The 121,896-nt window shown below is 40.7% G+C and overlaps 1 protein-coding gene across 1 annotated transcript; it reads left to right on the forward strand.

The window, feature by feature from the left end:
• The first annotated feature begins 55,232 nt into the window (after positions 1-55,232).
• On the forward strand, positions 55,233-121,637 carry Col4a6 (collagen type IV alpha 6 chain). Its single transcript, XM_077793616.1, has 44 exons — positions 55,233-55,280; positions 55,665-55,799; positions 57,333-57,377; positions 62,179-62,295; positions 64,590-64,658; positions 66,306-66,341; positions 70,065-70,127; positions 71,036-71,071; positions 71,257-71,298; positions 72,625-72,717; positions 74,070-74,123; positions 80,893-80,952; positions 81,993-82,037; positions 82,515-82,568; positions 83,344-83,407; positions 84,775-84,882; positions 85,836-85,976; positions 86,992-87,096; positions 88,705-88,865; positions 89,315-89,494; positions 90,039-90,222; positions 93,689-93,742; positions 96,718-96,789; positions 97,065-97,172; positions 98,199-98,420; positions 98,798-98,959; positions 100,536-100,706; positions 101,624-101,767; positions 103,128-103,253; positions 103,680-103,861; positions 105,918-105,981; positions 106,604-106,678; positions 107,266-107,373; positions 107,467-107,574; positions 108,758-108,829; positions 109,102-109,227; positions 113,270-113,386; positions 113,711-113,872; positions 114,050-114,148; positions 115,538-115,684; positions 116,827-116,943; positions 118,160-118,351; positions 119,035-119,321; positions 121,377-121,637. Exons 1-44 carry the CDS (start codon positions 55,233-55,235, stop codon positions 121,635-121,637), a joined length of 5,016 nt encoding a protein of 1,671 aa, XP_077649742.1.
• The last annotated feature ends 259 nt before the right edge of the window (positions 121,638-121,896 follow it).

Consider the following 121,896-nt stretch of genomic DNA (forward strand, 5'->3'; position numbering starts at 1 on the left):
TTATACAAGAATGGAATATATCTTCTTCTAATTGGGACTACATTCTTGGAGATGATAATAAGATACACTTAGGTATTTTCTTATGCGAACATAACAAAGTTATGTTAGATTCATTCCACTGTCTTTTCCTTTTCCTATCTTCCCTCCCTTCCCTTCATTCCCCTTTGTCTAATCTACTGAACTTCTTTTCTTACCCTACCCACTTTATTTTAGTTTAGCTTCCACATAAAAACCAAAACATTCAACCTTTGGTTTTTTGGGGATTGACTTATTTTACTTAGCATGATAGTCTGGCTGGAAATTTTTCCAAGGCAAAGGTTCTGTTTTGGTCTTTGACTTCAAAGTTCCATTTATTTATGCCCCCAGACATTTGATTTCTCAAATCTTGATCCCAAACAATTGCTTTCCTCTGAAGTCATATGTAGTTTCCTTTGGTTTTCTGTCTTAGAGATTTCAATTCCAATTCCTCCTCTTCTAGTTAACCTTCAATTCTGAATTATATCCCTTCTTCTCTCAATTGTCTTATCTCATTTAACAGTGGTTCTGATTTATTAAAGGTTAAGCAATTTATCCCATATTACCTAGCTAGAAAGTGGCAAGAGCCAGGAACAAAACCTAGGAAGTATAACCCTACTTTGGGAACTTATCCCTATGCCTTATTACTCAGGAATTTCAAAAGCAAGAAGAAATACCTCATGGTTGGTGAATTAAGAATGGCAATAAAGAAGCTGGGGTTGTGGCTTAGTGGTAGATCACTTGCCTAGCATGTATGAGGCACAGGGTTCGATTCACAGCACCATATATAAGTAAATAAAATAAAGGTCCATTTACAACTAAAAAAATTTTTTTAAAAAATGGCAATAGAGCCAGGTGCAGTGATGCATACCTGTAATCCCAGCAGCTCAGCAGGTTGAGATAGGAGGATCATGCGTTCAAAACCAGTCTCAGCAACTTAGTGAGGCCTAAGTAACTCAGTGAGACCCTGACTCAAAATAAAACATAAAAAAGGCTGGGGATGTGGTTCAGTGGTTAAGTGCCCCTGGGTTCAATCCCTGGTACAAAAAAAAAATGACAATAGAGGAGACAGCAGTGGCCTTTGAGAGTTGGTTGGGATTGAGGGATTTGGGCAGAAATAAGGCAGTGCAATAACATGAGTGTGCCATACAGTAGAAAAGCACAACATAGATATGGGCCAGGATACTTAGCTTGACTTGAATATTGGATTGTTCTAAGGATATATTGGAAGATGACTCCTTGAACATAGTTGGGCTTATATTATGGAGACATAGACAAATTAATGTATGCTTAGTTTTTTTTTTTAAAGAGAGAGTGAGAGAGGAGAGAGAGAGAGAGAGAGAGAGAGAGAGAGAGAGAGAGAATTTTTAATATTTATTTTTAGTTATTGGCAGACACAACATCTTTGTATGTGGTGCTGAGGATCGAACCCGGGCCGCACGCATACCAGGCGAGCGCGCTACCACTTGAGCCACATCCCCAGCCCCCAATGTATGCTTAGTTTAACAAGTAATTGGAGGGTCTTCCTTTCTTTCTTCTTCCCCTTTCCTTTCCTTCCTTCCCTCCTTCATTCCCATTTTAATTCCTTCCCTTCAATTACTTTATAGAATAAAAATTAGTATCATCTAATGAAAACTACCACCTGAACCCCATTTAACTGAAATGATTATGTGTGTGTGTGAGTGTGTGTGTGTGTGTGTGTGTGTGTATACTCGACTCTTTCTTCATGAAAATATAGACATATAAATTGTTGCATATTGTGGAAGGCAGAATTCTAAGATTCATACCCCTTTTCTGTATCCCCTCCCCTTGAGTGTAGTAGAATCTGTGAATATGGTGGGTTGTTGCTCCCTTCATTACATTATGTTACATGTCAACAGTGCTGAGATAGTCACTTCCATGATTATGTTATATGATGTGAGAATTTCTATCTGGCTTAAAAACCAATCTTCATGTTGTGAGAAGGCCATGTAGCATAGTACCTAAGAGAAACTGCTAGGAATAAAGGCTGATTCCAAGCAGGTATCCAGAGAGAAAATCAGAATCCATACTCTGAACCACCTCCTCTCTCTGGCTGTTGTATGCCAGGAAACAATATTCCTCTGCCCCGTCACCATAAGATCAAATACCAGAAAAGTAGAAATAGTCCTTATATCCAAGTGCCATTGAAATTATTCATACTAGTCAATCCTGAGCTTGCATATCCTATCTTGCCCTGCTTTTCCTAAGAAAACCATGGAAAGACTCTTGCTTATGCTGTCTACTCACTTCTTCTGCCTCCTGACACACCCTGATGCTTCCCAATATGGCCCTAAGTGGCATAGCAAGCCCCTTCTTCTTGGGAACTGTGAGTAATAAACTGTATTTTCCATGACACATACCTCTTGATCTGCTGGCCTCAGCATAACTAACTAATAATAAAAGTACATTTTAACACTGAGAGTCCCTGAGCAGAGAACCCAGCTTAAACATGCTCAGACTTCTGGCTCATGGAAACAGTGACTTCATAAATTTGTGTTGTTTTAAGCTGCAAAGTTCAAGGTGATAAATTTGTGGAAAGCTGTTATGCAGCAAAAGAAAACTAAGGACACGTGTAAAAATTACATTTAAACTTACTGTATGTTTTCTAACCTGTGTTTGCCTATTTCATACAGGGGCAGGGAGAAATGGGAAATGACTGCTAATGATAATGGAGTTTCTTTTTCTGTGACAGAAATGTTCTAAAACTGTCACACAACTCTGTGAACCTACTAAGAACCACTGGATTTTAGATTTTAAATGGGTAAACTGTATGAAATGTGAATTATATGTCAATACAATTATTTGAAATAAAAAGAGAGATGTACCTGAAAGAAAAAAAAAAGGCAAAGTGAGGGACCTGTTGCATGCGGGAGTGAGAGATGGGAGGGTGGCAAATTCTGGTCCTGGTAAAATGGTAATAAGGAACTTGATGATAAGGGATCTATGTTGGTTTTGTGGTTAGGGGAAGGGAAAACTGGTTAATTAGATTTCAGGTGCTTTTGGGTATCCATGAAGGCACCTGGATAATATAGGCAATGCATCCATTGTTGTGTGTTCCTTGCCCAGGTGGGTGGGTGAGGGATGAATTTCACAAGAGACACATGGTGGAAATAAAGTAGTTTGAATTAGTTTGCTCCTTACCCTCTGTAATGGAGAGATCTCCCTTTGGACAGTTGCACAAAGTGAGAATTTGCAATCTCAGCTGCTAAGGAAGAGAGCCCATGACATTTTTTCCCTTCATAGACCCCCAAGGAGGAACTTTCTGAGGCTGCATCTGGTTATGATTCATATTTTTGACTTTGGTTCAAGCCTTGGCGTGTGACATGTAAGCTGGTCACTTGTTGCTGAAGCAGCAGATGGCCATTCTGCTTTCCCTTAAATGGCTGAGTCTGCCTTGAATCCTTAAAAATGTAAATAATTTACTTTCTGTTCAACTGAGTCCAGTTAATATTATGTCTCAAAATACCCCTGCCTCTGCTCTTACATTTACTTATACTTTTCTTGCCAAAATCTCCTAAATATCCCTTCTGGTATTTATTTTATTGGTAGAAACACTGGCCTGACCTAGACTCTGAAGTAAATTGTAAAGGATAGGAGCATCTGTAGTCAGCCCAATGGGATTTTTAAGTACAACTGTCCCCCTCCCTTGGGGGAGTTTTATACCAGAAACAACCGTGTGAGATCCTGCTTTCCATCAAGGGTTTATTGGTTAATGAGGCCTGTGGCTGGTGTGGTTTTCCTGTGTTTAGCTTTCGGAGCTCTCAGAGACAGTTGCTTAGAATGGAGAGCCGACAGAATTATTGCCCAGCAAGCTTGCCGGCCACAACCCACAAGACTTCACCAACACTGACGAATTTTATGGCTGATTTAATGGACAGAACAAGTATTTGAAGAAGCAGAGTGAAGAGCTGTTGGTATCCTGTTGTCTAAAGAGGCCTGAAAGTCTTCTTGTTAAGACATCCTTTTTCAATCTCCTTTTGTTCTAGTCTTTGTTGTCCTTCCCAGACCTTTGAGCTACTTAATGTCTCTTAGAACATTAATTAGTATAAACCTTGGAAATTTTCAAAAATGAGAAAGTTTTCATTGTGAAACTCATATCATTTACGAGGTGGTTGTCACTATGTACCAAGCCATCCCAAAACTCACTGGCTACACTTTTCTCACTAGTCTGCAAGTTTGCTGAGCATTAACCAGCTTAATCTGGGCTCAATCATGGGCCTGTGGTAAACTGGGGGTTACTTGATCTAGGCTTTGAGTAGCTCTGCTTCACATGTTCCTCATTCTCTTAGGACTAGTGGGCTGGTCTAGGCATGTTCTTTTCATGTCTAAGGCTGTGATGCAAAAGTAAACAGAAGCATAGAATGTCTCTTAAAGTGTAGGCTTATACCTGGCTTACTGTTAACTTACATATCATTCTGTTTACCATAGAAAGTTATATTATATCCCTATTTTGTATTTGATTTAGAGTCATTGAATGGTAAATATACTCCATCTCTTTTATGTAAAAATAATGAGTCAAATGGCTTGGATAGAAAAGGGGACAAAGAATTGGGGTAAAAAGTACAATGTGCCACCGGTAGGTAGGGCAGATATGACTGTTCCCATTTTACAAATGAAATATATCATACACAGGGACCTAAAGTGATCTGCTCAAAGTCACACATAAAATTTAGATAGAACTGGAATTCAAACCCAACCCTCATGATTTCTAATTCTCTCCACTTTTTTGCCACAATGAACTCCAATATGCCATAATATATGACTTATTGGCTACTTAAAGGTCTGTAGCTCTTCAGGGATCTTCAGGGATGATTCTATGGCTTGGTTATTCCCCCTTCCTTCCCTCCTTCCTTCCTTTCTTATCCCTCTGGGATTTTGCCCATTTCCCTCATTCACAGTCATCATTACCTTCGTACTCTTCCACTGGGACCTGCTCAGGGTAGAGTATTGATGAAATCCTCCCATACACACCAAAACACACAGACATAAATTCTGTATGTCCCTGAAACAGACATACCAATATATTCATTTGCATTTTATTTTTTAATCTTCATTTTTAATATAAATGGACTTGAAAAAGAAAATCCAAACATCACATGATGGTTGAACTGCAAATACCTCAAAACTGACATACTATGGTCCTTTGAAGAATAAGAGTATTAAGTGACCAGAGATCTGTCTACATGCCTATTGCTGACTTTGAGCTTCACTTAGACTTTAGTAGGTCTGGGATAGTTTGGGGTTAGCCCTTTCCTGACTGTCCTTATACAGTTCCTCAGTGGTCCTAAAATAATGAATCTATCCCATTCTGCCCAGTATTATTTGGGTAGAATTTTAGACCCAAGCTGTTCAATGCTAGCCTGAAGGGTTGTGAGTTGATATCTATAATACAGCCTGTGTGATTTTCTCAGGTGTGAGTCTCCATGGCAACTCAGTGCCTATGGCTTTTAATGCACTTACACTCCTAAATCTGGTCTCTGGTATCCTACAGGTAGAAGGTACCATCTTAAATTTGCATCCTCTGGGTTTCTAGCTGACCTGCACGGACAGTGTACTTTGCTCTCATGAACCTTTTTAGAGAGAGGTTCCTATGTCTGCAGGCTCTGAAAGCCCCTCCCTTTTTCTTGTCACAGTTTTCTTTCCTGAATATTTTTTCCTGCAGCAGCTGATTGATGTGGCTGGCTGGCTCTAACCATTCAGTGAGGCTCTGTCTCATCTCTTCATTGTAAGAACTAATGTGGCTCAGCCACAGCAAAGAGGCTGAGCTTTGATATTCTCTTTTCCCATACTTCCACCGAAGACTGGAAGACAGATTACTTGCAGTGATTTCTAGAGGCAGAAGGTAAGTGAGTGGTCGCTATAATAGTAGAGCCAAGAGAAAATGTTTGGCCTTGTGCCTTCAAAAATGACAGTGTAATCCAGAGGGAAAACAAATAGGGATGAGGTTGTAAAAAAAGTTGCTACTGGAAAAAAAAATTGCTTCTACTGATAAAGAACCTCTATAAATTCAGACAATATCTGCTTTTGGCCCCTGATTGTTTTGCTGGCTCATTGCTAGTGAGAGAGAACTCTGTAGCTTCCATGTCAGAGAAGATGAAGAAGCAAAGAAGTCTGGCTAGGTGCATTGCCATAGATATTGTGCCTCCTGCTTTGGAATGCTCCACCATTGGACTGTGGAAAAGAATTAAAGAAGCAGCTGGCAGCATGTCACCACATGCTGTGACTCCGGACTTACTTGCCTGATGGTTGGCAACATAGTATAAATAGTAATAAGTGTTGGCTCTAGACAGCTTTAGGCCTGAATCAATCAATTTCTGTGTGTGTGTGTGTGTGTGTGTGTGTGTGCGCGCGCACGCGCGCTGGGGATGAAACTCCAGGGCCTCTCATGTGCTCTGAATTTCTCTCTTTTTTTTTTCTTTTCATTTTCCCAGTACTGGGGATTGAACTCTGGGGACTCAACCATTGGGCCACATCCCCATCCCTATTTTGTATTTGATTTAGAGACAGGGGCTCACTGAGTTGCTTAGGGCCTTGATAAGTTGCTGAAGCTAGCTTTGAACTTGTGATCCTCCTGCCTCAACCTCCCAAACTACTGGGATTACAGGTAAGTGGCACTACACCCAGTCTGAATCTCTTTTGATATGTGCCATTTGGCAAGTTTCTTAACTCTTATATTATCTCATTTATAAAGTGGGTGTAAAACATCCTACCTCATATGGTGTTTGTGAGAATTAAGATAAAATAGCATTTATGAAGTTCTTGAAAAAATGCCAGGCACATAGTAGGCACTAAATAAATACATATTGACCATTTATTAGTTAATGAATATTTAGGGGACTTTTAGAAAGAATTGCTTACAAGAGTAAATTGAGACTATGGTACCTAAAAATTATTCTTTTTAAAATAAATATTTTTTTTAAGTAAACTCTTTAATATAGTAATATCTCTCCTTATTGACCTAAACTTACTTAATGGATTCACTTGATACTTTTCCTTTTTGATGAAATATATCTTGACCAATGTTTGGGACACACTGGAAACTCGTGATAATTATTTTACTGTCAGTGGACCCTCATACTTCTGCTCCCACTCATCAAGTTGAACACTTTCCAAGAATTAGTTGTGTTGTTGCCAAATCCATTTATGCCAGTTGTACTTGCTATTATAATTAGGTAATTTAATATAAATTTATGAAATATGAATGCAAAATGGAAGCACTGTTTCCATGAAATCTAAGTTCAATCTTTTGGAAAGACCTTAAACCAGCTCTATTATTAAAAATTAAAACAAAAACTGACACTGGAAATGAGATGGGATACATGAGGGATGTAACTAAAGAACGAGTCTATGAAATTTCAGTCAGAGCACCCAAACTCAAAGAAAAGGCCTTGGCCTGATAACCCAGATTGGGTGATTAAATGTGCTTGTATGTTTTAAATCTTCCCTCCACTTTTTTTCTAGGGAAGTTCTTTCCCTCTCTATCCTCAGCAGCCATTATAATATTTTTAAACGCAGTATGTTCTCTTCAACCAAATTCTGGGCCTTTAATGAACAGTTTCATCTTCCCCAAAGTGCTCTTCATCAGCTTCTCCCAGTTCCACCCCCAGCCCTTTACCTGGCTTACTCACCCTCCAGTTCACAAAGCAAATATCACTTTGTATAAAAATAACCCCTTTTATTAGGCTCTACTTGATAATATCCTCCCTCAGACACATAATCCCTTAGCAATATATATTTCTTTGAAGTCCTTACTGACTTGTAATTACTTGAATTTTTTGTCTTCCTGTAGATGCAACTTCCATGTTTGTTGAAAAAGACAGGGAGTGGGTGAATGAATGAATTGATATGTTTTAGTCTCAACTTTGTAAATAAGGTACTGTCTATCTCCTCTAGTATGAGCTTAGTGAATGCAGGTACTTTGTCCCATTCACTGCTGCCATATCACCAGTACCTAGCTCACAGCACAACCCAAAAATAATAGTAAAGAACAACATTGGAATCTTTGTGGAATTCACTCAAAATATGCCTTTGTAATTCTTATGCTACTTATAGATAAAGAAGGAAGCAGTGAAGGTGAGGGAAGTTCCCTATGTTTTAGGATTTTCCCTAAATCTGGAACATCAGTTTAATTCCATGTTATTTTTTGGTCATCTGAAAGATATCATTTAACACTATTAGAAAATTGATAGTGTCATTTGCCTCAAGTACTTGTACATAATTTCCCCCATATGAATGAATTACATTTTTGTGAGACAAGTCAGATATAATTGACCTACTATAAATATCAGTGGTTCTTGAACTTAAATGTGAAACAGAATCACCCAGAATATTTATTTGATAAAATGACTGATTAATAAACAAACCCAAGTCCAATTACGGTGCTTAGATCTAGAATGTCATCTAGGAATCTGAATTTTAACAACCTCCCTTAGGACACTCTGATGCTGGTTGTCCAGAAATCATCCTTTGAGAAAGGTGAATATGGATTTTGAATGGAAAGTCAATGCAGTATAGTGACCTTCTCAAATAATTATACCATCCATCATTCATTTGTTACTGTTTGCCAGGAACTGATCTATTATACAGAGGCTTTACAGAAAGTTATTATTATCAAATTTAATCCTTTCTATCACCCTAGAAGAAAGATATCATTTTAATCCTCTATTGTGTAGGTGAGAAAAGTGAAGGTAAGAGAGCTTAGGTAATTTGCCCAGAGTCACACAGCTAATAAGTGGCAGAGCCACTCAACATATTCTGCCTCCAAAGACCTTGCACTTTCCCTTATTCCAGGCTGCCTGCATCCCACAGTGATCTCCTCATCTATGGACTTTTGGGACCTTGGCATGCTTAATGTGCAATTACCTTTGCAGTCCTAATCAGAAATATGATCTGTTGCCTTTAAAGGTGCTTTATTGCAGGGTACTAGCTGTGGGGGAAACCTGTCTTCTTGCAGTTCTTTGTTCTGCACTTGTTGAAACAACAGGCCCCAGAGAAAGAGGCCCCCTTTTTAGAAGAAAAAAGTGTGTTCTTTATGCTCTCTTCACATACCACATTAATTATCAGCTACAGAAAAAAATGATGAAACTTCTGGCTCACTTGGCTTTATTCTCCAAAGCAGGAAGCAGCACAGTAGGAGTTTAATTCTGAAGTTCAAGTGCTCTCCTGCATACTAATGTCCTAGGACAAAGGTTCACTACACTGGGTCTTATGATAAGGCAGCCTTCAACAGGAGGAATGTTGTTGGAAAGTAAATTGGGATGTACAAATAAGATCATGCAGGATCCCATCAGTGCTAGGGGTAAACACTGAGTGAACTCTCTTCATGCTTTACCTTTTCTGTATAGTTGGTATTAGGTGGTCTTACAGAGGGTCTCCATTAACCTAATATGAATAAGTAAATGATTCTGTATAAGTCTTTCTACTTGCAGCAGAATTTGAGTTTGAAAGTGCTTCACTGGGTAGTAGAGGTAGCTAGATGATGGCTGTCTTTATTGCCCCACTTCTGGCTTCCAACTTCTGCTTCAGAGCAACATCCTGTCAGAAAATAATCTGAACATTTAAGTACTACACCTAGAAATAAAAGCCAGGAAGGGATCTCCAGAGGTCATTAGATTTCTTCCAGACAGGCTCTAAGATAAAGATAGCAAATAGTAGTTGCCTGCCCACTCCATGCATGAGAGTGACTCAATAGAACAATATAGTGAAAAGAATTATGAGGCCACAAATGGGCACCGTAGGAATGAATGCCAGAATTGATTAGTGATGCCTGCCATAAATCTAAGGGCTGGCTATTTTTTTACCATCCTTGCTCCAAGCCAGTAGTTTCCAAATCTGATTGCACATAGAATTACAGGGAACTTATAAAAAATGTTGATACCTAGTGTCCACCCCAAACCAGTTAAATAAGACCCCTTGGAAGTAAGATTCAGGCATTGGAGCAACCAGTGGTGAGAGCCACAGCTGTGCACAATAGTAGACATACAGAAGATGATTTTAAAATATTTTATTTTTTTAGTTATAGTTGAAAACAATATTTTTATTTTGTTTATTTATTTTTATGTGGTGCTGAGGATCAAACCCAGGGCCTTGCATGTGCTAGGTGAGCACTCTACCACTGAGCCACAACCCCAGCCCAACATACAGAAGATTTAATTAAGTAATTCCCATATGCATTTCCTCCAACCAGGACCTCCCATGCTGACTGCACAAGAATCATCCAAGGAGCTTATAAAATTAGGGACTCCTGGGACCAATTCATAAATATTTTAATTTGGAAGTATGGGGATAAGACCCAGGAATCTGTAATTCTGGAAACCAAATTGGAAGATGCCAATGGGAACCACTGTCTTAAGCTATTTATAATACCTCAGATGAATGAAAATTTTGATCTGAACCTTGTGCTCTAAGGCAGTAGTTTTCAAACCTGAGTGCATCTTGGAAAATCTCTAGGGAAACTTTTTTAAAAACATCAGTGCCTAGGTTCAATGATGGACCAATTAAATCAGAATCTCTAGAGGGGAATCCAGATGATTCTAATGTGCAGCTAAAACTGAGAGTCACCGCTCTATGAAGTGGGACACAGGAATCTAATTTGAGAACCTCATCAGGAGGGTGTCAATTCTCTTTTTTCTATGGATTTAGTCTAGCCACTTTGACTTTGTATTATTAGGTGGTAAACTGCTTCAGTTTCCTGAGCCTTATTTATCACCAGAATCTATCATTTATTATGGCTGAGGTGGTTTTTAAATGATTTTATTCATGCATTCTGGAATACTAAGAATGGGGTTCATTTTTACATAATCACGCAATGTGTTGTGTTGGTTTTATGGATCTTCCTACAGTAGTCATTCATCCATTTTGGAGGAGATGCTAGGGATTGAACCCAAGGCTTCACACATTCTAAGTACTTTCCCTATCACTTAGCTAAACCCCAGCTCTTCATCCACTTTTTAAAACAGTTCCTGAATGTATCAGAGTGTTTATTAAATGTAGGTTCCACTATCTTCTGCCTATATAAAGAAGGGCTTGGGGTGAGGGTTTAATTTTTTTGGAAAACCAAATTAAATGTAGGACAATTAATGCTCTTAAGAGACAGGTTTAATAAACACAAAAGCTAGAGGGCTACAAAGTCTGTCAACTGTGAACTGGTGGGAGCAAATAGACATCTTATCTACCAATCCATGATTGGTCCTGCTAGTCTCTTCTGAAGCAAATGGAAGAGACTAGATTTCTTTCCTTTACAAGCTTTGCCTTTATTTTTATCTTCTTTCACATTAATTTTGTAAGGTAGCCTTACAGGGTTGGTCACACCAGAGACTGTGAAATTGACAGCACCAGGACTCTCCTTCTTCTTCAAAACCTATCTTTAAAAATTACATTAATTTCCAAATTTATGCTTGAATTTCTGCCATTAATGATTAATATATTTGATTTAAATATTCCCTTTTCAGATCATTGGTTTTAAATGTCAACAAAAATAATACATTAAAGTCCCTGATACCTTCAGTACTCTCAGGAACGAAGAATCAAGACTCAGTGAAAGAATGACTCCAAAGGGGACAGGTAAAAGGACCTCACAAAGATAGCTTGAGATGGGGCTGAGGGCATATCTCAGTAGTAGAGTGTTTGCCTAAGTATACTCTGGGTTCAATCCCCAGTTGTGAAGAAAGAAAACAGCCTGAGGTTGAAAAGATTTGTTTATATAAGTTGGCTTTTCTTACACTTCCCATTTCAGAACTTCTTTGTAGAGGTAGACTTTTTTGAATTATATAGCTCACAGACCAATCCTGTGAAATAACATGAGAATAGCAAACTGTGGCCTAGTCATGTCTGTAACCCCAATGTCTTACACTAACACCTGGTTCCAAGTAGTGGAGAGAATCAAAGCCAGTGAAAATGTATCATCCTAGAATTGTCATAAGACAGTCCAGCCTTGGACTGACCCAGGTAAGCCTCTGCCCTCAGACCTGTGGAGGACAGCCTAATTAGCTTTGTAAACAAGACCATTCCCTTTACCCTCCATGGAAAACAGGATCAAACAAACACCTTGCTGATGCAACCCTCACATTCATGTGCACTGAGAACAAGACCATTGTATTTTCACTAAGAGTTGGTTATCCAGTGAGTAATGTGTTCCTATACATTTATACTCACAGCAAAGTACCCTAAGACATGTTTATAGTTAAGAAAGGTTAGTATTAATATTGTGTCAGGAGATTAATCTATTTTAATTGTAAATGCCAAGAACAAACCTGCCTCTTTGGGCCTCAGATGTATAACTTCGGTTAAATATTTATAGATCAGTTGGAATGTTTACTCTTAATTCTGGAACTAGCTATTTACTTGCATAATTGCATACTCCTTCCCTACCTCTGACTCCAACCAATGTTCTCCTAATGTTTTCTTTCCAAAATACACTTGGGTTGAGAGGAAGATGATGGGAACATCTGGCCAGTGGTCTAGAGCTACCAATACTGGCTAGTAGAGCAACCATGAAAATGCTCTAGACATGTTACCAGGACCAGGGAATTTGCAAGGGCCCCAGAATCAGGAAACCTGTGTTCTAATCACAATTCTGCTACAGATTAGCTATATGACCTCTTCAGGGTCTCAGTTTCTTAATTCATAAAATTAAAGAGATTAATTCCAATTGTTAAGACGTTTTCCAGCTATGAATCTTTGTGGCAGTTTATGAACCCATAAGTCATCTTGGAACCCCTACCCACACAGGTGTCAGGTTTATGTTTTCTAGAACATCACCATCCAGTATAGCTTTCTGCAGTGAAGGAATAGTTCTACACCTTTGGTGTCTATAGCAGTACCTTCTGGCTATATGTAACTATTGAGTATTAAGTATGTAGATAATGCAGCTGAGGAGCTGAAATTTTTAGTTATTTTTTCAATTTTTAATTGATTTTTAAAAAATAAATGACAGCATAATGCATTACAATTCTTATTACACATACAGAACACAATTTTTTCATATCTCTGGATGTATATAAAGCATGGTCACACCAATTCGTGTCTTTATACATGGACTTTGGATAATGATGTTCATCACATTCCATCATCATTTCTAACCCCACGCCCCCTCCCATCCCCTCCCACCCCTCTGCCCTATCTAGAGTTCATCTATTCCTCTCATGCTCCCCATCCCTACCCCTCTATGAATCAGTCTCCTTATAGCACAGAAAACATTTGGCATTGGTTTTTTTGGAATTGGCTAAATTCACTTAGCGTTATCTTCTCTAACTCCATCCATTTACCTGCAAATTCCATGATTTTATTCTCTTTTATTGCTGAGTAAAATCCCATTGTGTATATATGCCATATTTTTTTATCCATTCATCTACAGAAGGGCATCTAGGTTGGCTCCACAGTTTAGCTATTGTGAATTGTGCTGCTATAAACATTGATGTGGCTGTGTTCCTGTAGTATGCTATTTTTAAGTCCTTTGGGTATAGACCTAGGAGAGGGATAGCTGGGTCAAATGGTGGTTCCATTCCCAGATTTTCAAGGATCTCCATACTGCTTTCCATATTTGGCTGCACCAATTTGCAGTCCCACCAGCAATGTATGAGTGTACCTTTTCACCCACATCCTCACCAACAATTATTGTTGTTTGTCTTCATAATAGCTGCCATTCTGACTGGAGTAAAATGATATATTAAAGTAGTTTTGATTTGCAATTCTCTAATTATTAGAGATGATGAACATTTGTTCATATATTTGTTGATTGATTGTATATCCTCTTCTAAAAAGTGTCTGTTCAGGTCCTTGGCCCATTTATTGATTGGTTTATTTGTTGTTTTTTTGGGGGGTGCTTAGCTTTTTGAGTTCTTTATATACTGTAGAGATTAGTGATCTATCTGATGTATTAGGGGTAAAAAAAATGCTCCCAAGATGTAGGCTTTCTATTCACCTTACAGATAGTTTCTTTTGCTGAGAAGAAACTTTTTAGTTTGAGTCCATCCCATTTATTGATTCTTGGTCTTAATTCTTGCACTAGAGGTGTCTTATTAAGGAAGCTGGGGCCTAATCCCACATGATGAAGATTAGGGCCTACTTTTTCTTCTATTAGACACAGAGTCTCGAGTTTAATTCCTAAATCCTCAATCCATTTTGAGTTTTGTGCATGGTGAGAGATAGGGGTTTAATTTCATTTTGCTGCATATGGATTTCCAGTTTTCCCAGCACCATTTGCTGAAGAGGCTATCTTTTCTCTAATGCATGTTTTTGGCACCTTTGTCTAATATCAGATAATTTTAATTTTGTGGGTTAGTCTCTGTGTCCTCTATTCTGTACCATTGGTCTACCAGTCTGTTTTGGTGCCAACATCATGCTGTTTTGTTACTATTATTTTGTAGTATAGTTTAAGGTCTGGAATAGTGATGCCACCTGCTTCACTCTTCTGCTAAGGATTGCTTTAGCTATTCTGGGTCTCTTATTTTTCCAGATGAATTTTATGATTGCTTTTTCTATTTTTATGAAGAATGCCATTGAGATTTTGATCAGAATTGCATTAAATATGTATAGTGCTTTTAGTAGTATGGTTATTTTGATAATATCAACTCTGCCTATCCAAGAGCAAGGTGGATCTTTCCATCTTCTAAGGTCTTCTTTGATGTCTTTCTTTAGGGTTCTGTAGTTTTCATTGTACAGATCTTTCACCTCTTTCATTGATTCCCAAGTATTTTTTTGAGGCTATTGCAAATGCAGTATTTTTCCTCATTTCCCTCTCAGAGGGTTTGTCACTGATATACAAAAATGCCCTTGATTTATGGGTGTTGGTTTTATATCCTGCTACTTTGCTGAATTCATTTACTAGTTCTAGAAGTTTTCTGGTGGAGCTTTCTGGGTGTTCTACGTATAGAATCATATCGTCAGCAAATAGTGCTAATTTAGGTTCTTTTTTCCTATACATAACCCTTTAATTTCTTTTGTCGAATCACTTTGGCCAGTGTTTCAAGAACTATGTTGAATAGAAGTGATGAAAAAGGCCATACCTGTCTTGTTCCAGTTTTTAGAGGGAATGCCTTCAATTTTTTTCCTTTTAGAATGATGTAGGCTTGGGGCTTAGCATAGATAAACTTTATGATGTTGAAATATGTTCCTGTTATCTCTATTTTTTTTCTAGTGTTTTGAACATGAAGGCATGCTGTATTTTGTCAAATGCTTTTTCTTCATCTATTGGGATGATCATATGATTCTTATACTTGAGTCTATTGATGTGATGAATTTCATATATTGATTTCTGTATGTTGAACCAACCTTGCATCCCTGGGATGAACCCCACTTGATCATAGTGCACGATCTTTTTGATATGTTTTTGTATTCGATTTGCCAGAATTATATTGAGAATTTTTACATCTATGTTCATTAGAGATATTGGTCTAAAGTTTACTTTCTTTGATGTGTCTTTGCCTGGTTTTGGAATCAGAGTAATATTGGTCTCATAGAATGAGTTTGGAAGTGCTGCCTCTTTTTCTATTTCCTGAAAAAATTTGAATAGTATTGATACTAGTTCTTCTTTAAAGGTCTTGTAGAACTCGGCTGTGTATCCATCTGGTCCTTGACTTTTCTTGGTTGGTGAGCTTCTGATGGCATCTTCTATTTCATCACTTGATATCGGTCTGTTTAAATTGTGTATATCTTCCTGATTCAATATGGGCAAATCGTATGATTTAAGAAATTTGTTGATGCCTTCAACATCTTCTATTTTATTGGAGTATAAGTTTTCAAAATAAATTCTAAATGTATTTCTGTAATGTCTGTTGTGATATTACCTTTTTCATCACGAATGCTAGTAATTTGAGTTTTCTCTCTCCTTATCTTCATTAGCATAGCTAAGGGTCTGTCAATTTTATTTATTTTTTCAAAGAACCAACTTTTTGTATTGTCATTTTTTTCAATTGCTTCTTCTGTTTTGATTTCATTGATTTTAGATCTATTTTCAGTTATTTCTTGCCTTTTACTGATTTTTCCTTTGATTTGTTCTTCTTTTTTCTAGGGTTTTGAGATGTAATGTGAGGTCATTTATTTGTTGACTTGTTTTTCTTTTAAGGAATGAACTTCATGCAATGAACTCCATGCAATGAACTTTCCTCTTAGTACTGCTTCCATAATGTCCCAGAGATTTCGATATGTTATGTCTATGTTCTCATTTACCTCTAATAATTTTTTAAAATCTCCTCCTTGATGTCTTCTGCAACCCATTGTTCATTCAGTAACATATTGTTTAGTCTCCAGGTGTTGGAGTAATTTTTATTTTTTATTTTGTCATTGATTTCCAATTTCATTCCATTATAATCTACTAAAGTGCTTGGTAATATCTCTACGTTTTTGTATTTGTTAAGAGTTGCTTTGTGGCATATTACATGGACTATTTTAGAGAAGGATCCATGTACTGTTGAGAAGAAAGTGTATCTACTTGATGCAGGTTGAAATATTCTATGTACGTCAGTTAAGTTTAAGTTATTGATTATATTATTGAGTTCTATAGTTTCTTTTGTTTGGAAGATCTATCCAGTGGTGAGAGAGGTGTGTTAAAGTACCCCAAGATTATTGTGTTGTGGTCAGTTTGACGCTTGAATTTGAGAAGAATTTGTTTGATGAACACAGCTGCACCATTGTTTGGGGCATATATATTTATGATTGTTATGTCTTGTTGGTGTATGGTACCCTTGAGCAGTATATAATGTCTTTATCCCTTTAATCAAAACCTTTATCTCCTTTTGATTAACTTTGGCTTGAAGTCTACCTTATTTGATACAAGGTTGGAAACCCCTGCTTGCTTCCACAGCCCATGTGAGTGGTATGATTTTTCCCAATCCTTCAACTTCAGTCTGTCTTTTTCTATGAGATGAGTTTCTTGGAGGCAGCATATTGTTGGATGTCTTTTGATTGGTGAGGTTAAGCCATTAATATTCAGGGATGTTATTGAGACATGGTTTATATTCCCAGACATACTTGTTTATTTTTATTATTTAACTTGACTTGATTTTCTTCTTTGATTAGTTTTTCCTTAAGGGTACTAACTCCCTCTGCTGATTTTCAGTATTGATTTTTGTTTCCTCTTCATGGAATATTTTTCCAAGGATGTTTTGTAGTGCTGGTTTTCTAGCTATAGATTCTTTTAACTTTTGTTTATCATGGAAGATTTTTATTTCATCTTCAAATCTAAAGCTTAATTTTGCTGGATACAAGGTTCTTGGTTGGCATCCATTTTCTTTCAGAGCTTGATATATGTTGTTTCAGGATTTTCTAGTTTTCAGGGTCTGTTTTGAAAAATCTGCCATTATCCTAATTGGTTTTCTCTCATATATAATCTGATTCCTTTCTCTCATGGCTTTTAAAATTCTCTTCTTATTCTGTATGCTGGGCATTTTTATTATAATGTACCTTGGTGTGGATATGTTGTGATTTTGTACATTCAGTGTCCTGTCGGCTTCTTGAATTTGGATTTCCAAATCATTCTTCATGTTTGGAAAGTTTTCTGATATTATTTCATTGAATATATTGTTCGTTCCTTTGGTTTGGACCTCTATGCCTTCCCTTATCCCAATAACTCTTAAATTTATTCTTTTTATGCTATCCCATATTTTTTCGATGTTCTGCTCGTGACCTCTTACCATTATCACTGTGTGGTCTATGTTCTTTTCCAGATCATATATTTTGTCTTCATTGTCTGATGTCCTAATTTCCAAGTGGTCTACTCTGTTGGTGATGCTTTCATTTGAGCTTTTAATTTGGTTTATTGTTTGTTTTATTTCAAGGATTTCTGTTTAGAACCTCTGTGTCCCTGTTGAGATGATCTTTTGCTTCCTGTATTTGTTTATGTAGCTTTTTGTCAAAGTGATCTTTCACTGCCTGTATTTTCACTCTTATATCTTCCTTGAATTCACAGAACATTTTAACCATGTACATCCTGAACTCCTTCCCTGTAATTTCTTCTGCTGTGGCTGCCTACGATTCTAATGATGTGATGTCTTGATTTGTTTGGGGCACTTTCTTCCCTTTTCTTTTCATGTTGCTTGTGTGTCTTCATATCCAGCTCCTTTGGTCTAGATTTTTATTGTTTTTACCCTATAGATTTGTAGTGCTCTTGTAGGGTTCCAAGACCTCTCCTCTATATTATGTTATTCAGATGACTCAGTCCTCAAAATCTGATTTCAGACAAAGTTCTTGGTTTCACATATTTTGGAGATGTGAGGGCTGGAGGATAGAGAGGTAGAATAGAAAGAGATAAAAAAAATACTCGAAGGAAGAAACCAGGATTGTTGCTAGTTTAGAGATCCGTATCTTTCCTGCTTCTCTTCTCATCCAGTAGGTTGTGTTGTTCATTGTAAGCTGGTGTCTCTGCCCTCAGGATAGTGGAGGTAACCAGGGTGGGAAGACTGGTCATGGTGCAGGGCACCTGGAAGCGGGGAGTGGCACCTGCCAGTCCCTGCAGGGAGACTGCACCTCACAGGTCTCTTTTGGGGATCACACTTATGACCTGAGCACCCGGTACTATCTCCCTATCTTGCCTGGAGATTTTCCAGTTCCTGGTCTCTCTGTTAGGCTCCAAACTTTGGACCCGTCTCCCTCTCCCTTAGCAGTTCCCAACTGTTGGACCTCTCACACCAAGGCTCCCATGGGTAGCACCCTAGTCACACTGCATACCTATCTAACTGAGAGCTGTTTTGTGCCGGGAAGCTACTATGTTGAGTTACCACTGCTGGGGAGAGGAGGGAGTTGGAAACCTGATACCTGGCCAGATGGAGATCCAATCTGGGAGCTGCCCCCACCAAATATGGAGAGGGAGGTGAGCCAAAATGGAGGCAGTCTGCTTCCAGCCATGGGGTGTCTGGTGAGATGGAGGGGAGCTGGGCGATGGTGTTGTGCTGTGTGGTAGGTAGCAGCCGAGTGACCTGCGTGGGAGTGGAGTGAAGTCTGGGAGTTCTGCAGAGATGCTGATAGGTGATTCTGCTAAGGCACTCAAGAGTCCTGCATGGGCTTGAACTCTGTGCTTTGGGTTTTGGGAGTCAGAAGTCTGGAGTCCTGCTCAAATGCTGAGGCTTGGAGTCCTGTGCAGGGGTCACAGCACTGGTGATTTCTGCAGAAATCAGCTGTATAGGGGTCCTCTTAGACTCTCTGAGATGCAGTATTCTGACTAGGTGAGATATGGGTCACTGAGCAACACAGAATGCTGCCTCCTTCTGGCCTGCATCTTCTCTTTCCTGGGGTCTTTCATTTATATTTGGGGCCTCTTTAGGTGAAGAATCTTTCCCTTCAGCTACCAAATAGTCAAAATTAATTAATTAATGATGTCCATTGCTTGGGTATCCAGCATAAATAGTCGGAACTGAAATTTTTATATTATTTATTCCAATCTAATAGCCACATGTGACTGGTGACCAGCATAATACAGCATCACAATGCTAAATGGTTAGCAATGGTGTTCACCAGCTCTATGAAGAAGGCTATTATCTGTGCTAATGGTGGTTTCTAATTTGGGGATAATTAAAAACTGTTATTAAACACTGCCCAGCAGATATGCTTTTTCTCCAGTATGGAAGGTGGGATATATTCAAATATTCAGGATTTCAAACTGCACAATTCCAAGTTCTTATTAGTTCCACTAAAAAGTGGAAGGGGGTGGCAAGTCATTGAACTAATTTTCCTTTTTTACTATATCTGAAATATTAATATGCTTTTAACCACTATATTTTAAGCTGAGAAAACAGTATCATTGTAGTGCCTTCTAAGGCGCACATAGCAGATTGAACAAAATCATCTTCCATTATCCCACATTAATTTCCACATTAATTACACGTTTTTCATACAAAAAGGAGCTTGTTTACTTAATTTACAAATGTTTTCTTTCCATGTAATAGTTTATTGATCTATATCTCATAGCACTGACAGCATAAAGTTATTAATCTGTCTGAATTGAAAACAATGACATGTACTCATGGTCCTCATTATACATCACATTCAGTTGAAAATCAGCTGTGGCATAGAAAATAGATGTTCTTCTTAGACTCATCTTTTGCACTTCCAGATTTACAATATTTGCAATAATATAAAAATACTAATATTATTATTGGCTATTACTATTTATAGTGGTAGTATAACTAAATATTTATAAACATTACTTATTTAGTCAAGACTTTCCCATGATAGATTTTAGAGAGCATGTAGCACTCATAAGTTTTGGAGTATTGGAAAAAAATACTAAACTCTATTTCCATAAGCTAATTAGAATGAAGGCTTCTAATTAATATGATCCAGTTTCCCAAACAATAGTATTTATGTCTGGAATGAGAAATCCATTCACGAAAGCTATCATTTCCCACTTATTTCTTTGTCTTTGGCATTCTCTCCTTCTGAACTTGGACCTAGCCTTAGAATTGTTCTCAGTACAGTGTTCCAGGCAGCCAGGATCAAGAAACTAGGATACTTACATGGCAACATTTAAGATGAAAGTTATTTTCTCTGTGTAATCTTTCCCATGTGAATGTGATCAATTTGTAAGAAATAAAAACAATAAAATGCATTCAGCTCTGTAGCTGAAAGGGACCTTAGAGGACACTAGATCTAATTCCATTATTTTATATATGAGAATACTGAGGTCTAAAGAAGGAAGGGAAATTGCCCATGTTGCACAATTAGTTGGTGGGGGGAAAAATGGGACTAGATTCCAACCTCATGACTCATTGAGTCCAGCAAGACACTGTTTCCAGTCTACCATATGGTAATTGTACCTTGGATGTTTGGTGCAGAATTATCACTCTTGAGTGTACTGGAAATGAAGTCTACTTGCCTGGACAGTTGAGGCCAGAAAGGCCTGGCAAATACATTGGGTTAACTATTAATATGTGGGATGGTCACATCCAAACAGATTATTTGTTATATTTTCCCATGAGTTGTACTTTTACATGCTTTCTTTAGATTTGCAGTGTTAAACAATTTGTAAAGTGAGAAACACCATTATTATTTATTAAATAGTATAATTACTACAAATGAACAATCAAGAGAAGGGTTTAATTGTGGCTAATGGCATTATCACTTGACTGCCAGATGCATCTGTTTCTGAATAAACATTCAGTGCTTCTGTTTAGAAAATGTGTTTATATCCTACACTGCTGTTGAACATTCCAACCAAGTTGTGTTAGAGAAGCTTACCATCCCTTTTTTTTTCTTTTCAGCTTCACTATGTCTTAAAGATCCCATTCTTATTCTTGAAATTGGGTTCTTATAATCCTTTAAACTAAATTTCAGTGTGTTTGAATCAGCTCAGCTCTACTGAAAGCATTGATAAGAAGACGGATACCCCAGTTTCCATTGGAAGACACCCTCTTCAGCTAGTGACTTATATCTATAATTTCCTTTATAAGATTACCTTATCTTCTGCCATACCCCAGGGTCTTAGAAGAAGTGGGCTACACACCTGGGGTAGCTTAAGAGAGAAGAGGGTATGAGTGTTCACTCCACCAAGACAAAAGTGGAGAAGGTGCTGGGCGCCTATAATCCCTGAGGCTCGGAAGGTTGAGGCAGGAGGATCTCGAGTTCAAAGCCATCCTCTGCAACAGTGAGGGACTAAGCAACTCTGTGAGACCCTGTCTCTAAATAAAACATGAAATAGGGTTGTGGGGGGGCTGGGGTTATGACTCAGTGGTAGAGCACATGCCTAGCACATATGAGGCCCTGGGTTCGATCCTCAACACCACATAAAAATAAATAAAATAAAGGTATTGAGTGCAACTACAACTAAAAAAAAATAAATATAATAAAAGAAATGGGGTTGGGGAGGTGGCTCAGTGGTTGAGTGCCCCTAAGTTCAATCCCTAGTACCCTCCACTAAAAAAAAAAAAAAAAGGAAAAGGTAAAATTTTAAAAGTTTGGGGCTTTTTATTTCCATGTCATCTCAGCTCCTCTTTCAGCAAGACCCCAGAGCCTTTCTACACTGTCATCTGTTTTACAAACCATCTTTATAATGTTGGCACCTCAGGTGTTACTTCTCCCCAGGCTAATTTAGCTTAGGAGAGATCCCTCCCAGAATATACATATTGCACTCTTAGAAAGGAAAGTCTGACTGCCAACATTATTAGCCCCTTTAATTTCTGACAAATCATTCTTCTTCTTTTTGCTGTCACTACCATCCGTATTATCACATGGAACTGGACACTTTCCAGTCATTCAAGATTGAAGCTGTCTTGTCTCACACTATGATTCATCCATTCCATTTCATTCATTTCACTGACCCCTTCCACACTACCAGGCTCAAGGTCTAGTACTAGAACTTTTCCACATAGAGAACAAACAGTATAAATGTGAGGTTTACAAATGTTTATTTAATAAATGCCTCACATTTGCCTTTAACTTATTGAGAGAACCAGAATAAAACAGGTCCTCTGTTGTAAAAATCTAGGGATAAGCCTGTCAAAATCTCCACTTTAACCCCCTTCCTTAACTTCAAGTTATATTAACTTCCAGCCATCGAACCCTGACATACTTCCAAAGTCAGTCTTCACCCATACAGAAAGTCATAGTTAAAGAACCTTTTATTAGTTTGGGCCTTCTGTAAAGTAAATTCCAACATGATATTATATTTGCAAGAGATTTAGTAGGGAGGTCCCTGTGAGGGAAAAGGGGAAATGGCTGGAGGAGGTGGGAGCTTTCAGAACAATGTGCAAGTTCTGACCCTGTGAAGAAGAAAGGGAAGGAAACAGGCTTGGATAAGCAGAACCTCAGATTGCAACACAATTTCAAGAAAGTTTCAGTCAGTCCAATAGGGGCTTCTCAAGTTAGAGTCAACCATCAAAAGAGTTTTCTGCTTCACAGAAATGGATTTTCATTAGTATTCTTGCCATAAACATTGGTTGGGAACTGCCCATTTCAAACATGACCTTGGCTCAAACACAGATTCAGAGAGTCAGCAAATAGGGACATCTATCAAGTATGCTACACAAAGCAGGAGCTCTGAGTGGCATATTTTCATGGCTGCCACAAAACTCTTAATAGTCACTGGGCTTGGTTCATTGGAAAATCTTCATCTCTGACTGTTACTCTGACCTAAGCACTATAAGTAAATATTATTTCACCCATGTTGTGACCCTCAGAACATTTGGTTTGAATCAGTCATCTATTTCTTCAAAATCTGGTCAGTTCCTCTTCATCACCACTAAAAATCATTAATCAAATTTTGTCATGTAAGCGAAAAATGCAAGCCATCAACTCCTTCTTCCCTGGGTCCTTCTCTATGTTTTCCAGCCCTCTAAATGATAGTCTTCTCAATTGTCCTTTGTGACTCCCTTACTCTCCTACTTTCTTCCACTTCCTTTCATCCTCAGTTTATATATTTTTAACCTGTTTGCATCCTTGCTGCTATTGGATGTATCCAAATTTCACCAATCTTGCACAAACTTTCACTCTCAGTTTGCATTCCAAATCACTTTCTTCTCATTTTGCATTTGCCATAGTGTGATTCAGTATAGTGTAGTGTAGTACATATGCAAGTTTGAAGCAGAAACTCAAATTAGAATCAACTGGGCTCCATCTCCAAATTTCTGATTCAGTAGGTCTGGGGCAGTTATCTGAGAATTCATATTTCTAACAAACTCCCAAGCAATACTGATGTTCCTGGTCCAGAAACCACACTTTGAGAATGACTGGTATAGCATTTTAAGAGTGTGACTTGTGGATCCCATCTGCCCAAGGTCAAATCCTATCTCTAAATCTTATGGTATGTGGTCTTAGACAAGCTTTTAGCCCCTCTATATCTCAGTTTCATCATCTAAAACTAGAGATAATAAGGTGTGGTTATGAATATCACATGGTTTTATGTATATTAAAGATATAGATGTATATTTATATATTACAACACTAGCACATGCCTGACACATATTAAATGTTGTAAAATATTATTTATTATTTCACTGATCCATATGATAGAGCCATTACTCTAGTTTATCCTTTACCAAATGCAAGTGGAAATTTGTACAATACTTTCATCCTTGCTATATATGGTGCTTAATATTTTACTAAATACTTCAATTTGATTCTCAATTTTGCTTGAATGAAATGTATTTTAAAATGAAACCAGAGGGCTGGGTAGAGTGCTCGCCTAGCACATGTGAGGCCCTGGGTTTGATCCTCAGCACCACATAAAAATAAATAAATAAAACAAAGGTATTGTATCCAACTATAACTAAAAAAAAATTTAAAAAATGAAACCAGAAATGGAAAACCAGTGTTTTGCTAATTTATAGTAGAATGAAAAAAAAAAACAATTAGAATGAAAAGGATTTATCCATGTAGCACCTCAAGGTACCAGTGGTTTGGGAATCCCTTTTTGTAAAAGTAGTGATTTCATTCAAAACCCTTCTTTTTCAAATAAGTAAACTGAAATCCAGAGAAAAGGAGGGACTCCTTAACAATCACAGAAAGCTGAAGGTAGATCTGAGGCCAAATATCTTATCTCACTGCTAGGATATTTTGATACCATCCTACTACTTACTCCCTCCTGACTTCTTATGACTTCTTATCAGCTGTTTTGCTAATACTGAAGATACGAATTTTCTACCAAAGTTTTGTCATTTAACTTAATTTTATAAGTTTTGTGAAGGTTATATTTTAGGGATTTGGGCCAGAGTCCATTATTGTCATAAAAACCCAGTGTTAGAAGAGAGCCCAAATGTTCTGACTGCCAGATAATTAGATAGAAGTGTGAAAAAAAGAACATGGGTGAGCAAAGATTCAGGGTTTGTTAACAGGCTGAGGTTGATAGAACCAGTGACATGAGAGAACTGAAAATCAGAATACACACAGAACTTGTATCTGAACAAAATTGGGGAAAGAGGGGAGAAAAACAAAGAAGAGAAAAGGGCTTTTGAAGAACAGTGTATTGAATATGGTGGTCTTTGGGGAGACAAGAGGAAAGTATATTTTGCTACTGAGTTTCCTTATTAAACATTCTCTCCCTCCTCATTCCTTCAGTCCTCAAAGAAAAACGGACACTCCCATTGAGATATGCTGCTCTACTTTTTAAAGTTACTAAAGTGTAGACACTAACACAGGCCCTTCTAGATAAGGTAGACCCTCTCCTTGGTCCAATTCAAACAGTGGGCTATCGGAGCAGAACTTTGCAGACAGCTCTCTTCAGGAAGTAAAGCCCCTTCATTTGGGGTGTCCTTTTTTCTTTTACCCTGTGCGACTAAGAGTGGCTTGAGCAATCAGTAAAACTAACACTGGGGATTCTTTGTAAGTGTGCTCTCAAGAGGGGTAGAGCCTTCTACAGCTTCCAGCTTTTGGAAAATTTCCCTGGCAGTTCAAGAGAAGAGTTTATACAAAACTTTGGGTCAGAGTTTGCTTTTCCCCTGAGTCACCATTTTCCATTGTTGCTTTTTGATTTCTAGAGTTAAGAAGTTAGGATTTGCCCAGATAAGGTAAAGTAAACAAAATGCTTTATCCCACTGGTGGTTTCTTCAAATCTAACTTCCCTTCTCCCCACCCACTCCTATTTCTCCCCCCCCATCCCCCAGCATCCTGATTTATACCCACTTCTCACCCCTCTTCTATTCTGCACAATGCCCCAAGATAGGCAAAACTAATAGAGGTGGTTGTATTCACCGTGACTACTAGTGTTACCATATTTGTTAATAAAAGACTTTGAGAATTGTGCAAGAAATATAAAATGAGTATTCCAGCCTCAAATTAATGTGAATGTAACATGTACAACTGATTGGTCTTATTTTTTTCTTACCTAGTCAGAGATTCATCATTCTCCTTTCATTTTAGCAAACTGGGTTGTAAAGTTCTTTGGGATTAGGATTCTGTTGGCTCAAACCAAACTATAAGGGTTCCTTGATGTCAACTGCAACTATTCAGGGGTGCTTTTGTTGAAACTCTACTTCAGCCACCTTAGAGAAGAGTGAAAGTGATTTCCCTTAAATTAAATTTGCCCATAGGATTACCAATATCTTACTGAAATGCTCAATAAAACCTTGATAGGATAGAACCTTTGCTACTAGGGTTGTTTGTAGAATTCTTCTTTTAGGGGGAATCATATGTGATAGGAAAATGATCTGAATAGAAATCAGAGATATAAGCCCAGAAAAAAAGCAGTCTCTAGGTAGTGTCCTGGGATCCCTAGTGATTTAGTCCATTTAGTCCATTTCTTACGTGTGTGTGTGTGTGTGTGTGTGTGTGTGTCTTCAAACATATACTTTGGATAATAATGATCATCACATTCCACCATAATTTCTAACCCCATGCCCCCTTCCTTCCCCTCCCACCCCTCTATAGTTCATTTATACCCCCTGCTACCCCTCCCTACCCCACTATGAATCAGCCTCCTTATATCAGAGAAAACATTCAGCATTTGGTTTTTGGGGATTGGCTAACTTCACTTAACATTATGTCCTCCAACTCCATCCATTTACCTGCAAATGTCATGATTTTATTCTCTTTTATTGCTGAGTAATATTCCTTTGTGTATAAATTCCACATTTTTTATCCATTCATCTACTGAAGAGCATCTAGGTTGGCTCCACAGTTTAGCTATTGTGAATTGTGCTGCTATAAACATTGATATGGCTGTGTCCTTGTAGTATGCTGTTTTTAAGTCCTTTGGGTATAGTTCAAGGAGAGGGATAGCTGGGTCAAATGGTGATTCCATTCCCAATTTTCCAAGGAATCTCCATATCTACAGTCTCAAAAAACAGAAAAAAAGATCTAGTGGAAAGTAACTTGGAGGCCCAGCTAGTTCTCCAACAGCAAAGAAAGATTTTCTGTCATCTCCACTTGACAGTACCTGGTAAGACAAGAAGTTTGCTTCTGACAATATTTTAGAAGACTTTCATCAACAAAGGATTTCCCCTTATGCCTCAATGAACCAAACAATTCTGTAAACAAGCATAGTCTATTCTTCAACAGTCCTCATCACATAAAAGATACACTGTGATCTCTAAAATATACCTTAATAAATTAATAAAGATGGTGCCCACAGAAACCCACAAATCCTAGAATAAAGTCTCCGAAGGCTGAGAGAAGGCTTATGAACCAGATAGTGCCCTTACCAGCTTGGGAAAAAGTGGAGGATTCTATATCTATTCTAGCCATTCATCCTAGACTCCATGGGATGAATGCATCCTCTATTCTTATTTCAGTCCTGGGCTTTTATAATCAAATCAAAGCACCTACAATAAGGCTCCCAGGTTTCTTATTTCAACAAATATTTCTTGAACACTAGGCTGGGGTCTAGGGGTACAAAGATGACTAAGGCAGCCTTTTCCCTCAAGCAGCTAACTACCCAGTAATAGAAGGAGACCAGGAGATTAAAAGTCACAATTCAGAGAGGCAAATGTTATCATAAAAGCATTAACATTGAGAATGTGTGTTCTGTTGACTGAATAGATAATGAAAATAGGTACAAGGAAAATTATTCCTTTTCTAATGACCACTTTCTTGTTATGCACTAAGGTCAGCTTTATCTGAGCTAGAAAGAAAAACACAATTACTTATTACCAAATACTATAACATATTCAATGTCCAGTGTAGAAAAAGATTGGCATGAAAATTCATGCTTGGGCCCTTTTTATCATATAACATTACTTTTGCTGCTATACACATAATCTAAGCTACATGAGGACAGGAAATTTCATCTACTTCATTCACTATGGCATCTGCAGAGCCTGGAACAGAGTCAGTGAATGTGTAATAAATATGTGTTGGACAGATGAGTAAAGAAAATATAGATAATTAAAAATTGTGATAAGCACTAGGAAAGAAATGGATATGTGTGATTAGTGATTATAACAAGGAGATCTGATGTAGATGGGGGCAACAGGATAGTTCTCTCTGAGAAAGAGGCATTTAAACAGAAACATGAGGGAGACATGAGGAGTTAGTCAAGACAAGAGTGTTACCCTTCAGACAACAGACAGCTCGTGTTTGGCATACAAAAGCCTCCGGAAATCTGAAGATGTCTGGTTTTGAAGTGACTCACATTTGCAGGCTATTCAGTTGACATGTTAAGAAATCAGTTTGAAGTGGCATTTTTTTGTGCTTTTGTTGTTAAAAAGATATTCTTGGTCTCTCAGCTATATCTAAACCTTTGGGTTTAAAGCCAAGGAAGCAGAGTTCGGACCTAAGCTTCCTTCCTGCCTCGGTCTCCATGTAGGATTCTGGGTAAACTTTAGCTCTTATGCATCTGGCCCCTTGATACTCCCTTTCTGGCAGAACCTCTGCCCAGGAGGCTCTTCTTTCTTGGCTTGCCTGGCAAGAGATGGGTCTGCCATCTGGAGTCAGAAAAACAGCCTGCCAGCCACTGAACAGTTCAGCCTGGGCCCTGGACAATGAGAATCAGGCAATAGCCAATTCCTTGTCTGCAATTTGCTGATTATCACACCCCAGGGTGTGGGATTGTACAGCCAGGACCGCTTTGCTCTGCCTCTCATCAAGGCAGAATGAACACAGATCCTGACAGGTCAAATCTTCCCCCAGACCTCAGAGGTTGCTGTACAAAGGACCAGGCTTAATCTCTGGCCAAGTGTATAATTCATTTATCTGCACGGTCATGAATTCTGGGCTCTCAGGGCAGGAAGCGTGGGGCATTGTGACTGGTTCTACAGGCCCAGGGAGTCACTTAAGCCCTGATTGTACTGTGGAGGGAGGGATTTTCGAGACAAAGGCCCCTGTCCTCCAGAGATTGAGCAGACTGGAAGGGGAGCCTATGCACACAAAGGAATGGTGCTTTAGGGAGAGGTTGACAGCCTTGTCATCAATGCCCATGAACTTCTCTAGATCATGTAAGTGATGACAAGGGGGCTAGAATTAATTATTTCATAGACTGTAGCCAAGAGGAATCGAGATAGGTAAAGAGTTCATCTCAGTATGTTTGCCTGAAATGTATCCGCCACTCTGTAGTGGAGGGAAGTTCAAAACACCAAGGGCCATTTTCCTCCAATGGGCCCCTTCTCAGGGAGTTGTTGGGGGGTCTTAATATTGCCTCTAGCTGTCAGAGCCCCTTTCCCACTACCAAAAAACTTGAAGTAAAAGGCAGTGCTCTATAGACAGCAGATACTTTAAAGCTAATTGAAAAGTGTTTGGAAATTTAGGGTTTCCTGACCTGGCCAGCTGGCTTTTTCTCTGATCCTCCAGACTTCCTTCTGAACAGAGATGGGAATGGGATGCCATTCTAATGTTCCCGGAGTTTCATTTGAACAGTTCCACAGCCTGAGTGGGGTTGACCCATTGCTATAAATCTAGCTTCAAAATTAGAGTTATTTGGATTTTGAAGTACTATTTTTCAAGTTCTATGTCTTTCATGTCACTGCAACCTACATGGAACTTTGCAATGGAGGGCATTTTAATCACAGATTGTATTTTATTCAACTGCAGCCTGCTGGAAGGGAGAAGGCAGATGTCGTGGAAGTCACATAGCCCTGGAGAGGAATGGAGAGAAGAGGGCTCTAGTGCCTACTTTGACCTCAGACAGGCACTTGGTGCCCTGTTTATCCTTTTCTGCCTTTCATTTTTGGGGTGTGATGCAAAGGACATGAGGAAAACCTAGGGCCATATCTCCCCATCCAATTCTGTTAGTGTCTACACTGAGGACTATTCATCATTCCAGTGAAGGTCTCTGAGTGCAGCCATTATCTGGAATGAGGTCTTGCATTAAATACATTATCAACCATTATTACTTTTCCCCTTAAATACATTTGTTGAATTAGACTAACAGAAAATTGGAACCCATAATGAAATAGACTAGAAGTATAAAACTTTCTGGGGTGAATAAAGCAAGTAATGTTTGCTCAGTGTTTCTACCCTTTGATACTTGGTTTCCAGACCATCAGGAATTACTGAAGACTCCTTTCTTCTTGTGAGTTTACTCATCGTGCAACCAATAGCCTTATAATTTAGAATATAGAAACATCAGAGGGCTCTACATCCCATTGTACCCCAAGCAGTTTATTGCTTTGTTTTCATTCAGCAAGTCTAGGTTAAGCACCAGTTTGGGGACTGTGCTAAGTCCTACAGGGATATGGAAAATATTTCCATAGTCTTCCCTTAATGAGCTTGCTTTCTAGGTGTGAGAGAGAACATGCAACATATACATTTCAGAACCGTCTGCTTAAGTGCCATGAGGAGTGCTCCAGAGAGAGAGTTTTGCAGTGTTGTAGCAGAAGGATCAGTCAGAATGGACTTCTTGATGGAGGTGGGACTTTTCCTGGAGGTGTGAAAAATGGATATGACTTTAATATGTAAAGAAGAAGGAAGAAGGTAGTCTTTGCAAAGAGAAGCACATGAACCAAGGTCCAGATGTGGGAATGAGCCTATAATATATGTGGAGTCTTCACATAAAAGAGATAAGGATAGGGAAAAAAATAGCTTCAGGCTGGAGAGGAAAGACCAAAGGAATTGTTTTAAATATTTACTTTTTTTCTTGTACATGGACACAATACCTTTATTTTATTTATTTATTTTTATGTGGTGCTGAGGATCGAACCCAGGGCCTCACGCATGCTAGGCAAGTGCTCCACCATTGAGCCACAGCCCCAGCCCCAAAGGGAGTTTTTATTTGATCCTTTATAGCAGTATCCTCAGAAAAAAATTTGATCATATATACCACAACATCTCCCCAATCAATGTGTGTTTATTTATAAACTGTATACTTATAGTAACCTGTTAATACATTATAAAGCATACACAAAAGTTATATAGAATGATGTAATAAAATGAGCACAAAAGTTCTAATATTTTCTTTTCATACCTGAAAGAACCATCTTGGACTACTCCAGTGTTCTGGATACTACCATTTAAGGACATCAGTTAAACACTGTAGGACCACAGACTCAAAGGAGAGTCTGGTGGAAACTACTATCCTCTCCTCAGAAATCTATTCATGGATATTCACTTTCTCATATAATTAATTTCAGGGAGATAGTGTGAGCTATGAACTCTCTGAAGCTCATTCTTAGACCTCAGTTGAAGTTGCTCTGGTAGCCTTACTCAAAGGCTTTTGAGTAGCTTAATGGTCTGTAGACTTTCATCTTTTGGGAAGCTGAATCTGGTCATTGTGCACAAAATGAATTAGCAGCGGTGGAGGACAATTGGAGCAGAAAGTAAAAGCAGGGAGAGAAGTTGGTAAGCTATTTTAAAACTTTATGCCAGAAATGCAAATGTAATGACAATGGAAAAGAAAAGACAGATGCAAATGACATTTTACCGAAAGTGTGAGCAGATTTCAGTGATCAATAGCAGATGAACGAAGGGAAAGGAATCAGTGGTGACTCTGAGGACTCCTGTTTGAGGTAGTGGGGGAAAGGCAATGATTATTTGGAATTATGAGCTTCTTTGGATGACAGCTCAGCATCCCAACAGAAATGATCTGATGGCAGTGAAAAATGTGCAGCTAAAGTTTGAGGGAATAGTCAGGTGTGGTGGTGAATGTGCCTGTAAATCTCAGCAGCTCAGGGAGCTGAAGTAGGAGATTGCAAGTTCAAAGCCAGCCTCAGCAACTTAGTGAGGCCTTAAGCAACTTAGCAAGATCCTATCTCTAAATAAAATATGAAAAAGGGCTGGGGATGTGGCTCAATGGTTAAGCACCCCTGGGTTCAATCCCTGATACCAAATAATAATAATAATAATAATAATAATAATAATAATTTTGAGGAAACAAATGGATAGGAGACACAGACTGGGGAGTTTAAACAATGGAAGTAAGGCAGTTATAAGAGGAAAGAGAATAATCGTAATAAACATTTAGGTATGAGGCAGTATTCTAACCACTTTATACAAAATCATTCAGTTAATCCAACCTCTATTGAGGTAAGTGCTATTATTCTCATCATTTCATTTATACACAGAAAACAGAGATAAAAAGCAGCTTGCCCAAGGTTACACAGCTACTGATACTGGCTACAGATACTGACTATATCAGGTTAGGATTCAAACCTGAGCAGTCTCTAAAATCTGTGACCCTGAGCATTAAGTCCTGCTACCTCTCAAGAGTGAAGGTTTGGAATTGAATTATAGGAATGGAGAAAAAGAGGAGCAGAGGATAGGACTAGAGCCCACTGAGCACTCATATGGATCAAGCATTGTGTCCATGCTCTGCTACTAATAATAAGCATCATCATCATCCTCATCATAATCACCAAGAACTTCCTGTGTGTAAGGCAGTATCCTAAGAACTTTATGGGGGATAACAAATATTTGTCATTTTAATCACTCAGCATCTAAATGCTTTTTCTCTCTGGAAGGAATCCCCCATTGTATGAAACTTGGTGCAAGGCTGGGGCCACCTCTCATAGTGAAAGATATGTCCTGGGATGTAGACACAGGACCTGTGCTGGGCTAATAGGACATATTCCCAGGAACTTTCAATCTAAAGCAACTGGAGCTAAGACAATGAAACAAAATTCAATAACAGTGGTAGTCAGTGGCTGTGGTGATGGTATCCTGGCCAGATTCTTCCTGCTAACTAGTCCTTAGAGTTTCCTTCATGTTCTTGCATACTCTGGAAATCTCTGTATCACAGACTGGCAATACAAATATGACCCACCACCCCTTTTTCACAATAAAGTTTAATTGGAACACAGATTAATCTATGTATTGTCTCTGGCTACTTTTATGCTGCAATGGCAGAGCTGAGTACTTGCAAAAGATACAGTTTAGCCCACAAAGCCTAAAATATTCACTCTCTGGCCCTTAGCAAAATAAAAAGGTTTGGCAACCCCTGCTGTATGTTCTTCTAGTAAATCACTTTTGGTGGGGGGATTAATATATGCTGAGTTGATTTCTATTGCTTACAGTCAGGAACTTTGATTGACTGATATCTCATCTAATCCTTACAACAATCCTGACAAGTAGGTGCTATTGTTAACCCCATGCATAAAATAAGAAAACTGAGACACAGAAAGGTTATCTGCCCAGGATCACACAGCTAGTAAATAACACCCCTGCGATTCCAACCCAGATCTGACATTGTTACACAAGAAAGAAATGAAGAAAATGAGGATGAAGCAGTTAGGAGTCCCAGACCCCTTTTAAGATAACAGAGAAAAGACAATCATCCCCCCCCCCCCAGTTGTTCAGAGGCATCCAAGTGATCAGTGCCATGGAAACAGAAAGAGAAAGCGAATAGAGATAGCAGCAGCTTCAGTTTGACATGTTTATCTCCCTCTTGGCTGCTTCTATGCAGTCTATTAAAATGTTGGTTAGAGCCTCTGTCAGAAGGTTACGCTGACCTCTCAATTCTTGGATCCTCTGTCAGCCTTCTATTTGCTGAGAAATCTAGAATATCATTTGGTTGTGGCCCAGACTATACCAGGCTGTAGAGTCTGATGTTTCTCTTCCAGGTCACTGGGACCTACACCGAATTCAGATGACAGTAGCCAAGGTATAAATTGTTTTCACTCCTAAAATGCACACCCTTTGTAGACAAGATGTAAAACTTGCTCATTAATTCCACCTACATATGGAAGTATGGAGTCTGTACCCTCTTTTGAGGTGACTCACATGCAGATGACCATAGAAGCTTATTTCATAGGAAATCCTGTCTCCTTAGTGTGGCTGAGATACATGATCACTCTCACATGGGGCTCAGTGATCTATAATTGTTGTTTTGCTAAATGCAAAGATGCTGGTGAATAAACCACAGTTTTGGGGAAGGGGGGTTCAGGCATATCCAGCTTTTTAGCTTCACTCACTGGACCCAGAGTTTCTTCAGTGGGAATCCTGTAAATGTTGACATTTCTATGGTATTCCCTCTGCTCACTGCACCGTTTAATTGAGCTCATTAATGATGAAAATATCTCACAATACTGAGACTTCTGTTGGAAGTATCTGGAGAGAATGCAGACTATTGAAGGAGTTTTTTGGGGGTAAAGGCATTTGGAATATTATTGGACTGATCTGTTCATGTGTGTACATGAACACACATATATATCCTGTTGAAATAGTCTACTTCTTTTTAACTAGGTACTAAGATTTGTAAAAGAGGGTGTTTTTGTTTTGTTTTGTTTGCTTTATCACATTGTCATATGTTCTGATGAAGTGTTTTTCTCTGTGATTCTACCCCCAGCAAATTCATTTCCTTTTTCAGTTAAAGAGGAAAATACTAGCCAAGTTATTGGGGAGAGAATATGTGAGGACCCTGTATTTTGTAACATGTGACTGGTCCTCCAGGATATCTTCTTTTCTCTACTAATGTATCCAGGGTATACCTGAAAAGTATCTGAAAACTGACATCTTTGTTGTGGTTTAAGTACAGTTCTCTGGCCACCTAAGCTGGCTCTATTTGAGGTGAGTAGCTGGAGCTAACTAGCAAAAGCATAAACCCAAGGATTCTATTAGGGATTTTCATTATTATTTATTGATTATCTGCGTGTGGCAAGGAAGTGGTAGTTAGGATTGTTGAATCAGCTTGAAACTTCCTCATCCCAACCACTTCATCACCTTCAAACATTTGCATGACCTAATCACCATGCTATGACCATGTTTAATAAGTACTGAATCCATTCTCAGAGTATTTTTTCATCAAAGATTCTCATTCAACCTTTTTTAAAATATTTATTTTTTAGTTGTAGTTGGACACAATACCTTTTTTATTTATTTATTTTCATGTGGTGCTGAGGATTGAACCCAGGGCCTCACATGTGCTAGGAGAGTGTTCTACCGCTGAGCCACAGCCCCATCCCCTCATTCAACCTTTACAGCAATTCAAGGAAGGTTCCCTGATTAGGGACCACCCTGTAGATCAGCTTGTCAGAAGCTTTGCCTTTCACCAAATCAAGTGCATAGATACATGTTTCCAAGTTCCCTGGGCCTGAGATTTGGGGGAATTGTGCTATTACTGGTCAGCCCAAAGAGAGGTTTTTTAATTGATGGCAACAGTACACATTAGTTGATCAATGAAAGATCTTGATTCATCTCCCTAAATTTTTTGATTTTTGTTGTAAAAACTCAAATACAATCTATTCTTTTCTGACCAAACTCAATGTTGATTCTGAGTGCGCATCAACTCTGAGAATGCTACTTAAAAGTGAACACTTATATGTTATGACAGTGCAAGCTTACCTGATATAATCAGAGAAAAGTGATTGTTTTCCTATCATTCTCTTGTGAAGGAGGCAAAAAAGTGGTGAACATGTCTGAACGATTCATTCTTCACAGGGTTTCCCATATGCTCATTGAAATAAAAAGATCATATGCCATGGTTAAGCCCACAGATAGAAAATATAAATCATAATATTATCCACAGCATTTCTCCTAAAGAGGCTAAAAGACAAAATATGACAGTTGTCAATTTGTAGACATCACATAAACTGTCCCACCTTTGGGGAAAGGCACTTATGTCCTTGATGGATATGACTAAGATATTTGAGCAGGAGAGAAGCTTGTGGCTATCCTGTAATTAGTTGGTGACGTGGGTTGATGTTTCACCAAGCATATTTGATAGCTTTTGTCTTGACATGGGTGTATGGGTGATTGCACCTTTGATGTTTCATGAAGTTTAACTACTATTTAAAGGAAAGCTTTGCAAGCCTTAGCTGTACATTAGAATCATCTGGGGAGCTTTTAAAAATCCCAATGCCCAGGCCATACCTTACTTTAGTCAATTTGGGCTGCCATAACAAAATTACAGAAACTGAGTGGTTTAAACAATAGAATTTTTCCCCCAATTCTGTAGGCTGGAAGTCCAAGATCAGAGTACCAGCATAGTCAGGTTCTGATGAGGGCTCTGTCTTCTTTCTGTGACCTCACATGGAAAGAGCTCTGCTCTTCCTATCAGGGCACCATTTCTACTGGATCAGGAGTTCAGCCTTATAACCTAATTTAATTTTAATCACCTTTATAAAGGCCCTGTCTCTAGTAGAGTCACATTCAGGGTTAGAGTATCAAAAAATACCCTTAACCAATTAATTAAATCAAACTCCCAGGGAATGAGACCCCAGAACAGGTTTGTTTGTTTGGTATTGGGGATTGCACTTTTTATTATTTATTTAGAAACAGGGTGTCACTAAGTTGTTTAGGGCCTCACTAAATGGCTGAAGCTGGGTTTGAACTCAGATCCTCCTGCCTCTGCCTCCTGAACTGCTGGGATTATAGGTGTGTGCCACTGCCCCCTGGGAAGATCAGTATTTTTTAAAGCTCCTAGGTGATTCCAGTATGAAGCCAAGTTTATAAATACTATTTTACAACCTTGCTCTGGCAATGCAGTCCACTGATCAGCAGCATCAACATTACCTGGGAGCTTGTTAGAAGTGCAGACCCTTAGGTCTCTCTCTTGACCTACTGAGTCAAAACCTGTATTTTAATAGGATCCCTAGATTATTTATAGGCACAATATCATTTGAGAAGCACTGATAGAGAACATCTAACATATTCCTACTCTAGAGAATCTTCCTCCTTCTTTATGGTGTCTCGTTTTGTGAGATCTTGACATATACAATTGTCTCTAGTACCAGGTGCTTAACTGTGCATTCTACTGACAATTCTTGATGGTACAGAATACATGAAGTGATGTGCTTGTGGGTTTACAAGGACCACAGACACATCCACACTGGGCATCTGATCACCCACTCAGGTGCCATGTGCCTTGCTGTGTAACTTCCAAATAGCATGTCCAATGACAGGTTTTAGGTTCTTTTCTAAAAACAGAGGTATAGTCGTCTTCTTCCTCCTGGTGATCTTTGGGATTAGTTTTATAGAATTGTCTCCCCTCAAGCCCATTTGCAGTCTCTTATTCAGGTGATGGTTTTTGCTCAAATGGGTGGCTTTGCTTATTATTGCCAAAAACTTGTTTTTAAAGAGCGTTTACTGCTAGCCTAATCTAGATGTTTTCTACATGTACTGCTCATATTTAGCTGTTTCCATGGTTCCCATATAAATCAATCTCTTTGTCTGGTCTTGTTGCAACTTAGTTGTTAATTGCATGGTTGGTGTTTCTCTTTGGCTCTAGCTACTCTGGACTATAGGTTTTCTTTGTTGTTGTAAAAACGCATTTTATTATTTTTAAAAATGCATTTTACTGGTTTCAGTTGGAGAGATGAAAAATATCTGGAGGTGTAAGGTGGCAATGTTTGCACAACAATGTAAATGTACCTAATGCCACATAACTATACATTTAAAATGGTTTAAAAGGATAAATGTTATGTATTTTACCATGATTTTTTAAAAAAATATTAAATGTATTTTACTAAATGCAGTTAGGTATTCTGGTTTGGATCCTGGAATAGAAACAGGTCATTAATATAAAAACTGGTGAAATCTGAAGAAAGCGTGGAGTTTTGTTCATAGTAGCATACTAATGTTAATTCCTTAGTTTTGATAAATGTAGAATAGTTATATAAAATGTTAATGTTAGAGAAACCAGATGATGGAAGTGAAAGGTGTAACAGAACACGGAATCTTTGCAATTCTCTTGCAATTCTCTATAAATCTAATATTATTCCAAAATTAAAATTTTATTAAAAATGAAGTTTTTTTTTTTTTTTCATTGTGCTGGGTATTGAACCCAGGGACTCACATATTAGGCAAGTGCTTTACTGCCAAGCCACATCCTTGGCCAAATTATACTATGTGTGTGTATGAATATGTCACAATTAACTCCAATTTTATATATAAGTATGATGCACCATTTACAAAACAATAAATAAATAGAAGGAAGACTATTAGAGTAGAGGAAGGGAATTGGGGGAGGGAGATAGGGAGGGAAAGTGGAAGTCCTGGGGACTGAAACAGGACAAACTATGTTATATGAATTTATGAATATGTTAAAATGAACCCTACCATTATGTATTATAATGCATGCACACACACACACACACACACACACACACACACACACGGAAAAATAGATTCTAATCATTTTGGAAAGGAAAAAGGAAAGACCATTAAAACAATCTGGCAGGAGACAAGGAGAGCCAGAACCCACCTTTCTCCAGACCAGAGCTTCCAGGTTGAACCACTTAGAAATTATAACATCTAACATACAACAGAGAGCATCCCTCATAAAGATATGTCATCTGAAAATGGCTTTGTGAAAGGGTGATTTACTTTCAGGGTTCTAAACTTCCTCCACTCCCCCTGTTGTATACACACACACACACACACACACACACACACACATACACACACACACACACAACATTCATAATAGTACTATTTTCCAAATGGAAATTCAGCTTAGTGGTTGAAAGTGCAGAGTCTGCAGATTACCTGGGTTTGCATAATGGTTCTACTGCTTTCCAACTGTGTTTCTATGCAGTTATTTGACCTATCTTTGCTTCATTTTCCTCATGTATGAATTGTGGGTGATAATAGTATCTATTTCACAGGACTTTTCTGACTATTCAGTGAGACCATCCTTATAGGTGCTTATCACAGGCCTTACTTACAGTCAGCAATAGGTGTTATTATTATGGATCAGGCACTATATTAAATGTTTATATATATATATATATATATATATATATATATTTGTATTACTTGTGAACCTCTTATAATGTCTCATTTTTTATTTTTAGAAACTTCTAAAATATTATAAATACAAGGCGCCCAAACCATAGGTGTACAACATGAAGAATTTTTACCAAGTCAACACTCCCCTGTAATGCCCAACCAGATCCAAGATATAGAACATTATCATCACTCCAAAAGTCTCCAAAATACCCCCTCCCAGTTATTACCTACCACAGTTTACTTCGTACTCCATTTGTTTCTGTTTTTGTTCATTCAGAGTTCCTTCCCCCTCCATATTTCATATTTTAATTTGGAGAGTACAGAAAACATTAGCATGGTTCAAGTGTTAAAATCATACATTAATTTATAATTTGTATTTCCTCTTTCATCCAATATTTAGTTTGGGATATATGATTAATTTATTTTAAAATGAGGATCACATAGCATTTTTTGTCAGAATATTGCATGGATAGTAATTTCCAAAGCATTATAAATTACTTCAGAGTTCCCTCATTATAATTCAACCAGTATTCTTACAATCCCCTCAATTCAGATAACCAATATCAAATGAGCACTTACTTTGGCAAAGTACATCAATGGAAAGAAAGGTGAACCGGACAAAATTTGTTTTTTTCTTTTGTTTTTTTGTTTTTGGTAGCAGGGATTGAACCCAAGGGCACTTAACCAATGAGCCATATCCCCAGTTTTTTAAATTTTTTATTTTGAGACAGGATCTCACTAGGTTGTGTATAGCCTCACTAAGTTGCTGAGGCTGGCTTTGAACTCATGATCCTCCTGCCTGAGCCTCCTGGGCCACTGGGATTGCAGGAGTATGCCACCACACACTTCCAGAAGGTACTCTTAGAAGAGATAAATTTAGTAGGCCCAGACTGTCAGGAATCGGAGAGAGTAGGAGGGGAGGAAGTAGAGGTAGTAAGTTTTGGCTAGTCCATCAAGAAGTTTGTTCTGGAAGGATGGTGGAGAGATGGGGTGATAGTGTATGGGGGATGGGAATCAGGGAGTCAGAGGAAGGATTTTTGTCTGTTTTATGTTTTAGTATCAGGCAGATCAAAGGAAAGCAACTAGTCCAGACAACATAGGGGAGAAGAAGAATAGTTACCCAAACAGGGTCCCAAGAGATAGGAGCCTCAGAACGGCTCATTGAAAGTTAGCCTTGCTGTACCCAGATTTGTACCTTCCCTATAATTGTGCTCCTTTGCTTCACCTTTGGGAGATTTTCCCTCTCCCAAATGGCCTTATTAGAGATCTCCCCATTACACTCCCACCAACTATTTTTGTACTTCTGAGTTCCTGGGACTGGTTGAAACTGGACTAACAAAGAAACCTCTCTTTGTCAGTCAGCAAAGCAAGAGAAGTGATTTAGCTGCTTGGTTCTCAGTCCAAAGGACCTGAAGCACTCAAAGCCTGGAAGGGGAAAGTACCTGAGATTTGTTTTCCACTCAGCTGTAGAGGATGATTGTTGCTACTCTTGGCTGTGGCAGGCTTCATTGGTGACTTTATCTATACAGAATTCTCTGGTAACTTTTTCTGAAAGATTGCCAGCACCAGATCTAGAAGCTTTTAAAAATCCTCATAAAATCAGAGAATGAAAAATGGAGGGGAAGGGGAAGGAAAACATGGCGCCTCCTCCCCAGTTAACCCTCCCAAGTCAGACTCCTGGACTACTCCCAGACTGTCCACTCCCCTACCTTCCCCTCCACTTTTTTTTTTCTTTCACAAGTCCTAGAGTTTGGCCTGTTTTGCCTGCTTTTCCAGGTTTTATGCCCTCCTTCCCCAATTTCCAATGGATTCCTCTCAGGATAGTTTCCTGGTTTATTCCTAACTCTGCTTTCTCTAGAAATAAGATAATTGATCTGTGAGTTGTTTCAAATGTTTCCCATGCTCTAAGAGAACAAACAGTTGGGCAGAGTGAGCTATTAAAAAGTCAGTGACAAAAGGAAAGGAAAGGTAGGTAGGGACAGTAGGAAGCAGGGAAGGTAGGGAGGATGAAGAAGTCTGACACAACCCGAGTCTTCCATGAGTCATGAGCATGTGAGCCACCTGCTTTCCTCCCTACACAGGCCATCAACTATGACATACTACTTAGTACCATTTTCTCCGCATTAGCCCAAACCATCTCTCTTTGAGTTCAATATTAAACCAAGCCATGGGACTTTCAGTCTGGGGTAGAAGTGGGATCCTATTGCTAACCAGCTAGTGGATTCTCTGCAGGTGTGAATCTCTAGGTTGCTCTCTCTGGCTCCAGATTTATCTTTAAAGAATTGACCCAAGTACTAAGTGCTATATGTAATTTATATCTATGAGTAGTTCAGAATTCTCACTTTGAGCAAGGTCAAAGTTTCTAGTAAATCATTGTTTTATTTGCTAGCTCCCCTCTGGTTCACTCTTCAGCAGAAACCCAAGATCAGGTATTTCCACAATGCTATTATCATCCTCCAATCGGGCCTATGCCTCTCCTCCAGCTTCAGCCTCACCTCCAATTCTTCTGATGTGTTAGTGCCCAACCCTGGAAACCACCACCACTTGCTTTGCCTGCTCTTCCTCCTGGATTGCCAACTATTGTTTGAGGAACATTCCCCCAACCAAAGCATGTCATCTAGTGTTTGCATAGCTCTTGGTGCTACTTGGCAGGCCCTTGTGCTTTTCTAAAAGTTGACTTCCTGCCAGTTCTCTACAGCATGTCCCCCTGGCCCTTTCCAGTCAACCTCAACTCAACTAACTTCCCTCTACCTGTGACCTGCTGCTTATGTTTATTGAGAAAACTGAGATCAATTTCAAATAGACCTTCTCTACTTCCCTATTACTTACCAAAACTTGTTCTGGGTCTTTTTCTTTACACATCTTCCTTCACTCTCTAGTTTGGAAGAATAAAATGACCCTCTTCTGCCCTCAAGACAGACTCAGTGACAATCATTGGGTTCAGTATCATATCCCTCCGGCTGTCCTCTGCATTATAGTATACTTGTGAATGTGCAAGACTTATTTTTCAACTTGGATTGAGAGCTCCTCAAAGGCAAGGCAATTTTACATTCATCTGTTTTGCCAACATATAGCACCATGGTTGGTACATAGTAGACAATGAATATTTACTGAATTGATTAGTTTTGAGGGAACAATAGATTGATTTGAGTTCTTCGTTCTTCCTATATCTACTTAGTGGTCAATAAAGATGCCCTGAGCAACAAGGTGGATTAAGGGGAAAAAAATCAAAAGGATTTAATGTTCTCCAGACCCAGGATTTGGGGTAGAATTACATGACATTTTAGTGAGAATTTCTGACAGAGATTTGACCCATTACTCTTTAAAGGGAGTAGTAGAAAGAGTACTGGACTGGGACTAAGAAGACCTGGCTCTGCTTGTATAAACGTACTGTCCCTGGATAAGTTATTTAATCTCTTGGCCTCACTTACTTTCCCTGGCACATTTAGGATAGGGTTATTATGAACATTAGATGGAGTCCTGGATGTGGAAACACTTTGAAATCTGAGGGTCCTCTCTGATGCAAACTAATAATTCTAGAGCTTCTACTTGTTATTTATACCATAGCTGCTGTCACCTTCATGGCTCATCTTTCCTGTTGCACACAGAGCTTGATTTCATCTCAGCTTCCAACTGTCCATGGTGTAAAAGGAAAAAATAATATATCAAAAATGTAGAGTGGAAGGCAGGTGTGGAGGCACACACCTGTATTCCCAAGGGTTTGGGAGGCTGAGGCAGGAGGATCACAAGTCAAAGCCAGCCTCAGCAACTTAGCAAGGCCTGAAGCAACTTAGCAGAACCCTGTCTCAAATAAAACTAAAATAGGCTGGGGATGTGGCTCAGTGGTTAAGTGTCCCTGAGTTCAATCCCTGATACCCCCCCAAAAAAGAAATGTATAGTAGAGGCTTTGCCCTTTGTAGTCCCTTCTCATCCCCTTTTTTCCTTTATATGGATGTGTGGATAGCTTTACTTCTCCACAGAGACTACTGCATACACTAGGAGAGAAGCAGGGCGGGAGGGGAGCTTTAAGTCATGCCATCTTCTTGAATTCAAACTCATTGCTGTCTGGAAGATATATGGTAAGCTATGCCAGAGTACAAACAGACATTACCATTTTAGCAGAATCCTGCACCTGTGGGCATGTGTGTATCTGTTTATCTGCATGGGTGTGGATATAAATGCTCCTCTTGTTCTAAATGAAATCAGGGGTGTAAGTGTGCATGGGAACAGCACTGAGACTATGTCAATACATTGCTGCCCTACTTTCCTTGCCCTTCCCTCTCAGAGCTCCCTGGGTTCTTTAGCAAGTGAGTTAAGACAGGGATTTTTTAAAATTCTACCTTTCTTCTGTTTAAGGAGCAGTAGTTGGTTGCTCCCTGTTACTCCCATTACCCAAACTTGATGGCTTCTCACCAGAAAATCAGGGACGCCAGCATTGATCCAGAAGCAATCAGCTTACACCAGTTCCATTTTGGACCGAAGGTTGTGTAGTATATCAATGATGGGTAATTTATTATGTCAGAGAAAAATGCTGAAAGTACCCCTTGTCTAATGGAATAGATACACTACAGAAAAAATTGCTGCAAAGTGAATTTCTGGCAAGTCCTGTGCTGCTGTGATTTTCATTATAAAACCAGGGCTATGTTTTGCTAGAAAAACTTGAAGAAAAAAAATTGACTCTGGATTGTAATTAAACTGTGTGTTTTAAAATAAACCCCAAATTTTTAATAGTTTAGGTCTAATCATTTTAAAGCTATAATGAGAATCTTGTGCTAGACAGTCAATTTCCCCCACCTTTTACTACTTTAAATTCTGCTCCTTATTTCATTCAATCTCGTTCTACTGAAATCTCTTCTTCATGAGCCTTTATTCATTTAAAGGTTTATTGCCTGGAAATGAGAGGAGTTTTTGGAAATTGAAGTTTAGTTACTCATGTTTTCCCCAAAAAACAAAGCTTTGTCTTGTATCTCAACTGATATTCAAAGCAACTCAGGAAATAGGGCAAATAATGTCCCCATTTTACTGATGAAAAGACAAAGACCTAGAGATTAATTGGTTTTCTTAAGATCATACAGCTGTCATGTATAACTAATTAGAACAAATTTAAAAAATAAAAGGCCATACAGTTAGAAAGTGGGAGCAGGGAATTGGACCTAAATCTTATGATTTTTCTTCAAATGCGGGAATTTGGGGTGGGGATTGAATTCCGGAGCACTCGACCACTGAGCCGCATTCCCAGCCTTATTTTGTATTTTATTTAGAGACACAGTCTCACTGAGTTGCCAAGTGCCTCACCATTGCTGAGGCTGGCTAGGAACTCATAATCTTCCTGCCTCAGCCTCTGGAGCTACTGGGATTACAGGTGTGCACCACCACACCCAACTCAAATATGATAATTTCTGGGAGGCAAGCACAACATCAATCCAAGTTTGCTAGAAGGCTTTTTTAAAGAGGCCTCTGTCATCAAATCATCTCAAGTTGCCCTTCTAAATTCTAAGAAGGAAAACAAAATTATAGCAAATGAAGTATTCCATGTTTTCCCAACAGGTATATTAGTTTTAGGTTAAATTCATCCCGAATAGATCTGTATTTCTTTTCTTGTGCAGTCTGGAAACTCAGTACACACTGAGGGTTTTTATAAACTACATGTTTATTCCAAGAAATGTGGGGCCTCATTCAACCATTGTAATACTTCAGAGGTGTTTGTTTTATTTTTATTTTTATGGCCAACTGTTGGTCATATGTACATTTTTACTTGATTTTTGGTTTTTGCAATTCCCAGTGATCACAATACCCAAAAGGAAAGTTTCTTTTAGTGTCTGTAGCATTTTATGAAAATATTATGGAGAAAAGGAAGACCTAAAAATTCTTCATCTACTTATCTGCCTCTATCTAGATGTTCCCCAGGAACAAGGGAAATGTAACATTTAAAGACTAAATACTCTAGTTTCTGCTTAGCACAATCAATGATCACCAAATCAGTATATTATGCTTATATTCCCACTTCTTCCACTGAATTAATATGCTAGCACCAGGGGCTTCTATGACATCAGAATTTGTCTGCTAGAACCTGTTTAACTGTCTATTGCCTGCAAAACAATTAAGGATACCATGTTGATTGAGAACAAGAAGAAATTCTCTGTTTTTAAGTTTTAGGTAGTGCTATTTCTTGAAGGATTCTGGATGAATTCATTGATTCCACTTGTAAATTTATATTAAATAGTACCTCTTCCAGTGAAAAGTTTAGGCAAATTGAGATAAATGTCTTTGGTATCAATAATAATAACAATATTTTCAGCCCAGAGTAGCTCTTACTGTGGTTTTGTGTTTCTACATTCAGAGCATTCTTCAATGCAGAGAGTCAGTGCTGCTGAGAATAGCCAATAGAATGGTTGTGTGTGTCTTTGCAAACAAAACATGTAGATGCATGTCTTCATGCCTGGGCTGGCTGCTTCAAACACTGATTAAAGCCACAGAACTAGAAAAGAAATGTGTTTTCATTTGTGTGTTGAGGGGGAGCCTCTGATACTGTTTCTTAGCTTGGCAGACACTGAGAATTTGAGTGTTTCATTCTTTGCTAGATAGCAATCACTATCTAATCTGTCTATTATTTCTGTATTTATTTGGATAGAAAGGATCGTTGTGCTTGCTGGCAAATTGAGGATGATGCTAACATTATAAATCTGAACCCGGGCTTCCTGGGCCACAAAATGGATCCATGTATCTACATGATATGAGTCTTTCCCTGTCATGCACTAGACATATATTCTTCAGCTACCCAAGTTCTTTTTCTCTTACTTATTTCTATAAAAAATTCTATTAATGCCATTACTAGAAGAGTGGGATATAGAGATCTATAGATATATATCTTAATTAGTTCCAACAAAGGAGCAACAAGTTGATTGGGAGGCCCTGATACCTGCTCTGCCACTGAGCACCTGTGTGACATTAGCCAACCCCATTGGCTTACTGCTTTGCTGCTTAGTGGCCACAGCATACTTCACACATGTATTGTGATGACCTAAAGGAACAGCAAAATTTGGTTTGAATCTTCTTACATGTTCTGCTGTTGTATTAACATTAATATCTTCCTTACCATTTTCATGGCTAGGGGAGAAAACCCCATCTATTAGACCAGAATTTGTTGGGATTTTTTAATTTGTATTGTTATTGTTTGTTTTTTATGAAAGGACACAGAGATAGTAAGCAAGCAGCAAGTTTATTGAAAAATGTGACAGCAACAAATTTGTCCAAAGATAAGGGGCCCTGGTGGGAGAAGTCCCCCAAATCTGTTAAGTTTTTGTACACCCACTACACCCCATAGCTGAGATGGAAATTCCAGTTATAGAGTAAGGATGAATTGTAAAACTCCATCCACTCAGTCTCTAAACTGGAGGTCATGGATCTCTGCACCCTACCCTTGAAGATTACAATGGGGTTTTCAGGCTAGCAACAGTACTTTAATCTCATTTTGCCTTTAGCTAATGAAACTTGGAAGAAACCTTCTTAAAGATTCCAAGTGCATGTTTACTCCTCTGATTTTTTTCTCTTTTTCAACATTTTTATACCATTTTTTATGTGGTACCAAGGATCAAACTCAGTGCCTCACACATGCTAGGCAAGCACTCTACCACTGAGCCACAACCTCAACACTAGTTCTCTATTTTTATCTATTCCACAATTATGCTATCCTTGTGCACTGAACGCCAGATGCTGCATCTCTAGAGATACAGTTGTGAGCCAATCTCATTCCATGCCCTCGAACCTTCCAGTCCAGTGGTGAAAACAATGCTGAATTTCTCCCTAGATGTTCCCAAGACATCTTAAATTCCACCTGTCCAAAGATGATCTCCTCATCTTCTACCGAAAACTCTTCTTCCCCTTGGTTTCCTCATGGTAATGAAGAAATCTCCTCAGTTGACCAAAAAGAAACCTAAGAATCATCCTTTGTACCTTCCTCAGATTGTTTGTTTGGTTGGGTTTTCTTCTGTACCAGGGATTGAGCCCAGGGGCACTTAACAACAGAGCCACATTCCCAACCTTTTTTTTAAAAAATATATATATATATATATATTTTTTAGTTGTGGATGAACCTTTATTTATTTATTTTTATGTGGTTCTGAGAAACAAACCTAGTGCCTCACACATGCTAGGAAGTATGCTACCACTGAGCCACAACCCCAGCCCATCGCCAGCCCTTTTTATTTTTTGAAACAGGGTGTCCATAAGTTGCTTAGGGCCTCACAAATTTACTGAGGTTGGCTTTGAACTCATGATTCTTCTGCCTCAGCCTCCTGAGCTGCTGAGATTACAGGAGTATGCCACCGTGCTCTGCTGCATCTTCCTCAATTTTACCCATTGATTCCAATCTAACACTAAGTCTTTTAAAGTAAAGTCTCTGAAATCTGTTTTCTCCCTTGTCTCTATAGTCATGAACCTAATCCAGGTCAGTGTTATTTCTCTCCAGAATGTCACAGCTGCCTCAATGATTTTCCTGTCTCTGGTCTTGTTCTCCTATACATGCCCTTCCTCCTGAGTGCCATAAGGAGAAAGAAGGGGAGATGCCTTAAACCATAGTGAAAAAGGAATACTGAGTAATCCCAGTGGCTGGAAGGCTGAAGCAGGAGGGTCATGAGTTTAAACTCAGCTTCAGCAACTTAGCGAAGCCCTAAGCAACTCAAAGGGCTGCAGGTGCCAGGTTCATTACTCGATAACAAAAAAGAAAGGAATGCTGAATTGTGAATCCCAAAACTGCACAAGCCACAATCATTTCCTAAATAAGAAAAATACGTCAATAACAAGTAACTTTCACTGTACATTTATTCTATGCTAGGTAACATGCTAAATGATTTTTAGCAGAGTCTTTCCAAGTTTGGTCTCAACCTTGTAGCATCAGTACCACCTGGGAACTCAATAAATATGCAAATTCTTAGATCCAACCACACCTACTGAATCTGAAACTCTGGGGGTGAGGCCAAGCCATCTGTCTTTTAACATTATCTTCAGGTGTTTTATATGCATACAAAGGAGTGAAAATCATGGTTTACACAAATTATATCATTTAATTCTTATAATTACCCTCTGAGGTAGACACTAATATTATTCTTTATTGGATAGAATAGAAAACTAAAGTTGTCCTACATCCCAAAGTCTTACAGTGGTAAAAACGGATTTTGAATCCAGAACTTTCTGACTCAGAATCTTATCCTCTTAGCTACTATGCCAAGCTGACTCATTAAATTCTGAACTAAATTGAGAGCCAAATGAAACATAGCTAATGAACCAGGGCAAGCACCCCAGCACCCAGAAGTTTTTGCAGGTTAGCATCTCCTGCCCTTTCTCACTGATTATTTGAGATGCTACCTCAGCTCTTGCCAGGCCTAGGCTTCTAACTATTCGTTGCTTACACAATTTATTAATTCCCACAATTCTCTATATTTGGAATGCATTCCCTAACATGTTGTTAGCCTTTTCCTTACTTCTCTGTCCTCTTGTGAGCTCACATATCCCTGAATTCCTCTTGAATTATGGTGTATACAGTACAATTTTTAAAATTCATTGCTCATGACTTCATCTCCAATTCTTTTTTTATTTTTTTTATTTTATTTTTTTAATTGGTCGTTCATAACATTACATAGTTCTTAATACATCATATTACAACCAATTCTTTTTTTAAATATTTATTTTTTTTAGTTGTAATTGGATCCAATACCTTTATTTTATATACTTATTTTTATGTGGTGCTGAGGATCCAACCCAGGGCCTAAAACATGTGAGGCGAGTGCTCTACCACTGAGCCACAACCCCAGTCCCTCCAATTACTTCTTATAATATAATCTTATCTTTACCAACAAGCATACATATCTAGCACAGAACTCAGGTCAAAATGAAAAGCGTTGAATTAGGTTGAGGATGGGCATATATATCCCTTTCTTTTTTCTATTTGTTCTAATTAGTTATACATGGCAGTAGAATGCACTTTGACACATTATACTTAAATGGACTATACCTTCTCATTCTTCTGGTTGTATATGATGTAGAGTTACAGTGGACATGAAATAATTTATGCAGATGTGTATGTATGAACATCTCGTTCAATGGATTGTGAGACAATAACCTCCACAAATGCAGAAACTATCTCTTACCCACCATCTTAACCACAAAGTCTTTTACATATCAGTTAGTAAATAAGTAATTGTTGAATGGATAGACATCAATCCAAATAAGAACCAAAGTTATTTCACTCAGAGATTTCAGAGGGTGGAGAATGCCCAGAAATTACATTACATATGGACCATTTCTGTCTTTAAATTTTCTAAAAGATACCATGGTACTGTGTTTTTAAAAGTGTAGTGTTGACTCTATGGAAAATAATATGGAGATTCCTTAGAAAATTTGGAATGAAACCACCATTTGACCTGGTTATCCCACTTCTTATTACATACCCAAAGGACTTTAAAACAGCATACTGTAGTGACACAGCCACATCAATGTTTATAGCAGCTCAACTCATAATAGCCAAGTTATGGAAACAACCTAGGTGTCCTTCAACAGATGAATGAATAAAGAAAATTATATATATACACACACACGTATACACACACATATACATCCAGTGGAATATTACTCAGTCCTAAAGAAGAATGAAATTATGGCATTTGCAGGTAAATGGAAGGGAGGGAAAGGGGAATAGGAAGAACAGTATAATTAATCAGACATAATTTTCCAGCCTTTTATCTGAATACATGACCAGGGTAACTCCACATCATCTAAAACTACAAGAGTGGGATCCTAAATAGAATAAGTTATACTCTATGCATGTATAATCTGCCAAACTACATTCTACTGTCATGTATAACTAAAAAGGAAAAATAAAGAATATAAAGTATAGGGTTGACAGAAGGTTAAGGGTTATATGTTTTGACTCATATGCAAACGCTAGAGAGGAAAAAGGAAAACAAAAGTGGGAGTGGATCTCCTGAAAAATCAAAGGGAGATCAGTAGAGGAAAGGGGTGGGAGGTAGAGAGAGAAGTGGGAAAATGCTGGCAGTTATATTGGCCAAATTATATTGTTATATAGTGTGCATGTACGAATATACAACAACAAATCCCATCAATAAGTACAACTATAATGCACCAACTTTTTAAAATGAGGAAAAAATATGGAGAGTTGATACTCTAAGAACTTGGGCAAGTCCCTTTTCTTTCTGGGCTTCGGTTTCTCCATCCTCAACTGGATGACTTCCCAACGCTTATGCAGCTCTCTTTTCTGTGGTCCTATGAGCAGATGTTTCTTCAATGCACTTTTCAGTGTGTATATTCATTGAATCATTTCATTCATTCAGAAAACATTTACTGAATGCCCGCTGTGTGTAGCACAAGCAATGCAGTGAGGAGTCAGGCATGGGTCCTGTCATCAAGGAGCTCAGTCTATTGGAGATATCAACACATACACAGGCAACCTAGGCATGCTGTTGGGTAGAAGCAATCATGGAAAGCTCCCTGAAAGAGCTGATATCTTTTATGGAACCTGAAGGATACAAAGGTGCCGCAGTCTGGCTGGGCACAAATCACGAGCCACTGAAGCAGGAACAAACTTTATTTCTGAACTCCACCAGCACACTCCACATACGCTTCCCAGGAACTCCCCCGAACGCCACGCGGCTCCTCCAGGAACCACCAACCGGAAATCCCTCCTCCAGCACTTCCCCAACCAATGGGAACTCTCTGGGAATCCCCGCGAGAACTCCAAAGTAGCAGGCTGAGGTGGACAGCAGGGGTCTAATATACACAGCTTAACAAAACCATTATCATCTCAATGGCTTGCTGGTGTCACCTCTCAACCACTCTGTTCTGGCAAAAATGCCATGCATCATTCGGACTAGGCTATGGCTCTCAGCACATAGGAGCTCTACAGGAGAGCAGAGACATATACAGAAAAGCTAGGATACTAGAAAGAATAATGCGAGACTGAAGGATGGTAGGCCAGTTGGGAGGCTGTGGCAACACTCTAGGAGAGAGAGATGAGGAAGACCTGAATTAAAAGCATCTGAAGATAAATGTATAGATTTGCATTATATTTTGAAAGTTGAATTGACAGTGCTTGCTAATGGATTGGATGTGGGTAGGAGCCAAGGTATAGCGAGCTGCGATGGAGGATCCCTGAATTTCTGGCTCAGTCAACTTAATGGATGGTGCCATATACTGAGTTCACTCCAGTAACTTGAGAGAAAGGAGTTGGTCTGGGGAATAAGGTTAAGGATAATGACAGTGAGTTCTGTTTTGATCATGTTGAGTTGAGACAGAATCTGCAGATGGAGAGGTCTCATAAGCCATTGGCTATAAGGATCTGGTACACTCAGAAGAGAAATCTAGGCTGGAGGTTCAGATCTGGGGAGTCCTTAGCATATAGATGAGGTCCCTTTAGGAGAATGAGCACACTGAGGATCCAAGTACCCAGAAGAACCAGGACAGCATACCTCAATAAGAGGGGAATTGCCCCCACAGATGTGGGGTGACAGCATACATAGTCCTTCATTCCCAGTCACACATTTCTGCCCCAAAGATGGTGTCTCAATAATGTCTGTGCATCTCTCAGCTAAACTTACAAAATGGGCATTGAGTACTCAATCCTAACTTCTCCATTTTACCATCATGATACCTAAAGGGGATAGGGAACCAATACTTTTGTTCTATGTTTCAGGTGTTTTCCATTCATTAACTCACAGTAATCATATGCAAGATCCCTGCTTCATAAATATACCGTGCATCCCCTGACTTAACATTTTGCTCACCATTAACTACAAATCCCCTGGGAAAACTGAAGCTCTAATTTGTCAGTCATTTATGGGCTGGTGGGAATGAATTTCAGATTCTTCCTTAAGAACAAAGTTTAATTTTATGGGAGAGGAACACTGGAATCTTGAGGGATGGATAAAAAGGGCCAAAGGGGGGCACATTATGAAAGGTCAGCCACCTCCATCAGTTTTCGAAGTTCTACCTAGTCTGAGAAATGCGCTTTTAAGGTTCCTGGATGCTATTTCTGCATATGTGTACTACTTTATAAACAGCTCCATTTCTGGGTCCTTTACCCAATTGTCTGGGTCTGATCAAAGGCAATCTTAAAATGCACACTGTCCCCAGCCCATAGCCAGGAGGAGGCGTCCGGCTTGGACTGTGGTTGTGGACCTGTAGTCCCTGGCCTTAGGCACAAATCCCAAGCCATTCCCTTGAGAATTAGTCCCTGATGTGCATATTTAAAATCCTGAGCAGATGGAGGAGGGAGAGCTTGTTGGAAAGACTTGGAGGAGTCCCTTCTGCCCTGTCTGGATCTATTTGCCAAAATAAATGACATGTATCAGGGCAGGGCATTGGTCCAAGCCTATTGAAATTCTGCTAGCAGTCCAAACAGTGATGATGTTTCAGATTGGTTCTGTGAAATGATCAGGGTTAGGAAGAGAGAAATGATGTGTGAGCATCTGGCTGCTGCAGCCTACTGATGGGGACAGTCCCAGGGGTGGACCCAGGGCAAGGGGGGGCAGCCTGATGGACCCCCTAGGACATCTGCCATTGGCAAACAGGCAAGAGCCATCCACTGGCAGCAGGCGGTCTAGTTTAAGCTCTACACTGTTCCCACTAATTATGTGACCTAAACAAGTCCTTCCTCTTCTCTTAGCCTCCTTCCACCACCCCATGTATAAAGTAAACCCTGGATTGAATAGTCTCCAAGGGCCTTCTCTGCTCAAACATTCTGTGACTTCTCTGACACTGGTTTGATTTCTTTTTCTCTGTAGTGGGAGAGGCCCACCCACCCACCTGCTTATCTGTATTCTCTGTGTTCTCACACTGACCTCTGCTGGCCACTAGGAAAAATGTCACTGATAGTGTCTAGAGGGAAAAAAAAAAAAAAAAAAAAAAAACAATCCATCACTGATTTAGTACTAAGCTTCAACAGTACATTGGGTACTAGGACAGAAACTGTGTGCATTGGAGATGAGCAAAAAAGACCAAACCGTGATGAGCCACAGAGTAATCTTATCAAGAGATGACTGCAAAACAAACCATTTTTCTTTGTTGGTGGTACTGTGTGCCACACTATAAGAGAGGACTTCAGTGGGTGGGAAGGCTCCTTGTCATGATCATATCCTATGGTTCCAGACTTCAGAAGGGCCTGGCACCACACTGAGGAGGGATTTCAAGAGGAATAGTGCCTCAGGAGCCTCAGCATATGCCACAAGCCCTGCTTCTAGTTCTGAAGTCAATCTGACAGGTTTGAAGCTTGCCTGCTCACATGCCCACCATTCTAAAAACCTGGGGGTCAGCCTAGAAGTCCATGTTTCTCCAAGCGGTACCTTTTCAAATGCCTCTTTGATAAAAGAGTTGGAACTAAAAAAAAATATTCATGAGGTCTTTTTTAAAAAATATTATTTTAGTTGTCCATGGACCTTTATTTTATTTATGTATAGGCGGTACTGAAAATCAAATCCCATGCCTCACACATGCTAAGCAAGTACTCTACCAGGAAACCACCACCCCAGCCCTCATGAGGTCATTAAGAAACTCACTTTCATCTTTGTGAATGGAACAGAGGCATCAACAAATTTAGCATGCCCACCCAGCCAAGGAAAAGGAAGCAGGCCATGGACCCCTGCCTCTGCTGGTTGCAATCAGAGTTCCTGTTAAGTATAGCCCTAGAATCACCTCATCCATATGTCTCCTTGTTTGCCCTGGGTGTTGCCCTGGTGTTCTCAAAGGCAAAGGAGTGGAGGTGGGGTGTGCCAGTCCTTGTGCCTATATTGGGCACTGCTCAAGCTCCTCTAATGGTGTGAGAAGGATGGGAATTGGGCCCACTCTCAGTAGGCACTCAATGGTTTATCATGTTTTCCCCCTCACCTCCCTTGATGTGGGAAAACTTTTGGCAAGACTCAGATTTGGGTCAAGCATTCAGTGCCCTGACTGGGTCTTCTCTGCTAGTAATAACATGACCTCAGCAAGCCCATCCTGATCCCATCCTCCCTCCAAGCAGAGTTCTCCTCCCCAACAGCTGGTTCTTATCTGCCTCCCTTGTTCCAGCCTCAGGCAGGCTGCCCTGGCCTCCTGCTGACACACACATGTTCTCCAGAATGCTCCTTGATGACTTTCAGCCCTGAACACTGCTTTCTTCCCAGATAGTTCCCTATGTCCTACCACATCAACTCTCTAACTTTCTTGCCTGGCTTTCCAGGCCCACTTTGGCTGGGCCCTTTTGGCCATCCAGATGTGGCTCATGACTTCCCCCAGCCATAGGCCAAATGTAAGCATTCCTCAAACATCTGTGGCCAGTCTCTCCTGTGTTCCTGCAGTACTTGTGCTGTGTTCCAGACCTGTACTGTTTGTGATGGTTTTGTGTACAGTACTCTTGGAACCCAGATTTTGACTTCTTTGCCCATTCTTAGCAGCATCCCAACATAATTGTTTTAAAGTATTTCTCTCTCTCCCTCTCCCTCTCGCTCTCCCTCTCCCTCCCCCCCCCTTTACAGATTGGAAAGGAAGTTTATTAGAAAACTATAGTAATAATACAAGTGTGGTTTTGGCATAAAAGTACATGTAAACAGAATAAAGCCTAGAAATAGATGCACACATGTATCATCAATTGATTTTTTGACAGAGATTTTTTTTCTCCTTATACACACATATCGATTGTATGGAAATTACAATAGTAAATAACAGAATCACTGTAAACAAAATTCCAGTGATGGGAGGTAACATCCTCAAGAGTGAACACTAACCTCCTATCTTCTTCATTCTCAGAAGCAACCCTATTAGACAGTTTTTAGCCTACCACCCTTTGTAGCCTGTATATTGGGTTTGTGAAAGGTTGAGTGGTAGGTGGTGCCCCAGAGAAATGCATCTCCTTGGGCAGAGTGGCTTTTACTTCTTTTCATGAGTCCTAAGTCTTCACGGGCTTGATTGACATCAAAAATTATACTCCAAAGGACCAACACAGCTGTTGGCTACTTGTATCTCCAGTTTGTGACTCTAGACACTGCATAAGGCATCCGTCCTCTTTGGAGCCCTGTAAAAAAGATAAACCTTGAACATTAATAGTAAAGGGTATGATTAAAGGACTTTTGCCAGAGTTTGTCACAGATTTGTAGGAAATTGCAGACAGTCAGTAAAGAGGCCGAGAGGTGGAGATGGAGCATTTATGAAAATAAGCTCTCTACCTGATATGGTGTTGTGTTTTCTGAGAGGTAATGCACATTACTAATGGTTTTCATTTTTCTGCCAAGAAAATTCAGTCCCTACTGGGATTTGTTCTAAATGATAGTCCAGGCTGCCTGTATTGTACCCACTGGGGTTAATTCTCAGTCTCAGTCTGCTTTAAAATGTCAGCCTGAACTCTCAGACTTAATTGTTACAGACATTTTATAACCAGGGCATTCAAAATCCTCAGGCTGCTCTCTCTTGCTACCATAATTGATGCTTAATAGATATTCACAGGCTCCTTGCATTTTACACATTCAACACTGTTCAGATTGGGGGGAGAGGAAAGGAGGGAGAATAGGAAGAGCAAGTAAACAGTACGTGTGTGTGTGTGTGTGTGTGTGTGTGTGTTTGTTGTGTTTTCCCTGTAAGTATCTGTTGCCAGGTACAGCAATTTGGATCCTGGGATCAGCCAAAGATGAATTCTGACAGGTTGGTCAACTCAGAGGTTTTTAGATTCTCCCCTACCTGCCCCCCTGGGGCAGTATTCTTTAAGCATGGCCATTTCCAAACTTCACTGCAAGCTTGTGGCTGGCCATTTGGATGTGAGTTTAAAAATGCCACAATGTTCTCTGGTGTTCTGTTCTTTCACTATTTTGACAATCTGATGGATGGTCTGGCATTCACTGGGAAGAAGACAATATTATCCAGCCTGAATAACTAATCTCCTAAGAAGTACAAAGTTGAAGGATCTTGGTGCACATGAATCTTATTAAATGAGCTTATAAAATGTGTTCTATCCAAATAAGCTTAGCAGCCCTAAAATAGCCTTTTTCTGATCCATGTCTGGAACTTTGGCATGCCTCAGAGATCTGTAAGCCAAAATTATTTAATGAAGTGGTGACAGTGTTCTTTGTGCATGGGAAAATGGAAAGTGTTGATGTTGAGTTCTGTATTGACTAATTGCACTCCTTCTGTCCGTCTCTTAGGGGGGACCTGGACCAATTGGATTTCAAGGTCCCACAGGTCCTGAAGGCTTTGCTGGCCCTACTGGTTTATCAGGATTGAAAGGGGAAAAGGGCTCCCCAGGCCCTCTGGGACCATATGGACCAAAAGGAGATAAGGTAAGATCACCAAAGCTTGCTTTTCCTGTGATGCATGGATCATAAGCATTAAGACCAAAAATTGTCAATCTCACTTCGGCTCAATTTTGGGAATAATACTTAGTGAATTTCTTCAGTGTCCAGCTACATACTTTAATAAGAGATGAGATGGGGGCTGGGGTTCTGGCTTAGTGATAGAGCGCTTGCCTAGCAAGTGGAGGCACTGGGTTTGATCCTCAGCATCACATAAAAATAAATAAATAAAATAAAGGTATTGTGTCTATCTACAACTAAAACTTAAAAAAGAGGAGATGGGTGATATACTGCTGGTGGTTCAGCCAATTTCTGGAGAGACTCTCATGGGCAAGCAAACTGTAAAGTACATTATTACCTATTTGCCAGACAAGTGGACTCACTGTGGTGAGAAATCATGTTCGTTGGAACTGGGCACAGATCAGAAGTCCATTCAGCCAGATACTAGAGAACAAGAACCCCAGAAAAGAGACTGGGAGGCAAGAGCTCAGAAGGTTTGGAAGCAATTTGGGCCAGAAATAGAGGGGAAAACTACAAGAAAGGAGAGTGATAATATCATGGTGGCAGGCCAGCTGAGTTTAGCAACTAAGTTTATGTTCCCTGCCTAGTTTAATTACCTCCTATTAACCCAGTTGGTGAGGGAGGGATTCTCACACTAAAATAATGGGAATGGCTGAAGACACGACACCTAATACTGGACAGATGAGGTTGATAGCAGTTTATTACTTATATAGACTCACAGCTCAAGGGAGGAGGACATCGCACACCATGCAAGACCACACAGTGATTGTGCTCAAGAAGACTGAACTAAGAGGCTGTGGGAGGTCTCAGACTTTATGTATCAAGAGCCCCGGTTCCTGAAGGATGACGTGATTTGACTTGTTTGAATAATTCAGTGGTCCAGCAGGGTATTGCAGCAGCTATTCAGGGATAAGCAGAAACTGCACCTGGTCCATTTGATAAAGAGGGTGGTTTGGCTACAGGACTTTATCTGAAAGAGCAGGTGGGGAGGGAACTCATGGTTAGGCCTCTCGAAGCCCTCCTGGGTTTCTCCAGATGTCAAAGCAGCATGTGATATTTGGCCTTAATTTTAAAGTTTAACACTATACTGCATAAGGATGATAACTCATCTCAGAACACAGACACATCCAAGGCCTTAGGTGAAAGCAAGTGATCACTTAGCACTGAAGTAGGGAACAAGGCCACACAATGTGGAGAGGGAAATACAAAGCATTTCTTAACAACTTAGGTATTTGAATCACGTAAACAAACCTACCAAATCTAGCAGATATCAATTGAATTCCATGACTGTAATCCCAGAGGCTTGGGAGGCTGAGACAGGAGGATCATGAGTTCAAAGCCAGCCTCAACAACTCAGTGAGACCCTGTCTCTAAATAAAATACAAAATAGGGCTAAGGATGTGACTCAGGGGTCAAGTGCTCCTGAGTTCAATCCCCAGTATGCCCCACTCCATAAATGGGATTGTCTCTTACATTCATCTGCTTACTCCTTTTTTTAAGGGTCCCATGGGAGTTCCTGGCTTTCTTGGCATCAATGGAATTCCGGTAAGTGTCCACAGATGCATTTTTAATATCATCCTATAGGTTCTACTTCACAGCTGGGGTACTTTGGCCTTAGCAACATCTTGTAGTATGCAAGCATGCTTAGGGTCAAATATTGAGATGTGTGTGGTGAAATTGGAAGGGCAGTGGTCACAGTTACCCATGTACTCGAGTATAGGAAGCCCTAAGTCAGACTGCTGAGGGGTAGAGGGGCATATGCATCCATAAGAAATCATCCATATTTTAGCCCAAATGGGTAAGGTCTTGTAAGTTGAGGGAAGCTTTCATTGGAGATGAGGGACTGTTTCTAAGGTACAGAGGCTGAGCCATATTAGAGCATATACATGCTTGTTATAGGAGGATTGCGAAGGTATATGCAAATTAGAAAAAATCCTTAATGATATCTTTTTTTATATCTTTATTTTATTTATTTATTTTTATGTGGTGTTGAGGATTGAACCCAATGACTGGCATGTGCTAGGCGAGTGCTCTACCACTGAGCCACAACCCCCGCCTTAATGATATCTTGATATATTTTGTCTCAGTATTTTATTCTTTTCAGCCTTACTTCATTTCAGAGTGACTTTCCCTTTAGATTTTATAAAGTGACTATTCCAAAGATCACTTGGACATAGACTCTTGGCATACACTGCTTTGCTACATAAAAGTAGTGGGTTGGGAGCTTGCAGATATATCTTTCTCCATTCCATCCAACCCAATCCTGTAGTTGCTCCATTTTTGTCCTATATCTCCACTTAACCCACCGCTGGAGATTCCATGGTAACATTTCCTCAGCCTTTAAAATCCTACTGTATTGTGTTTTGGAACTTACTGGCTACCACATTTTGGTTTTGCCCATAGTCACTTTTCTCTCTATTCAAACCCCAGCCTGGGCTGTTTGTCTAGTGCAGTGATTTTCAGTCTTCTTTAAGAGAGGACCAGATCTTGTGCAGAAAGCTCAGTATATCAAACAAAAAAGAAAAAGTGAAGCTCCTCCATTTGAAGGGGCCCTGGATTCTGCCTTCATACTTCCAACAAATTCAAGGAGTTCCAATTGATATCAAAACATGCTTTGGGAGTCCTAGACTTAAGAGTTTCTTTTGTTATGCTACATAATCTAGTATTAATGAAAGGATTGCAGATCTCTTTGTCTTAACCTGTAAGAATTTCATGATCATCTGCTATGTGCTAGGACTATACTGTGGGGATATAAAGGAAACATTTGGCTATAGCTATGACCTCAGAGATATTATCATCTGGTCCATTTTCTCCCAAGATCTAATAGACATTTGTGGATTTGGAGAACAGAAGGTTCTCTTGTCTTGTATTTGTTATACATATCAACAAGTCAACTCTCACATTTCTGCATTCTATTTAACTTCAGAGTCTGAAAAATGCCCAGAAGTGGGCCAGTGGGAAAACAAAGTGGATGGGAATGGCCATCCTTTCATGGCATCTCCTGGCATTTTCTTATGGCTGTGTTCCTATCGTCACTTTAGCCAGTCAGAGTTTGTACCTTCTTGGAACCAAGGGTAAGAGAAACTAGAAAAATGGAAGCAGCCTCTCCCATTCATCCTATAGACCTGGCTTTGACAGAGATGAGTGGAGGATTTGGAGCTTGAAGTGTTAACACACCCTTCCTCCTGCGGTCTCTTTTTAATGGTAGGTAAAATAAAGTAAATCATATGAGGCCCACACTACTTCCAAATCAGAGTTGGAACCTGTCCCCAGGTCCAGCTGGACACTTCTGCCTTCAACTTGTAATCAAAAGAGCTCTAGAGCTTGCAGGAGTTGATCACTTCTCTTTGGGTCTTCATTACTTGGGAGAAAGAGTCACAGCTGTCCATACTCCCCCAGTAAGTTTGCTGCCCCCAGTTTTCACTGCCACTCCCTTGGTCCTTCCCTTGACTAAAGCTTGTCTATGTTTTCTGTTGACTTTTGAAATCTTTAGCTACAGGTCTCAAGCTTCATTACTCCATGAAATCCTTCTTCCTTATTTTTTCCTCTCTTCTAGCTATTTAAAAAGTATGTATTGAGCATCTTTTGTTCAGTACTTGCCTCTTCCTTCCATCTCTAAGGTCCCAGGAGGCCTTGCTCAATGCCTCACATACTCTAGCTTCTTATTACATACAGCCCAATGGTAGTTATTGCTTGTCCTGTGTGATAGTCTCATAGCTTCCTGAGAGCACAGATTAAATCTTCTGCTCCTCCCAGAGGCTCTGGAGGCCTACAGTTGAGTTCAGCATCCCTCTGGATATCTAACAAGATTTAGAGGACTGACTCCAACCTCTAGGGCCTATTTTTTTTTTTTTGAGCAATAATTCTCAGACTGGCGTCACTCCCTCAGACAGAGGAAAACAAAGATACCATAGGCCCAGTCAGACTATTTTTTTTTCAACTTTTAACAACTTATTAAGCAATTTGACTGAAACCATCAGCTTCTGCAACACAACTTACTAAACTGGATCAATGCATGGATCTGGTTCCTTTTTTAATATAGGCTGATCATTAACTTATGTGTCACTGGTTTGAGTCCCAAAACTCCATCTTTGTTGTCATGTAGACAATTTCAACTTGAATGGGTGAGTAATAATTTCATGATAACCTGAATCTTTGCATCAAGGGGCACAACAACCAGTGGAGAGAATGAACAAACAAGCATTCATCAAGATTTTCCATATCAGAACAATGTAGACTGAGGATAGTAGGGGCTGTGGCTTTTAATGATGTCTCAACTGTGAATTGGGGCTGTTGGTACCAATAACAAATGTACATTTGTCAAATGCTTGCAGTTCAAATAAGTTGGGAAGAGCAGAGGTTTTCAAGTTGTTCTTTGCAGATTATGTTTATCTTTTCCCATGGAGTCAACCTCAAACATTGCCCTGCATAGAGGCTTATAAATGAGCACACTAGATTTATATACCCAAAGTGGACACATACCACTCACTAAGTGGGAACTTTGAAACTGGGTTCTGAGGAACACTGTTTTTCTGAAATACAGTAAGTATTCCTAGTCTGTGTACTCAGTCCCTTATGGCTACATTGAACTAAGGCTTCCTTCCTCAAAAGGAAGAGGCTCTGGAGGCCTACAGTGAGCTACACTCACTCTCTTAGAAAACTGTCACACACATATGTAAAGTCATCACTTATAACCAGAAACAGCAAAGTGCCGGAAATTCTGTGGCCCTGAAAATCAAGAGGAAGGTTGAACTTGGCCTTGTGCTTACCCTTGCTGACTTATCTGGGAGAAAACTTACCATTTATTGAACTCCTACTTAGTAAATCTAATCCCACTTGATTTTGACCAGAATGCAATAGGGTAGGCATTTGACAGCAACCCTATAAAGTAGGTGTTATTCAGCTCCACAGTAGAGATGAAGGAACTGAAGCTTCATTCAGCTGGAAAGAGGCAAAGCTAACATTAGAGCACAATTCTGAATGGCTCAAAATGTGTATTGTCTACCATCCCATAGTATCAGCTGGATGAGAAAGGGCTGGAAAGTCTGAGTTCGAGATCAGATTTCAATTCTCGAGAATTCCACTAATGTAAAAAAGAGTGAACAGATAACCTTAGAATCCTGCAGGTAAGAGATATTAGGAATTTAGGTGACAAAACTATCAAAGGAATGAGCCCAAGTGAAAAATGAAGATACCAAAGAGTGAGAATCCAGGCAAAGGGAAAGGATTTGTTATTAAACAGAATCAAAAATCTCAGGAATAAGGAAGACTCCTGCACCAGCCTGTTTTGCCTTAACTTATTCTTGTTACCCAGCTGAGAGATAACCCCTAGGAAGTTCCACTGGGACAATTTACAGTGGTCATGACTGGTTACCCCAGCAAGAAGAAGGCAGTACACCCAAGAATTTAACTGAGTAGATTGAATAAAGAGTATACTTAAAGGATGTGGGAGGGATTAAGATAAACAATAGATGGCAAATGAACTAACTCAAAGCGATTAACAGCGTAGATCCAAAGAGGAAAAATGAAATTGTAGTACTGGAACCCAATGAGACCTGGAACCATGAAATAGCTGTTGCCCAAGAGGACCTAAGAATTTAGAGAAATGTGGCTAGTGCCAGAAATATAGCCAGTGTACAAGGGCATGGGGGAAATAAATATTCTGTGCTCTGTCTCCTCTTGCTCCAATCTGCATCCTGAGTCTCCCAGTGAAGACTCCCAGAATCTCTTCCTGAAGAGAAGATACAGTTCCCTAAATGAGGCAGTAACCTGAAATGTGATTTTCATTAAATGAAATTGAAAGTGTGGTTCTTGCAGGACTTGCTTATTTTGAGCCAAGCAGATTTCAGGAGAGGAGGCACTGTGGAAACTGCTGCTGCTCTGAAGACCAAAGTCCAGCATCAGTTCCCATGCAGAGCTTCGAATAGAGAAATCATGCCAGGCTTCCCAGGATCTGTCTGGTCAAAGGATTCCCACAGCCTGGCATCATTCCTGTTGGGAGCAGTTCAGCTGCCAGACTGCTAAGCTCCACTTTAGTACATCTTTGTACTCAGGGAATGTGAACTTATAGAACCTTATATATTCCATCTGTTTGTGCTTGATCCCTTTAGTTTCAGCTTGAATCCTATTAAAAGTATTGATCCTTTGAGAAGAGGTATCTTTGAGCTGCGATTAGACACATGTACTTGAGTCTAAAAGAAAGATATGAGAACATATGTGGTGGGGTTAAGCAAATAGACAAAGAGCCAAGAGTTTAGCAGGATTCTTGACTTTTCTCACTGTAGAGCCTTTTGGATTAATTGACAATCCTGTGGCTGACATAATCCTTTCTTTTCTATTTGAACAGGGCCACCCTGGACAGCCAGGCCCCAGAGGTCCACCTGGCCTAGATGGCTGTAATGGAACTAGAGGAGCTGTTGGATTTCCAGGCCCTGATGGCTATCCTGGGATTCTTGGACCACCTGTATGCTGCCAGATCTTTGCACTTCAATTTAATTGGCATTGCTTGCCTCCAAATATGCTCTTTTTCTGCTCATCTGGCAACCTCATTAAGCTTCTTTGGGGCAGTCACTGCAGTCCCTTGTCCAAAGCTGGAATCTGTGTTGGCAACACAACAGCAACAGAAGTCTAAAGAATACCAGTTGCAGGGGGTGTACACAGGCCACACTACTTCATGTTGCTCTTTAAATATTGCTTTTGGAATCGGCAAGATTGTTAAAAGGTTATAGTACATTTCAGAGCAAAATATACACTTGGGCTATCTGACATGTTCACTCATCAGTAGATACAGGAAAATGCTTGGAAGGTTTACATATGATCTAGAAGCATTAACAAGGTCCCAGAGGCTTGGCAAGCTTGATATGTACCAATGGTACTTAACCAGGGTGATTTTGCCCCTCAGGGGATATTTGATAATTGTTATTGATATCTTTCCATGTCTCAACTGAGGGCTCAGAATAGCACCCCCCCCCAAATCAAGGAATCCTTTGGTCCAGTGTGTCACTGGTGCTGAGGTTGAAAAAAGCTAGTCCCCACCCCACATCATTACCCTTGATTGTGGGGTTGATATTTATTAGACTCAAGTCTCATCAGTTTTACTTAATTATATTCCTCCAGATAAGGCTCAGATATTTGGATCTAAAGAATCTCTAGTATATATCATATCTTTGCAAGGCTGGTTTCTTTTAAAGTGGCTGGAAAGAGAAAATAACACATTTCAAGCCAATTTTTAACCTCACTTGAAAAACATTTAAATTAATAAGGGTTCTTATGTGAGACTTTTAACTAGAAACCAGTGTATCCATTAAATAGCTTCATAGCTACAACAATTAATTGGCATTTCACTAGAATAGCATCACCATTGCCTTCAGTAACCAGGTTGTGGGTGTACCTGTGAGAAAGTGAGACAGACAAACAGACAAATCACAAACCCCAGATTGCCATAAAGGACCTTGACATCTAAGGACCAAACCAATGTATAGCTGAAGGGGGAGGCTGTAGGAAAAGATATATTCCTAACATGGAATAATCTGTGTGCATCACAAAGGCCTCCAAACATTGCCATGGCAACAGGGGAGAGGAAAAGAATACTTCTGTGGTGATAAAGGAAAGGGAATTCTGCCCCCAAAGAGAATAGAGATCCTGAGGTAATAAAACATCCCCTGATGAACACAGGACATGGGTAGAAACTTAATCCTGTCCCTAAACCTTACCTTAAGCCTAAATAGGAATTTGGGAATGTATTTTACTAAGCTGAACCTTATCCCCTGCTGAATACCCGGGAATCTCTATTCAACCAGTTTCTTTGAAGCGGCTTTGAAAACAATAGTGACCACAAGAAAAAGGGGAAACAGGCAGGTGTTAGGAAAGAAACTGGTTTATGCTTCTGGGACCATGTTGTTCTTTTATAATACCAATGGTCCCTGCACTCAAAGAATCCATCATTCAGTCAACACTTCAGTCCCCAAAGCTTAACCCTTCCCCCAGTACTAATCCTGATTTCCCCTTAGATGTAAGGACATTGATCTTCCCCAGGAGGACAAACTTTAGAAGATATTAGCCAGCATTTGCCACTGAGACAGCAAAAAAAGAAATCTAGTTCAAAGATTGGGATTGGGTACTTTGAGCTGTTTTCCATGTTAACAGCACGACACATCAGCCCCTTACACAGGTGTTGAGGTGGAAGTTGTGTGGTAGAAGCAGAGGATGACAATGGTTTTATAGGTAACTTTTAGACCAGAGGCCTACAACTGGTGCACAATGGCACTTGGCCTATAGCCTGTTTTTACATTTGAAAGATATTTTAAAAGAAAGAACAAGAAAAATATGGGGCAGATTCCAGATGTGACCCACAAACCCTAAATTAATATCTGGCTCTTTATATAAAAACCGATGACCTTTGTCCTAGGCTCTGTCAGTGTCTTATACCTGTTGGGGGTAGAGTAGTGAACTCTAGGCTTATGGATTATGTGTTTGTTCAGATCAATGGTATGAATAAATGTTAAGTTTTCTTCTGTCTAATCCATATCCTTTAACGTACCTTTGACTTGGGGAATGGAGGAATGGACATCTAACCTTGAGACACTAGCAACTGTTAAGGGGTCATGCTTTGCCCCTTAGCACAGCCAGTTCTGTCATAGAGTAAGCCAAATAATTTCAGGCTCTCATAGTTCCATCCTCCATCTGATCAGATCATACTATAAACAAAACTATGCATGCATGTGTTTCTTCACAAGTTTCTCTTATTATTTTATTCAGGGGCTCCCTGGTCAGAAAGGCTCAAAAGGGGAACCTATTCCTTCTCCAGGAAGTTTCGCAGGAATGAAGGTAAGAGTCTCTAAGGCAGCCAGCTGAGTAGGTTGTAAGATGGGCTCCCCAGGATTAGGCCCCACTTCCAATAAAAAATATTTCTACAACTAGCATCTGTGTCTCTATTTAAGGAGCAGACCAAGCTGGATTTAAAAGGATCTGGAGCTTTTGTGGTGAAACACTGACAGAAATGTTTGCAACTATACTGCCAAAGAGATCTGCCTTGTAGGATCTAGACCAAAAATAAGAGACACAACAGTTTGCATGGGTATAATTTTCTTTGACAAGCCAAGACGTTTTCTAGAAGCAGATATCTTTGGAATATCCTAGAATCCTTGACATGTGTATATCTTAGTTTTAATTCATATATGTCTGTCTGCCTCAGTGTGGCCACCAGCTTAGGATCCTGGCCTGGCCTTCTCTGCCTCTGCATACCATCCAATCACCCTAGCTGGGCACTCCATATATGCAAAAACATGCTCATCAGCTCTGAAGCTAGATGGAAACTTTCATCTCTTGTCAAAAACCTTCTTTTTTCTTGTGACTGTACTCTTAGTATATGCTGCCTGATATCCTTGTGGAGTCTCATAAATCCTTCTTCCAAAGGATTGACCCTTTTTCTTTGCAGAGTAGGAAAGGAACCCATCATTGCCCTGATAGCAGATGAGAATCTAAGGTCCCAACATCTGAGGGGAAGATGCTCCAAGCTCACTCAGCTACTCAGTGGTACTTTTCTGACTTCCATTAATGCACACAGCAGGGGACACTGGAAACTGCTCTGGAAGACAGAGATGGGGTTGTGTAACTGGAGAACTAGAGATGATCCAGGGTTTGGGCTGTTAAGTATAGGTGTCATAAACAGTAATTGGGAAGGACCTTGCCATTATCAGATTTTATATTGTTCATTTGACAGATAGAAAAACTGAGGTGTACTGAGGCTTTGTAACTTGCTCAAAGCCACACAGCCAGTTAACCAAAGAGTTTAACCCCAGGCAGTGCTATTTCCATGCTACAGAGAGCTGATTTTTGACTGCAAGCCAAGTGGGGTAAGACTAGTAAGTGTCAAAATATAGCCATTGTCTTAGCAAACATTGATTAAATGGTTTTGCCCAAAATCAAAGAGACCCTAGATCCAGTGGAACACAGCAGTTTCCACAAGATGGTTATATTACAGATTCATACAGTGGCTTAAGATGCTGCAAAGTAATTAAAACGTAATCAGAGACTGTATGCTCTGTTGATTTTCCCTTGAAATGTCTGATTTGCATTGTATACATATGGGCACAGATTCTCTGGGGATGAAGGCACACGGGAAGGTAGCTTTGCCTTCCTCTAAAAAGAGCAGGAAAATCAGCAGCCCGCAGAAGCAGTTTCTAATTGATAAGTTCCTAGCAAAGGTGAAAATTAATTAATCCAAGTAAAATATGAAATCCTGTTCAGCCAAGGCTATAATATTTGTCTTCAAGAGTCCAGATTTTTCATAGGAAAAAAGTAAATGGTTGAATATGTCCAATTCATGCAATATTTAAAACATGAAATGTTGGCAGAGGAGGCCCAGGTTTTCTGTAATGCATTTTATCTCCGTGAATCTTAGGTTAGTTGTCTAAAATACTGCAGGCCTGATTGATTAATCTCTTCAGTGTCCCGCCTTTGTCTGTTTCTCAGGGGGATCCTGGACTACCTGGACTGGATGGAATCCCTGTAAGTTGTTATTTATGTATTGAGCTCTCAGTGTTTAGTCAACAGTCACAGGTGGTGTTTTTTGTTGTTGTTGTTTTGTTTTGTTTTGTATGGTGTTTGAAGGTCTTCATAGCGATTCTTAAGGCAATCTACAGAGTTGAGATAGAACAGGTCATACAATTCCCATTTCTTTGATGAGAAGTTACCAAGAAGATGAACTGTCTACCTCAAGTTTCACAACAGACAGGCTTTCAGACTTTAGGTCAGTAACCTATGTAGCCCCCCTTTATTTGTGGGAGATATGTTAGAAAACTGCCAATGTATGCCTGAAACCATGGATAATATCAAACCCTATATATATATATATATATATATATATATATATATATACTATGTTTTTTCTTATACATATAGACATACGATAAAGTTTAATTTGTCATTTAGATGCAGCAAGAGATTACCAAAAATAACTAATAATAAAACAAAACAAGTATAATACATGGTAATAAAAGTTATGTGAATGTACTCTCTAGCCCCTTTTGTTTTGCTTTCTCTCAAAATACCTTAATGTACTGTGTTTACCCTTCTTCGAAAATATGAAATGATACAATGCCTATGTTGTGAGATGAAGTGAGATAAATGACTTAGGCATTGGGATATAACATTAGACTACTATGTAAAGCTCATTTGACCATTAAATCCATGATACTTTTTCCATTTAATATTTTCGAACTGTGGTTGATTGGGGATAACTTAAAGCATGAAACATGAAACCATGGATAAGTGGGGATTACTGTTTTTTCTGGAAGTATTAGGAAAAGTATCTTGCCTTTCATTCAGCAAGCATCTACTAAGTGTTCAGTGCTGTACAAAAGATCTAGAACACACTTATTTTAAAAAGGTATTCCATATGAGAAATTCTTTTTAGGGACTCTGATAATTGTTCGTGAAAGGCCTTAAGTTGTATTAAAAAGAGCTTTGTGGGCTGGGGTGTAGCTCAGTGGTAGAGCGCTTGCCTTGCATACATGAGGCACTGGGTTTGATCCTCAGCACCATATAAAAATAAATAAATAAAGATATTGCATCCATCTACAACTAAAATAAAATATTTTTAAAAACGAGCTTTGTTTGTTGGGCACAGTGGTGCACATCTGTAATCCCATCAACCCAGGAGGCTGAAGCAAGAGAATCTCAAGTTCAAGGCCAGTGGGGGCAATTTAGTGAGACTGTCTCCAAACTAAAAGGGCCTAGGGATATAGCTCAATGGTAGAGTATCCCTAGGCTCAATCCCCAGTACAAAGAAGAGGTTTCTTTCCCCTTGAACTCGACATAGTCATCACTTTCCTTTGAAGTAGCCTAAGAATTGCTCCTTCTTTCTTCCATCTTTCCTATATTCCTTCCTTCTTCCCTTCCTTTTTCAATCCTCAACAAATATTGAATACCTCCTAGGAGCAAAGTGCTATGAGTTCCCTAAGGCAACCTAGACACAGTCCCTCCCCTCCGCATGTGAAAACTAATGGAAGGAATGTGTTATAAGAATTCCACAGTGATTACCAGACTAGGAGGCACTGCTGTGAAAGATAATTTACTGTTTTAAAACATTAATTTAAAATAAATGTTATAAAAGAAATAAAATAGAATTCCACCGTAACTTAGAAGAAGAGATGCTACTCACCTAAAGATGCATCATGGGAGACTTGTATCTTAGAGAAGGTGGCTTCTGACAAGTATGGATGGTGTTTAGACTTGCAGGCAGTGGGAGGAGGCTTTAGGCAAGAAACAAGAGGTATGCAAGCCTACACAAAAACAAAGATGAGTAAGGGCCAAGGGCATATAGGTCCCCTGGAGCTACACAAAGTAGGTTGAAATGGTGTGATCATTAAGTTTGTAAAATAACATACACTGTTTTTGCTGCATACCTTCTCTTAGGGATTTGTTCCCTGTCCAAAAAAGTACAGTGTCTATTTACCCAGTCATCATATAGAAAGTGCTTAGATTTGAGGACAGGATGTTTAATGACTAAACCAGAGATTTGTGATCAGTAAAGAGAAAACAGGCTGTTCTTTTCAAAGCAATGTTTATATTGTCATTCATTCTTAGGGACTATCCTTGAATTCCTCCCTTTTTTTCCTCCTAAGTCCTGACCTCTCTTAGCCTTGGGATGAGGGCAAAGATTTACTGGGAAGGGACAGGAGGAAATTTTCTGATTGATGTTCATGTTGTATACCATAATGGCAGATTAGGTTACAAGGTTCCCAGTGGAACCAGGCCTTACATTTCTCCAATCTTTTGCTTGATTTCTCTGCCTTGCCTTTAGAATTGGTGTTCAGTTCCAAACATTTTCTAATTTCCCTTCTGACTTTTTCTTTGACCCATGGAGTATTTAAGTGTGTTGTTTCATTCCCAAGTATTTGACAACTTCCTAAATATCTTTTTAATGATTTTTAGTTTGATTTCATTGCAGTTAAGAGGGCATACTCTGTGTGATTCTAATCCTTTTAAACTTGCTGAGGTTTGGTTTATGGCCCCACATATGATCTACCTTGGTGAATGTTCCATATATGCATGTAAAGAGAACATGTATTCAGTTGTTGTTGAGTATAATAATATAAACAGTATCCATTAGATCAAGGTAGTTGACAATGTTGTTTGGATCTTTAATGTCCTCATTTTTTAAAGTTCTATTAATTAATGAGGGAGAGATGTTAAAATCTCCCACTGTAATTGTGGATTTGCCTACCTCACCTTGTAGTTCTGTCAGTTTGGGCTTCACATACTTTGAAGCTCTGCTGTTATATAGATACATCTAATATTGTCTTCTTCATGACTTATTTATCATTATGAAGAGCCCCCTCTTTAATTCTGATAATTTTAAAATCTCTGTAAATATTCTTTGTCTTGACATTTACTTTATCTGACACTAAATAGCTCTTTTTCTTTCTTTTTAGTTTTTTTTTCTTTTTTATAGCATTTTAGTAAGAAAATTAAAATATAGAGTAAAATTGAATGGAAAACACATACCATTAATATTTTATTATACTTGATTTATCCCTGCTCTATCCATCTATCCATCCTTCTATCAATTCACCCTACTCTTGATGCACTGCAAAGTAAACTTACAATGGGAACACTTACTCCTAAATATTATAGCATATTATCATTAAACTTCACTGTTTGTTTGCAGGTTTTTCTTTTATATAAAATTTGCTTACAGTAAAATTCACAGATTTTGAATGTACATTTGCTTAGTTTTCACAAATGCATACTACTGTGTAATCCAATCCTCTATTAAGGAATATAACATGAACATCACCTCGAAAATTCCCTTCTGCCTCCTGCCAGTAAATCTTTGTCCCTACCCCAAAGTTAACCACCATTATGGTTTTTTCCATCATAGATTAATTTCTGTATGCTCTAGAACTTCATATATAAGAAATATTGTAAAGTATAGCCTTTTGAGTCTTGCTTCTCTCATTTAGTACAGTGCTTTTGAGAGTCATCCACAGTTTTCATATATCAGTAGATTGTTGCTTTTTATTGTTGAGTATTTATTTCACTGTATGGATGTATTATAGTTCATTTATCAGTCCTTGTGTCAATGGATACCTGGGATAGTTCCATTTTTTTACTATTATGAATAAAGTTGCAGTAAACATTCTTTATTAATTTTGTGCACATAGATGTTTTTATTTTTCTTGGAAAACTGTCTTGCTTTTTGACCATGGTAAAACTTTACTACTCTAGGGCCCACGTGGACCACGTGGATCTCCTGGAGATTCAGGATCCATAGGACCACCAGGATTACAAGTAAGACCAACTTAAATCTCGTATGTGATCACAATATTGACATGACAGTTTTCTTTACCTTGCTACAGATTAAATGTAAGCCTATGTAATCTAGGCCATCTTAGTAGAGAAGGGCAACTTCCCTTCCTGGAGGATTAAAATGAAACATGTTCTTTCTAGGAGCTATTGGTTATCTTTATTTGTCAGAGTCTTTCTTACCATCCAATCTATAACTCCAAAGCCTCCTAGTTCAGCTCAACTCAAAGTATAGCCCAGGGATGGCAGAAACATGACATATCTTCTGCTATCTTCTGCTCCCTTACCCAAGACAGACATTGCTAATCAATCATACCACCACCACTTCTGTCACATACCCTGAACACAAAGCTTCAAAATTCTTCTCAGCATTGAATGTTGGATGGCTCTACCTATCTACCTATTTTTCTGATATCAAATATGTGTATCACTGGTGTATGTGCAACACATGACATCCCTTTGCTTGTGACTCTGGCTTACTTTCACCAAGTCATCATTTAAAATTTTTGAACCTGTGGGCCTGGGGTTGTAGCTCAGTGGTAGAGCACTTGCCTAGCACATGAGAGGCACTGGGTTTGATCCTCAGCATCACATAAAAAGACAAACAAAATAAAGGTATTGTGTCCATCTACAACTAAATATATATATTTTAAATTTTGGATCTGTTGGAAAGAATGATACATGAAGTCTTCATTACCTTAGCATGAATTTGGTTACCAGGTCAATTTGAGAGTTTTCTCAGGAGATTATAGAAACTATGAGAGAAGGAGCTAGAATCTGCTATAACAAGGCCAGTCTTCACCAAGCCAGGAAGAGGACTTATCCCCAGTGACTTCCAACATGCCCATATTCTTTGAAAATTGACAGGTGCTAACTCTTTTCTTGTAATCTAGGGTCCTCCAGGCCCCCCTGGTTTCCCTGGTCTTGATGTAAGTATACATTGTCTTATGACATTCTATCTCCTGTTACTTAGTACTCTGGTTTCTCCAGAGAGATACTAGTTTGGTTAAGTTTACTTTCTGGTAAGAGAAAAATAATACTGCATTTCAATTTAAGTTCCTGGAACTTGTTTATAATTGATTTTGTTTTTCTTCCCTGTACCCCTGTGCCCCAGGGAAATATGGGGTTAGGTTTCCAAGGAGAGAAAGGAGTCAAGGTAAACATATTTTGGAAAATACAATCTGCATTACACATGCTCCAATAAATGTCTCTAATTTCTTGAAGCATGTGCCTGCTTGTGAAAGAGAATTGGTTCTTTTTTATGTGATAATAATCTTTATAATTTATTTCTTATTTGTTCTTTTTAGTTATACATGACAGTAGAATGTATTTTGACATATTATACATACATGGAGTTTAACTTCTCATTCTTGCAGTTGTACATCATGTGGAGTTACAGTGGTCATGTATTCATATATGAATATAGGAAAGTTATGTCCAATTCATTCTACTGTCTTTTCCATTCTCATTCCCTGCCCCTTCCCCCAACCATCCACATATCAGAGAGAATATTTGGCCTTTGGTGTTTGGGGTTTGGCTTATTTCACTTAGCATGATAGTCTCCAGTTCCATAGGGGATTGGTTCTTCACCTTAAGAAATGGGCATTTCCTTATCCACATAGATTTCCCTGATGGTATCCCTTGAGGGCTGCATGTACACATGTGACACATCAGCTTTTGTGGTTCTTTATCTTTCAAAATACTGTCATCTCCCTGCTTCTTACCTGTCTTAACAAACATACCCTCCTAAAATATTTCTTCCCTCCACCTGATTTTCCCTGTGGTTTTGTATATCCCATCACCTTCTTTCCTTTTCTCTGCTTCCTCCCTTCCCTTAATACTTCCTGCTCCTCCTTCTCTTTCTCTTCTCTCTCTCTATACTGGTCTAATCGTCTGTCTCTTTCTTAACCTCTCTTTCACAATTCTGTTTCATTTCTCTCCTTCCCTCATTTCCTTCTGTATAAACTGTATGGTGATTTGGGAATCTCTAACGAGGCTTGGGAACTTGCCCTCCACCTCTTCCTGCCTGGCTCTTGTGGATAGCACTGCTTTGTGAAAGAGCAACTGTTGCCTCTAATGTCCCAATAAACACTTCACTGCCTCTGCTTGCGTTCTTGGCAAAGATTTGTACCAGTTAGAGTTGATCATTGTTGCCAAGAGGTAGCTGTTCACCTTGCTGAAACCCCTTTGTGGCTGTCTTCTAAAAACCCTTTTGTGCATGACCATGGCAACCATGAATCCATGGGTTTCTTTTATCTATCTTGCTTCTTCCCTCTGCAGTGCTGGTACAAAATTCAATTGGTCAGGCTTATAATTCTCAATCCCTTGGCAATGAGAGTTTTGTTTCCTCATAAATGCAAGGATGAAACAACCACAGTAATGGACAGTTTATTTTTTAATTACATCCAGAGGATAGACTCACCCTCTGGATAAATAGTCTGTGTGGTTTAGCCTTTGTTTAATGTTCCCTTTGATTTTACAGGGGGATGTTGGCCTCCCTGGCCCCGCAGGACCACCACCATCTACTGGAGAACTAGAATTCATGGGATTCCCCAAAGGGAAGAAAGGATCCAAGGTATTAAACACTTAGAACAGAAAAAATTAATAATCCCTTTCTTATTAATACCAGAATTCATCTGTAATATGAGAGTATTCTAAAAAACTGAAAGGTTTTAGGTAATGGACCTTTGTTTGGGACTAAGAGTAAAGCCTTCTTTCTTTTGTACCTTGTGAAAAGCTTTCTAAAAAGCCTGAGTCTGTTTTTCAATATGTAGGTAACAAGAATTAAACATTTGGGTTTTTAACCTTCTAACTCCCAAACGTCTCAATACTTAGGTTGTCCCCAAAGCACTGTAACAGAACACATACCATAGAAATGTTTCATTTTGAGTTATCTTTTTTAATTTGTTCTTTTTAGATGTACATGACAGTAGAATGTGTTTTGGTATATTATATATACATGGAGTATATATAATATACTATAATATACTTATTCTAATTAGGATCTCATTTGAGTTATTTTTTGAAGACGTTATTTGACCTCAAAATTTGACATTACAATAGGATATACTGTCACCAGCTAGTAGCAGATGTCCTGATTCACCTGATCTAAACTACCAAAACCGACCCTGTAACCTTGTTTAACTGAGATATTTCATAATCTATATTTTTGCATAGGTGAATATATACTATGTACATGGTTGGATTTGAATGGCTTTGTTCTGGTAAGGTGTGCAGATAACCTTTCATTAACCTGAATTCCCTTCCTTCAGGGTTCCTTTGAGTTTTATCATATTTTTTTTCCCTTGGTTAAAGGGCCCAAGCTGGCAAGCATGATTTGTCTCACACTTTTAATATTGCCTTTATAGAAGCTCCAGGCCCCTCCAAGTTTACAGGAAATAATCATTGATTTAGGAAAGTCTGGGAGCATATAAAAGGTTGTCTGCCTCCCTGATCACCTGCACACCTTAGGGAACCCTTCTATGGTACCTATAGATAAATTAGCAAATAAGGGAAAGACAGAAGAGAACACTATGTGTGCCTATGCAAGTTGCCACTGTTATTCTAGTCCCAAATCAGTAACTTCTTTGTAGCCTATAGTTTGTTACAGGAAATCACACTGAACAGTTTCTTCCACAAGAAAAAAAAAATAGTCATTCTTTCTGTCTTCTAAACAGACAATGCATTTGAGATTCTGTTTTATACAGTCATGGGTCTTGATCTTTGTACATGGCAAAGGGCTCCCTAAACAAGATATCTTGATACAGCTGCCAATCGGGCAACATGGGGACCTACACCACTATCTGATTCCCCAGTCCTAATATCCATAAGTTCCTCACTCCCCAGCCCAAATTCTTTGAGAAAACCATCCTTCTTTGTGTTTGCTGCTCCCTGATGCTACTTACTAGCCTTTGGCATATTTTCCAGGGTGAACCAGGGCCTCCAGGCTTCCCAGGCGTGAGTGGCCCTCCAGGGTTCCCGGTAAGTCTTCCTACTTGGTCAACATATATTAAATGGATTGATTGGAAAAAACCTTTAGCACTAGGAGGCTAACAGAAAGACCTCTTCTCATGGTGGTTGAAGAGAATGCTACCAGTATCACTATAATAAGGCATTTAAGGAAATTTTCTTGATTCTTGAATTCATGAGGACATTAATGTGATTCTCCATGAATCTGTATATTTTAGAGATTATCAGCTCAAGCTCTAGCATTAGGACAGAATTGGGCTTGACTTTTAGTTTCATCAGTTTCTAGATTTTTTAAATTTCCTTAACTTTTCTGAGTCTTAGTTCCCTAACCTACAAAAAAAAGTTATAGAGTGGTCTAAGAATTAAATGAGATAATATGCAATAAAAAGGCTTTGTGCATATGGGAACTTATAAAATGTTTAGTAAATGGTAAGTCTTCTTAGTATTCCTATCTTTACTTTTGTATCTGCTTTTCTAGCTCAGATTCTTTTACTCAGCAAATACTTTGTGGGGGCTCCTTTATGGCAGGCATTCTACTGAACTCAGGGGCTGTTTTAGTCAACTATTTTGCTTTTGTGACCAAAAGACACGAGAAGAACAAGTTTACAGAAGGAAGAGTTTATTTGGGACTCATAGTTTCCAAGTTCTCGGTATATAAACAGCCAACTCCATTGTTCTGGGCCCAAGGTGAGGCAGAACATTACAGTGGAAGGGCATGGAGGAGGGGAGAAACTCAGGCCATGTCTATCAAGAAGGAGAGAGAGAGAGAGAGAGAGAGAGAGAGAGAGAGAGAGAGAGAGAACTCTATTCAACAAGGACAAAATATAAACCCTGAAGGCATGCCCATAGTAACCTGCCTGTTCCAGCCACAATCTACCTGATTACAGTTGCCATCCAGTTAATCCTTTCCAGTAAGGCTGTCACAACTCAATCATTTCATCTGTAAACTCTCTTATGTTGTTTAATATGTTAGCTTTGGGGGGACAACTCATATCTAAACCATAAAAGAGGTTACAACAGTCATTAAGTAAATGTCTCTGTCTTTGTGATTATATTCTAATGAGAGTGACAGAGAATATGGAAAATAAACATGAGTTAAATCCATAGTAAATACAGGAGCCAGTAGTGTACCTCAGTAGTAAAGTGCTTGCCTAGCATGTACAAGACCCTGGATTCCATCCCTAGCACCACACACAAAAAAAGAAAGTTCATATATCATCAAATAAAATATGGAAAAAGGGTAAAGTGATAGAATATGGGTGGGGAATAGAGTGGACCACTTGGGACAGAGTCCCCACAAGAATCTTTCTCAGGAACTGATAGGTGGACAGAGACCTGTATATTATGAGACAGCAAGTCAGGAAAGGACCAGGAAGTTTCAGATCAAGAGAACCATTAAGTACCAAGGCCTTGAAGTTGGATAAAGTTCATCATTTTGGAGAAACATCAAGGTGAGTGGGCAGGACAAAGTAAGCAAGGACAAGAAACAGAGAAGCAGGAGCCAGATCATGGCCATCTTTGCAGATCCAATGTAGTTTTTAAGTTTAGTGGGAAGCCATTGGAAGTATCTGACTTGTATTTTTTTAAAGATCACTCTGACTGGGTGGGAGAGAGGATAGGGGATATAACAGCAAACATAGGCTATTGCAGAAGGCCAGGCAAACAATGATGGTGGTGACTTGGACTCTGGTGGTAGCAATGGAAGTGGAAGAAGTGGATGAATTCAAAATGTAAACATGTTACATTTTTTTATTATGGAACATTTGAAACATACACAAAAACAGAGGGAATGCCATAATGACCCCCACGGGTACTCATCACCTGGATTCAACAATTAGCAAAACATGGCAAATCTGAAGCAAATATCATTTCATCATAAATACCACAGTATTTCTAAAACTGAGTTAAAACATAGTGACAATATCATCATCACTAATTAATGATCAGTAATTACTTGATATCAGCTAATAAGACAAAAATTCAAATTTATTATATATATATGTATATATATATAATTACAGTTGCCTTGTTGGAATGAGAAAACAAATAAAAATGATATATTATATTTGGTTTATCTATCTCAAATCATAAGATGTTTTGAAGAAGCTGACAAGATTTTCATGGATTTGAGGTAGAAAATAAGAGGAAAATTAATGAATCAAAGGTGACAAGTCCTGCCCCTGCTTGCTATCACAATGGGGATAGATGTCTCCAGTCCTTCCCTACAGTACTTTGAAACACTTTGTCTCTCTCTGGATGGCCAGAAAGCAAAACAAGGGAGCCAGTGACACAGGTTGCTTCCATGAGGATTCCTATTACTCTGTAGAAACAAGTGAGCATAGAGAATCATTTGTTCAGTGTCCTTGATTTTAATCAGCTGTGCAGCTAATGAATCAGAAAGCAACAGAAACCTGCTGTCAGATACAAACACCTAGTCCTTACACCCAGCTCCAGCTTTGGTACTTTGGCAAGTTGCTGAACCTCTGTCTGTATATTTGTAATATGGCTGTGGTCATATTTACTCTTTTGGGGTCCTGCTCACAATGTATGTGAAGTTTCTTTACAAAATACAAAGCTGTGCTGTCCAATAATATAACCAGTGGCCTCATATGGTTACTGAGGTCCTGAAATATGACTGATCTGAAATGAGACGTAATGTACATGTAAAATACACATTGGATCTTAAAAAATTTGTATGAAAAACATAGCCTAAAATATCTCTGAAACAAGTTTTACTTCAATGTGAAAATGATAATATTTACTGTATATTTAGGTAAATAAGATACATTGTGAAACGAATCTCTATTTTACTTTTTAATGTGGATACTAGAAAATTGAAAATATAATGGCTCATATTATATTTCTGTTGAAGAGCTCTTTGCAAGTAGGTTTGGGCCTTTTTAAAATTGGTATTTTAGTTGTAGATAGACACACAATATCTTTATTTTATTTAATTTGTCTTTTTATGTGGTGCTGAGTATCAAACTCAGTGCCTCATGTGTGCAAGGTAATCGCTCTTCCACTGAGCTACAGCCCCAGCCCTTGCACCTTTCTTTGTAGAGCATTTCACGTAGATTCTGGCTAGCCATCTTGCACCCTGTGAGGTAAGCAAGGTGAGATAAGCCTGGGATAAGCCTGGCTTATGCCTCATACTGACAAGGAAACCATGGCTTGAACAGATGAAGATTCTTGTCCAGATTTGCAAAGCTAGATATTAGCAGAGTCGAGATTGACATTAATTTTTTTATTGATTTTTTAAAAATTACAGCAGAATGCATTACAATTCTTATTACACATATATACCACAATTTTTCATGTCTCTGTTTGTATATAAAGTATGTTGACACCCAATTCGTGTCTTCATATATGTACTTTGGATAATGATGTCTATCACATTCTAATTCTAGCCAGTTTAGAGGTTTTTTTCCCCATACCATACTGCCCCCTACTGTCCAGTTTGTTCTATTCACCGAGGTGGTGGTGTTTTGTCTCTAAATCACATAGAAAGGATTTTATGATCTCTGGTGCTATAGGATTCAGTGGTTCACGGTCACGCCTTTTCTTCAGTTGGAGCTCAGAGGATTTCTTCTGTTGCAATTTCAATCTGTTCCCTTTTGTCCTATAAAATAAAAAGAAACTGACTGACCACAATGTGCAGTAATAAATTGCAACACCGTTTCAATCTCAGTATTTCTGGTGAGGGCTGAAAAGTGAGGGTATTTCACAGTGAGGGCTGAAAAGTGGAAACGGCCAGTTGCAAAAAAATCAAAGCCGGAAAATACCTCCTTTTACATAGAACAGCATATTTTCATAGGGTGGAAACAGAAATCAGAGTTCTGAGCCCACTTCAGCACAGATTCAATGTTACTGTGGCCAAATCATGTAACTGCTTTGTTCCTAATATCTCTATCTGCTTAATGGTAAGTTCCTAAATACCTTTGGCAGAAAAGCTATGAGGAGAAAGGTGGTAACATTTGGGGCATTCTGGGCTTTTCAGGGGAAACACACTTCTCAAATCCAAAGTCCTCTCATCAGCTGTCAATTATCTATGCTCACTGCAAAACAAGGCATTGCTGAGGATGCAAATCTCTAGGGAATCTAAGATGTTCCCTTTAGCCATTTGTTTCCTTTCCATCTGAGCCCAAATTTTTGCAGGAGACAAGGTACCCAATCTAACAGATTTAGACCTCCTTTTCTTTAGCTTGCCCCCACCTCCAGTGACCAAATAGCCCTGATTTTTCTGGCTCAGTTCTAGCTTCCTATACCCTATCCCCAGCAGCACACTCACACTTGTAGGGTACAGTTCCTCCTATGGAGATTATCAGAGAGATTTGTATACCCATGTGCCTCTGTCTAAGGGGCCAGCAACCAGAAGGCAAACTGGAAGAGGTGAGGGGAGGCAGAAGAGAAGAAACTGTCACATCCTGAAGTAACTATTGAGTGGATCTGAGGTAACTAATGGGTAGGTGGGCTTTTATTTCAATTGAGTGTCCCTGGAACTTAAAATCTTCAGGAGCCCAGGGCGCAGGAGAGCAGGAAAGAGTTAAGCTAGTGCTGTAGTGAGGCTCTCCAGGTCACAGGGGAGTAGGAGTGTGGGAGCAGCCATTGCAGGACCACTTTCAACAAGAGCTGGCTGTGATGGGCCAGGTCCCAGGACAACTTGCTAAAATAGCTTGTTCAGCAGGGTCCCTGTACGGTGCCTCCCTGTGCTGGAAGACAAGCTGAGACTACAGCAAACTTGCCAAGCCATTTATCTTTTAATGGCTCAATTCCACATGCACACATTTCTTTATTTTTTCCTTCTTACATTTTTCATGTATTTATTTTTGTTCACATTGCAACACTAGTTATCAGACTCTCTCTTTGAGAAAGCAAGAATCTTGAGGCTTTCTCTGCTTTCTAAAGAAGGAGTACAAAGTCCCCTTATATTTATAACTGAGCAAGATAAGTGGGGGGCATGAGATAGTTCTGGGCATTCTATTCTTCACTGCTTGCCCCTTCTCTTGGTCATTATTCCATTCAATTCAACAACTTTTTAAACCAATTTAAAACAAGTTTATTCATTAACCAAGCCTTCAATTCAGCAATCATTTACTGGACTACCTTGTATGTGTTCAGGCAGCAGTAACAGCGCCTTGGAGGGAAACAGAAGAGAGTGTGACAGAGGCCTTCTGCTTACAAAACTTTCATACATAGCCAATCTTAGTGCTTTAAGATTTGAGGGCAGCACTGGCTATCACAGCTTTCCTGGTCAGGTCAGGGAAGACCGCTTGAAGTGTTCAAACTCAGAGGCCCATAGACACATTCCACCAGGTGGCAGCATACAGTGGTTTCCAATTTGAAATGTTAAAAAAAAAAAAAAAATATTTCAAACACTTCAAACGAGTTTGCATTCAGTTTGACCCACAGTCCTTTAGAATTAGAAAATCTATTCAGCATAAGGGCTGAGCTGTTTGACACACAACTGTAGATGTAGAAAAGAGAAAAGGCAAGTAGGAAGCAAAACCTGCTTTGAATTGGACCCTTCACAGACACATACCCTCCCCACAATAATAAAAACCAACAACAATAACAACAAGCAACCTACATTAAGGAAAAAAACAAAACCCTAAGCCTAGAAAGCCATGGGGGTATTCAGCCAGGCTTCAGTGCCCATGGGAATGCACTGAGTATGTAAGAGTAAGAAAAAGCTACAAATGGGATTGGACCCGTGCCCTCACACCAGCTGAGCCAGGTCACATTAAGTGGACAATAGGAGACGTGCCACTACAACATGTAGCATCTTTTCACAAGTTTCCATTTGAGAAAGCTTCATTGCCCCCTTTACTCTCATGATAGGCCCAAGTGCTATTTACCAAAATCTATGCTCCAAAATAGGCAATTTCAAACAATGATAACAAAATGGTCCCACTTAAGTTTTCCATTAAAACAAAATGGCCCCACTTAAGTTTTCCATTAAAGACTTTATTCAGTTTGGTAATGAACTCTTCTGTATCTTGGGGGACCAGATGTTTACCTGATACCCACAGGATAGGAAGCTCTCTCACATTCAGTATGCTTCTTGGAGTCCTTGTTTTTTCCTAGAGAATCCCCAATTCATACCCATGGCTACTCACCCTCATGTCCTGTGAGCAGGGCAAGTAGGACTGGAGTCCATCTTAACAGTTCCATTTGCAACACTTCTAGGACCTGGCAAGAACCCTACATTCCCAGCATGGAGCTGCAGAGTTCTGGTTAGAAATAATCCTTCCTACAGAAAAGGATGTTGCAGTCATCATGTCTCCAAAGGGGAAAATTCTTCCCTCTAGTATCAACCTACAGACCCCCAAGGATTTGCACAGTCTTCCGTGGGTCAGAGTCCATTTCCTAGATGGTAGAAGACAACTGATTCTCATGGAAAGGACCCAGAAATTAATGACAGAAGACCTGACTTTTTCATTGATTCTTAACCCTTCTGTGTGTTAGTTTCCTGTTCCCTAGAATCAAAGAGATTGGGTATTTTATTATTCCTATGCTGTTAGCTCATGGTGTTATAAATACATGTAATAGTGTTTTCGGGGAAAGACATTACTTCTAGAATCAAAAAGGAATGCTGAAGCAATAGACTAAATTATGTTCAGGCCCTATGTGCTTTTCAGGCATTGGCAAGAGACTCAGCAAAATGATTAGCCTCCCTAATGGAATAGTGGAGCTGATTTGAAATTACCTCCTTCCTTTGAATGGAGCTTGGAGACTTAAGAGAAGAAGAATATCATAACCTGTGGTTTCTTTTTTCCTCTAGGAACTTGGATCTATTGGTGAAAAGGGAGAAAAGGGAATCCCTGGTTTGCCAGGACCTAGGGTATGAACCTGGAATGTTGCTTTCCCCGATTTGTCAAGTCATCTGATCCATTTTCTTTAATGTCTGGTCCTTTATTTTATGTACTTGATAGCCACCTAAGTTTCTCTTGTTTCTCTCCCTCAGCCCCCTGATAGGTTCCTTCTCTCTATTTGGCCCTATTCCCTTGACTGAGTATCTCTCTAGAATAAGGAATGATATGCTCCCTAATCAAGGTGGCTGTTCAGCCTATTTATTATCCTTGCCCTCATGTAAATTATCTTCTGAGCTAAAGAATGATATGAGTGTTGTCTTTCTTTCATTCCATTCTCACCCAGTAGAATGTAGGTGGGACGTAGCACAAGGATGGAAGAAAGAGGAACAAGTGCAATCTTTATAGGACAGAAATAAGCTTGGGTAATTATAGAATGTAGTAAGCTTGGAGTCAATAGTTGACGATAATAATGTCACTTTGAACAGAAAAATAAATATCAGCCTATCTGATCCTAGCTTAAGGCACTTAGATCTTCAACTATAAGTAGTTGGCCAGCCTTAGTTAAATTAGTAACATTATATAGAACTGTGTTTTAAGTTTGTCCATGCAGTTTTTAGGAGTTCTTTTGAGTATTTCACAATATTCACTCATTACCCTGCCATGTCTTTATCTTTCTGTCTCTGTTGTCTTAAAAACACATAATCACCAACAAAGAATGTATTTGAGGTGGAAGACAAGAGGCTGTCCCATAATCTATTATAAAATCCTCTGACTTGGAACTAATGCAAACTAAGTATAATACCACCCAGCCCTTCTACCAAATTCCACCTTCTACTTAAAATGTTTCCATTTATTTAGCTTTTAAAAATGCTCCATTTACAAATGCTATTCAGCCTGATGGATTAGTGCTTAGAAAGAAGTCATTAAGTCAGGTCTAGGAACATTCTCTTACCTGACTTTAGGAGCCACTAAATCTTGAACTCAGTTGGAGAGCTTTATTATGTAAGTCTAGCAACTTTTTCCAGTGTGGGCCAATAATCTTTCTAAGGTGTGGCTATTCTCTTTACAGGGTCCTATTGGTTTAGAAGGAGTCCCAGGTCCTCCAGGGACACAGGTATTTTTGTTAATATCAGTAAAGCACTTGTGTACAAAATTCTAATCAAAAGGCCCCCTTGCTTTTCTTTACATGGCCAAATGGAGACATTGCTTAGAATGCAAATTTTCCACTTAACCTTAACAATGTAATCTTAGCCAATCTCTTTTGTTTTCACCTAAGAGCATGGATGGGTATCCAATGTCACATGTGGTGCCTTGCCACGTCATTATATGGTAACACATCTTTGGCATGATATTGGGGACTAGCATGGCTAGCCTGCTTGTAGCCATAGCCTTGTGACCTTTGTACTTCCTAATATGCAAGTTGACTGTCTAGTGCCATATTGCCTTCTCTTCTTCCAGAGTCAGTTAGAAGCCACACATACCCTGAATGCCAGCCAAAATTCCTGTGCAATTTGCCCTAGCCTAATTCAAATACCAGCTCCATTTATACACTTATTCTTTGAACTTAGTGATAATTATGTTTCTGTCACAGGGCATGATGGGGCCTCCAGGTTTTCCTGGGCTGAATGGATTTCCAGGAATTAAGGTAATGTGGTTGGGAAGTGAAAATTTAGGGTTCAGGAGGTGGAAAGGTGAAGAATTACTATAAATGCCTACATATTAAATGAAGTGTTTTTAATTTTGATGTTTTAGATAGTATATTTTTCCTCCAGAAATACATACAACATACTTTGAGCACACCAAGCTGATGGCATTCCTCAGATACTACCAACTTTTAGGTTTTATTATTATTTTTAAATTCTCTACAGACTTGTATCCCTTGTTGCCTGCACCTTGGGCAGTCAGTGCCTACCACCTATCTTGGGTATTCCACTATATCTTATTCTGGTGCCTGAGTCCCTCTTTTGGGAGAGTTAGGACTCCTTTGACTTTCTCTTCCTGACATCACCCACTAACAAAGCTAGTGACAGTATTACAGTCCCAAGCCTGCTGAGAGTAGAAAACATTTTTAAATTCTGCTCCCTCCTTAGCACCTCTTGAGTATGTCCATGTTGTCTATGCCTGTGATGTATTTCCAAGGCCCAGAAGCAGAATGACCTTAAGTAGTATTGCAAAATAAAATTGGGATTCCTTGTCCTTGACAGGTTTGCTATCGAGTGCCAGGCCTCTGGCCTGCCTTGTGTCACCTTTGACTTAAATTTATTGCCCTTTGAAATTAACTCTGGACTAGTTGGCCCTTGAAATCAAGGGTCTGAGAAGGAGGAACATTTCATTTTCCTAGGTACTGGCTATGAGAACACATAGATCTTCTGTGATGAGGTCAGAGAAATATTTGTGTTTAATATATTTAATCTTTGCAGGGTGAAAAGGGTGGCATTGGCCTGCCAGGCCCAGACATCGATGAAGGTGGTGCTGTGATCTCAGGTGCAACTCTTCATTGATTTGATGGGAGAAGAAAAGACTGGACATTAAATTCTACATCCCCCATAATTAATAATACGATACTTTGTCAGCCACTGGATTGCTGACCCTACTAAGGGCCCTTCGTGGGTCCTGAACTTGGGGAATGGAACTGATTCCAGTCTCTTGGGCAGAGAAGACAAGCTCAGCCTCCCACTTTTGTGTTGGTTCCATCAAGAGTAGAATTTGGGGGCTGGGGCTGTAGCTCAGTAGCAGAGCGCTCACCTCGCACATGTGAGGCCTTGTGTTGAATCCTCAGCACCACATAAAAATAAATAAATAAAATAAAGGTATTTCATCCAACTACAACTAAAAAATATATATTGTTTTTAAAAAAGAGTAGAATTTGGCCAGGCATGGTGGCACATGCCTGTAATCCCAGGGACCTGGGAGGCTGAGGCAGAAGGATTGCAAGTTCAAGGCCAACCTCAGCAATTTAGCAAGGTCCTGAGCAACTTAGTAAGACCCTGTGTCAAAATAAAAAAATAAAAAGCACTGGGATATAGCTCAGTGGTTAAATTGCCCCTGGGTTCAATCCCCAGTACAAAAAAAAATAGAAATTGGGTCTGCCTGGGCCTGAATTTCATAAAAATGGTTTTCATAGTGATGCTTAGGAAAGGATTAATACCCTCCCTATATGGGCTGGTTTCAGCCCAATACTATGGAACACTCAGGGTCTCATATAGATGATCCCATGCATGCTTGTGCTTGCCAATAACAGGATTAGGGGAGCAAGTTACTGAGAACCCTCAACAGTATGAAAGTTTGTCTTCATTTCTCCTTTTGCTAGTTACTGTGTGTCCAACTCTTCCCTTTGCCTCTTCCAAAGATTCAGATGCCCAGTGTCTCTAGCTACTTCTTGCCTGATCAAAGGTTTCTACTATAGTGCCTCTTCCACCTGGGTCTCCAAACTTACTCCTTTCCTCTCATTCTCTCAGTTCCATGCCCTGTCTGATACTGATAGTTTACAGTGGCTTTCTGCTTCCAGGAACCCTATGTATATAACACAAATAGTGGACTTCATCTTAACCCAAATGGTAGACATTTGAGGTGTTACAGGAGATTAGTAGCAGGGGAAGAACTCGCCTACCATTTACCAGATCTAATCTTGGAAGGAAAGCCCTAGCCAGACCAATTCTGAACCCTAGTAGAATACTGCCTTCCATAGGCCTATTATCATGTGAAGCCATTAGCATCTGGGAAACCCAGAAAGGTCAAGAAAGGGACTTCTAGCTTCATGACAGCTCCCCATATCTTTTGTTGGGTATTTTGTGACATTGGTGGGGTTCTGATGTGTTTGTTTACTGTTTTATTTTTTGTTGCAATGCCAGGTTATCCTGGGGACCCTGGTATACCAGGCCTCCCAGGCCTTAAAGGAGATGAAGGCATCCAGGGCCAGCGTGGCCCTTCTGGCCCCCCTGGTCTCCCAGCCTTAACAGGTACAAAAAAAAAAAAAACAAAACAAAAACAAAAAAAAAAAAAACCTAACCCAACCCTTGCACAGATCAGTCCTGTGTCCACTCTGGTTCCTCACAGCCTTTTCTAATGATTCTGGGTCTGGGCACACACATAGCCAAGGTCAAAGGTAAGTTACACTACAGTCAGTAAGTTTTCCTACTGCCAGCCCAATCTGGGTAAACAGCTTTCCTTTGACTTAAATGATGTACCATAGCTGGACAGACAATCCCAGACTGTCAGTGAGGTTTGCTGCAATCAGAGGCGTACCTCTGGCAGCTGAAACCTTATCACTCTCCTGTTGAAGTGCCATTCTGGTTGATGCTTGCCAAGAGAGTCTAACAAAAGCCCAAAGGCAAATTTGTACCCAGACCCTGACTCTGGGATTAACTCTAGCACTGTCTGGTCCTTGGATCCTATGGGTATTCTCCTTGCACCAATCTTCAGAGGAGTATACTCTTGTGTCACTCTGTAGTGGCAAGCAGAGAAAGAATATGCTAGAGTCTGGGAGGAGGAACTATCACAGATATAAAACCTTAGACATTACTTTTAAACTCACCAGTTCCCAATTTCCATGGAGATGGGCCTCTGTAAGGATACCTGTGCTTTTAAAGCAGAATTTTGGAGGAAGAACAGCTGGGCCCAGCCTCAAAATGGAAAAAAAAAAAAAAACCTGAGAAGTCAGAGGCTAAAGACTCAGTTTTCCTCTCAAGTTTGCCACTAAGAAACTGCTCCTGACCGTGTTTCTGTCCTTTGGTTTTCAGTTTTCCAAAAGGTTAGGCTCATTCATCCTTTAGGAACATTTCAACTCTGATGCAAGAGAAGGGCAAATGATTTCCCAGTTGCTTTCCTTGAATTGTTTACCATATATGCCACTGATTGTAATACCCCTAAAAAGTAGAGAGATGAGCATTTTTGTGTTGGCTTATCCTTCCAGGCATACCAGGTGCCCTAGGACCTCAAGGATTTCCAGGCCTGAAAGGAGACCAAGGAAACCCAGGCCCCACCACAGTTGGCCTTCCTGGAAGAATTGGTTTCCCAGGCCTACCAGGCCCACCAGGCCCACCAGGCCCACCTGGTAAGTTTTGTTCACTTTTTTCTATGGTCTTGAGACCTGGATCAGGTGTGATTCATACTACAGAACAGTCATGAGTTTTGAGGAAGTATTTCAGGTTAAACAGCTAAAAGAGGAAACATCAACTACAGAGGGGAGCAATGAAGGCTCCATAATGTCTGAGTCAACCCTGCCTCTGCTGTTATCATCTATACCACAATGTTCTTCATCAAGGAACAAGCAAGCTGGGGCCATCTTGATGGTCAAAAACACCTAATGCCTTTCAGCTTCTGTAGATTCTCTTTACAGCCTTCACTGCTCTCAGCCCTCAGTGCTCTGGCATTTCAGCTCCTGCAGAAGTATAATTGGCTATTTTGAGCTTCCCCTGGTTCAGGGAGTTCAAGTGGAATGGGATGAAAGACTAAGAAAGGAGATATGCCCAGATCCTCAAGGTGGCTACTAAAAAAGCCTATGTAGGTGGGAATGAGGGTGTAGCTTGGTGGTAGAGCATGTATTTGCCTGGCATGTATGAAGCCCTGGATTCCATCCCCAGCACCAAATGAATGAATGAATGAATAAAAGCTTGCATAGAGTCTGTTCTTCTTAGATATTATACTTGAATATAGGAATCCAGATTCTGAGAGAAAGACTAGAAATATTCCCCAGCATGTTTCTTTGTACCCTAACAGCTCCTAACCACTTCATCCTGCAGCTATTTTCTCTTTTGTCCCAAGGGGGCTTTCTGGGTTATATATTGGGCCTGCTGAGTTACTGAAGCCACCATGTTCATCCCTGAATATCCAATGCCTGGCACAGTGCCTGGGACATAGTAAAAATTCTGTTAAGTATTAGTGGAGTAAATTGAGCCAAAAGGATTTGTTAGCTCCTTGCCTCAGACTTGGAGGTCCCCATTTTAGATATTTTCGTCTCTGAGTGGTGAGCCTCAAGGACACAGGCCTTGGTGAGGGACTTTCTATGTCAAGTCAAGTCAGTTGAGTTCTATAAACTGCCAATCTTTCATGTATCTTTTTCCCTTCAGGTTCACCATTTAAGACTGGAACCTTATATGGCCTAGAACCAGGGTTCCCTGGTCTCCGAGGAGAACGAGGTCCAAAAGGAAGCCCAGGTTTCAAAGGAGTAAAAGGTGATTTTGTCCCTTTGAGTTTCTTTGTCCCCCAAGCTTCTTAGATTCAGCTTTATGGGGAATAAGCAAGACAATAGCCTTGGCAATCTGAATGGAAGTAATTTTGACTCTTGAGAGGAGCTTTGATCACAGGATTATTGGAAGTGCTATATTTAGGACTCTAAGACCAAGACTGGCAACTGAGGTCACATAGGACACAATGGGTAGAGGCTGCTTTTCATACTCCCTCCACCTGCTGAAGCTATTGCTAGCTGTCAGGGTATTAACCAGTTTGCAAGGGCAAGACTGGAAGCCACTTATCATCACCTTCAGCCTGAAGGAAAGGGCTCTGAACTGGTCAAGACCTGAGATTGAATAAACTAACTCCAGGAAAACAATCCAAGTCCCCAGTGGTGCTGAAGAGTTGATCAATGAATCTAGCCTTCCACCACACTGATTCTCTCGTCTTCTTTCTGCCTTTGGGTCATTTCTCCATTCCTTCCTCTAAAGGGAAGATGCTTAAAGAAATCAATTCATTATGCTTGCAACCCAGGCGTGGGTGGCAGAGGTTTAGGGATGGCTTAGGGGCTTCAGATATCTGAGACTTCCTGTTCTCTCCAGGAATTAACAGCTCTTCTCTCTTTTTCAGTGCCCTCTCATAAAATACCACTGCCTAAGTATAGGAGCAGTGACCTGTTTCAGATTCTCAGGTCTTGACCTAGTTCAGAAATTTCAGCAATATTGATCTCTATTATTCAGACTCAAGGAAGACTATGTGAGGGCAAAGGATATTAAATTTCAAATCACTGAATTTAGGATGTTAATTCTGGCTCTTCCCTGACTCTCTACATGGCTGGTGTATTTCTCAATATCGTTCTCACTCCTAAAAGGAGTGAGAACTAATGCTACCCTTCTAAATTTCCATGGGCCCAAAAGGTTTTCTCTAAGACTAGAATAGTGAGAGTGACTTTCAAGCATCATTCTACATCAGAACCACTTAGGGAAAGTTTTTAAAACTATATTCTTGAGTCTAGCCTTCTAAGATTGACTGATTCATACTTGGACAGAGCCCAGAAAGCTGCCTTATAAACAGGTGACTCATGTGGGAGGTCCATGGACACACTTGAGAAATACAGATTGAGTATCCCTTATTTAAAATGCTTGGGACCAGGAATGTTTCTGATTTCATATTCTTTGGATTTGGGAATATTTACATAGACCTTATGGGTTGATATCCCTAATCCAAAATGCCAAGATTTAAAAAAAAAGTTTTCTATCTCAGAGCATTTAAACTCAACCTATACTAATCTGAAGAACACATTGTTTTCTCAGTTTCAGGGCTTATCATTTTCTGACTCTCAGTTGGTTAAGTTTAAGTCAGTGGTTCTCAACAGTGATTGCACATTGGGCTCAATGGATGGCTGACATCATCCCAGACTAATGGAATTTGAATTACTAGCACAAATGTACTCTGAGGGAGAGTAAGCCTAGTTCATTTAAGTCTCTTTTCTTCAGGTCTCTTGATTCTCTCCAAGGCAAGTTATTCAAGTCACAAATAACCAATATCAAGTGTTCCTTCTTCTTAGATAGAGGACCCACTTTATTTTATGTCATCTGTTTTTCTCCCAGGGGACTCGGGATTTTGTGCTTGTGATGGTGGTGTCCCCAATACTGGCCCACCCGGAGAACCAGGTCTGCCTGGGCCACAAGGTCTCATGGGCCTTCCAGGCCTTAAAGGAACCAGAGGAGATCCAGGCTCAGGGGGCACACAAGGCCCAGCAGGGGCTCCAGTAAGTCTTGCCAAAATTTGGCCCTGAGGTAGAAAAGGGAGCTTTCAAGTGTCCCTCACTCCTCACCAATCACTTTCCTAAAGCACATAAAAGAAGGATATAAAACAAAGCTTTGGGGTTTTGATCCATAACACAAAGAATTCTAAAGTCCCTCTGCGCTATAACCTTCCCTCCCTCCTTCTTTCCCTTCCTCCCACAAAATTATTTACATTTGCCTAGCACCATGCTGGGCCCTGAAGATAAAACAGGAATTAAGATGAGATTTCAACTCTCAGATATTTCAAAATTTAGAAAGGACACAGAAAACGGGGCAGTTATTATTCAAGATAACAATGTAATCAAGTGTCCAGAGCAGTACCAATATGTACCCAAAGACCCCTTAGATCATATGTGCCAGAATTCTACAAAGTCTACATCTCCCCATTATTCCCTTTTGTCTGTTTTGTCAGGGATTATTTGGGCCTCCAGGTCTTGTAGGCCCCAAAGGAAAGAAGGGTGAACCAACTCTCAGTACAGGATCTGGCATGCCAGGGGAGAAAGGTGATCCTGGCCCCCAAGGGTTCCCTGGTCTAACAGGAGCCCCAGGCAAGGATGGAGTACCAGGTTTACCAGGTCTGCCAGGCCTTCGGGTAAGTTGATCGTTCCTGGATAATTAACTCTGTAAATTCTCACACCTGACTTAGGGGAGATCTGATGGCCCCTGGACCAGGAAACAGGACAGAATAGAGTTTGGAGCATCTCATCCTGGCTCTGCAATGACATTTTAGGCTCTGTGCTTTTCTTCCTGTAAAATTGGAATCTTTTTCTCAGAACGATCATTGTCTCCTTTGATAAATGCTAGTAACAATCGACCAAATGTACTTGAAAATGTTTCAGCTTCTCAGTAGCTTTCTCCTTCACGTAATCCAACTGCTTTCTATGACCTCAAGGGTTGTTATACTGCTCATTGCCTGCCCTCTCCCCACAGCAGAGAACCTTTTGAAGTATCAGATCACACAGAATTGAAAGACCATTCCCACTAACTAATCTCAGAGAAGGTTGATTAATAAACTACAGTCATGGAGAATTTTAGTGAAACAATCATTGGTCATATTGGTTAACTTATTCCTATGATCAGAGGACTCTCCAAGAAAGTCTCTGAGATAGACGTTCATTCTTTTTTGTGTTATCTAGGGTGATGGTGGACAGGGCTTCCCAGGTGAAAAGGGGTTCCCAGGACTTCCTGGTGAAAAAGGCCATCATGGTCCAATTGGCCCTCCAGGACTTGGGCTACCAGGACTTCCTGGACCCCGTGGGCTTCCTGGAGATAAAGGAATAGATGGATTGCCAGGGCAAAAAGGCCTCCGAGGACCTCCAGGTGAGTCATGGAACCAGATGACTTTTGGACTTGAATATTCAACCCCTTTAGAGTAACTATGACTCCATGAAATGTGTCATAAGAAGAGAATAGGTTGACAATAATCACTACTTTTAATCCTCTTAAGAGTTTTTAAGTAAGAAAAGAATCATAATTGTATTGTGATAAGCTTAGAAGGCAGAATAATATGGATTTCAGCTCTATTTAGTGAGGAACAGAGCAGTCTAAAAATGTCACAGAGCTGCCTACGGATGTTATGAGCTCATAATCCCAGGGAAAGTTCAAGGAGAAGCTGGATGACCATTTACTGCAAATGTCATCAAAATAATGAGTGGGGAATTAGACAAGGTGTCCTCTAAGTTGTATGGTAATTTCATCAGCAGGGAAGATCCTTTCTTCAGTTGATGGAATCTTGGATTGTGCAGAGGCACTAGTTGCATTTAATCTGACCCTTACTTATTATATTAATTCCCATTTATAATTTATTTTCCTACTTGGATTTTAGGCTATATAATAATGACAGTCCTGCTTATATATTATGAATGTCCTATGCAAATATCATCTTCTTTCAATACACTCACAACAGCTCTTCATCTGAACTTCTGTTCTGTATTCCACAACTTTTCTGTTTCCCTTAGTGGCATCACACTTTTATTTTTACCTCTTTTTTCCACATTTTTATTGGTGCATTATAGTTGTACATAATGCAGGGATTTATTGTTATATATTTATACATGAGCATAATATAACAATATAATTTGGCCAATGTCACTCCCCAGCATTTCCCTCCTTCCTTCACTTCTTCTACCCCCTGTCCCTTTCCTCTACTGGTATGCCTTCAATTTTCATATGATCCTTGACCTTCTGAGTTTGGCTTCTTTCGTTCAACATAGTGTTCTTAAGTTCCATCCATCTTCACACTTCTTATAGTCATCAGAAGTTTGAAAAATTGAGGTTATCTCTTTTTCTTCCTTTGAAATGCCTCTTATATTCTTTTTTTTAAGAGAGAGAGGTTGTGTGTGGGAGAGAGAGAGAGAGAGAGAGAGAGAGAGAGAGAGAGAATTTTTAATATTTATTTTTTAGTTCTCGGCGGACACAACATCTTTGTTGGTATGTGGTGCTGAGGATCGAACCCGGGCCGCACGCATGCCAGGCGAGCGCGCTACCGCTTGAGCCACATCCCCAGCCCCTCTTATATTCTTGCTACTAAGTTTTTATTATCTCATGCTTAGCTCATCACATACCTCTATACTTTTTGGAATAAATAAATGGTTGGTTGCTTGGATGTTGGATGGATGAATGGATAAGTGAGTGAATGACAACTTCCTAAATAGTTTCTCATTTCCTACCTCCAGACATCCCATTCAATTATACTATGAACACTATTGCCAATTTAATACTTGTAAAATGCCAATGTCATCAAGTTATGTCCTAGTCCAAAGCTAACAATAGTCCCTACTGAATGAAGAATAATTTCCAAACTCCTCAGCCTGGAATTCCCAAAATTCCCAAAACATGGACACAACGAACCTTTTCAAATTTATCTCATACTCTTAGTAGTAAACAATCTTCACTATACTGAACACAAATATGTTCATTTATAACCCAAATATTTTGCTTATGTTTCCTTTTTCTGTAGTGTGTTTCCTCTTTTCTCTATGTAATCACATCATATTTATCTTTCAAGGTTCAACATAAGCCATACTTCTTCCATTAAGCTTTCCCTTGACTTCTACTGTATGTCATTGCTACTAAATTGTATAGCTAATCATATATTGCTAAATTGTTTATCTCTTTTAAATAGTGCTTTTACTTTGCCCAACCACACTGTAAGTCTCTGGAAACTAAGGAGGGTGAATAATATTTCTTAGCTTGTCTCTACCTGCCTAGGATACTGAGTACAATGCTCCATAGGAGACTAACATTTAGTTGCAGAATAAATGGCCTTCCCATCCACCAAGTGGCTATTTCTTAGACTAATTTCTTTTCTTTCCACCTTGTCACCTTGAAGAATTTTTTTAAAAGGACAGAATATCAGGTCTTGTAAATTTTTATTTATTCTAAAATCTATTTTTGTGAATTGATGTAATGAGCATTATGATAAAAACTTGATGATTTATGATTCATGATTCTTAAATCCAAGTCAGTAGTCATTTCACAAATTCCTACGAAGGCTATGAGGAATGTTATCAAACAATACTATTTTGCCTTTGGAAGACCTGGTATCAGCTATGGCTTTGCTTCCAGCTCTGTTTCCCAAAACAATGTTTGTTTGTTTTTCATTTTTTTCCAGAAACAAACTTAATGGTAATTTTATTCTGCCAACAATGGGTCTTAAATCTAGGTCAAACCATTTTGCAGGCAACTATATTATACATTGAGTTATAATAATATGGTACCTATAAACTTATTCACTCTTGTGATTAGGGATGTAGCTCAGTGGTAGAGCCCTTGCTTAGTATATTCAAGGTCCTGAGTTCCATCCCCAGTACCTCAAAAAAACCCTTATTCACCCTCAAATCTTATGGATAATAGAAATATTACAACTGTTTGAAAACAGGCTGAGTCAACAGGAGAGCCTATGGGATCATTTCTTTTTTGGGGGGTGGGTACCAGGGATTGAACTCAGGGGCACTCAACCACTGAACCACATCCCCAGCGCTATTTTGTGTTTTATTTAGAGACATAGTCTCACTCAGTTGCTTAGGGCCTTGCCATTGCTGAGGCTGGCTTTGAAATAGTGATCCCCCTGTCTTAGCCTCCCAAGCTACTGGGATTATAGGCATGTGCCACCATGCCTGGCACCCATGGGATCACTACTATTCCAGGATTTACTAGTTCCTGGACACAGAAAGTTCTCATGAATATAGTGCTATAGTCAGCTTTAGCCTGGAAGATGCCTTTTACAGAAAATGTCCTTGTCATAGTACCAAGACTTTCAAAACAATTATTTCATTTAGAGAATTGGCTTTCTCATTCTCTCTGTAATAAGCAAATATAATTCCTCAAACCTAGTTTTCTCATAGTTTTAAAAACAAATAACTTGTGAGCTTCAGACATTTGCTTACAGCCTTTTCTGTTGCTACAAAAATATTAAAATGCCATTCTTAAATTTACCCACCCCTGCCAGTGATAGCCTAGGCTAAGACAGCTGCATTGCCAAGAAAGGGAATGTAGTCATCCGAAGCCTTTCAACCTAGTAGTGTGAATTATTACAAACCCTGGGCAAGCTGACAACTGGCTGTTTCCAAAGAGACTCTGGCTCCAGATGCTCATAGTAATCCATCACCCTGATTATTACTGAAGCAGCTACTGTGTGCATGATCCTGTGTGGATGCCAGCACTCTCTACTCATTCCAAACAACAGATTTGGTTGGTGGGCATATCTGGACTGTAGACAAGACTTCCCTTAGGCCTCAACGAATTTCTGTCTTGCTTTAATTTCTGCTTTACTTGATTGGTCTAGGTGATTGCTGCTGCAGGGAAAAGGTTGGTAAAGGAGACTTAGACACAGAGGGAGGTGAGAGCTAGCTTAGTCTGCTCAGACACCAGTGTTGGCAAGAGGCCCCTTCCTTTTTTGTCCACTTTTATTTCTGACACTATGCCCTGAGTATCACACTGATGCCCCTGTTTGGGGAGGGCTGATTCTAAGGCTGAGATGCAAAGGCTGACACTGACACTGGCACTGCTTCAAGGGCTCCCTAACACATATCTCCTGGGGGAAATATAGAAATAAATGGACATGAAGCTCCTGAGAGGAGCTGATACTTTTCACCATGCATGTTGATGGCTTGGCTAATCTCTGACTTAAGTAACTGTATTTTCTGAACTTTAACTGGAGCCATGCCTTGCCTTCGAAAGGTGCCTTCAATCATCCATGCATTCTGATCTTTATTCATTGGACTCAGAGCAAATCAAGATGTTAGAAATCTTTATAACCAGAGATCCTTTGTATTCTAAAGATGAATTAGGGCATTTGTGTGAAAATTTGGAATAATTGGGTCATTTGTTGCACTTACAAAACAGAACAAAGGTAAGGCTGATTTCTGCTTTGTTGAGAATGTTTTGAATTTACGAATGCAGAAGACAAGATGTAAAGTAAAAGCCAGCTACCAATATGATGTGAAGCCCTTACTGTCTCACCATTTAGAACCCATGCTTGCAGTCTACAAGTAGTGCAGTGTATAGGACCGGCCTGGGACAAACTTATGAAGGGAAGTGTGTCCTCGATTTCCTGTAGTTTCTATATACCTTCCTTTTATCTTTATTTTTCCTGTACAGGAACAGATGCCTGTCTTCATCCCCATCTTTTAAAGTCTTTGCTTTGATCTGGCTGTCACAGGTGAAAAGAATCTATGACACTGAGCTCATAAATTGGGGATGGATGGCTTTGTGTTTGACCCCATCCCAGAGACACTTATACCTTATCCAGTTTGTTTCTTAAGTAATACATAAAGCAATAGAGCTACAATGGTTAAGAGTTCAACCCATTGGAGTCAATGGGCTGTAGAGATAGTTGTGGGCAGAAGAGTCTTCTACAAGATCCCTCTCATGACACCAGCTGTGGAGGTAGTTCTTCTACTTAGTTCAGAGGACCCAGGCCTGAGCAAAGCACAGGCATAGAAGCTTCCTTTCAGTGAAGTATCTTACCATGCAGTACTTGCCTATAGAGTGTATTTCCAGAGTTGGGATATGATTCTCAGAAATAGCTCTGTCATCTCAGTATCTGACAGGATGGAGGTGGTTGTGACCACCTATGGATCCAGCCCTAAAGCCATCTTTCCACCTGTGGAAACATGACTGTAGAAGCCTGAGATCTAGAAGCAGAAAATTGCTTCCCAAGCTACAAAGTAGTGTCACTAGCCTGACTGAGGAAGAAACCAGGGGACAGCCTTGCAGGAACTCTCCTTCTCCTTAAGTATGAGAAAAAAAGAATTTTTTCAGTACTGGGAGTCACCCAAGGCCTCATGGCATGCTAGACGCAAGGCAAGCACGAGGAGATCTATTATTCATTGAGCATATGCCAGGGTGCCAGGCACTGTTCTAAGTGCTATTAGCAGTTTAATATGGTCCTCACAAAACACCATATGAGATATGTAGTTCCCATGAGGCTAAAGAAGTTTAGCATCTTGCTTTCATTGATAATTATTAGCAGAACTAGGATTCCAGATCAAGTCTGTCTGGCTTCAGACTCAACATAACCAATATATTATATCGTTCAATTTCCAGTCTTGATTTAGAAATAAAATAAGTGGGATAAAAATGCCAAGGTTTGGGGCTGGGGCTGTATCTCAGTGGTGGAGTGTTTGCCTAGCACATGTGAGGCATAGGGTTCCATCCTCAACACCACATAAAAATAAACAAATAAAATAAAGATATTGTGTCCATCGATAACTAAAAATTTTTTAAAATGCCAAGGCTTCGTGTTGGAAAATAAAAGTGGACTCAGAAGAGGAATGTCAGCCAGTTCAGTAAGCAGTTTGAGTCATAGGCTCTCTCTATATATTTTTCAGAAATACAATTTGTGATTTATTTTAAATACTGGCAATGCCATAGCAGTTCATTAGAACTATTGGTCCTGTGGTTTAAAGCAGACCTTGGGGGATTCTTTTAATGAATATGCTAGGCTAATTTTAATTAGCATAACAATTGTTTGCAAATGGCACTTGAGGGAGCCCACAAACAATTTGTTCACCAGTATTTTATTAAACCTCCCCTCTGTGATCCTATGGACTTTTTTGTTTGCATTATGAATGAGCAAGAAATAATTTGCTAGGGGAAGGTTATGCATACCAATTTTAACATCTTGAATATTGAAATTGACTGGACCTCCTCCCTGAGTATCAGTGTTGATAGTTCCACTTAAGGAGCTGCGGTAGGGGTCCTCATTTTTGTCTGTCATGGCCAAGAGAGTGGTCTTTGGTATTTGCCTGGTATAGACTTATGGGTGCACCTGACCAAGAAAAATTAATGGGCTTCACTAGATAACAAATGAAGGGTTATCAAAAGAACCGAATGCCTTGGGCAAAGTTTTATTTCCAGAAAAGAATAGTTATGAACTTGAACCTTCCAATCTAGTAATGTAGGCATAGTGGACCCTCAGTACTAACCCCCAAAACCCATCTTGGAGAGGCTCTATCTAAGGCAGGGTGAATAGGCAATTACCATCTGCTGCTCTTCTAGCACAGCCCACCTCTAGCAAACCTTGTTATGTAACACCCACTGTATAGGTGACTGGTGGCCCATTGGACAGCAACAGTTTGATAAGTGATATCCTGGCACTTGGACACTAAGGGCATTCTCATCTATAAGCAATTTCACTCATAGTAATTCCCAAGAGCTTCCTATGGCAAGATTTTTTGTGAGAGCTTCTGTCTTCTCAGTGGGGAGAACTTGGTTGTCCCATTAAATGGAGTGGAAGTAAAAGAGCCTGCTAGGGGGACATCTTCCCTGATTGAGTGGGTTCATGTAATTCATACATGTTACCATTTACAGGAATTACCTTGCCTTGTATTATTCCTGGATCATACGGTCCATCAGGATTCCCAGGAGCTCCCGGATTCCCAGGTATGGAATGAGACCAGAGAAGGCCATTGAGGACACTTTACAGGCCATGAGCCAAAAGAAGCAGAGTCTAGCCCAGTAACATTTGAGGGTCAACAGTTCTCCCTAAGGGCTGCCTTAGGGATTGAGGGAACAGAATGTCTGCTGGAGAGGGTAATGTGAGGAAGCGAGAATAATAGAGGCCCTCCAGGAAACTGGGATTCTTGACTGAACATCACCAATTATATCCAGGAATGTTGACTTCCCTTTCCCCTCACTACTTACATTTGGATTTTTAGGCCCTAAAGGGGCCCGTGGCCTCCCTGGGACTGCAGGTCAGCCTGGATCTCGTGGAAAAAAAGGAGAGCCTGGAAATCCAGGATTAGTTCACCTCCCTGAATTGCCAGGTAAGGAAAAGAGCTTCTCATTTGCTTATCCTTTGTGTCAGTGTGTGTATTCAGATTGTGGCTACCCTTGACCAACAATGGGAAGCTAGGTTTGCTCTCTGGTGTGGTTGGGATGGTTTGATTTCATGCCCAGACAAGATAAACCATAGAGCCATAGGGTGTCAGCATATCAGAGCAATAAGGGCCATTTGAGATCAGTGAACAATCTCTTGACTTTCAGATGAGAAAACTGAGGCCCAGATAGAAAGGACTTGCCAAAATTACAAAAACACTGGTGACAGAGCTAGGACTCTGCCAGGTTGTCTACTATAGCATTTTCCTGGGTCAACTCCTTAAAAGGTCAGAGAAAGATCTAGATCAGTCAGAGGGAAGTTGTCTCTTTCTGTCCCTTTTCTCACACCCTGTTGTTCTGACCTGAGCTTCATGGGGTTATACTGCACAAATGGTTCTCAAACTGTGTTCCCTGGGCCAGCTTCTACATCAACTGGGAACTTGTTAGTGATGCAGATTCTCATACTGTCTGAAAGACCTACTGATCAGAAACTCCAAGGGTGGAACCAACAATCTCTGTGTTACCCCAGGTGATTCTGAACCGCTGCTACTATGGAGCTTGGGGCTCATGTTGGGCCACCTGTCCCAGAGCTTATTGGAAACTTTGGTTCTCTCCATTATCCTCTCTTCACCCAAGAAGAGGGGGATATAACAGCAGGAGTTAAACAACTCCCAAAGAGATTGAGCTTCTACTAGGAGGCCTTGGGTGTTACCTGTGCTTTTCAGTACCTGTCAAGCCCCAGGAAGCAGGTTACTGAGCTCTGTCCATGGCCAACCTTATAAAACTAGAACTTCCTTAAGGTCACTTAGTACACAGTCTCTGCCTCTGCACAAGTCTCCCAGGATTAGAGAGACCCCTGACCTTTATTAATATGTTACCTTTGAGGGAAAAAAAAAACTGTGTCAGAAATATCTACCCCAAAAAAATCACTTCTAAACATCCATGACCTTTAATTTTTGCCTCTCAACACTTAGGATTTCCTGGATCTCGTGGAGAGAAGGGCTTGCCTGGATTTCCTGGGATTCCTGGAAAAGATGGCTTGCCTGGGAAGGCTGGAAGTCCAGGTTTACCAGGTTCCAAGGGAGCCCCTGGTGACATCTTTGGTGCTGAAAACGGTGTTCCAGGGGAGCAAGGCCTACAAGGATTGCCAGGGGACAGAGGATTTCTTGGAGACTCTGGCCTTCCAGGACCCAAGGGTGACTCTTTTTGCCCCTCTTATTTAACCATCTACAGAAAGCTTTACAGTAGCTTGTATACTTGCATGAATATTTACATGAATCTGGGATGATGGGTAATTAGGTGTTTAACATGAAATATCATTTTGTTCTGTCTCTCTTATCTAGGAAATTTCCCCTAAATAGACTAGGTCCATTTTCTTACCTTGATAATTCCAGAAGTGATCATAATGACTAATCAGATTTCTTGCAAAGACTCTAGCTTTCTGCTGGGGAAGGCAACAAGGCTAGAGCTGAGAAGACGGTGGTACCTGCGGCCAAGCACTTCTGCTGGAAGTTGGTTGGGTGATTCAGTCTCTAATATGGCTATGATTATCTGTACCCCTCCTTTTTATTAGGTTTGCATGGAAAGTCTGGCCTGCTAGGCCCCAAAGGTGAGCGGGGCAGCCCTGGAACACCAGGACAAGTGGGAAAGCCAGGCCCCCCAGGGTCTGTTGGTTCATATGGCATCAAGGGCGAATCTGGAGTCCCAGGAGCACCAGGTCTTCCAGGAACTTCAGGTAGGTTCATCAGAGGAAGAACCCTAGCCTGACAGACTTAGGCTCTGGGCAGTGTGATCTGGTCAGAACCTAGAAAGAGACTTGAATTTCCTCAGCTCTTAAGTTTCACATCTCAGGGCTTCCTGGCAGTGCCAAGAAAACCAGATTGCTGAAATTTAACTTCCAAAATATGACAACAAATCACTTCCTGCCCCCTCCCCCATGGCCTGATGCTCCCATTTCATGCTTACGTGGCCTCCTGCCTTCCCTAGTTAGAGAAGCCACCCATGCTGTACAAGTGGGTCTAGTGCATCCTACTGCCTTTTCTGGGGCTGTGGGGAGCTCAGTTTGGGTTGAGGAGGAGCTTGAGCAAAGTATGATTGCCAAAAAGTGGCTTTCACTCAGGGTGGGGCCCTGCACCCCCTGCTTTCAACCTAATGTTTGCAACTTGTCTTTTTTGTGCACTATGTCCTTACACTGTCTCAGTGACCCTATCATCTCCCCTTTGCTCCAGCCCCAGTGACTGAAGTTGAGTTATTTACAGAGCCGTTAATATCCTTTTTATCCCCTTTGTCCTTCTGTGTTTCTGGGTCTTCACATAGGCTGCCTAGGTGAAAAAACATAGCACACAAGCTTACAGACTAAGATCCCCACCAGGGATTTATCTTATTATACACTATAACATGGCCTTGCTTACAGGGCCAAGGATCCCTGATCTCATGCTGTGGGGTTGGCTCCCATTGAATTTCCTTCCCTTGTTGAGGAGTCTCCTTCACAGCCTCCCAATGGAATCCAGGGGCTCCTAGCTACTTGATGTTTTTCATTCCATAGAAAGCTAAGTCAGCCATTCATTTAGGTCCTTGGGGGCCCAAATACCTCTGTCGTCATCGATTTAATCCTTTGGTTTTTTAATTTCCTTGCTTTGTACCTGAACATTCCACTTTGGCAGCAGCTCAGGAGGTTAATCCCATTGACCAACTTAAAGCGTGGTGAAAGACAGCTCAGAATACCTAGGAGATCAAATGGGCCTTGTAGATTTCTACAGTACTTGGCACTAGGGGGTCTTTCAACCCTAATGCCAAGGAACTGGCTGACTTAACTGCTTGCTTGAGGGATTAAAAGGGCAGCCCTGCATCCAGGGCTCCCTGGGAGGCTGAAACAACAGCTCAGCTTTAACCTCTACCTCACCGATTGGCTTAGGAAACAGCAATTGTGGAGCAATTCAGGCTGGAAGTACCCGGGAAACTGGAGCCCAGTTGCCACCCTGACTTCCCAGAGCTCCATTCAGAAGCTAAAGCATGAGCCACATTCATAAAGGGAAAAGTTTAAATCACAAGGAGGTTGTTCCCCCTGCCAGCTATTGTGCCATGTTGGAAGTAATAGCCATTTGGCATGGCACTCTGGGTGGTAGATAGTACTGCTCCAGCCAACTAAGAACTCTAACTGCCTGTTAGCAGCTTGCATATGTCATTGTTAAAGGGCCATTTACAAAACCCAACAAGCCAACCAACCAGAAGCTATGGGAATGGGCAGTGGCCCAGATCTGGCCAGAGCCTTGCTTAACAGCTGTCCTGTGTTCTCTCTTGTGCTGATTCAGGACATCCTGGAAAGAAAGGTCAAAAAGGCGAGAAAGGTTACTCTGGATCAACTAGAAAAAGAGGTTTACCTGGGATAAAAGGCCTTCCTGGATCTCCGGGGCTAACTGGCTTCTTAGGGAGCCCAGGTTTGCCAGGAGTCACTGGATTGCCAGGCCTCCCAGGCCCAAAGGGTAAGTGAAGTGATCAAGAAGGCCAGTGAAGTGACCAGTGAATACTAGTGAGTACCAGCTGCCCAGCTTTGCCCCTTCTCTCTGCCCAGGAATGGGGAACAACAGAAAGGGAGGTGGGTAGGGCTTCTGGTGAAGATAGTTGGACAAGCCTAGTACTAAAGTAAGACTGCCTAAGGTAAGTCATAGACTACTTGCTATGTAACATTGGGCTGAATATCATGGTCCAAAAAGCCCAAGGCAGAGCTGGGGCTGTAGCTCAGTGGTAGAGTACTTGCCTGGCATGTGTGAGGCACTGGATTCCATCCTCAGCACCACATAAAAATTAATTAATTAATTAAATTCAGGTATTATGTCCATGTACAACAAGAAAGAAAGAAAGAAAGAAAGAAAGAAAAAAGAAAGAAAAGCCCATGGCAGTACCAGCCACACTGAAATTGCTCATTTGCACCATCATGGAACCTGATAGCTCTTACTTCCTTTGATTGCCTTGACAGACATCAGTGGTTGGGCATCACTGTTACTGGTTGGGCATCACTGTTTTAAGCATGGGAAAGTGATTCAAAGGCACACAATTTGTTAGCATCAGAGGTAGGCTAGAGCTTCTCTTCCTGCCTCCTGGCCCTAGGACTTTTTTTCTGTGCCACACATAAATTCTAACTTGATGAATTATAAGAACCTCCTGCTTCATTCCTTTGTTTGCTTAGTGCTACATCCCTGTTCAGGGGAGTGAAGTGATGTGTAATGACTAAGAGCTTAGTAATGACTGAGACTTAGAGTTAGAAAAACCTAGGTTTTATTCCCTTCTGTGAAACTTCTTAGCTGTGTGACTCTGGACAAGTAATTCTACCTCTCTAAGCCCCATTGGTTTCCTCATTTGTAGAACAGGGATAATAATAGAAGTTATTGTTTCCCAACAGGTGAGAAGGGGTCCACTGGACTGGTAGGTTTTCCGGGCATTCCGGGTCTCCCTGGTATTCCTGGTGCAAGTGGATTAAAGGGGATTCCTGGGTCAGCCGGAAAAGTGGGAACATCTGGACAGGCTGGGATTCCTGGTGAAAAAGGTGAGTAGAAGAAGTGAATACTGGAACTGCCACCCTTCCCAATGTTCCTTTTGCTTGTTGACTTTGTCACTTCTGTAGCTTATAACAATCCTGTGTTAAATAATAATATTTGGGGCTTCTGAATAAAGTCCTTTAAACCAAAAAACTAATAATCACTTCTGAGTTAACACTGCATAATACAGGCTGTGTTACTGAGATTACCATTACCATACCAATACTGGAGAGAAAACAACTTAATTGAGGAAAGTTTTATTTTAGTTTGTGGATTCAGTGGTTTCTGTTCATGCAGTTGGCCCTATTGCCTTTGGTCATGTAGTGAGGCAGAATATCATGGCAGGGAGCATGTGATGGAGAAAGCTGCTTACTGCATGGTGTCTGGGAAGCAAATGAGAAAGAAGAAAAGGAAAAGACCAGAGTCCCACAATCCCCTGAGGACATTCTCCATAACTTCCTCACACTAGTCCCCACCTCTCCAAGTTTCCACCATCTCCTAGTGCACCAAGCTTTTAAGAAATGAGGTTTATCATTCTGCCTCTAGTCCCCAAAGGCTCCTGATGATCTTGTGGTGCAAAATCAGTCCATCCCCAAGAGTCCCCATTGTCTGTGTTAGTTCTCCATTATTGTAACTCATACCTGAGATAATTTATAACAAGGAAAAGTTTATTTTGACTTAGTTTTAAAAGATTCAGTTCATGGTCATATGGTTGTCTTGTCTTTAGGCCTGTGTTAAGGCAGTACATCATGGTGGCCACGAAGGAAAAAAGAAAGAGGAAGAGGCCTGGGGATATAGCTCAGTTGGTAGACTGCTGGCCTCACATGCACAAGGCCCAATCAATCCCCAGCACAGAAAGAGAGAGAGAGAGAGAGGGAGGGAGGGAGGGAGAGAGAGAGAGAGAGAGAGAGAGAGAGAGAGAGAGAGAGAGACCAGAGTTCCAGAGTTCCATAGCCCCTTTGGAGGGCATGCCCACAAAGACTTAATTTCCACCCACTAGGCCCTACTCTCAAAGGCTACACCACCTCAAAGGCTATACCACCTCCCAATGCACCACAGGCTGCATACATGGGGCCCTTGGGGGATATTTATCCAAACCATAACAAAGGCTACATCCATACATCTCCCAGATGATCCTTGGAGAAGAGTTTTCCTATGGGTCTAAAGTTACTGATCAATTTTGGGTTTGTAGAAGGAGATTTACATACACAAAAATGCAAATTTGGGGAAATGGGAGTGGAGAAGAGGATGAAAATGGCCCATAAATAAGTCTGGGGGTAGCATGGAAAGAAATGATATGAAAGCTCTACCTTTGTCTGAGTCTGTATCTAATCTCTCTCACACACTACCTAATGTTCATCTTTGCAGGAGACAGAGGCGATCCGGGTCCAGTTGGAGTACCCAGTCCAAGACCTCCAATGCTGAACCTATGGTTCAAAGGAGACAAAGGCTCTCAGGGCTCAGCTGGATCAAATGGATTTCCTGGGCCCAGAGGTGCTGAGACAGGGAATGGTTGCAAGAAATGTCCAAGAAAGAGTTTACAACCAGACTTAGCTTCCTTCTTGAGAAAAGGCCCCACAGTGCAGTGGTGTGGGTGGCAGCCAGGGGTCCAAGAAGGCTGACTTCTCTGTGCCTGATGGTTGCCTGGACTTTTTAAGACTTTAATTTACATTTACCACTGTGGAACTAAGGCTTTGAATCACAGTCTGTAAAATCCCTGGAAGAGCCTGGCAGATAGTGGGGCATGGGCACTGAACTACTTGCCCTTGACTGGAGTCTCATCATGCCCCATAAGACTAAAAGTCACACCTCCCCTCCCCAAACCAATACCCTTCCTCCTGCCTGTGTCTCAGGGCGTCTGGATGAGCTGGTTTTCTCTTATCCAGAGTATTTTGCCAAGTCCTTCTATTTCTTTCCCAGGTGACAAAGGTGAGGCTGGCCGTCCAGGGTCACCAGGCCTGCCTGGAGCTCCTGGTTTCCCCAGCACTATCAAAGGACTTACTGGGATGCCAGGCCCACCTGGATCCATGGGCCTACGGGGCTTACCTGGCCTGAAAGGGTCCCCAGGGATCACAGGTTTCCCAGGAATGCCAGGAGAAAGTGTAAGTGTGCCCAGATCTTTGTCTTTCCACCAAAGAAGGGCCTGTATATAGAGGGACATGCCCTCAGTGCCCACCTTACTGATCTCAGCCCACTTTCCAACCCCTTCCCCTAAGACATCCTCAAATAAAACCCTCTCCTTGTGTCTGACAGATTTTTCTCACCCTTTCTGAACATCCCCACCACTGTGTCTTTGCTCACATTATCTCCTCCATATGGCAGAGCCTCCTCCCTCTTCTGCATTTGCCAATACCTGCCTGCCCCTTAGGCCCCAGCCCAGCACTATCTCTGTATGAGTCTCTGAGCTCCTGCTGTGCTGGCACTCTTCACTTCTCACTGCTTACATTGATCTAGTTGGTTCTGTGGGGGATCTGACTTCCTCAATCAGATTTCCAGGGCTTGTGAACAAGAACAACCTTACATGCTTTTCTTTTCTGCACCCCACTGCCAGCATCCCATGTTGAGTCAGGCACATTGTAAGAATTCAGTACAGACTTCTTGATGTTTTGATAGAAAGGTCTTTGAAGCTCCATAAGGGGCAACAACTAGCAAAAAATTTAAGCCTGGTTTCTCTGGACTCTTAAAAGTCAGAGTAGAGTAAGCTTAGCTGTGAGACAGACTAGAGTTTGGATCTTGCCTCCATCACTTATTAGCTCTGTAATCTTGTGCACATTGCTTAATTTCCCTGAAACTCCTTTTCCTCCTCTGTAGAAAAAGAGAATAATATTCAAATCTCTTTCAGAAAATAATGAGGATTAAGTGAGATGCTACATGTAAAGTACTTAACATTATGTCAGACACATGGCAGGCTCTGCACAAATAGCAATATCCAGGGTCAAAATGAACTGGACACAATACCTGTGCTCCCTTCAGGTGAAGTCTCTGTCCTTTAAAAGTGTCCATCCATCTGGTAGAGAAAATTCAGACATACCTGAATGTATACACATACAAAAAAAATAGTTCTAAAATGAATAGTCCTGACTACTCACATAATGAGGAGGGATGAAAATAAAGTGGGAAGCCATTTTGGATGGGGCCCCACTGTGAGCAGAGGCTCATAATTTGGAGTAACTATGGCAGTGTGCCAGATGAGACCAGGTAAGGAAACAGGCAGAATGAAGGGGTGTCCTGGATGATGGTTTGGTGGGCACAGTGACACAATGCAGTACTGAACTTTCTGCCCAAAACACTGTGATATGTCTTTACTGGGTACATATCCAAATGAATCAAAGCCATATTAGGTACCAGTAGAAGAACTCTGCTGATAGCAGCTGATGTGCCCACTTCCCAGACTCAGTCTGTTAGACATTAGCCAGTGAAGGCAGCTTTTCCTGTGAAAATGGTAATATTTATCAAATTCACACTCCAGCACCTGCACACAAACAGCCTGTTACCTAGTGTCAGAAACACCTCATTTCTTGTGGAGCCTGTGGCAAAGGACTAGCCCTATGTGGTGAAGCAACACTTGTCTTTATGCGTCATAGTTCTAGAATTTTGACCAGAGTGCTGGTACCTGGATTGTTGTGTTCTGTATTTTCTTTCTTTTCTTTTTTGTACTGGGGATTGAATCCAAGCGCACTTTACCACTGAGCTATATCCCCAGTCCTTTTATGTTTTTCTTTTGGGACAGGGTTTTCTATAATGCTTAAGGACTATCTAAGTTGCTGAGGCTGGCCTGGAAATTGTGATCCTCCTACCTCAGCCTTCGGAGTCACAGGAATCACAGGCATGCACCACCAGGCCTAGCATGTTCTGTATATTCTAAGAGACTTGCTAGAGCAGCCACACATTGATTTGCCAACATTTCAATTTTGATAAGCAATGAGGAATTATGAATGACAAGGATTAATCTTCAGATAGTATCCTGCCCCTAATAACCCTAAGTATGTGCCTTGACCCCTGGCTTTTCACCTTCCTATTTATAGAATATACATCAGTCTATCCTGACTGTGTATAATAGACATCTCTCAAGCAATGGCTTAGGGAGCAGAGGGGGAATAAAATGATGGGGAGCCCTGAGCTCTGGGCAGAAATGATGGTTCCTGTATTGCTTTGAAGGGTTCACAAGGTCTCATTGGGGCTCCTGGACTCCCAGGAGCATTTGGTCTCCCAGGCTCAAAAGGTAAGGAACATTTTCTCTTTTAATGTTTCTCTATAAGAGGGTGAATTTCTAGCAGGCCCAGAGCTGCCTTGGGAGTAGACTCAGTGTTTATGGGGAAATGAATTGGCCAAACCCCATCTATAGTTCTATATGCAACAAAAAACATGGTACCTACCAAGATCTCCAGGACTTTCATGGTGCCAAGAGAAGGGTGTCCTTTGGCTTTAGAGTTTGGCTCATCTGCCTTCCAGACTCAGCAGCAGGGGAGAACCTCAGCTCCTGTCTCTTCCCCTGATGAACTGAGTCTGTTGAGCAGGAAAATTTCCCATCCTTGCTGGTAATACTGTTCCATTCTGGCGATGATTTAGGGCCCCATCTATCATCATCTCTGCTTATACTGAGCCTAGCGATATATTTCCCAATGGAGATTTGCTGCATGTAACAGCATTTCATGCCAGTAGCCTGGTAGCACCCCACATCCTGAGTTGTAATTGATTAGTCACCTTTTACCCAATAGATAATTTTGTCAAAGAGCTCCTTTGGTTATCTTGAATATGAAAAAGAATATGTTAAGAAGATCTCTTTAGTGCAGAATGACTTATAGTTTCTCCTGATCGTTTGAATAATGTCTTGATATCACCAGGAGATCAGGGCCAGACATTTGAAATTTCTGGTATCCCAGGACCCAAGGGCCAGCCTGGTGAATCAGGTTTTAAAGGTAAGGTTGCTATATTTTTGTCTCATGTGCCTCACAGACTCTTTGAAACTGAGAATTAGAAGGAATTTTGGACACGAACCCCAAGTTCTCCAACTTCCATCCAGTGCAGAATACATTCCTCAAGCAAAATAGCCTACTCTTTAAGTTGAAAAGGCTAGCAAAGACCTTTAGGATAATAGCATCCCTCCCTTAATGTATAGATTGTTATTTAAACTGTGTTTCTCTGACATTTCAATCTATTGCTTCCTTTTCTGGAAGGTGCCCCGAACAAGTCTACATAACTCTCAATCAGTTGGTATTTTCCAAATGTGAAGATAGCCACCACTGTACTTTTTAGAGATTTTGTTTGTTTCTTTCATTGTTTTAGTTTGTTTTGTTTGTGGTGTTTGGTTTGGAACTCAGGGCCTCACGCATGCTAGGCAAGTGTTCTACCACTGAGCTACACACCCAGTCCCAAGAGATTCTTCATAGGATCAGATCCCTTCAGAAGTTCAGAATGGTTTTACTTTCCTGTTCATCCTTTCCTACAGAAGAACACACTGCTACAAATGTGATCTTACTACTCAGCAATTGTGTTGATTTCATAGGTGTGAAAGGAAAAGGTGGACTGGTTGGTGATATAGGTTTTCCTGGAAACAAGGGTGATCATGGAAAAGTTGGTATTCCTGGAGATGTTGGTCTTCCTGGCTCCCCAGGTACCATGCCACATGACAACCTTATTCTGAAAAAGTTAAGAATAACTTCAAGCCATGCCCCATCCTGAACTTCTGCCTTTGTTTCACATTTAGGACTTCCAGGGATTGCAGGTATGAGAGGAGACCCAGGACTTCCAGGTTCCTCTGGTCATCCAGGGACAACTGGGCTTCCAGGACCCTCTGGCTTAATAGGACCTAAAGGTATGTGTATTTGAGAGAAGGAAGTGGAGAAAAGTATCCTTACCTCCATAAAGGACAACTACTACTTTATCTAAGAAGATAGTAGCTAGGAGCTAGCAGCTAGGGGTAAGCCATCCCCAAGGGAATCACTGACTGGGCCCATAAGGAATAATGGAAAAGAAGAATGAAAAGGAAAGAAAGTCGGCAAGCTGAGAATGGTGGCGCATGCCTTTAATCCCAGCAGCTAGGGAGGCTGAGGCAGGAGGATCATGAATATAAAGCCAGCCTCAGCAACAGTTAGGCACTAAGCAACTCAGTGAGACCCTGTCTCTAAATAAAATACAAAATAGGGCTGGGGATGTAGCTCAGTGGTTGAGTGCCGCTGAGTTCAATCCCTGCTAGCCACCCCCAAACAAGTGGGAAAGCATGAAGGGGAAAAGAACATGGGCTTCACAGAGAAGAATTAGCAAGTAAGGCATTAGTTGCCCCTAACTGTAATGCAATCCCTGAGTTTGGGTACTTTCGAAGAAAAGTTTATTTAGCTTACAATTTTGAGGTTGAAAGTCCAAACAGCATGGCACTGGATCTGGTGAGGATACCCTCCTACCCCTATACTATTATATCATTTGGGATGATATAATAGTAGAGGATATGCAAGAGGGAGAGATAATATGGCAAGACAGGAAGTCAGAGCTCTTTAGTAACAATTCACTCTCACAAGAACTAAAACAGGGTCCCATGAGGAATACCTTAATCTCTGTTGAGGGCAGTATTCTCAAAGACCCGATGAACTACCACTAAGGCTCACTTCTTAAATGTCTCAACACTCCTTACATTGCCACACTGAGAACCAATCTTCCAATACATGAAACCATATCCAAGCCATAACAGAAATTGGTTGCCCAGGAAATGTTGCCATTCCTTGACTTAGAGATTGGGCAGTGAATCTCTGGGAGCTGAAAACCAAAGGTTTTTTATTACCACTTATGTTCTTGAAGATGTCTAATTAGTTATCATCCTACTCTTAAAGCCATATTTGTCTCTGATAGGAGTCATGAGAATCTAGGGTACATGGTGAAATTTAGGTGTGAGCTTTAAGGCATTAATGCCCTTAAGGAAAACCGGGACTTTAATGTGAAGACCTTAAAGTGGCTTTGTGGGTAGGTGGAAAATTGTTGCCATTTCTGATGTTCTTTCTTATCAGGATTGCCTGGACCTCTTGGTTTACATGGCCTAAATGGGCTTCCAGGCACCAAGGGGACCCATGGAACTCCAGGTAAGGAAGACCCTCAATGGCAAGGAGGAAGATACCGGCTCTTTCTAAAACCTGGTAGGGACTAGCCCTTGACTGTGGTCTATTTCATATACTTGGGCTTACAGATCTCTTCACCAGACATCAGTTTATGGTTCCTTAATGTAAGGGGGGAAAAGGATAGGGCTTATCTTTCTGCCTGAATGAGATCGTTTCTCCAGAGCATAGACAAGTGGGCTAGACAGGAGGGCCTTATCCCTGCTGAGTCTGTCTCCTCCCTCTGTCTCTCTTCCTAGGAGCCAGTATTACTGGTGTGCCTGGGCCTGCTGGCCTTCCTGGTCCCAAAGGGGAAAAAGGAACACCAGGAATTGTCATTGGAGCTCCAGGGAAACCAGGCCCAAGAGGACAAAAAGGTGGCAGAGGTAAATGAGCTCATGTCAGGCCTTATAGAAGCTGAGGGAGGACTTGTCGGGATGGGGGTCCAGGTTTGGGGTTCATCAGAGCCATATGGACTGCAGGGTTGATTTGTTCATGTCTTCAATATCTATGGGAGTCTCAGAACCCCATGGGGGCTGCTGAGAAAGGAAGGACAGGCTGTGCCTGTGGCTTTCCAGTGAATGGGTGTCAGGGAACAGTTACCAAGTCCCCTCTAGTCTCCAGGTTCCCTTTCACTCTTCCTTATTCACCTTAAAGCCTCTCTTGGTCAGAGCCTGGCTCAGTGGTCCTACAGGATAGTGCTTGTCCACTTAGTGAGAGACTGGCCAGAATTTCCTCAGTGTCCAGTATGCATGGGACTTCCAGGATTTAGGGAAGACATCATGGTACCAGAAAAAGCCCAAGGCTAAGAATAAGTATCTTCCAAGGACAAGCCCACAACATGCACTAAATTAGTATTTGTTGGGTTTACTGGAAATCAGATACCACTTGATCTCACTCCCTCACTCAACAGATTGTCTGAATTCTATTTCAGAGCCTCCCTTTCCCCAAAGAAAGAAATGAGTTCTCATTGATCCCACTCACTGTAAAACAGAAAATGAATTCAGTTTAGCATCATGGCTAAGAGTATGGGCTCTGATGTCAGACCAGTGGGATTCTGATTTCAGGTCTCTCACTAGCTATATGACCTTGAAGAATGAAGTTCCTTGTCCCTCAATCCCAAATGAGCCCTTACTTGTTTGTTTCCGTAAAATGGATATAATAAAAGTCTGTGCATGGTGGTGCAGCCTATAATTCTAGTGGCTCAGGAGGCTGAGGCAGAAGGATGGTGAGTTCAAAGCCAGCCTCAGCAACTGCGAGGCGCTAAGCAACTCAGTGAGACCCTGTCTCTAAATAAAATACAAAATAGGGCTGGGAATGTGGCTCAGTGGTCAAGTGCCCATAAGTGTAATCCCAGGTACCCCCGCTCCCACCGAAAATGGATGTAATAACAAAATCTGCCTCACAGGTTTTGTGAGGAATCAGTGCTGGTCATTATATTATTGCATGTTACCTAGGGAAATAATATTTGCAAAATGTTCTGTTCCTCATAGCTCTGGGGCCTGGAGTCTCATTGCACTTAGTTTATGTTTATGTTCGCATAATGTTCATATGTTTCCCAGAAACTGTATTCATAAATTAATTCATTTTCTGCTGCGTTTTGAATTGGTGCATCTGCTGTTTCTGTGTTTACTCTATCCTTTGGTCTGGACCATCCTGTTCTTTTCTGAAAGCCAGCAGCTTTCGAGAGGAAGGGCTCAAAGCAGGGCCTGAGTCTACAGAGACACAGTGGCTTCTTTCACAAGACATAGAGAACAGGGGATCAGATAAAAGCACAGGGCATTTTCTTTTCTGTTTGCAAATGTTGACTGGGAATGGTCATTAATTCATTTCATTTAGCTGAGGTAATAAGACCACAATTACACAGTAAACAACACATGTCAAGATGGATACATTTCAGGAACATAATGTTGGGGGGGGGAAAGCATGTCACAAAGGGATATATTTGGTATGGTTCCATTGATAAATGTTCAAAAAGAAGCAAAATAACCAATATATTGTTGAGGGATGCAAATATTCATGGTCAAACTATGATAAAAAGTGAGGGAATGAAGAACACAAAATTCAGGAGTGGTTGCCTCAGAGAGGGAGAGAAGGGGTAGAATCTATGGCAGGTGCACAAGAAAGTCCAAAGGTAATGTTATCTTATTTTTCCCCAAATAGGGTAGTTGGAACACAGGTGTTTTCATTGTACCTGGATTATTATTTACATATTATTGATCAATAATTCATCAATATTGATCAATATTGTATCCTCTCAATATCTAATTAAAATAACAATGCAGCATGTATCATACCCCCACCATAGGAACCTGTGATTTGATAATGGAAGTCAGTGTAAAATAAGGTTTTACCTCTGAGAAAACTCCATAGAACATTTCTTGTCCTTACGTTTAGTTAAAAAATTTTCAATTGCACTGTTGTTTTCATATTTTCATTAAATATTTAGAGACTGCCATAACATAATTAGTTTTTTAGGACTTTTGACACTGGAATGACTTGGAAAAATAGACTATTTTGCATTTAGGCCTGCTTAGTAGAAGTGTTTTATTCTTAATCAAATAAATAGATGAATTTTTATACTACTTGAAGTAAGCAGTGCCTTTATTTCAGATTTTATTATATATTGCTATAATTATAAATCAAGAAATAGGTAAAGGACAGAGGAGGCTTCAAAAACTGGCATGTGAAGCCAGGTGTGGTGGCACATGCCTATAATCCCAGGGAACTCAGGAGGAAGGATGAGGCAGGAGGATAAAAGGTTTGAGGCCAGCCTCAGCAACTTAGTGAGACTCTGTCTCAAAATAAAAAGGGTTGGGGATGTAGCTTTGTGGTAGAGCACCTCTGGGTTCAGTCCCCAGTACTGCAAAAAAAAAAAAAAAAAAAGTAAAAAATTATCTAGGAAGGGAATTTTAATAATCTTTGGGCTAACACACTGACTCTATTATATGTGGTTATGTAGTGTCATATTAATGTTGCATAATTTCAGCTGATATAAATATACAAGCCCTGTATATACATGTATATTCATGCATTTAATTATATACATGCATTTGAATATTCATTGAAATATCTTCTAGTATATGCCAGAATAATACATTTCAGAAAAATATACAATGTGTCTTTCTTTTCAGATCTTTACCTCCATGAAAAAGAAAAATACTTCAAAGGGTCACCAAGGCATAACTGACAATGCTACCAGTAGCACCGCATAGTTTTGCAGATAGTTTTTCTTTTTTCCATTTTGTTTTTGCTTTTTCTTTCCTAGACATTGAATCTTTTCTCAAAATTTATATTTTTTTATCTTTAGATTTCTTCATGATTTAATCAATTAATGTGCTAATTTTAAACATCTGAATTAACTCATCTGCCATCTTTCTTTACAAGTTTACTTGTCATTTTAGATGGATATAAGATGATGGGAAAGTTAACATTAATATTGCTGGATTTTCTTGTCATCAAACAAACAAATGAATTGCAACCACCAGAAGTTTATCAATCAGTTTCTCTTCATTTGAATATCTTCTAGAATATGCCAAAGTAAAACATTTCTTCAGTGCTACATGTATAAAATTAACATCTACATATGTATACGTGTGTTTTCCCATTGAGATTACCATCTATGTATTTGACATGTTAATATTAAATAAATTTTTTAATAAATGAAAGTTTTGATTTTGAAAATGTAGCAGAAATTGTTCCCAAAACAGAAAACATGTTCAACTTTATTAAAATCTAAGCAAAAAACTATTGTATATGTATTCTAATAAATGACTATTCTCTTTGACCAAAAAGGGAGAAGATATTAGTACAGAGAAATTTGTTCTATAAGCAATGGCACAAACGTTCAGCTAATATTATGAATTACCTATAAAAGATTGCTTTCCAGTTTACCTAAAGATAGCTGAGAAGCCTGGAAGACACAGCAATGTGCAGCGCTCTTGCCACCTCCATTCTGACTGCCTGGGGCCTGAGGCTTATGTCCATAACCTTTGTACAGGATCAGACATAACTGGCTAACTTATTAAATATTGTTTGATGGGGAGAGGAGGTTTAAGAACATGTGAAAAACTTAAACTCCAGCTGCTCAGGCATGCCTTCTTTTATTTCTGATTTGGAGGAAATCAGCCTAAAATATTTCTCTCAACAGTGAAATTGAGGAGCTAGAATTTTCCACAGCTCTGTCCTAATAAAATTAAGCTGCAGCTGAAAAGGGGGATTCTAAGCCCTTCTCACTTTTGTCTGCTTGCTGGGAAGATAAGGTGAGGGGAGAAGAGCCCTCTGCTGGCAGTGTCTGGTCTGGCTTCTATCTAAGCACTTCCATTTTCTCTGTGTGCACTTCCATTTTCTCTGAGACAACCTGGCCCTCTCCTGGGCACACAAAGCCCACCCAGCTCCCACCCAGCCCTGTTTATTTATTCTTTGCAGGTTTCCCAGGTCTCCAAGGCCCTGCTGGTTTCCCTGGTGCCCCAGGCATCTCCTTGCCCTCAGTCATGACAGGACAGCCTGGTGACCCTGGACCACCAGGCCTAGATGGAGAACGAGGTAAAAACAAGAAGCTCCTAAGAGGACCAGCTGCCCCATTTTGTCTAGTGTTTGGGAGGATCCCGTGCAGCTCTGGGCCTGTTGCTAGACATGCATGGGTCTGCTTGGCCTTACATCCCTCCCCTTAGCCAGGGCATTGGGGTTTGAACTGTCTGTATTTTGCTCCAAGGGTTTGGGAATGTCTGGGCCCTGGGACTCCACAAATGCCAAAGAAACATCCTCTGTCCTTCAAATGGGCTTTAACTTCTTGTCAGTCTGTATACCTTCAGCAGTGACTCCTTACTGCTCACTCACCTCTCATCCATCTTCCAATCTTATCCCTAGGTCGCCCAGGCCCTCATGGGCCCCCAGGCCCCTCTGGGCCATCGTCGGATCAAGGTGACCCTGGAGACCCTGGCTTCCCTGGAATTTCTGGCCTTCTTGGGCCCAAGGGACACCAAGGAATTTCAGGTTTCCCTGGGCTCCCTGGAGAACTAGGACTGAAAGGTATGGCTGTTTGGCCGGCTGCTGAGCCCCTCCCCACTTAGCAGTTAAAAAGAGTTCCTTGCTGCAGCCCTGAGAAGGGAGGCTGATAATGCTTCTCCCCGCCACACCCCTGCCCAGTCTCCACTCCACCATCACTGTCATGGCAGGTCTGATTTTCTCTCCTTTACACTTTGCCAGGCATGAGAGGTGAGCCTGGCTTCATGGGGACTCCAGGCAAGATTGGGCCACCTGGAGATCCAGGATTCCCTGGGATAAAGGGGAAGGCAGGGCCAAGAGGTGAGTTGAGAGCATATGTTGTGTTGAACCTAAGCTCAAAGTAGAAAGGTAAGGTTTGGGGTAAAGTTCCATCAGGGGTCACTGCTGGCCATGCCAGGAAGTCCTGGAGGCCTAAAGTAGCTGGATCAAGCCCCACCCCAGGAGGTCGTTTCTGCACATTGGGGAAAAACTCTGCCTCCATCTGTTCCCAGGACTGAAGGTCACTGCTGCTTTGCCACCACAGATCCTACCCCTGACCTCCTCTTCCTTCATTATTTCTTCATGGGTGGGCACTGGGATCCATTCAGATCAATACCCATTCATTTGCTCAATCTAGAAATTAGGAACTTTTCTCTCTATTCTTTTCCAGCCCCACCATAACTTCCACACATTCCATCCATTAGCAAGTCCTGAAGAGTGTATCTGTTAAATGTGCTTTGCATCTGATCACTTGCTACCCCAAGTTTCAAGCCACCAACGTTTCTCAATCAGCACCCTTCCTCCCCACCCCCAACTATCATTTTTTCACATAGTAGCCAATAAAAATCTTCCAGCAGCTTCCCATATCATAGAAATAATTTAATAGCCCACAAAGCCCTATGTGATACCTCCCTTTTCATTCTCATGCCAGTCCTCTCCCTTCACTGCGCCTGTGTTTCTGCCACACTGAAACAGTTAACCTCTTTCAGGTATCCAAAAACACCAGACCTGATCTGCCACAGGGCCTTTGCCTAGTTCTTTGCACTAGTTCTACTTCCAAAACTGCTTTTGTCCCTCTACTCTTCAAATTACTGAATCCTTTCAATACTTTAATGTTCCTACTTGTCACAGACCACTGGTTGCTCTCTCAAATTGCTGCACACCATACCACCCTGTGCTCCTTCCCACTGTCACTGCCTTATTTGTTGCCTTCATAGCTCTTCTCATGACTTGCCTAAAGATTAAGGACATTTGTCAAATTGTGCATTGTGCATCTTTAATCACTAGACTATTATCTCCATAAAGGTCTATCTCATTCATTGCTCTCTTCCCAGATCTTGCAAGTCCCTGGCACGTAGTAAGCACCCAAGAAGTACTTGTTCAATGAATTGCTAAGCAGATCACTAGTAAGGTAGCTGGCTGGGGTGAGGATCCTAGGCAGTGAACCTCTGGGGTTGAATTCATCCCCTCAGTTGCTATATCCCTGAGCTAAGGCACAAAAATGAGTATAACCTAGTCCTTTCCCTCAAGGAGCTACCAAGGCACTGGGTGATAGATGGGTAAAGAGGACACTGTGCAAAGGGTGGTGAGAGCCATTCTTGTACTTAGTGGGGACTGTGAGGACAGACAGGGCAGAAAGGAAATCTGCTGAAGCCAGCCTGTCCTCCTTTTCCTCAACCTGACAATGCTGTTACCCCCACCTGCCCACAGGCTTCTCCGGTCCCCAAGGTGCTCCTGGACAAACACCCATTGCAGAAGCTGTCCAAGTTCCGCCTGGACCCTTGGGTCTTCCAGGCATTGATGGCATCCCTGGTCTCCCAGGGGACCCTGGCATTCAAGGCCCTGTTGGTCTTCAAGGTAAGAATGGCACCAGAGAAAGGGGACTTCTTAGGAAGCTGAAATGGCCTTGACTAAGGACTGAAGCAGCTGGCTTGTAACTCCAGCTCCAAGGGAGCACCTTCATCAGCCTTTTGCTTTGCTTCTTTACAAGGTTCCATGCTTCTTGCCAAGGAGGGGAAAGGCCAGCAAAGTCAACAGGGTAGTGATTGTATCTGACTTTGGAGAATGTGCGAGCACAACACAGCCACTCTTCCAAACAGCTTGTCCCTCTCTAAAGTGCTGATGAGACATGGAGGGACTGTTGTGGTGCATAAAGGGCAGCATGAGGCATTGGAGAAAGCTCAGGGCTTGGGGACAGAAAACTTGGCTTCTCAAACCCAGCTTGGACCCAACTAGAGCAAGTTAGCAGTCTCCTGGGCCTCAGTGTCCACACTTTTGCTATGGGATGCTGGCAGTTGCCCTGCAGACTTCTTAGCATTGCTGGTAGGATGACAGGAAGGGAGTGTGTGGAGGGCCTCAGAAAAGCTAAGTGGAAAGTATGGTGTCAGGGCAGAGCTGACCCTTTGAACTAACAACTAGCCCAGGCAGGCTTTGGCTCTAACACTCAGTGTGCGTACCAAGCTGTCAGTCAGTAAATCTTTAGCATGACACGATTCCCCTTTCCCTAGGGAGGGCACCACTGGATGCTCTACATTGAGCACCACCACTGTTCCTGTTTTAGTCAGCTTTTTTTCTGCTGTGACTAACCCCACCAGCACAATTGTGGAGGAGAAAAGGTTTATTCAAGGGCTCACAATTTCAGAGGTCTCCATCCATAGACAGCAAGCTTCATTCCTTGGGACTCTAGGTGAGGCTGAACATCATGGCAGAGTGTGTGGCAGAGGGAAGCAGCTTACATGGTGATAAGAAAGCAGAGAGAGAGAGACCTCCACTGGCCAGATACAAATATATACCCCAAAGCTACACCCCAATTTGCACCTCCTCCAGCCACACCCTACCACTTCAGTTACCACTCAGTTAATCCCATTCAGTGATTGGGTTAAGACTCTCACAGTCAAATCATTCTCCTCTGAACCTCCTTGCATTGTCTCACATGTAAGCTTTGGGGTGAAACCTCTCATCCAAACCATAACAGACCCCATGGGCTTTCTCTCCTGCAGGCTTCAAAGGTTTACCTGGCATTCCTGGCAAAGATGGGCCCAGCGGGCTTCCAGGCCCACCGGGGGCCCTTGGTGATCCTGGTCTCCCTGGACTGCAAGGCCCTCCAGGATTTGAAGGTCTGACGATGTCACACCAGGGAGCAGAGGGTTTCTGAGGGTTTGAGGCTTGAGGATGAGTCAGAGACTCAAATCTAAGACTTATTCAGTTGATGGTGAAGTTTGACTCTACCACAAAGCTCAAAGCTGTGCTGTTGCTCATTCACACCAACCACCCCATGAGCCTGTGAGGGGGAGCCCTACATTGCAGAAGGTGAAGAATTGATCCAAATCCTCTTCTGGGTTCGCTTCCAGATCTTCAGCCACAGGACTCTATACCACAACATGGTCCCCTGCCCTGTACCTCCCCTTTTCTGCCTGGAAAAGGGGTGGTTCAAGGGATAACATTTAAGGAGGGGGTGGTTCAAGGGATAACATTTAAGATGAGGAATGTCCGTCCATACCTTTACTACTTACCTTCCATTTTATATCAAGGATTGCAAATCAATGTTCTGATTAGAGAACATTTCTGAGTCTGAGTGAGAATCTTATTGGAATCCATTAGCCAAATCCACCATGGGCAGGAAAGGAGGGCAGGGTTCAACACTGCTTTTAATGCCTCTGATTCAGCAGCTACATATTTATCTTTTTTTTTTTTTGAATGGGATTGAACCCAGGGGCACTCAACCACTGAGCTACATCTCTAGCCCTTTTTACTTTTTGTTTTGAGACAAGGTCTTGCTAAGTTCCTTAGGGCCTAAGTTGCAGACACTGGCTTTGAACTTGCAATCCTCCTGCCTCAGCCTCCCGAGCATCCCAAGCTGCCAAGAATACGGGCATGTGCCACCATAAACTGGCAAAGCTTTTTTTGTTGGTACTGGGGCCTGAACACTGAGCTTCAAGCATGCTAGGCAAGTGTTCTACTGCCAAGCTATATCCTAGCCATAGTTATCTCTTACGAAGTTCTTCAAGGCTGGGCCCAAGAATGATCACACACTACCCTCTCATCCCCACTCATAGGGAGCTCAAGGATAGGTAGCTGGGAGGTATACTTTATAGCCAGGTACATCTGAATTAGAGTTCTGACTTTATCACTTACTAATTGTGGAAGCTTTGAACCTCAGACTCCTCATCTACAAATTGGGCTAATAATAGCACCCTATCCTAGGGTGGTTGTGTGGATCAAGTGAGATGACCCACATATATAATATGCCTTGCACAATGTGCGGCACCAAGTGAGTAGCTGATGTCATCATTGGCTACACCACGCTTCCCTTTTCTACTCTCTCCCTCTCAGGAGCTCCAGGGAAGCAAGGCACCTTTGGGAGGCCTGGAATACCCGGGCACAGCGTGAGAGTGGGCTACACATTGGTGAAGCACAGCCAGTCGGAACAGGTTCCCCTGTGCCCCACTGGGATGAGCCAACTGTGGGTGGGTTACAGCTTGCTGTTCGTGGAGGGGCAGGAGAAAGCCCACAATCAGGACCTTGGTAAGTACTGGCTCTGAAAGCTAACCCTAGCCACCTGTCAACATGATGACCAACAGCTAATCTCTCTTTTCCAATCCCTTTGGGTCCACTGTTGTGTAGCAGGTTATAAGCACCAGCTCTGGAGTCAAGTGAATTGGGGTTCAAATGCTGACCCCACCATTTACTAGCAATGCACCCTGGATGAGTTATTCAACTTCTCTAAGCTTCTACTTCATCCTTAATGGAACAAAGCTAATTCTACTACCTCCACATAGGGAAGCGTAAGGAGCACATGAATCACCCAATATAAAACACTTTGTATAGTGTTTGGCATTTAAGCTTCCATTAAGTATCAGTGATTACCAGTAACAATAACATGGCCTGCAGGACAATGATGATTACCCAAGAATTAATTGCATTATCTGTAGGTGTGCTAACTCTTAAATGTGGAGTCAGTCTAGTAAATGCTGGTTTTATAAAGCAGATTAATTAGGGAGCAATTATTCAATTTATAAGATAATTCTCATCATTATCAAAGTTCCCTGGTGCATTTACATATGGACAGTGTCACAGGACTGTCAGGAGAGAGCTGCTGTGGTCTGGTAAAGCATTTGGATGTAAACTCAAACCATCATCTAGTTCAATCCTGGTGGTGCTGCCCCTTAGCCAGACCTTACCTGTCCTTGCCCACCTTCTCCTCCCAGGTTTTGCTGGCTCCTGCCTGCCTCGCTTCAGCACCATGCCCTTCATCTACTGCAACATCAATGAAGTGTGTCACTATGCTAGGCGCAATGATAAATCCTACTGGCTCTCTACCACTGCCCCCATTCCCATGATGCCTGTTGGCCAGACCCAGATTCCCCAGTACATCAGCCGCTGCTCTGTGTGTGAGGCTCCTTCTCAAGCCATTGCCGTGCACAGCCAGGACATCACCATCCCACAGTGTCCCCTGGGCTGGCGCAGCCTCTGGATTGGGTACTCATTCCTCATGGTAAGGCCCTGAACTGCCCCTCCCCCCAGCAGAGGGCTGGAAGCCTTGGGATTGCCCCTCAATATGGGTTTCCAGGCTCAAGGAACACTGGGTAGAAAGCAGAGCTTGAAAAGAAGAGAAATGCTTGACCTGGGCTTGGCTAATCACCAGAGATCTCAGTTCTGCATATAGTTCTGGATGTGGGGGAAGATGGCAGTCTGTACACCATGTTTCAGGATGGAAACAAATATGAATTCCAGGCTAAGGCCCTATCATTTCTATGCTTGCTTTAGTTATGCCACCACCAAGGAAAGGACAAAGCACACTAAAATCTGAGGGGACAGTGAGGGAGAGGCTAGCCCCACTCAGGGCCAGGTCATACTCTCCCTGGACTGTCTGAGCATGGCATGCCTACTCTTGTCTCACCCTCCAAGACCCATTCTGGCCACTGCTATTTCCTCCTGAAAGGCTCAGATGAGGACATGATGTATTTATATGCCCTCACTGGCATTTTTAGTGCCTCTTCATTTGGGGGAGAAGGCAGTGGCCAGCTATGTTATGTTTGTTGATAAGAAAGAGAACAGATATAAGCCCAAGGAGGCATCAAGTCACTCACCCAATATTCCATGAACATATGGGGATGTTTCATCTAATGAAAAGTCAAGTTAAGGGCCAGGACAACCCCTGTGGAAATCAGTGTGGCACCCACTGAAATACCCTGCCTTGCCAGAGCTCCTCTGTTTAATTACCAGGGATGAGATGGTGAGACAGCATCTTTGAAGAATTTTCAAAAGCCACAAGCTCCTGCACATTAGTGTACCTACTTTGGGATATGAACTTCTTTTTTATGCCCTGGGTATAACATTGGGCAGTTTGTCCCAAAGTAATGCAAAGCCATGTACTTTGCTCAACCCTATTCAGAATCTCTTCACTCTTATGTTACATAGTTCCAACATACTAGGATATTTGTCCTCTTAAGGGTAAAAGTGTGGTCTGCCTAATAAGATATCTTGAAACAAACAAAAAGATACAAGAGAGAAAATAAAGGAGACCCAAGAATTGTACAAGCTGCATAATTACTCCCTGTAAAAACTGACATTTACCATGACAAGCCTGTGTCATCTACAAAGTTGAATATACACATTGCCTGATGTTTTGTAAAGTAGGGAGATGTGTCCTGTGTTTTAGCAAGTTTTCTATTTTGAGGGTCAAAATGAGGAAATCTTTGCTGCTTCAGTTCTCAGGAAGGGTCACTTGAAAGGTCATATAAAGACTTTCATTCTCTCAAAGTTCTGAAAAGTTAGGGGTCCAACTTGGGCATATGTCCTGTTGGTCATTTGTTGACACAGGTGTATACTGAGCCTCTTCCCCCACTTTATGTGGTCCAGATGACAGCCCAGCTGAGGTGAAGGGAAAGAGGTGGGGTATGGGGAGATGAGAGGCTGCTGCCTGTGGATACAGTGACTGGAGACCCTCAGCTCATGAGTGGCCCTGAAACCAAATGCTGAGGAAATCCTCTGCAATGAGGCCAAATACAATGAGGCTTTCTTTTACTTGGCAGCTAACAAACACTATATGTCACCCTGAAGGGTGTGTGTGACACAGATTGAAACTATAAGTAGTTCTAATAAAGGGAACTTCAGGGTATGAGCTATTGATGGACATGCTTCTAAGGGAGGGGTCCTGGAGGAAGCAGTTTGTGGCATATTGTACACTCTTTCCCTTCTTAGATAAAGGGCTTAGAGAACCCTAGGGAATTTACCTTAATCCAACCTTTCTCAGGTTCATTTGCTCAGAGTTTGGGAACCCCTGGTTGAGATGTAGTCATTAGCCATGCATAATGGGTTAGGGAGGAACTAAGGAGCTTGGAGGGGGGCTCCCCAATCCTGAAGGCTGCTACAAGGGAGGATGTACGGCCTCTGCCCCTAAAACACAGTTTTTGGCATGTTGGCTAGAAGCTAGGACAGAGCCAAAGGACAAGTGCTTAGGAGTGGAGCACGTGTGCCCTCCTGCAGCACCTCCCCATGCCAGGCTCTGGCAGGCACAGCTCACCAAACAACCTCCCGTCTGTTTCAGCACACTGCTGCTGGGGCGGAGGGTGGAGGCCAGTCCCTGGTCTCCCCTGGCTCCTGCCTCGAGGATTTTCGGGCCACTCCCTTCATCGAGTGCAGTGGTGCCCGAGGCACCTGCCACTACTTTGCCAACAAGTACAGTTTCTGGTTGACGACAGTGGAAGAAAGGCAGCAGTTTAAGGAGGAGCCAGTGTCTGAAACACTGAAAGCTGGCCAGCTCCATACCCGGGTCAGCCGCTGCCAGGTGTGTATGAAAAGACTGTAGGGTGGCATCTGCCATTCTGCCCCTTGCCCTCTCTACCCCTTCACAATGGCCACCTCACAAACCTGAACAGTCTGAAGAAGGAAGGCCTGAGCCCTTTACCTATCTGTCAAGTTGTACATTGGAGTCTCACTTGGGCTGGACTGCTGGACACTAGCCACCTAACCCTCAGCCCCAGTAGATGAGCTCACCCTGCTGAGATCTGCTGTTCAAAGTTTCCATCAACCTGGTGCTACCATTTGATTTGGATGTTTGTGTGACT

Source organism: Urocitellus parryii, chromosome X, assembly GCF_045843805.1.
Source record: "Urocitellus parryii isolate mUroPar1 chromosome X, mUroPar1.hap1, whole genome shotgun sequence".
In the NCBI taxonomy this organism is placed as follows: domain Eukaryota; kingdom Metazoa; phylum Chordata; class Mammalia; order Rodentia; family Sciuridae; genus Urocitellus; species Urocitellus parryii.

What these genes read in the sequence shown, in the direction of transcription:
- Col4a6 (XM_077793616.1), top strand. Translation starts at nt 55,233, where the DNA reads ATGGCCATTTCCAAACTTCACTGCAAGCTTGTGGCTGGCCATTTGGAT. An exon ending in AAGGCCCAGCAGGGGCTCCA is followed by an intron (nt 88,866 to 89,314) that starts GTAAGTCTTGCC and finishes CTGTTTTGTCAG; the next exon opens with GGATTATTTGGGCCTCCAGG. An exon ending in TCACCTCCCTGAATTGCCAG is followed by an intron (nt 97,173 to 98,198) that starts GTAAGGAAAAGA and finishes CTCAACACTTAG; the next exon opens with GATTTCCTGGATCTCGTGGA.